General features: G+C 37.1%; 8 protein-coding genes, 3 long non-coding RNA genes, 1 other non-coding gene and 2 pseudogenes across 13 annotated transcripts; 7 read left to right on the plus strand and 7 right to left on the minus strand.

The window, feature by feature from the left end:
• Window positions 1–15,244: 15,244 nt before the first annotated feature.
• Window positions 15,245–15,688, plus strand: LOC146936920 (uncharacterized). The gene has a single exon (XM_085749299.1). It carries the CDS (start codon window positions 15,245–15,247, stop codon window positions 15,686–15,688), a length of 444 nt encoding a protein of 147 aa, XP_085605425.1.
• Window positions 15,685–17,169, plus strand: LOC146936921 (uncharacterized). The gene is made up of 3 exons (XM_085749300.1): window positions 15,685–16,342; window positions 16,475–16,773; window positions 16,909–17,169. The coding sequence occupies exons 1-3, from the start codon at window positions 15,685–15,687 to the stop codon at window positions 17,167–17,169; spliced, it is 1,218 nt and encodes a 405-aa protein (XP_085605426.1).
• Window positions 17,170–23,405: 6,236 nt separating this feature from the next.
• Window positions 23,406–24,408, minus strand: LOC146936922 (uncharacterized). The gene is made up of 2 exons (XM_085749301.1): window positions 24,038–24,408; window positions 23,406–23,505 (listed from the first exon to the last, which is right to left on the minus strand). The coding sequence occupies exons 1-2, from the start codon at window positions 24,406–24,408 to the stop codon at window positions 23,406–23,408; spliced, it is 471 nt and encodes a 156-aa protein (XP_085605427.1).
• Window positions 24,409–39,812: 15,404 nt separating this feature from the next.
• On the minus strand, window positions 39,813–41,073 carry LOC146936923 (F-box/kelch-repeat protein At3g06240-like; annotated as a pseudogene).
• An 8,064-nt stretch (window positions 41,074–49,137) lies between these two features.
• On the plus strand, window positions 49,138–50,308 carry LOC146936924 (F-box/kelch-repeat protein At3g23880-like). The gene has a single exon (XM_085757751.1). The coding sequence runs from the start codon at window positions 49,138–49,140 to the stop codon at window positions 50,290–50,292; it is 1,155 nt and encodes a 384-aa protein (XP_085613877.1). The 3' UTR covers window positions 50,293–50,308.
• A 4,879-nt stretch (window positions 50,309–55,187) lies between these two features.
• LOC146936925 (uncharacterized) lies at window positions 55,188–55,967 on the plus strand. The gene has a single exon (XM_085749302.1). It carries the CDS (start codon window positions 55,188–55,190, stop codon window positions 55,965–55,967), a length of 780 nt encoding a protein of 259 aa, XP_085605428.1.
• Window positions 55,968–63,652: 7,685 nt separating this feature from the next.
• On the plus strand, window positions 63,653–64,848 carry LOC146936926 (uncharacterized). Its single transcript, XM_085749304.1, has 2 exons — window positions 63,653–63,677; window positions 64,391–64,848. Exons 1-2 carry the CDS (start codon window positions 63,653–63,655, stop codon window positions 64,846–64,848), a joined length of 483 nt encoding a protein of 160 aa, XP_085605430.1.
• A 407-nt stretch (window positions 64,849–65,255) lies between these two features.
• On the plus strand, window positions 65,256–65,978 carry LOC146936927 (secreted RxLR effector protein 161 pseudogene; annotated as a pseudogene).
• An 11,738-nt stretch (window positions 65,979–77,716) lies between these two features.
• On the minus strand, window positions 77,717–78,557 carry LOC146936928 (uncharacterized). Its single transcript, XR_015030790.1, has 2 exons — window positions 78,445–78,557; window positions 77,717–78,303 (listed from the first exon to the last, which is right to left on the minus strand). It is a non-coding gene; the product is annotated as an uncharacterized LOC146936928 (long non-coding RNA).
• Window positions 78,558–82,369: 3,812 nt separating this feature from the next.
• On the minus strand, window positions 82,370–90,306 carry LOC146936929 (amino acid transporter AVT1I-like). 2 transcript variants are annotated; one of them, XM_085751472.1, is made up of 3 exons: window positions 90,025–90,306; window positions 84,212–84,819; window positions 82,370–83,122 (listed from the first exon to the last, which is right to left on the minus strand). In XM_085751472.1, exons 1-3 carry the CDS (start codon window positions 90,188–90,190, stop codon window positions 82,604–82,606), a joined length of 1,293 nt encoding a protein of 430 aa, XP_085607598.1. In that variant the 5' UTR covers window positions 90,191–90,306; the 3' UTR covers window positions 82,370–82,603. The 2 variants fall into 2 exon arrangements, with proteins under 2 accessions (XP_085607598.1, XP_085607597.1); XM_085751471.1 differs by lacking the exon at window positions 90,025–90,306 and adding an exon at window positions 86,807–87,036.
• A 12,535-nt stretch (window positions 90,307–102,841) lies between these two features.
• On the minus strand, window positions 102,842–102,948 carry LOC146936930 (small nucleolar RNA R71). The gene has a single exon (XR_015033647.1). It is a non-coding gene; the product is annotated as a small nucleolar RNA R71 (small nucleolar RNA).
• Window positions 102,949–113,755: 10,807 nt separating this feature from the next.
• On the minus strand, window positions 113,756–115,705 carry LOC146936931 (uncharacterized). Its single transcript, XR_015033219.1, has 2 exons — window positions 115,661–115,705; window positions 113,756–114,035 (listed from the first exon to the last, which is right to left on the minus strand). It is a non-coding gene; the product is annotated as an uncharacterized LOC146936931 (long non-coding RNA).
• Window positions 115,706–119,447: 3,742 nt separating this feature from the next.
• Window positions 119,448–121,710, minus strand: LOC146936932 (uncharacterized). The gene is made up of 2 exons (XR_015033220.1): window positions 121,350–121,710; window positions 119,448–119,727 (listed from the first exon to the last, which is right to left on the minus strand). It is a non-coding gene; the product is annotated as an uncharacterized LOC146936932 (long non-coding RNA).
• Window positions 121,711–122,983: 1,273 nt separating this feature from the next.
• LOC146936933 (beta-glucosidase 42-like) lies at window positions 122,984–140,322 on the plus strand. The gene is made up of 13 exons (XM_085751488.1): window positions 122,984–123,225; window positions 124,906–124,972; window positions 125,090–125,148; window positions 125,563–125,638; window positions 135,233–135,307; window positions 135,390–135,477; window positions 136,530–136,755; window positions 137,022–137,137; window positions 137,558–137,769; window positions 137,852–137,886; window positions 137,974–138,073; window positions 139,260–139,368; window positions 139,941–140,322. Exons 1-13 carry the CDS (start codon window positions 123,112–123,114, stop codon window positions 140,134–140,136), a joined length of 1,473 nt encoding a protein of 490 aa, XP_085607614.1. The 5' UTR covers window positions 122,984–123,111; the 3' UTR covers window positions 140,137–140,322.
• Window positions 140,323–144,179: the final 3,857 nt, after the last annotated feature.

Genomic DNA, 144,179 nt, shown 5'->3' on the forward strand with positions numbered 1-144,179 from the left:
GTGATTTGGGAGAGAATGTTTGTTTGATGTCATTGTCCCTTTCTGAAAGATTGGGTATAGGATTGATAAACCACTTTCTAACCGTCAAGCTAATGACTCCAAACGAACACTTCGTGGGAGGCAACCCATGAATTTTATTGCTTTTATTTTGTTTGTTTTGTATTTTAATTTGTTTTGTAGGTATTTGTCCAAATATGATGCAAAAAATTGCAAGAAAGTTGAAGCCGTTGACCAGAAACCAAATCCAAAAAAAAAATCCCAACTTTATCCAGAAGCTTGGCACGGCCCGTGCCGGTGGTGGCACGGCCGTGCCAACCCTTCAGCCACAAAAAAAAAATCTGAAAAAAAAAAAGAAAATATTTTTTATTTTTTTTTCCTTATCCAAACAAAATAACCTCTTTCATCCAATCTCAACCATTCAACTCATAAACCTCACTAAACCAACCCTCCCCTAACCCTAACCTTCACCCAAAATCCACACCAAGTCAACTAAGGTCAATTGGAATCAAAGAGGAAAGGTGAGTAGATTGAAGCCTTCAGAAGTGGTGCAAGAAGCAATCAACAGACCGCAATCATGGGATCCAAATCAAGGATTCCGAGCAAAGAAATAGGTACAATTCTCTAATCTCTAGAACTATCTCTCCTTACAGGTACCCTGATGTTAATGTTATGGATAGACTAGAAATAGATGAACATGTGATTAGGCTGTTGAATAACACAACCCTGTGCTTAGATACCTTCAAAGGGTTATGGTTTGCACCATATAGAGTAGGAAAGAGGTAGGAATGATGAGGATTGATGAGCTGTTTATGTTGTGGGTTATGCTTTATAACCATCATATTAACATTTGCTATTATTTGCTTGATTATCTTGTTTCAATTGTTAAAAAGAAACCGGATGATAAGGGTGCTATAATGGTAGGAGGAATCATCACTTTTATTGCTAGGAAGTTTGGGGTGTGTATGAATCAAGAGATCAAGTGGATAGAGGGAACTATTATCTAGACTTATACTCTCACTACTTTGTCATTCCTTAGAACCCATGGCCTTACTCATAATTACCAATATGAATGGAGAATTTGTTTGATTATTCTATCTAATCCGGACATAACTAATCCGGAGGTGGTGGAAAATTTGCTTTATGTTGGTACTAACCCATAGGTACATAATGATGGTGATGATGATGGTAATGAAGAAGGAGGTAGGTGCAAACTTGCACCATGAACAAGAAGCCGGTGGAAGCTATAATGATGAACGGTGGGCATGGATGCAAACCAAGGATCACAAAATAAGCACCGAGAAAAAAAGACAAGGTGTTGAAAGGAATGATGTCCAAAGGAGCAATTAAATAAATGAAGAAAACAATCACATGCTCTAAAACATGACGCAACACTTTCACCCTCCAAAGTGCACCTTATGAACCTCAATAAAATTGTGAGTTTTCATCTTCCTCTATTCTTCTTCTTCTTCTTCTTCTTCTTCTTCTTCTTCTTCTTCTTCTTCTTCTTCTTCTTCTTCTTCTTCTTCTTCTTCTTCTTCTTCTTCTTCTTCTTCTTCTTCTTCTTCTCTCTTTTTGAATCATTGAGGACAATGCTTCTCCTAAGTGTGGGGGGAGCCTAATAAAGTGTCTTGAGTCGCAGTGTTCCAAACTCCCTTGAATTTTATTCTTTTGTTTTGTTTAAATTGCGAAAGACATGATTAAGTAGCTTGTTTTTATTGAAAATTATGGCATAATTTTTTTTTGTTGTCTTCTCTTAAAAAGGTTGTTTCTTGTACATGAAAGTAATTTCATGTGTTTTTAGTGTTCTTGCTATACTCACATCATGTTTTATTGTGAAAATTCTCCAATGAGAAAAGCACTCAGTTGCAATCTTTGAGTAAGTGTATGAGTAGGTATTTTAAAGAGCACATTCTATCTTTAATGGTAACTTAGACCCTTAAAAGTCTTCATAGTAAAAGTAGTATAAGTTTGTGTGGAAAATAATGTGCTTTATTGTTATAATTTGTTAAACTAAAATGGGGCGGGAGAATGTCACCAACATGTGGAGGAAAGGACACTCCCTCTCTGACTTCCTAAATGTTGTGGTGACTCCCTAATTGAACTTAAGTTCCAAATCCCTCAAATGAGGAAATAAATTCATCAAAGCTAGGAGGAAAGGACACCCTATCCAAAAAGACTTCCTATGCGGAGATGATAAAATTTTGTAGCACTACTTAGGGTGATCATGGAATCTAGGAGGAAATGATACCCCCTCCATAAAGACTTTCTATGAGGAAATGATAACCCCTAAGTAATCTGCAGCCCCAAGTGCTTAAATTGTTAATTTAATTTAATTCTAACAAAATTCCCATCTCTCTTATATGAAATGAAGAAAGGACTTTTCTCGGTTACTTTAGTATTAGGGATGGAACCTGTTCCTCATAATATATGTCTTATACAGGAGCAAGAAAAGGGTTGGACTGCACACACACACACTCACTTGAGACTTGTTGTTGGGTTGAATAGGTTCACAAGGAATACTTGAAGTTGTGATTAGTGTACATTGAAATAAAACCTTAAGAGAGACATGAGTTTTCAATTGTGTTGCCATGTAATCTTTTTGTTGCTACTATGTCTATTGCCTTTTGCTTGAGGACAAGCAAAGATTCAAGTGTGGGGGAGTTTGATGAGTCAATAATTAGTCTATTTTACTATAATATTTAGTATCGTTTTATTTAGATTTAGTTTTATTTTATTTTAATATTATTTCCTTTTAAAATATTTTACTTCAATTTCATATTATTATATTTCAGGAATGAATATTTGATGGAATGAGTCTTGGAGCAAAAGAAAGGAGTCTGGAGCTGATTTGGAATGAAAATACGAAGATTTCGAGACAAAAATAAGTCTCCCTCAAGTCAGAAGCTTGGCACGGTCCGTACTAAGGTTGGCACGGTCGTGCCACATCTCAGGATTTCCTTTTGCTGCTTTTGCTTAGGACTTAAGCAACTCAGTTTTAGTTTTACCAAAAAGCCCATGTACTTGCTTAGATTTTAAGTCGAATGTAAACTATAAATTGAGTAGCTTGCCATCACAAATATTCATCTTTTGTTCTTGGAATAAAAGTTCACTTTTATTTTATTGTTATTTACTTTTATATTCTTCTTCTTCTTCTTCTTCTCTTCTATGTCTACAATGAACGTTAGTTAGTAGACATATCTTTTCTTGGGATTGTTGGATAAGTCTGATGACATAATCCTAATCAAACTAAGCTTTAACCTTAATTTCATGTAACCTTAATTTCTAATCTAGATTCACCGTCTTCACTTTGCTGATGCGAACAGATGGGACCGAGTTGTCTTCGAGTCCGACTCATCTACTCTAGTGCAAGCTCTATCGTCTCCGTGCCAGGGTGATTCGGAATTTTATGCTATTGTTTCTAGTATTATTTATCAGTTATCTTTACATTCCAACTTCGAGGTGAAGTTTGTTAGGAGACAAGCGAACATGGTTGCTCATAGTTTAGCTAGGGCGGCCTGTTCTTGGGCTAGTCACCGTATTTTTGATTTTTATCCTTCTTGTATTGAACATTGGATGATTAATAATAATAGTTAGCTTTGTTTTGGTCAAAAAAAAGATTCACCGTCTTAACATGAATTAACAATTATCAAACTGTGGAAACGAAAGTGGAGGGTTTGATAATTGTTAATCGATCATCTGAAATATCAATTCATAATGCGAAAGAGGAGCTTTGATATTGGAACAAGTGAATCTAGACAAGAATTGCAAAGGCAGCGAAATAGTCTTTGCAATTCTTGAGACATGTGTAGTTTCAATCCTTATAAGCTTCTTCTAGTAATCAAATCAGCGAAATATGTTTGATTACTAGAGGTAAACTCTCACTGGACTTGGTCGGAAAGGTGAGGGGCTAAAGGGAAACCGTTCTTTAGAAATTAGGTATAAAACATGAAGTTATGAATTAAGGCTTTGGTTTGTGAAGGACTTGTCATTAGGATGAACCAATAATCCCAAGACTCTTTTATTTTATTATTGTTATTTTCTTATAAATAAAAATCCAAACTTGATTCTCAAAACTCTCATCTAATTGTTATTTAAAGTTAATTGAATTCATAACTCCCTGTCGGAACGATATCTTTTTATTACTACAACGGTAAACCGTGCACTAGCGGTTTGTCCTATCAGCACGCTGGACCCGTCTTAGAATCTTCTTACTGTTATAAGTCTTGCTATCTCTAAACGTGACATCGCGGTTAAGGGGAAAATCTAAGTCCGCTATGCCAAGATACGCTATATGCATCGAGGCCTACACAAACTTATGTCACGTTACTAAGTCGGACGATTAGGGGAAAACCTAAGATCGTCATCGACAACACTATCTATAGTTGTTCTATTCACAAGCTAGGACGTATCTAACATCATCTCATAACTAAGTATAATTAAGTTAGGAGTTAGTGTTGAACAAATACATTATCTGAATTCATTTTACGGAGAGCCCTGAGGTGGAGTAAACCCGAGCACAATCCCTATCTAACCGATGGAAGCTTATAGAGGTTTGGCAAGTGCACCAAATACTATTGAAGTAGTAAAAATATCGATCCCACGAGGACTATTTTTAATCTCAATAATTCAATTACGTTGGAACTTAGGATGTATAAAAGTTATTTTTGGTTGCCACTAGGCAATAGATTTGGTTTGATTGCATAAAAATAACGACATAAAGTAAAGTTGGTTTTAAAGAATAAGAGAGAGATGAGTTTAGGTCTTTCAAATCATCTATGCTCCCCTAATTGGTATGCTGCACCTATTCTTATGAATGATTTTCTATTCCCACGATAGTTAACAAAATAGTCCCAATCAATCCCTTGAGTTAGGACCCTCTTCTTAAACTAAAGCCCCTAATTCCTTAGGTGGTCTAATAATCCTTGAAGGTTTAAGCACGTTAACCTAATATCACTAACAAACGATTATCCATTCCTAGACTAACCATGTTTATTAGAACAATTCAATTAGGTCTAAGTTGAAAGCTATGGTCAGTAGTCATTCGTTCTCACTAAATCATGTTTATATTTGATCAGGATATAAAAAGCATTAAGAACAATTGAATTAAATAAAGACTAGAATATCGTTCACAATAAATAGAGTTTCACAGCATCATGTATCAATTAGGGTTACAAAGAATCATCTCTGTTATTCTGGCAGGCTAGCTTTCTCATGTTTTACACGATGTTTCAACATCAGATATGAACATAATGTAGAGTAAGATGTTTTAACATCGAGCTAGCAGAAAACAGACATATCAAGACAAATATAACAAATGTTGAATTTTAGCGTGACAGTTAGAAGCTGTCTTTAATTCTAGATGCGCAGAATGCAGATGTTCCGTTTAATGTTCCAACATCGTGTTAGCAGTAAACATAAACGAACAGCAAAATAAAAGACAAGAAGGTAAAAGGCACAAAAGGATTGTTAACCCAGTTCGGCACAACTTACCTACATCTGGGGGCTACCAAGCCAGGAAGGAAATCCACTAGTGTAGTACATATTCAATAGCTCTCAGCAAACCACGTTTGCACTATATGACCTAGGACCTACCCGTCTAGACTTCAACCTAGGAACTCCTAGATCTGAGATCCCATCTCACTCCCTTACAACAGATCACAATCCCCTGTGATTCCCAAATTACAGACTCAAATCAAATGAGGTTACCCTCAAAAATAACAACATGCAACCTTGCTTAAAAGCTTAGATGCAATTCACAATCTACCTAGCTCCTTGCTTAAACGCTTCAGAGTAGTACACAGTATTACAACTCAAAGCACAGTCCTAAACATGCATCAAGATGATACATGAAAGGCTCACAATAAATAAGAACTAAACTTGCATCAACATGATACAAGAGTAGAACTCACAAAGACTTAAAACCCTAAAAGTCTACATTTTTAGTGCGGCGGCTTCGGTGAATGAATTAGGTCTTGTAGTCTTCTATATATACTGAAGCAATACGAGTCAGAACAACTTGCTAGGCTTCAGAACAAACCGGTGATCCATTTCACGAACAACAGAACCAGAAAAGGAAACTCCTAATATGTAGGCACATAATTAGGAACATCCTGATCACCTCCAAAACTTTCCTAATTAAATAGCACAATCTTAGGAAATCACAAATGATCTGATTCTGTACAGATATGCCCGTTGCTTAGCCACTAAGATATGAAAACGAGGTTTCCTTAATAAGAACAGGCGCGCATACAAATAGGCATAAAACCAGGCACACTGAACCGTGCCAGGATGTTGGAACATCGTATCCAACATCTTACAGGAATGCCTAAAACAACACCAACATGGATATTTGTTTTAGCAACAATGAAGCCAATACTCAAATACCCAACAATCTCCCCCTTTGGATTTATTCGTTGATAAAACAAATTGAGGCCATACAGACAAGGTAGAGAGATACCACATATACTTTTCTTCAATCCACGACCATGAAGAAAAATAACACAACCGCAAAATGGACATGTTTAATCATCATCCAGCACATTTATCCAGCATCTTACAGAGATGCTTATCCACATGTTAGAACATTAGTTCCAACTTACAGAACGAGGATATTTGTTTTAGCAATAATGCAGCCAACACAAATACCCAACAATCTCCCCTTTGGGCAAATTTTTGGCTAAAACAAATTCAGCCCACACCTGTTAAAACAGAGAGATAGCACACGCAACCTTTCCTTCAATCTTCACAATTAAACTCTTCCTTGAAGAAAGGTTCACATTCTCAGACTTCTAAAAGATACCAAAATATAGTTCTTCAGTCATCACACATAATCTTCAGGACTAGAAGAATTATATTACAGGTCTCAGATTCTGCTTCCATTATTTTCACACAACAATTAACATATGGAATTATGCAGACAAGAGAAACTAAAAGGTATCAGAGAGAAAATCAGAGTCTTGCAGCATAGGACGTATAAGGAAAAATAAATTCTTGTACATCCTAAACAGACAGTCAACTGTCACAACACGCTACTTAGAGAATTATAGACAAACAATATTTAGTAGCTCAAACCAGCAGGATGTTCCAACATCCACAGGAACATTCAGGGACACAGAAGTTTACTCCCCCTCAAGGAGCACAAACAACATATCTATTACTCCCCCTGAATACATGCATGCTAGACATAAATCCTCAATATGTTCAAACTCCTAGTGCAACACGAGAACATGCATACATAGAATACCTCACGAGTCTTCAATCACGGCTTCAGCTGGTAGAGGTATTACACTTTATCAGAGACATGCAGCAGCGGATCAAATATATAGCATAGTCTCAAGAGCAAAGGAAAAATAAATTCCGAAGCTACAACTAGGGAACATAAGTTCCTGTACAGAGGATGGTTCAACATTCTTCACCACATAGAGCAGAGGAAAAATAAATTCCTATGCTACAGACCAGGTCAGAGAATTTCCACACAGAGATAGGATGTTTCAACCTCCTTCATAACATCAGACAGGAGAACCTGCCACACATAGAGGCAAGGAAAAAAAAATAAATTTCTCATACCTACAGAGTACTGTCACCAACCAACCATAGAAGCACAGGAAAAATAAATTCCTATACTTACAGAATGACAGACATGGATGCCTTCAGAGTACTATCACCAACCATATAAAGAAGCAAGGGAAAAATAAATTCCCATAGAAGTGACAGACACAGATGTCTAAACTTCTGGCTCAACATCCTTCACCCAGCTTGGTCTAGCACAAGCACACATAGAAGTATCACTCCCCCTGAATATATGAACTTATGAGTGACTACTTACAGGAATATTCCATTACTCCCCCAACCAGCAGACCTATCAGCAGATATGTGCTAGCAGACCTATCAAAGGTCACACAAATTATCCTAGACTTTAACAAGTCATGCACAGAGACATGTTCCATCATATTATAGCACATCAGTAGGAAACATGTACATCAGAAATACTGAGAAAATAAATTCTCAGATCAGCATCAAGATGTTGCAGCTTCAGTGCCAACATCTACACAAGTCTTCTTAGACATGCTCCAGTATTTTAGAGAACATCAGCAGGGAACATGTACAGCAGGAATTCTGAGAAAAGCAAATTCTCAGAGAAAAACATCACAACATCTTCACAAAGTCTCACAGACATGTTCCAACTTTCTAGTGAACATGTACAGTATAAAAGTACTGAGAATAGATTCTCAGATTAGTATTAAGAACACCAAGATGTTGCATCATGAGTCTGAACATCTGCACACAACCTGAGATAGTTGCAAAATAAATGCAACACCAGAGAATACAGGCATAACAGGCAAATCTGCAAAATAAATGCAGACAGATATACATGCGGAAAAGCACAACACATATACAGGCATATAGAGAGTATATATATACCATTTTTCTCCCCCTTTTTAGCCACAAAATATGCCAACAATACCAGAGTCTTGAATAAACCCCTAGGAGTACTTTCTCTGTCATCTGCACTGCCTGCCTAGTCAGCATCACAATATCCAATTAATTTGGAATTTTCACTTATAGAATGTCATAGTCACTAGTCCCATTGATGTGCTTCAGATGACTCATCTTTCAGCTCAGCTTGTTATCTGGCACAAACCCCTACAGCAAAGGTTATATCAGGTCTACTTGTAGTAAGATCTAACAGACTTCCAATCATGCTTCAGTACATGATTTGATGCTCGAAGTGAGATATAACAGACTACCAATCATGCTTCAGTACATGATTTGATCAACATCAACCCCTTTTACATCTTTTGACAACTTCAAGCGAGTGGCGGCTGGTGTTCTCTTGTGACTAGTGTTGTCCATGCCAAACTTCTTTACTCTGGGAAATAAATATGGTGTCCTTCATCTGTTTGACTTGCAGGCCCAGATAGTAAGTCAGCTCTCCCACAAGACTCATTCATATTCAGATTGCATTTGATGATCAAAATGTTGGACCATCTGGTTCGACATTCCTCCAAACACAATATCATCTACATATATCGGGGTTATCATAAGTCTCCCCTTTTCTTCTTTGAAAAACAAAGTCTTGTCATCCCTTCTTTTCTGTATCCTTCATTGATCAAGAATTTTGTAAGTCCTTCTTAAGTTCTTCATGTATATATACTTCCGGATGTACCAGAAGTCCACAAATTAGAATAATACCATACCGTCCAAGAAATGCACAGAACCAGAAGGCCAATCAAAGTGCAGAATACCATAAGGAATATAGACAAAGGATGTGTTACAGGAAGAACTTCATGAGCCAAAATGAAATTTAGACAGGTGAGATGTTTCAACTTCATTGGGCAGATTAGTATGGCATCAGGAAAAATATGAATGTTCCAGAGTGTATACAGATAGAATACTATCATGTAACATAAATACAGAATTGACAGAACAGAATACTTTCAACAATCTACTGCCAGAAGATATCAGACCTGCAGCAAGAGCACTTCCAGATGTTCCAACAAAGTCTGGAACATAATCCACACCACACAACTTATAGTGCAACATGAGAGAAGATTCCCTCTTCTCAGCAATAACATTGGCAGTCTTAATACTAGGGTGCTGGTCTAAAATAATACTACTCAACAAGGCAGAAAACCTATGGGGTACTTAACAACATCATGTTCGATATGCTTAACAGTTTGTTCTAAGATATAGGCACAAAAATCCATTTTAGTCTTAGAAACTAAAACATGAACAAACTTACCCAACCATGTGGCAATATCAGTGGAATGAGTGGTAGGGAACAGGTTTGCTGCAGTAATCCTGTTGAGAATAGCATAGTTCACAGACAATTTGCAGAGGAAATCTTTTTCTTCTTAGGCAATACTTGGACCTGATTGGTAGAGATCTCCTTGCAAACCTGATTATCAGTCACCTCTAGCTTAGCTATATTGATCTCTTCAACCCCATGAAACTTGCAGAAGTTCCTACATCAGCTTTCTTTCCTTCATTTATACAAGGTTAGAAAAACTGCCACCAGCTTCTTTCATTTAAACACACGAACTCATCTTGAAAGAAAGTAACAAACTTCAGCATTACCTCAAAAGAACATCTTCAAAAATAATAGTAATGCATAGTTGGACAAGCTGGAACATTTCCAAGAGCATCAGAGGAATATACAGCAGCAGAATAGAGATAAAACCCAGCCTCACAGAGAATCCAAAGGAGAAATAAACTCCCACAAAAATAAAGCAAGGAGAAATGAACTCTCACACAGGCAACCAACTTCAGAGAAAAATAAATTCTCACAATAGGATGTCAAAACATCTGGTAAGACATCAGTACACCAGAAATTTAACAGACCCACATTCATCCATACATTAATCACATAAACTAGCATCATGACATCATCAGACTAGTTAAAGACAATGCTCCTCCTCAGGTAATACTCCCCTTTAATAGGCATATATAAATAATAAACAACTCAATTACCTCCTTCCTTGAATCTGTCCATGAGTCCAGAATTTATCTTCCCTGGAGCTCACCCAGTAGCAGGTCGGGTGCCTGCTCTGATACCAATTGTTATTCTGGCAGGCTAGCTTTTTCATGTTTTACACGATGTTTCAACATCATATATGAACATAATGTAGAGTAAGATGTTTTAACATCGAGCTAGAAGAAAACAGACAGATCAAGACAAATATAACAGATGTTGAATTTTAGCATGACAGTTAGAAGCTGTCTTTAATTCTAGATGCGCAGAATGCAGATGTTCTGTTTAATGTTCCAACATCGTGTTAGCAGTAAACATAAACGAACAGCAAAATAAAAGACAAGAAGGTAAAAGGCACAGAAGGATTGTTAACCCAGTTCGGCACAACTTACCTACATCTGGGGGCTACCAAGCCAGGAATGAAATCCACTAATGTAGTCCATATTCAATAGCTCTCAGCAAACCACGTTTGCACTATATGACCTAGGACCTACCCGTCTAGACTTCAACCTAGGAACTCCTAGATCTGAGATCCCATCTCACTCCCTTACAATAGATCACAATCCCCTGTGATTCCTAAATTACAGACTCAAATCAAATGAGGTTACCCTCAAAAATAACAACATGCAACCTTGCTTAAAAGCAAATATGCAGTTCACAATCTACCTAGCTCCTTGCTTAAAAGCTTCGGAGTAGTACACAGTATTATAACTCAAAGCACAGTCTTAAACATGCATCAAGATGATACACGAAAGGCTCACAATAGATCAGAACTAAACTTGCATCAACATGATACAAGAGTAGAACTCACAAAGACTCAAAACCCTAAAAGTCTACATTTTTAGTGCGGCGGCTTCGGTGAATGAATTAGGTCTTGTAGTCTTCTATATATACTGAAGCAATATGGGTCAGAACAACTTGCTGGGCTTCAGAACAAACCGGTGATCCATTTCACGAACAACAGAACCAGAAAAGGAAACTCCTAATATGTAGGCACATAATTAGGAACATCCTGATCACCTCCAAAACTTTCCTAATTAAATAGCACAATCTTAGGAAATCACAAATGATCTGATTCTGTACAGATATGCGCGTTGCTTAGCCACTAAGATATGAAAACGAGGTTTCCTTAATAAGAACAGGCGCGCGTACAAATAGGCATAAAACCAGGCACACTGAACCGTGCCAGGATGTTGGAACATCGTATCCAACATCTTACTGGAATGCCTAAAACAACACCAACATGGATATTTGTTTTAGCAACAATGAAGCCAATACTCAAATACCCAACAATCTCAGACCTAACCTCTAATTGATTTAGCTACTCATAATGGTGTTTACAAATAACATAATCATTAGAGGGATTAAAACATACATAAACTGATGGAAGGATGAAGAAATCGTCCTTCTTGGCCGTCTTGTAGTCTCAAAATCGCACTTTGCTCTCTTCAATTCGTAACCCTTGTTTTTGGAATAGACTTCAGCTTAAATAGACTCATAATTTCGCCCAAATTGTGTCACGTTTTAAGTAAATCGTGACACGTTTTCACCTTGTGGAGCAAGAAACTGAATTAGGGTTTCACCAAATCGTGTCACGTTTTACCAATCGTGACACATTTTCCTTACGTCGAATCAATGCTTCTGGTGCTTCCTAAATCGTGTCACGTTCCCAAGAAATCGTGACACGTTTTACACTTTGTATTTCCTTCAGTTTTCTGCTCTTTTTGCTGCATAAACCTCCTTGTGAACTTCATTTTGTGATAAAAATACATTGAAAATTACGTAATGACGAGATGTCTAGTTTGACTTAAAATAACAATTACATGCAACGCTGACAATCGACAGTAAAATAACAATTACCTGATGAAGCGATAGTACCCAAAAGTTCAACACCTTACTAGCTAAAGATGAGCTAGTTTGACTTATACGCATCCACCAATTAACAACTCCACGCAACAATATGAAAAGGGTTCACGCACAGTCGACATGCAATCTACATATTACCATACGCTTGAAAAGTTTCTAAACGTCAATCAAAATCAATGTCAATGCACACTTTGAGGTCTTTAAGGGTTATAATGGGGTTTACGTGAAGGTGGGATAATATTTGGATAAGTAGGCTACACAAAATTTAAGTTAGGCATTCCTACGGAAGTTAAGCACAAAATTCAATCCATCATTCATTCACCTTATAGAACAACAATTCTTGCAAAGGTACTAGAGAAACTTGAAACTATTGGGACAATCGAGTTTAAAATTACTCGGATTTTCAATGATTTGTCCCTTTTTCATTCTATTTGCTTCTTCTTTTTTTTTTGATACACCATTTTTGTGTGTATTTTACATGATAAATTCTTTCTTTGTTTTCTAGTACCCCCACCCCAAACTTAATTGGTTGCAAATTCCAATAGCAACCGCAAACTTATTCATTAGCAACATTCTACAATGCCTAACTCAGAAAAACAATATGGGACAAGTCTTAAAAGTCTCTAAGCTTGTAATGTAATTTGTCACCGAACAAAAAGTTCTAATCCTGCCGGCTCAATTTGGCTTAAAAATGGATAAAATATAACATTTAAAATCAGGGTAGGCTTCAAAAGGCTCACTGGACCAAACACTTTTGCCTCATTCTGCCAATGACAAAGATCAATCAACAGCAGAGAAAAATCGCAAGTTCTATAAATATAAATGCATGGAACACTCTTTATAAGTAAATTGGAAAAATAAAATTTGACCATGAACCTTACAGTTTAGATTTCTGGGAGTTGTGACTACTTATCTTTAATGTCGTACACTTCACCTTTGAAACACAAGTCACTCCTCCTTATGAACTTTTGGAATACCACTTAAAAAAACATTTGTTACTAAACTGTAAAAAATCAGGTAAACAAGCTAATTCATCAATAATAAACAAGTTCAGGAACAATTACATAAACAGGGGGATACAACCGAGTTAAACTTATAAAAGCAAGTAAAAATTGTTCGAACATAAAATTAAAAGTACATAACCAAAGTGCTGAAAGAAAAACAGAAAAATAAAATGAGTTGGACCATCATTAGTCCACTCAATCCTGCATCTGGTCCTCCGAAATCCATGTGTTGGGGTTTTCCTCTGCATACGAATCCTCCCCAAAGTGATGTCTTGACTGGGTGCCACCAGCAGCAAAGTCAACTCTGATTTCCTTCTCTCTAGCCTGAGCTCAACCTCTGGTGACATCAAAGTAGTGGTCCATAGCCTCCTCAGACCCATCAAAACACTCAAAAGAGCCCGTAATCGCTCTCCTGTTGAGGCAGATCACCCCACTGAACTCCTGACCGAACCTAGGCCAGTTCCAATACTCTTAATCAGACACCTCATTCATCCAGTTAGCATGGCCGAACATGTAGTCCAGCATCATCGGATGAATAGGTGCATAGGCACCCTGCTGACTGCTCCCCTCTCCATGAACTGACTGAGGTGGAGGTGGTTGTGGCTGAAGCCGTGGCTGTGGCTGTCCTGCTGCTGCTGCCTCGGCCACCTGAATAGAATGTAGATGCTCATGGGAGTCTTTGACAAAGCCATCCATATAGGTATCATTTAACGGCTTCATCATGGGTGCACTCAAATCATTTGCGAATATATCACACTCTTCCTCCTTACAAATCCAATTGATAAGGCTCAAGTGAGGGAGGGCCTTCTTCGTACCTTAAGCAAACATATAAATATTGTCGGCGTTGGATATTTGTATGTTAGCTAAAACAAATATTCACTTCAGATGTGGAACACAATGTTCCAAATCCAGACTTGGTATGTACGTTCTGTGCTTTGCCTATGTTTACACACTCGTTCGCTTGATTGAAGGAATCCACGCCAGCTTGTGTTGGTCTAAACCGTGTGCAGTTATGAGAAGATCAGAACGATGTGATTTCCTAAGGGAATGGTAATGACTTAGGAAAGTTTTTTAAGGTGATGATAATGTGACTTTTAATGTGCCTACTTTTTAGGAGTTTCCTTATCCGGCCATGTTGATTGAGTAATGAGTCACCGGTTTGATCTGAAGCCTGATTGAGTTGATGACACTCTTTGCTTCAGTATATAAAGGAGGCTGCAAGACCTGAAGAATTATTTAAGACATCATTTTTACAAAATAGAGTTTATTTAGGTTTTGAGTCTTTTGTTTGTGAGCCTTTTGTGTATTATCTTGATGCATGTTTAGGACTGTACTTTGAGTTGTAAATTGTGCACTACTCCAAAGCTTTTAAGCAAGGAGCTAGGTAGACTGTGAACTGCATCTAAGCTTTTAAGCAAGGTTGCCTGTTGTTATTTTTGAGGGTAACCTCATTTTATTTGAGTCTGTAATTTGGGAATCACAGGGGTTTGTGATCAGTGGTAAGGGAGTGAGATGAGATCTCAGATCTAGGAGTTCCTAGGTTAAAGTCTTGTTGGGGTAGGTCCTTGGTCATAAGTGCAAACGTGGTTTGCTGAGAGGTTTTGAATACGAACTGCACTAGTAGATTTCCTTCCTGGCTTGGTAGCCCCCAGAGTAGGTGACATTGCACCGAACTGGATTAACAATTTCTCTGTGTCTCTTTTCTTTCTTGTTTGTTATTTTGTTAAATTATGATTGTTAGCTTAATGTTATAAACATCGTATACAACATTTGTTTTCTGTGTTTCGTGTTGAAACATCTCTTAGAACATCTTTAGACTAACGTGCCAGAATTTCAATTGGCATCAGAGCAGGCACCCTGCCTAGTATGTGGGTGAGATCCAGAGGAGGATATTTCTGGCACTATGGACAAAGAAGGAGGATTAGTGAACATACCACCATTGCTTTATGGAACCAACTATGATTACTGGAAATCACGAATGAGTGCTTTCCTTAAATCTATTGACAACAAATCATGGAAAGCGGTGGTAAAAGGTTGGGAACATCCTGTGGCACTTGACAAAGATGGAAACAAGACCAGTGTTCTGGAATCAAAGGAAGAATGGACTACAACTGAGGATGAATCTTCTCTTGCTAATTCAAGGGCTCTGAATGCTATCTTCAATGGGGTTGATCAAAGTGTGCTCAGAGTGATTAGACAGTGCAAGACTGCTAAAGAAGCCTGGGAGATTCTAGAAATTACGTATGAAGGCACTTCAAAAGTAAAAAAATCTAGACTACAGCGTCTAATCACTCAGTTTGAAAAACTGACTATGAAGGAAGATGAGAGTATCAAGAATTTTACATGAATATTCTTGACACGGCTAATGCTTTTGATACTCTTGGGGAAAAGATGTCTCAAGAAAAACTGGTTAGAACAATTCTCAGGTCTCTTCCCGAAAGATTTGACATGAAAGTCACTGCAATAGAAGAAGCTCAGGATATTTCTAAATTGGAGATAAAAGAGCTCATTGGATCTCTTCAGAATTTTGAAATAAATATCAACAATAGGGTTGAAAAGAAAGATAATAATGATCTTTCTACTGGTATTAAAGAAACTAAAGGAAATTCTGAAAACAATGAAAACTTGGCTGAATCTGTAGTGCTACTTGGAAAACTTTTCAAGAAAATTGTAAGTTTGGCAAACTGGAAGCCCATAACAGATGGTCAGAACATTAGATCCAACATCAGAGAGAATCAAAAGGACAAAGGATGTAAACTTAAGGAGGATAAATGTCTTGAATGTGGAGGTTTTGGTCACATAACAACAGAATGTGCTAACTTGTACAATCAACAGAAGAAAAATATGGATGTTGCTTATAGATCAGAAAGAATAAGTGAAGGCATGTTCCCTAGAAAAGTAACTGCTCTAACAGGAAGAGTCTTTTCTGATGATGAGTCTTGTGATGAAGAATTAGATTATGATGTTCTAGCTACTGCTTATAAGGACTTGCATGCCAGAAGTACGGAAATCTGTAAGATGTTGGGAGATCAAAAGAAAATAAATAATCAACTTCTTTCAGAATAAAATACACTTCTGACAAAGGTATCTGAACTCAGTGCTGAAATAACATGCCTAAATTCACAAATTGAAGAGTTCAAGAAACAGGTTGAACTAATGGAAAATGGGTCTACTAATCTGAAGAATGTTACAAAAGGTGAGGGCAAGGCACAAGCAAAAGGTATAGAATTTAATAATCAGCCTCTAAATCGAAAACAACTCAACAAAAGAATTGCATATGCTGTGGAAGATTATGGAATAATGAGAAAAGAAAAACCTAATGAATGCAATAAGGTTCCTGATACTTCAGGTAAGGGTGGCATGTCTAATAACAAGGCAATGTTGGAACCTTCACAACAACATTTGCTTGAGAAAAGGACAAATCGTCTTTGGGTATGTCATCATTGTAAGAAAAAAGGGCACATTAGACCTTTCTGTTACAAATTATATGGTTATCCAAGAAAATCCAATTACAAATGGATACCTAAGAATGTCAATGTTGGTCTGGTGGGTCACATTTCTGAATAGTCAACATCTAATGATGTTTGGTACTTTGACAGTGGTTGTTCCAAGCATATGACTGGGAATGACAGCTATTTTGAATATATAAGACCTTGTGAGAAAGGATATGTTACCTTTGGTGATGATGGTAAGGGAGAAATACGAGGTAAAGGAAAGTTGATCAGTAATAAGCTACCCAGACTTGATGATGTATTATTTGTTGAAGGATTCTTCTCAAATTTAATCAGTGTGAGTCGGCTGTGTGACCAAGGTCTGGATGCAGGGTAACTAATGACGAAAGACTGGTACTTATGAGAGGAAGTGGAACTAAGAACAACTGCTACAAATAGATTCCAGAAGATCAAACAGACATGTTAAATAGGATGTTGAAACATCAGAAAGGTCAAAATTCATCACATGTGCAAGGCATGTTAAGAAACTCTCAGGGAGATTTATCTTCATAAATTAATCAGGTTAAAATTTAGAAAAATTTCAGTGGAATCCCTGGAATAGAAATCAGCCACATCCCTATAGAAGAAATGATTGATAAATATACAGAATTGTTGGATCTCAGAAAGTTTGAAAAGATAAAAGACATATTGGACTTTTCACTTAAGAAGAAGTTATAGTAGTTAACTAGGAGCAGGCGTTCAAAAGAAGGTTGTGTTTTAAGTTACTCATTGGTGCACACTTATTTAGGCAGTTTTTCCCTAATTAACTTCCATCATTCAACCAACCGCAATCATATCACTCAAATCACTCCTAACCCTTGTCATTCTTTCCTATCTCTCAAACCTCTCGAAACCTTTCTCTCCTTTTTCTCTTCAACCGATCTCCATAATTTTCTTTTCCTTCTCTCCATTCGATTTCAAAATCTTCACTTCGCGATGAAGTTCAAAAACGACGCCTCTGTTTCTTCTGAAAAGAAAGCTGTTGCTCAACGTGAAAATAGTTCTTCTGCTCGTAAGATGGTCAAACCACTCACCACTGTTCCTCCTTCAAAACCTATGAAGAAAATTGCTGAGAAGTCTTCAACAAAGAAGAAGAAGACTACAAAGAAGGGTGAATCAAAAGTTGCCCTAACCATGACGGATCTCTATGACAAGAAGATTCCTTCTAAAGCCACCAAGGAAGATACTTCTACAAAGATTGCTGATGTTGGTGAAGAAGGCACCAGGTTGTCCTCAGATGTTGCAACACCTACTGAAGAAAAAGGTAACCATGTTTCTACTCTCAACTCTATTAAAACCGGTCTAGTAAAAAATTAGGGTTAGATGTCTTGAATGATGCTATAGAAAGTACTGAAAACATGGGTGTTAGTAATCCTGATAATGAAACTGGTGGTGATGATTCTGTTGAAAATGTTCCGAAAGAAACCCTAGGCCAGGAGAATGTTGAACCGGATGTTAGCACATCCCTGGGTCAACCTGCTAAACCATCTGGTGAAGAAGAGGATGTGAGTGTTGAAAGAGTACCTAGTGTTGAGTCAGACTTTGAAAAGGAGATGGACCCCGAAAAGATTTTGGAGAAATCTTATTTAGAAGAGGGTAGTGACTCTGGTGATGATTCTAAAAGAAATGATGAAGAATCAGTTGAAAGTGATAAAGATGTGGTGGACGTTGATAAACTCAATCGGGAGGATGTTCCTCAGGCACAGACTCTTGGTGATAGCATGGCTAAGCGATTAAGAAGTAACAAAGGAAAGGCTGTTCCTTCTGCTAACAAAACCTCTAAGAAGACTGAAACCACTGTAACTGAAACCCCCAAAAGTAGGATAAAGTCTGCTGGTGTTGGTCCGAAGAAAGGTTGGAGTAAAGTGATGGTGAAAACTGCTACTGGCAGTTCAAGAAAAAGGAAGGTTGTCTCTTCAAGTGAGTCTGAATATGATGCTGAGATGGTTGTGTCAAACATCATCCCCTCTGAATCCAAGAAAGTTGATGGAAAGAAGGATGTGTTGGTTGTGTAAGATGTCCCTATTGATAAAGTATCTTTTCTTCTTCCAAGCTTTGCTCAGAGGTGGAAATTCATTTACCATAGGAAACTTGCATTGGAAAGAGAATTGAGTGATGAAGCTTTGAAGATTGAAGAGGTAATGAGTTTAATCAAAGAAGTTGGTCTGGAGAAAACAGTGTGCAAGCTAGGAGAATACTACGAAAAGCTGGTTAGAGAATTTTTGGTAAATATTCCCAAGGATTGTGATAATCCTCTCAAGAGAGATTATCAAAAGGTATATGTTAGAGGAGAATGTGTCAACTTCTCCCCCAACATCATCAATAGCTTTCTAGGAGTTGAAGGAGGTGCTGCTGAGGTGGAAGCTACTGACAATCAGATTTGCAAGGAAATCACAACCGATAAGGTGAAAGTTTGGCCAAAGAAAGGGAAGATCTCCTCAGGAAAATTGAGCATGAAGTATGCTGTTCTAAACAAAATTGGAGCTGCAAATTGGGTTCCTACTACTCACTCCTCAGACATTGCAACAGGTTTGGGTAAATTTATTTATGCCATAGGAACTAGAACAAAGATGGATATTGGTCGTTATGTGTTTGAACAAACTGTAAAGCATGCGAAGACTGATGCTGTCAGGTTCTCTATTGCTTTTCCTACCCTGCTTTGTAATATCATGCTTAGTCAACATCTTGGTCTAATCTCTGCTGATGATATGCCAATGAAGAGGGAATCTCCTCTTACTTTTCATCAAAAACTTTTTGGAGATAATCATTCTCAAGATCTTGTTGGAACATCTAGTCCTGTTCCTAATACAGTTTTTATGACAAAGGAAGAAATCATTGCAGCTCTGAAGGACACCTGTGTGATGCTGGATGAGAGAAATGCAAAGTTTGAACTCATGATCCATGCTCTGGAAGGAAAGGACGCTGATGCAGAAAATAAGGAAGTTGAAAGTGAGAAGGAAGTTGAACATGAGGATGAGTCAGAGAAAGAGGTTGAAGAAGCAGGAAATGAAGATGAGGAGATGAGCAAAGAAGAGGAAGAGGAGCAATCTGGAAGTAGCTCTGAGGCAGAAGAATGTTTTTTTTTTCTGTTCTTTTTCTCAGTTTCGTTTTTTTTATTTTGTGGGCTATGCCTTGGATAATTTGAACACTCTTTGTGTTATGGTCTGTAACCGTACATTTTCTGCTTTATCTTGGTACTCTTATGGTCGGAACATCTTTGCAATTTGAAGACTGCTTTATCTAAGTGTTTGGTACTCTTATTATGGCATATTTTATGGCTAAAAAGGGGGAGTAATGTAGAAGTCTTTCTGGTTGTGTCAGGTGATGTTGGAATACATCACTTCTCTACATTCTGTATGTATTTGGTGTTTAAGTATTTATGCATGCATGCTGTTAATGTGCTTATTGATGTTGAGACATCAGATTTCTGGTATTCTGGTATCTGCTCTAGATGTGTGCATGTATGAGGAATTTTTTTTGTATGCATGATCTTCACTAAGAGTCTGAAGCTTGACAACAATATATTACCTAGTATGCATGTATTAAGGGGGAGTCTTAGAAATGCTGATTGCGCTCCTTGAGGGGGAGTAAACTTTTGTCCCTGAATGTTCCTGTCGTTGTTGGAACATCCCGCTTGTTTGAGCTACTATATGTTGTCTGAGAGTTTATTCTTCTTATATTTCTCTGAGTAGCGTGTTGTGACAGATGACTTTCTAGGATGTTATAGGAATTTATTTTTCCATATATGTCCGCTGCTGCAAGGCTCTGATTTTTCAAGGATGGTACCTATTTGTCCTATCTACTATTGCATATGTTGATTTGTGAAAAATTGCGAAAGTAGGTTCAGAGATCTGTAATATACTTCTTCTATGTCCTGAGGATTATGTGTGATGACTGAAGAACTGTATTTTGGTATCTATTTGGAAATCTGAGTATGTGAACCTTTCTTCAAGGAAGTATTTGTTTTTGAAGATTGAAGGAAAGGTTGCGTGTGTTATCTCTCTGTTTTAATTGGATTGGTCTTAATTTGTTTTAGCCAAAAATTTGCCAAAGGGGGAGATTGTTGGATATTTGTATGTTGGCTTCACTTTTGCCTAAAACAAATATTCACTTCAGATGTGGAACATAATGTTCCAACACCCAGGCTTGGTACGTATGTTCTGTGCTTTGCCTATGTTTACGCATGCGTTCGCTTGATTGAAGAAATCCACGCCAGGTTGTGTTGGTCTAAACCGTGTGCAGTTATGAGAAGATCAGAACGATGTGATTTCCTAAGGGAATGGTAATGACTTAGGAAAGTTTTTTAAGGTGATGATAATGTGACTTTTAATGTGCCTACTTTTTAGGAGTTTCCTTATCCGGCCATGTTGATTGAGTAATGAGTCACCGGTTGGATCTGAAGCTTGATTGAGTTGATGACGCGCTTTGCTTCAGTATATAAAGGAGGCTGCAAGACCTGAAGAATTATTCAAGACATCATTTTTACAAAATAGAGTTTATTTAGGTTTTGAGTCTTTTGATTGTGAGCCTTTTGTGTATCATCTTGATGCATGTTTAGGACTGTACTTTGAGTTGTAAATTGTGCACTACTCCGAAGCATTTAAGCAAGGAGCTAGGTAGACTGTGAACTGCATCTAAGCTTTTAAGCAAGGTTGCATGTTGTTATTTTTGAGGGTAACCTCATTTTATTTGAGTCTGTAATTTGGGAATCACAGGGGTTTGTGAAGTTGTAAGGGAGTGCGATGGGATCTCAAAACTAGGAGTTTCTAGGTTGAAGTCTTGTTGGGGTAGGTCCTAGGTCATAAGTGAAAACGTGGTTTGCTGAGAGCTTTTGAATACAGACTGCACTAGTAGATTTCCTTCCTGGCTTGGTAGCCCCCAGAGCAGGTGACGTTGCACCGAACTGGGTTAACAATTTCTATGTGCCTCTTTTCTTTCTTGTCTGTTATTTTGTTAAATTATGACTGTTAGCTTAATGTTCTAAACATCGTATACAACATCTGTTTTATGTGTTTCGTGTTGAAACATCTCTTAGAACATCTTAAGACTAACGTGCCAGAATTTCAGTCGGCAATTAACTCACCAACATTGATGGGTGCACCATCAAGAATAGCAAACAAAGTTAGTAAGGGGGGCAGTGGAATCTCTGAAGTACAAGAGGTGCCCTCCATGATTTGCACCACGAAAGATGCCCAAGCTTTAGCATAGGGCTTAAAGTCAGCCCTCCACACAAATCTGCAACAACAACTCTTCCCACCTCTCATCATCCTAGTTCTTGCACTCCTCGTTCCTCCTCTTCACGTCACATGCCTTTGGTGGCACAATCTCAAGCAATTGGTTGATCCTTTCCGGGCTATAGTCAATTTCCTTCCCCCTCACATAGGACACATACTTCCGCCCCACGAACCTCGCATTAGCATAAAACTCTATCCCCACCGTCTTATTGGCTTGCTCAAAAATCATACTCACGAGGGACTCCCACCCTCTCTCAGTGATGACTTGGTGGAATTCGGGGTTGGATATCTGTTTGGTAAAATCAAACCCTCTCTCTGGGATAACCCTATTGCCACGGATGTCCTTGAAGCGGTCTCGGGCAGCATTGTTGTAAAACCTATTGTTAACCGATGGTGGTGGTGCGGTGTTAGGGTTAGGTTTGACGGGTTGTTTGCGTTTGGGGGTGGTTTTGGCCTTTTTTGATGGTTGGGCTGGTGCTTGGGACTTGTCCTTGTTTCGTGCCTCAACCATGTTTAGGGTTATAAGGAAAGATGAAGATTAGGGTTAGGGTTTGTGATGAAGATGATAAATTTGATGGATTTAGGTCGTTTGTGGGTGATGATGATGGTTTATGGTGATGGTTTGGTGATTGAAAGATGAAAAGATGAAGATTTTTGGTAGAAAAGTGTTAGAATTTCGAAGGTTAGGGTTCTGGGAAAATTTTGGCAGAGTTTGGCTACTTTTGGAAGTGAATGGAATGAAAATCTTGTTGGGTTTATTTATAGGCTGGGAAAATCGTGTCACGTTTGGCCAAAAACATGTCACGATTGTGTTTTGTAACGATAAAATTTTGAAACCACCAAAAATTGTATCACGATTGGGCTAAATCGTGTCACGATTCATCAATTTGATAAAATTTATGCCCATAAAACGTGTCACGTTTTGGCCAACGTGACACGATTTGAGAATGTCGAATGCCACCCGTTTTAGACTTTGACAAAATTTTGGCTGCTAAAAGCGTGTCACAATTTCAGTATCGTGTCACGTTTTCTGGCAATGTCGAATGACACGTGTCACGATTTTGCCCAGTATTGGACTTGAAAATTTTTGTTCCTCTGTTCGTTTCAGCTAAAATCTTTTTGTCTTTTTTTTTATTTTTTTGAAAGCAATAAAAATTAAAATACTACCTGAACAATAAAAATGTGGGCTGCCTCCCACCAAGCGCTTCTTTACCGTCACTAGCTTGACTGTCGACGACCCTTAAAGGTCTGTCAGAATAAGTCCTACCCTTGCTTTCGGTAGGTCGCCACCCAGATATGGCTTAACTCTCTGCCCATTCACTTTGAAACTTCGTTCACCTTAAGGTGTCATCAACTCAACAGCTCCATGAGGTGACACACTTTTCACCAAGAACAGTCCAGACCACTTTGACTTGAGCTTTCCAGGAAACAGCTTCAACCTGAAATTATACAACAAAACTAGTTGCCCACGGTTAATATCCCTAGACACTAAGTTTTTGTCATGATACCTTTTAGTCCTGGCTTTATAGATGAGCGCATTTTTCATACGCTCTAATCCTCATCTCCTCAAGTTCATTAAGTTTCAATAGTATTTTCTTACCAGCAACTACTTGATCAAAATTTAAGGCCTTAATGGCCTAATATGCTTTATGTTCTAGCTCAACTGGAAGATGACATGCCTTCCCATAGACTAACTGATAGGGTGAGAGCCCTAGATGAGTCTTAAAGGCTGTCCTATATGCCCACAGTGTGTCATCTAATTTTTTAGACCAATCTTTCCTATTTGACGCAACTGTCTTCTCTAGTATGTATTTCAGCTGTCGGTTTGAAACCTCTGCTTGACCACTTGTTTGTGGGTGATAGGGAGTTGCAACTTTATGTCTAATGTTATACTTTTTGAGCATATTTTCAAGAAAATTGTTGCAAAAGTGCTTCCCCCCATCATTGATCAAGACTCTAGGTGTTCCAAACCTAGTGAAAATGTTCTTCTGCAGGAAGTCAAATACATTTTTGGCATCATTAGCAACACATGGTATCGCTTCAACCCATTTTGTGACATAGTCAACAAAAACAAGAATATGGAGAAAAGAGTAAGAGGAAGGGAAAGGTCCCATAAAGTCGATGCCCCAACAATCAAATGGTTCAACTTTAATGATTCCTGAAAGGGGCATTTCATTCCACTTAAAGATGTTACCTGTCCTTTGGCATTTGTCACACCATGGAACAAAGTCGTGGCAATCCTTGAAAAGGGTGGGCACCAAGAATCCACTATGCAAGATTTTTGCAGCGGTTCTTTCTCCACTGTGGTGGCCCCCATAAGTTGAGCTATGGCAGTGCCACATGATACTATGAGCTTTCTCACCTGCAACACAACGTCTAATCAAACCGTCAGTGCCTAATTTAAACAGATAAGGGTCATCCCACACGTAGTGGTTTGCATCTTTGAAGAACTTTTTCCTTTGATGATGACTCATGTCATCAGGAACTATGTCATCGGCCTTAAAGTTCGCCATGTCAGCAAACCAGGGTCTTTCTCCAATAGCAAACAGTTGTTCATCTGGAAATTCGGCCTTGATGGCCTTCTCCTTCTTTGTCACCTCATCATTTTCCAACCTTGAGAGGTGATCAGCTACCACGTTCTCTACTCCCTTCTTGTCACGAATCTCAAGATCAAATTCTTGCAACAAAAGGATCCACGTCAACAGCCGAGGCTTTGAATCCCCTTTAGTTAAGAGATATTTCAGAGCTGCATGATCTGTAAAAACAATGACTTTGGACCCTATTAGATAAGAACGAAACTTTTCCAATGTAAAAATTACCGCAAGCAACTCCTTTTCAGTTGTGGAATAGTTAACTTGATTTTCATTTAAAACCTTGCTTGCATAGTAAATTACATGGAAAAATTTGTTCTTTCGTTGGCCTAGGACTTCACCAACAACATAATCACTTGCATCACACATAAGTTCAAAAGGTAAATCCCAATCAGGGGCTATGATTATTGGTCCAGTCACCAACTTGGTTTTTATCAAAGAAATAACATTTCAACATTCAGAATCAAAATTAAACTCATTTTCTTTGACCAAGAGGTTACAGAGGGGCTTTGAAATTTTAGAAAAATCTTCTATGAAACGCCGATAGAAACCAGCATGCCCCAAGAAACTCCTAACTCCCTTAACATTAACAGGTGGGGGAAGTTTCTCTATAACCTATATCTTGGCTTGATCCACCTCTATGCCTTTAGTGCTTATTTTATGTCCCAAAACTATTCCTTCATTAACCATAAAATGACATTTTTCCCAGTTTAAAACAAGGTTAGTTTCGGTGCATCGTTTAAGGATAGCATCGAGGTGAAACAAGCATTGATCAAAAGACTTACCAAACACAGAAAAGTCATCCATAAATACCTCGATGTTCTTCTCTATCATGTTAGAGAAGATGAAGAGCATACACCTTTGAAAGGTCGCCGACGCATTACACAACCCAAAGAGCATCCTCCTATAAGCAAATATACCAAATGGACAAGTGAAGGCAGTCTTCTCTTGATCTTTCGGAGCTACAACAATCTGATTATACCCCGAATACCCATCCAAAAAGCAATAAAAGGCTTGGCCAGCCAACCTTTCAATCATTTGATCCATGAATAGTAACGGGAAGTGATCCTTTCTTGTTGCGGTATTCAATCTCCGATAGTCTATACACATTCTCCAACCAGTGACGGTACGGGTGAGTATCAAGTCATTTTTCTCATTAGCCACCACTGTCATTCCTCTTTTCTTTGGCACCACATGAACCGGACTTACCTATGAACTATCAGAGATAGGGTAAATCTTACCTGCATCGAGGCACCTCCTTCTTCACCACTTCCTTCATTGTTGGGTTTAGTTTCTTTGAGGTTGAACCACAAGTTTATATTCAGCCTCCATGTGTATCTTGTGCATGCAATAGGCTGGACTAATACCCTTCAAGTCAGAAATGTTCCACCCCAAAGCTCCTTGATTGTCCCTCAACACCCTCATCAACTTTTCTTCTTCGAAAGGTGTCAAGGTACTGCTGATGATTGCTGGTTTGGAGGCATCCTTGCTAAGAAATACATACTTCAAGTGAGAAGGAAGTTCTTTCAATTATGGATTTTTTTCTCCTTCTCCATTCAAAGTTGGCACACTTGTAGAGTCTTCACCAATTATCTCTTCTACTTTCTCCGGTTCCAACTCTTGCTTGCTCGCCTCAAGTTGCTTGACACATTCACTCACCTCAATATCTTCATCTGGCACACAACTCTCTATAGAATTAATAATTGCTCTTTCCATTGGTTGTGTTGGTTGAGGGTCACGGGAATTGTCTTCAACTATTTCTTCAACAACATCTATTCGGTAACACTTGGGATTTTCAGTTCGGTGTTTCATTGCCTCAAAGATATTGAACACCACTTGTTCATTATGGAATCTTAACATCAGCTCTCCCATCTCAACATCAATCAAAGCACAAAGCACGACCAGTTGCAAGGAAACGTCTTCCTAGAATGAGTGGCATGTCCTCATCTTCAGCCATATCTAAGATCAAAAAATCTGCTGGAAATACTAGCTCATTAACTTTAACTAGCACATCTTCTAGCACACCAAAAGGATAAAAAATTGACCGATCAGCTGGAGTGAGGGTCATTCTTGTTGGCATTGGCTCACCACATCCAAGCTTCTTCATCATTGAGAGGGACATCAAGTTGATACTTGCCCCTAAATCACATAAATCTCTGCCAATGTCAACCGGCCCACTGGAACAAGGGATAATAAAAGCACCATGATCCTTTAGCTTGGGTGGGAGTTTCTTTTGGAGAATAGCACTACAATTTTCAGAAAGAGAAATGTTCTCATCATCTTTTGGCTTCCTTCTTCCCGTTAACAATTCTTTCATGAACTTAGCATACACGGGCATTTGATCAAGAGCTTCACCGAAAGGAATATTCACCTAGAGTTGTGAGAACAGTTGCATGAACTTCTTGAATTGTCCTTCTTCTTCTTCTTTGCTAGATGAGGATAGGGAAGCTTTACATATGATGGAATAACTTGTGGTTTATCTCCGTCCTTCAATATTTGACTCTTCGACTTCCTCAAGATTGAATGTTCATTATCAATTTCTCACTTTTTTCTCCCTTTATTTTTTCTTTCCTTTCATTTTTAACTACTCCTTGATCACTTTCCTTTTAAACTACACCAAGTTCTATTTCTTTTTCAACTACATCCTCAACATTCTTTTCAACTTCACCATCTTTCTCTACCTCCATAACTACTTCATCAACTTTCTTTGGAACATTTGGAATTAAAGGTGTCAAAACCTTTTTGCTTCTTAATTCAATAGCATTGCAAGACTCATTTTTAGGGTTCTCCTTAGTGTTTCCTGAGAATCCCCCTTTGTTTTGTTCAGCCAACTGCTTAGCCAATTGTCCCAGTTGAGTTTCAAGCATCTTCCTGGAGGCTTCGTTGTTCTTCCTTTCAGCTTCTTAACTTTTTTTTCAACTCCTCAAAGTTTCCTTGCGTCATCTTCATGAAGTTAATAATAGTTTCCTCAAGAGCCGAAGGCTTTCTTGGCTGTTGTTGTTGAGGATTAAGCATTTGAGAGTTCAAAGTGTTGTTTGAGTAGCTTAAGTTTGGATGCTTATTAATGCCTGGATTGTAGTATTGATTTTCCCTTTGGTAGTTCCCCATGTAGTTGGCCTCCTCAATGGTTCCTTCAGGTACACATTCACCATTAGCATGTCCCTCTCCACACATATCACATCTGATTGCAGCCATTTGTTGTTGCTTGTGGGCTAAGGTGAAGCCTTGAAACTCCTTAGTTAGAGTCTCCAATTGCTTGTTCATTGCTGCTTGGTTAGCCAGGATTGTAGTTCGCTTACTCACCCCGAATACTCCTCTTACTTTCTTTTTCATATCAGCACGATATTCGTTTGCAGCCATGCTTTCAATTAGAGATTGGACTTCATGATCAGTTTTAGACTTCAGACTACCACCGGCTGAAGCATCAAGAAACATCCTATTGTTGTGTGTTAGACCCTCGGTAAAGATTTGAAGGTATTGCTTTTTCAGTGAATTCATGATTAGGACATCTCTTTAGAAGCAAGTTAAATCGCTCCCAAGCATCATACAGTGACTCGCTCTCCCCTTTCCTGAAGTTTGAGATCTCTTGTTTCTTGTCAAGATATTTGGCCAAAGGAAAGTATTTCTCTAAGAATTTCAGCTCCAATTCATCCCATGTTTGGATTGTTCCAGACGGTAAAGATAGCAACCAATCTTTGGCTCTTCCGGTTAAGGTGAAAGGAAACAACCTAAGTCTCTTCTGACTTTTTGTAACATTAGCTGGAGGTACACAAAACTCGCATGTTTCAGCAAAGTGACTCAAGTGCTCGTGAGGACTCATGAGGTCGGTCCCATCAAATTGTCTCTCCTTCAACCCATTCTGAACAGATGTCTTGATATCAAAAGCCATAGGATTAGCAGGTTGAAAAGTCTGAGTCAGGCGACCACGGTTATTAGCTAGACCATAGTCTCCCAACTTAGGTCTGCCTGGTTGAGGATCTCCCATAGTTGTAGATTTAGGAGAAGAAGATGTCTCAGCTTCAATAGGTATCGATATTCGTGCACTCGGTGGAACTGATTGAGACAACCTCTGCAACCGAACAACTTTCCGGAGTTCTCTAGCAGTCCTTTCTATCCCCGGATCGTACTTTAAGTCATCAGAACTCTGTTTACCTCGCATAAACAACAAAATACCTTAGTAGCACTGCACAATACAAATAAGTAATGAATACTTAAACAAAGAAAATTTTAAAACAGGAAATTAAATTACATAAATCCTAAATTATAACATTATTGCCTTGTTGAAACAAATCAACAGTCCCCGGCAACGGCGCCAAAAACTTGATAGAGGTTTGGCAAGTGCACCTAATACTATTGAAGTAGTAAAAATATTGTAACACTCATACTAGACATATCTAGAAAGTTTAGCATGAGCGTTATCTTTAGTACTGGATACATTAAAATATATACAACATAAAATTTCTGAATGAATAATAATTACATCAAGTCACGTTCGTATAAACAATAATACAATACATCTCGTCCATACATAAAAATACATCCTTGATGACCATAACATTCTGCAGCAATACGAACGAACCCTTGATGGAGTATCCTTCCGGCAACGAACGTGCATAATGATCCTACTTATCTGAAACAAATAAGGATTGGGATGAGACATAATGTCTCAGTGAGTTCCCCTAAATCCTAGGCGATCGGCAACCACGGGGGAAAACCTACGGTCACCACGTCTCTACAATACAACCTGGCGGTTGATTATACGTGTGTGGGGACTTGCTTTCCTAGATGGTATTGCATACTAGACCCGTCATAAGTTCATCTTACTTGTCATAGGTCTTACTATCATCATACGTGCATGGTGGTTAAGGGATCCTAGAACCGCTACCTCAAGATACGATATACGCATCAACACTTAACAGACATATTCATGTCACGGTCCTAAACCAGACGAATAGGGAAACCTAAGATCGTCATCGGTAAAACATTCATAACATACTCTAATGCACGACTTGTTCATAGCTAACATCATATCATAACATATTCATAATCATGCATAGTCATAAACATTCATACAATCAAAAAATCAACGTTGAACAAACATTCATTATCTTGATTCAATTTTACGGAAAGCCCAGGGTGGAGTAGCCCCAAGTATAATCCCATACCTCCCTCAGTGACGTGCGGGTCCCTTACGGCTTAACCGGTTCTACCATTCCTCTTGGGGAACCTCTTGCATCCTTCCTTGGAAGGAATACAAAAGACACGACACCTACACTCAGTGACATGCGGGCCCCTCTTGCGGAGCTTATTCCGTTTCTCATGCCACCTACTTCATTCATACCTAATCATTGCGTGGATACTCTTACATAATCATATGCGAAGGAAAATACACTTCACGTCTTACCTATATAGGCATTCATAATCTTATACTTTCCATACTTAGGGATTCATGCTATCTTTCTAGTTCTCGACTTTCTATGCCAAGGCTCTATGATTTTCCCCCCATACTTAGCGTTATTTCCTACCCATATCAAGGGTCATATCATAACATCTCATGTGCTATTCGTCATTGAAACTCTTGATGTTGTTCATGCATTTCATTACCAATATCTTTAGGTGTAATGTGCAATGATAACTTGACTTTGAGGGGTTTTAAAGTTATAAGAGACTGCAGGGGAAAGCCTCATCAAAACCACTGCATTCCATGAATTTTTTGTGAAAAAGTGATGTGCTGTGGAATCTCGCGTAAGGGAGATTCATCTTGCTTGAGCGAGATTCATCTTGCTTGAGCGAGATTCATCTTGCGTAAGCGAGATTTGCAGTTTTGATTCGACATTCATTTCGCTTGAGTGAGATTTTCTCGCTTAAGCGAGGTTCTTCAGTATCAGACTTGCAGAATTCGCTTAAACCTCAAAATTGAGTTTCCAATGCACACAAAACACCCAGAACACATAGAAAACAGTTTAGAACAATTACATGGCAACAAACAACATAATTTCAATGATTAAGAGCAAAGGGGGTACTAAACTATAAGTTCATAATTTCTAACTTAACATTTTCATCATCTCACCTAACACACATAACCCATAGGTTGGAGGATCTATCTAAAGAACTCACCTAAATGATTCATCAACTTGCACAAACAAAGCTCTAACTTCTAAATTGCTTCCAATCCAAACCCTAATTTGCTTGTTTGTCTTAACTTTCATCCATGCTTGATCTTGCTAGTATACAATCACCATCACTACCCTTAAGCTTGTACCACCATGATTTTCCTTGCAAAGTAGATGATTGGTGCCAAAGAGAGGGAGAGATCGATGGGTAGAGAGAAGGAGGAGAGAGCACCGCAATTATTCAACCTAGAGAGAGAAAGGTTAAGGAAAAATGAGATATTTTAGGTCAAAATCATATAAATATCTCTTTTGAACGCAATTTCCAAATTGCCCTTGTCTTAAGCGTGCTTAATACGACACTGATACTTAACTCGTGCTTGAGTAACATCCAATAATATTATTTCCCGTCGTGATTAACATTCTTCATCCTACTCGTTTTCCATGAACATTAGTCATCTGATACATTGAACAGATAAAATTTCCATTAGCTGACGAGCGGGATATTACATTCTACCCCCTTAAAAAAATTCCGTCCTCGAAATTTAGAAATCACTTAACATTTACCAAGAACAAAGCATAACATCTTGACGTAATCCTCATATTGTCGAAATTTATTCCCTCATAGTCTTGGCTTAACTTAAAACATCATGATCATAACTTATCCTTTTCACGTGTGGACTAGCGATCTCAAATCCATATCTTGTCTGCTTAACATAACACATTCATATAAGTAACCGATAATTAACTGATACACTCAGGATATGCCTTTTTAACTGGAGTCCTACTAGATTCCAGGTTTGCCCTGCAGTGGTCGATAGTATCTAAAACATCTCATCATGCATACACATAGTTCATACATATTTTCTTACTGTACATCGAGACACATGTCTCTTACTTACATTTCCTACCTTACCGATTCTATGAATTTCTTATCTCTTTTCAGAACCTTAAGAAATCTTTCAATTTCATTACCATGGAGAAGCGAAATTACATACACCGATACATCTTTCATCTATCAACCAGTCTGATAGTTCATATGCTCTTAAAACTTCCGACTTAGGCCACTTGCATCTGAATACTCTCAACATAAACTTATACGTCTCATATGACCCTTTAAGAACTTTGTTGCTTACTTCTTCAAACCTTACTTTCCATAGCATTTGCATACTCTCAAGTGTCGCTTCTTGTTAAATAATAACGATACTTATTCTAACACTTTGTTTCAAAATCTTTTTAAACATTGGTATACAGGTTCTTGTTACGAATAAATGCATAACTTTTTACAATAAACTTCCTTTCCAAGTCCCTCAATACCCATCTTAACTTTAGGAATCTCAAAATCATGGTTTAATTTAGCATAATAAGTATTCGCGTTCACTTAACAAGTTTGACATAAGAGGGTATGTACTTCATCGTGCATAACTCAAGGATCATGCCTCCTTTCATGATAAAATTCTTGATCTTCAAAGTAACTCCTTTCTATCCTTTCTTAACTTACATGCATATCCCAGTTACACATTTATACATACATAATTAATATAGGATCCTTATCTTACATGACGACATTTCATTTCCTCGTTCCAAGAACAATAAACTTGAATCTTCGAAACATCATATTCGGGTAACGCTCAATTGTTGTTACCTTCTCTTGTATAGCACTTTTCTTCAGACACCGGTTATAACACTTGATAATCCAATCATTACTTTGAGTCACGAGAAGGAACCTTTCGACTCTTACATGCATTTTTTTCTTACCATAGTACATACTCTTCATTTGCTGTGATTCCAGTTTTTCCTATCTTGCTTAGGTGAAAACACATCCATTACATCTTTACCATATCCATTACTAGCTATACAAGTCCCTTTGCTTACTTAACGTTTCGAGAATTTCTCGCTTGTCTCGTAATGCTTCTTCTGAAGGCCCTTAATATTGAATTCCATGTTCCATGGTTACTGTTAACATCCTTACTAATTAACTTCCGTTGCGCCACTCTGATTCCTACCGGTTGACTTTTACCAATATTCTAATCCATTGAGACGAGTGAATCTTCACATTCTTTTTCCCATGGTAGACTCATCATATACTCGTACATGCCTTCCTTTGAACAATCAACATTACATCTTCATACTCTTGCTTGCTATGCTTTGCTTAACCATACCAATGCTTGTTCGTTGATTTCTTTCTCACGAAAACTTCACAAAATAGCACACGAGTCATTGGCGTAGGCGAGTCCTCACTATATATGTGAAAACATAGTAAATCTAGGTCCTAGTCGTTACTCTAAAATCACGGAATGAGTTGACAACACAATTGTGCCATCAAATCTTAGTTCCAGTGAGTTTTGCCCATTCTACGCGAGTCGTAACAGACCGGTACCTGAAAAAATTTCTTTTAAATTCAAGAACGCCATCTCCAATCTCCCATATGCATGTATTTATTTTCAAAATTTGACAAACTTTAAAATTCATCATTACAATAAGCCTTAGCAAGTCAATTAAGCAAAACATAGATTCAAGGGATACTCATTGCTTCACCAAAATCTGAAAATCCTATGTTCACACATAACTCTTCACCACTTTTACTTTCCGTCTCATGTCTTACATCCTTAACGTCCATTCCATATGCCAAACCTCTAAACTCTTAGTCTAAGCTCTTTCTTAACTTTTGTCACATTAACCTTCAAAGTTACCTTAAACCGATTCGACTCTGTTAATGGTTATCCTTGTCTTTTCCTTTGAAAACTTTAGAATGTGATGTGCATTCGCTACTTGAAGTTATAAAAAGTGCTTATTGCGTAAAAGATTGTGAAGACAATCCCCCAATAGCCACTGCGGACCTTAGGGACGAACTGACAGTTTTCGGAAAAACTGAAAATTTCGCCCCAGGTTCGCTATCAGCGAAATCCTCTGGAGTAATTTCGCTCATAGCGAAAATTTCGCTATTGGCGAGTTTATTCAGTTCAATTTTCCAGAAAACATATTTTACATGAAAATCTTATTTCTTCAAGTAATCCAATGCACATCATTCCTTCCGATCATCTTAAAAACAATTTTATAACTTTTGCATGGCAAGCATTAATACCAATCGAAACAATTCACGGCACATCGGAAATTAATGCCTTAGTCATTTTAACTCTTAACATAATTCCTTAACTTCTTCTTCTGCCACAAATGGCTTGACTTACTTCTCTGTCGACTCACTCATCATCCAACATCCCAAACATTAAAACCTTGTCCACTCTGGACATTCAAATCTTTGGCTTCGTTCTCATATCTCTATCCCTGAGAGCTTACTGATTTCGTCAACACATATCGACTTCTCCTATTCTTGTAGCCTTGCATTCCTGGAGGACTCGTACTTCTACTTGCTTAGTTCACCGGCCACCTACTGCATGATCAAACTCTTACTCTAACTCGCTTCGAGTTCTCACTTCTCAGTTCATCTTCATCACATACTTCTTTCCTCCTGGGTCCTATTCAGCTCTCAGGCATCTGTCCTAACTGTCGAATGTTAAATTGAGTTGATCAGGCTCATTTAACAACAACAATCAGAACATTTACCCGGAACCCAATAGACCCAATACCTTAGTTGTAACTTAATGACCATGGCACGATCTGAATTGACCTGCTCTGATACCAAATGTAACACCCATACTAGACGTATCTAGAAAGTTTAGCATGAGCGTTATCTTTAGTACTGGATACATTAAAAAATATACAACATTAAATTTCTGAATGAATAATATTTACATCAAGTCACGTTCGTATAAACAATAATACAATACATCTCGTCGATACATAAAAATACATCCTTGATGACCATAACATCCTTCAGCAATACGATCGAACCCTTGATGGAACATCCTTTTGGCAACGAACATGCATAATCATCCTGCTTATCTGAAACAAATAAGGATTGGGATGAGACATAATGTCTCAGTGAGTTCCCCTAAATCCTAGGCTATAGGCAACCACGGGGGAAAACCTAAGGTCACCACGTGTCTACAATACAACCTGGCGGTTGATTATACGTGTGTGGGGACTTGCTTTCCTAGACGATAGTGCATACTAGACCCGTCATAGGTTCATCTTACTTATCATAGGTCTTACTATCATCATACGTGTCAGGGCAGTTAAGGGATCCTAGAACCGCTACCTCAAGATATGATATACGCATCAACACTTAACATACATATTCATGACATGGTCCTAAACCGGACGAATAGGGAAACCTAAGATCGTCATCGGTAAAACGTTCATAACATACTCTAATGCACGACTTGTTCATAGCTAACACCGTATCATAACATATTCATAATCATGTATAGTCATAAACATTCATACAATCACAAAATCAACGTTGAACAAACATTCATTATCTTGATTCAATTTTACGGAAAGCCCAGGGTGGAGTAGCACCAAGTACAATCCCATACCTCCCTCAGTGACGTGCGGGTCCCTTACGGCTTAACCGGTTCTACCATTCCCCTTGGGGAACCTCTTGCATCCTTACTTGGAAGGAATACAAAAGACCTGACACCTACACTCAGTGACATGCGGGCCCCCCTTGCGGAGCTTATCCCGTTTCTCATGCTACCTACTTCATTCATACCTAATCATTGCGTGCATACTCTTACATAATCATATGCGAAGGAAAATACACTTCACGTCTTACCTACATAGGCATTCATAATCCTATACTTGCGATACTTAGGGATTCATGCTATTTTTCTAGTTCTCGACTTTCTGTGCCGAGGCTCTATGCTTTTCCCCCATACTTAGTGTTATTTCCTACCCATATCAAGGGTCATATCATAACATCTCATGTGCTATTCGTCATTGAAATTCTTGATGTTGTTCATGCATTTCATTACCAATATCTTTAGGTGTAATGTGCAGTGATAACTTGACTTTGAGGGGTTTTAAAGTTATAAGAGACTGCAGGGGAAAGCCTCGTCAAAACCACTGCATTTCATGAATTTTTGTGTGAAAAAGTGTTGTGTTGTGGAATCTCGCATAAGCGAGATTCATCTTCCTTGAGCGAGATTCATCTCGCGTAAGCGAGATTTGCAGTTTTGATTCGACATTCATTTCGCTTGAGCGAGATTTTCTCGCTTAAGCGAGGTTCTTCAGTATCAGACCTGCAGAATTCGTGATTTTGACTTTTAAAACTCAAAATTGAGTTTCCAATGCACACAAAACACCCAGAACACATAGAAAACAGTTTAGAACAATGACATGGCAACAAACAACATAATTTCAATGATTAAGAGCAAAAGGGGTACTAAACTATAACTTCATAATTTCTAACTTAACATTTTCATCATCTCACCTAACACACATAACCCATAGGTAGGAGGATCTATCTAAAGAACTCACCTAAATGATTCATCAACTTGCACAAACAAAGCTCCAACTTCTAAATTTCTTCCAATCCAAACCCTAATTTGCTTGTTTGTCTTAACTTTCATCCATGCTTGATCTTGCTAGCATACAATCACCATCACTACCCTTAAGCTTGTACCACCATGATTTGCCTTGTAAAGTAGATGATTGGTGCCAAAGAGAGGGAGAGATCGATGGGCAGAGAGAAGGAGGAGAGAGCACCACAATTCTTCAACCTAGAGAGAACGGTTAAGTAAAAATGAGATATTTTAGGCCAAAATCCTATAAATGTCTCTTTTGAAGGCAATTTCCAAATTGCCCTTGTCTTAAGCGTGCTTAATACGACACTGATACTTAACTCGTCTTGAGTAACATCCAGTTATATTATTTCCCGTCGTGATTAACATTCTTCATCCTACTCGCTTTCCATGAACATTAGTCCTCTGATACATTGAATAGATAATATTTCCATTAGCTGACGATCGGGATATTACAAATATCGATCCCACGAGGACTGTTTTTAATCTCAATAATTCAATTACGTTGGAACTTAGGATGTATAAAAGTTATTTTTGGTTGCCACTAGGCAGTAGATTTGGTTTGATTGCATAAAAATAATGACAGAAAGTAAAGTTGGTTTTAAAGAATAAGAGATAGATGAGTTTAGGTCTTTCGAATCATCTATGTTCCCCTAATTGGTATGCTACACTTATTCTTATGAATGATTTTCTATTCCCTCGATAGTTAACAAAATAGTGCTAATCAATCCCTTGAGTTAGGACCCCCTTCTTAAACTACAGCCCCTAATTCCTTAGGTGGTCTAATAATCCTTGAAGGTTTAAGCACGTTAACCTAATATCACTAACAAACGATTATCCATTCCTAGACTAACCATGTTTATTAGAACAATTCAGTTAGGTCTAAGTTGAAAGCTATGGTCAGTAGTCATTCGTTCTCACTAAATCATGTTTATATTTGATAGGATATAAAAAGCATTAAGAACAATTGAATTGAATAAAGACTAGAATATCATTCACAATAAATAGAGATTCACAACATCATTTATCAATCAGGGTTACAAAGAATAATCTCAGACCTAACCTCTAATGGATTTAGCTACTCATAATGGTGTTTACAAATAACATAATCATTAGAGGGATTAAAACATACATAAACTTATGGAAGGATGAAGAAATCGTCCTTCTTGGCCGTCTTGTAGTCTCAAAATCGCACTTTGCTCTCTTTAATTCGTAACCCTTGTTTTTGGAATAGACTTCAGCTTAAATAGGCTCAGAATTTCTCCCAAATTGTGTCACATTTTAAGTAAATCGTGACACATTTTCACCTTGTGGAGCAAGAAACTGAATTAGGATTTCAGCTTATGTCGAATCAATGCTTCTGGTGCTTCCTAAATCATGTCACATTACCAAGAAATCATGACACATTTTACACTTTGTATTTCCTTCAGTTTTTCTGCTCTTTTTGCTGCATAAGCCTCCTTGTGAACTCCATTTTGTGATAAAAATACATCGAAAATTACGTAATGACGAGATGTCATCAGAAGCCTATCTAAGGTATAACCAACGACACTCCCTAAGTGACATGTGGGCCCCTTACGGCTAATCCCGTTTCCTCTAATGGAAACCTCTTGAGACCAACCTAGTGTGGATCGCAAGAGACACGACACTTACTAGTTGTTTAAAACTTTCTATGTGAATATGATATCTAATCGTCCACGTCTAGACAAAAATAAATTCATGCATGACTATCTAGTTCTCGACAAGCTATGCCAAGGCTCTATGTTTCTTTCCATGCCTAATTCATTTCTACCCCATCATGATTCGATTAAAATTCTCAAGTGCCGTTCTTGATAATTATGCTAAGATTGCCATGATTTTTGATTCAAGAATCGTTTGATGTTATGGGCATTGCCTAGATGATGTTTTAGGGTTATGAAGTCGTAAAACGTTGAAAAAGAATCTTCCGAATGCACCACTGTTCCCACAAGAAGCCAACAAGCCATGAAGCATGCTGGCCAAACCAGGGAAGTGCGCTAATAGCGACCCTGGGGCGTGCAGCTTCTGGGCTTGCTCAAGAATTTCGCAATTAGCGAAATAATTTCACTAATAGCGAGTTTCTTCCGGTCTATGGTGCAAAATTTGCAATTTTTGACCCAAAACTCATCCTGATGATTCCTGCAATGCACCAAAACATCCAGTAACATATATATACAATTATAAACATATTCTATGGCAATTTTAACAAGTAATCATCAAGGATTTGCTTTAGGGTAAGAAAAGTACAACTAGCAAAATTTGGCACAAACATAACTTCCACTCTAAGAAAACTCAAACCAAAGGTAGGTTATCTATCTAAGAACTCACCTTACACAAAAACCCTAGATCAAAGAATCAAGTAAAGAAACCTTGCTTCATGATGGGGTACTTGAGAATTTTTAAAGCTATGCCAAGGCTCTATGTTTCTTTCCTTGCCTAATTCATTTCTACCCCATCATGATTCGATTAAAATTCTCAAGTGCTCTAAGTTGTTTTCTTCAAAGATTATCCTTCCTTTCTAGTTTGTTTGCTTGCTTGCTAAGATTACACTAATTGATGATGATTAGGAAGAGATGGGAACCGAAATTTTTAGAGAGAAGGAAGAGCAAAGTCTTTGCCAAAACCTAGAGAGGGAAAGTGACGGAAAAATGAAGATTTTGGGGTCAAAACTCCTTAAATAGTCCTCAAGCTCAAACCTCAAAAACGCCGTCAAACTTAAACACGCACATTCTGTCGTCAATAGGTATTTCGTAACATAAAAGAGCGGGATATTATATTCCCACCCAAAATCACTCCCGTTTTAAAAAATATAAGAAAATTTGAAATATAAATCACTTCCAAGTTCATGACATAATTCAAGGATTTGCGATAAGGAAAGTTCAACACAAGTTCTGTCAAGCTCTTGTTGAAACATGAGTTGCAGCCCAATATAGTGTCTATGGATTTAACTACTATCTCTAGACAGAACAACAAAGAAGACAAAACTGAGAACAAGAGGCTATGGCTTTATTGGAAGCACTATGGACTTGCTTCATTTTACAATTACTGAAATTATACATTCACCTTCAAAATGGATGCATCATCTGGAATAGCCACATGGAATTTCCCTTGGTATGTAACAAATGCATTTAACTTGGCATTTGATTGTTCCTAAATCTCAGCTTCTCTATACTTGTTAGTCTATATAAAATAATGATTCATAAACCATACTACAGACTAACAAATAAATTGGATGTTATAACTAAAACAGTTTCAATTTCACGTACTCGTAATCAAACAAGTGATGTCCCACCACTTTGTGTGGGTTCTATTTCTAAAGTGTAGACCCACAATGATTTAAACTAATAAGAGAATGAGTATTATAGACTGTTCAAAACAGAGTTTTGCTAGCATTCCTCTTATCAATAATAGACTCTAAAACAGAAAAGCACATGCTGTAATTTAAGCACTATTTGTTAATAGTCACTAAAACGTACATAATATTTGACCATTCCAGATGTTCTTTTACATTGATCTTATTCCAAATTTCCAATCCATAGACTTGAGTTCCCTCAACAACTCAAATTAACAGTTCTGTTGAAAATAAAAGCAATTTCCAACCTATAGATTCCCTCAACCGTTGATTATCAATGATCCAACAAATCACCAAGAATCAAATAAGACAAAAAATAAATAATACAATACAAAAACTAACCATGTATATGTTGCAGTTGAATCCTTGCTTAAGGTGATATCAAACTCTCAATGTCGACATCTGAGCCTATTTGTTCATAGTTGTTTTGAAACTCAGGAATATTCAGAGTACCAGTCTTGGAATCATAAACAACCAACTTGATATTTCCACCTTCCATTGCACAAAACTTTAGCAGTAGTTGGTCATCCTCATAAATATATAAAGGTCCAACAGGTTTGAGACCATGATCTTGTATGTCGGGAACAATGTACAATTTAGTCCAAGACTCTTGATCTCCGTACTCCTTCATAATCCAAACATCCATAAACATATCACTACTTCCAGAGAGACACAAACAATCCCTCATCAAACCCAACATTATCGACGAATCATAATTGGAATTAGGTAGCAAAAGATGTTGATATGACTCCTTCTCTAAATCAAGAGAAAGAATGAAATGCATACTTGAATCATCCGTTGCGAACCAATTAACAGTGCCACTCACAAATGTTCTGATATTATGGATGCGGTAATTATTTGGGATATCCTCTATTCTTATCCAATAATCAGTCCCTATTATATAAACACTAACTTTATTTTTTGTAGAAACAGAAATGACCTTATAATTATCAATGAAATGATCATACCCAAAGCTTACAGAAAAAGGATTTCCCAAAGGTGGCAATAACTTAAATTTTGTAATGGAAGGGTTCCACAAAAAATAACAACCAAAATCGAGCTCACCACAAAAGATGCCATCGGAAGAGCACCTTAAGTACACAAATTTATGTTCATCGGAAAATGAAGTTGTGATACTATTGGGAGGGTAAAGTTGTGTCTGTGTAAAAACGGCAGAAGTAGAAAAAATGGTTGGGATTGGCGAATCGCACAGAAGCCACTAACTTGAGATGTCGTTGAATTGACATGTTAACATGAGGCGGTGGCGCTTTTTTGACAATTGAAGATGTTTTTTTGCGAATTTTGGATCAGAAATAAGAGAATTGAAGGACTTGTAGAGGCACCGAAGCTATCCGATTAATTTGACGGGAAGCCTACAAAGAATTTCAGGCAGGACATCGAAAGGAAGAGTAGGAAGCTGGGTTTCACTGGTTGTTTAGGCCGTGAGTGACAGAGAAGTACAGACGATTTTGTTTGGGTCGTCTTCTCCATCACTGCTAACCTGCGCCATTTCTCAACTAAACGAAAGGTTCAGAGAAAAATAGAACAGAAATAGTCATAGATGTTTTGAGATATATCATATATCTATGTTTTGAGATATATATATATATATATATATATATATATATATATATATATATATATATATATATATATATATATCTCAGATGTTCCAAAATTAGGGTTTGGGGGAATATTTTTTTTTTAATTTAATAAACATTTAGAGTGACGAGATAATCCCCCAAGTTTAAGACTATGATATTCTGATTCAAATAGCATTTTCAAAATATTTATATTTAACAGAGTTCAAAAACACCAATGAGGCTCAAAACTGTCATATTTGTCTAAGTTACTTCTTTTAACCACAATTTTAATTAAACTTTTTTGAATTTGTTAAAATTATCAGTCTGGCTAAACTTTTTTTTTAAATATTATTTTTGAATGTGTTACTAATAGTTCTCTAAATAAAAACAATATATACATTTGATTTGGTATAACTCAACCCAAACATTTCATATAAAGAATGGGTTCCTACAAAATAAGTAATGCAAATATTTTTAAAAAATTCATATGTTAATGGTTAGATTATTTTTTTCTCCTTCTTTCGTGTTGAATTAGGATCTCCAATTTCTTGTACTTTAACTAAAACCAATAGAGCTTCCCAACATAACCGCTCCCAATTGCTACTAATTTTATAAATATTATTTATGTATCTATTTGCCTTTAGGAAAAATAAAAAAAAAATAAGTAAATGGACTTGCTAACCCATCAAATTTGTCAAAAAAAAATGCTTACACATCAAGCACTGATAATTTTTTATTTTTTTAAGCAAAGGCACAAATAATTTAGTTCTTATCAAAGTAGAGTTAAAATAATCTTTTTATAAATTAAAGAACATTAGTAAATTTAATATTTTTCCCCCAAATTGAGCATCAAAATTTTAAAAGCTTTATATTTGTCTTGAAGTATCGTAAACCCCGGGATTATTTTTCGTCGGTGGAGGCCACGGCATTTACCCCAATGGCCTGTCATTTTGGAGGAGGGAGTTTATTGTATGGCCTTTTCCTTCATGCTCATTACTTGTTATCTTCAGACTGACCTAACTAAGGCGACGCCAGTTTCTTGTCATTCTACGATGGAGGAAACAACCACCACTACCACAGCCAATGGACAACTGACCACCCTAATTCAAACCCTAACATCACCGCCACTACCCACTCTTCCGGTTGATCTGATGGTTGAAATCCTATATATGTAGACCACCGGTGAAGCTCCTCCTTCAACTCCGTTGCCTCTGCAAGTCTTTCAATACCATCATCTCTGATCCTAAATTCTCAAAGAAACATCTTCACATGTCAACTATGCGCCACCACCTCATAACCATCTCCAAATACAAGTCCCATGTAATTTCTTATCCACTTCACTCTATCTTCAACTCTGGTACGATTAACCCCACCCAACTCCATCTCCCTTTCAAACAACAATGCTATTCTATTGTCGACTCTTGCCACGGAATCCTTTGTTTGGTGGTCGAAGGAAGCTCTGTTATTTTGTGGAACCCTTCCATCAGAAAATTCACAAAATTACCTTCTTTGAAAAGTCCAATAATGGATTCTTATATTGCATAAGCGATTGTTTGTGTATCACTAATAGTAATCGTGCGTTTTATAGTGTTTGGCTGATGAAGGAGTATGGAAATGAAAAGTCGTGGATTAAATTGTTTCGTGTGTCTTACAAGGAAAAAAATTCTTTCTTCTATCGCTTTTCCAAGCCAATATGGATTTTCGAGGATGACCAGATGTTGATGGAATGTAAGTCACAGAGGAAGGGAAAAATGTATTTGGTTTTTTATAGTTTCAAAAATGGTACTTTTAATAGTCCAATGACCGGAAACATTAGTGGTATTACCCGTGAATGGATTACCCCTGAAGTCTATACCGAGAGTTTGGTATCACCTTGTTTCTAATGTAAGGATTAGATGTGGTGCTATGTGACTTAAACTTTAGACTCAATTTCAATTTTATGTTAGTTTCTGTTTATAATTTATTTTTATGATTGTTCTAATTATTGGTGACTTTATTGTTCTTTGTTAATTAATGGTCGATTATAATTTATATCAGGAGGAATTGATATGCTACATGGGCAAATATGGGCTGCTTCCTTGATATATATAGTTGTTGATTCTCTTTTGACTTAATTAATGATTTGGTCCCTTAAGTTATTTGTTGGTTACATTTTGGTCCCATAAGTTATTAACGTTACAATTTGGTCCCTTAACTTACTTTTTGGTTTCGTTTTGGTCCCTTAACTTATTTTTTGGTTTCGTTTTAATCCCTTAACTCTAATAACATAAAGGACCAGAGTGGTTGACGGAGGAAGAGTTAAGGTACCAAAACGAAACCAAAAAATAAGTATTAGATGTGGTGCTATGTGACTTAAACTTTAGACTCAATTTCAATTTTATGTTAGTTTCTGTTTATAATTTATTTTATGATTGTTCTAATTATTGGTGACTTTATTGTTCTTTATTAATCAATGGTCGATTATAATTGATATCACGAGGAATTGATATGCAATTCTCATTTATTAGATATATATAGTTTTTTGACAATTATTATATTTTATAGAGTTGACAAATATGGGCTGCCTGCTTCGAATGGCTCTTGATTTGAATTTCTAAAATTAGAATTATTCTTTGTCTATTAAATCCAAGTCCCAAGTATAATTTTTAAAATCTCTGATAATTGCTGCACAAATTTCACAATGATTACCTCAAATCTTGAACCATACAATTTATCATGCATGTGGTTCTAATTAAAGGTTAGGAAAACTTTTACAGACATCGTTGTGGTCACAATGCGTTCATAGAAAATAACAGACTTGTTGCAGCGTTAAAAGAAGCACATGGATTGTGAGCTAGTTTCTCAATGCAGAAATAAAAAGTGCGTTATATTTGATACTTCGAAGTGAACGATCATTATGTCGTTTGAAAATTATTTGTAGGTCCATCTAATGTGTTCATATGCAATATCCTAGTAGTGTTACTTAAGCTTATTTCTAATGTAATCTTCAATAAAGATATTCATATGTGCTTAACTTTTAGAATGGGATTTTTCTTTATAAAAAAATATGCTATCTATATGGCAACAGTCAACGTGAGCAAGGAGAATTGTGAAAATTGATTTAGGAGAATTTGACTAGTTGAGCCAAGGTAGGAACTAAGACTAAACAAATAGTGCATTAGATGCAATCCTAGTTGATATGCAATGCTGCAGCGTTATTGTTGGTTGCAAGATTTTTGTGCCAATGTATTTAATAAATTTCCCATAGTAGAAAGAATTTTTGTTATTAGATTGCAGTCCTGATAAGACCTCCCTCAATAACATTAAGTCCTATTAGTTTGTCATACAAAATTTCAAGAGTAACACCTAAGAGAATAATTCCTAAGAATTTCCAATGTTGAACAAATAATGTGAACGAAGGATACTATTAAGAATGTTTACAGAACAGAACTGTTGGATATAAAAATGATTCTAGTTGCACAATTTGAGGTCAAGTGGTTTTAATATACCGAGTTATAGTAGGAAATGAAGTGCTAATGCTGTGGGATTTCATTGTATTATCAGCTGCACAATTTCTCTCCTTCGCTGAAGTTTTTGAAGGCCAAAGAAAATCACTTGGAAAACAATATAATTCTCAGTCAAAGAACCATATTGGGTATTGCCTCCTAATTCCTCACACACACCCAACACCGTTTTATTCCTTGCTAACATTATGAAATGGTGAATGATTCATATATGTTCCACTTAACTTGAAAACTAGGTTTTCATTCTTTGGTGTGCTCAAGACCGAATGCACGAGAGTACGATTTCACAGTTGTTCTAGAAAAAAACACTGGTCGTGCATATGTGGAATCTCTCCTCGTGTGTGCAATAAAAAAACGAAAGGTCTGCATGGTGACTCACGTCGCTCACACATAGGAAAACACGGAAAGTGAGTGTGCACAAAGGTACTACATTAGGTAGTTTAGATAGGTTTATTGTTCTGCACTAGTTAGTTTTGCTAGAAAGAAAGCTATAATTGATTAGATTAAATGATAGTAAGTACTCAGAGAATGTGGTTCCTTTAGATTCTGCAGAGTACAGACCATTTGATGCTCAAACATTTTAATGGTCACAATAATTCAAAAAAATTTGAAATGAAAATGGATCAAATTAATGTTCGGCATAATTAAAGCCTATAAAATAATTGAAACAATATTTTTAGAACTGTTAATGTTGCTTCTGTCTATAGATGCAAATTCCATGTGGCTATTCCAGACTGTGCTTCCGTTTTGAAGGTATATGTATAATTTCAGTAATTCTAAAATAAAGCAAGTCTCTAGCTTGTGTATATGGTTGCCTTTGCTTTATTTGAGGCAGTTGTTTATTATATTGGGACAATTGAATGGCAAGGACTCTCGAGAAATATATGGTTGTTGGCTGATCAGTTTGAGAACCTAGCAGACTTCAACATAGAGAACCTGTGATTTAGGAACAAACAAATACCAAGTTACATGCATTTGTTGCAGCCCCATAAAACATCTGGATGCCTAGCCAAACACAACCAACCAAACTATTTAATAAAAGCTCCAAACAATCTTCTCTATGGACCATCTTTACCTCTTATGTTTCCTAACTTGTACATACTGCTCACAAAATTAATCAAGCAAAAGGCTGACAGATCAAGACTTTGCAAAACTCAATGAAGAGCAAGCAAGTCATCAATCCTATTACGATAGGTCGATAGCAATATAGTACAAAAATGTCATATGATCATATGCGCAAATGCCAGCTTTGCTACTACACCAAGACAGCAACCAAAACATCAAACCCAACATCAAACACATCTAACAACAACAAAACTACAGAATTATGTAGTGGTGAACAAATTCAGAATTGTAAGAATGACAAACAATGATGCAATTCTAGTCGAAAGAAGGTAGGATAACTCTTGAAGACTACGTTGTGTAGATACGAGTAGATACAAGTGGTCTAAATATTTTGCAATTCAAGTCGAAAGAAGGTAGTATAACTCTTGAAGACTATGTTGTGTAGGAGAACTTTTGGAGAGATTGTCATAACATTCTACACATTTCTAGAAAATAGAGGAATGATTGGATCCCTTCTATATTTGATACAACTACACTAGCTATGTCCATGATTCTTAAAAATCAGAATTCTAAAAATGCCAAAATTTAATTCAAAAATTTTATCATCATAAAATAGGGGGAGATTATTGGAAAAAAAATAATTTAAAATCGTCTTTTAATGTAATAATGATAAAAAAGATTTAAATTATGTTTTATGAATTATGCTATTATTGGGTATATAACGTATGCTCGTGAGTGAATTTTACAAGATAGATTACAAAGTAAACACAATTTCTTTTTTGAATCAACAAATATTATTAAACGTCATCCCTGCAAGACGCAAGGTATGGACGAAACAATATACAAATGATGTCGCATATAGACGGTACACCATAACCACCTAACAAAGCTCCTGAAGATAACTCACCAAAACACATCACCCCTAAGACGGACACCTTAACAAAAACAAACACTATAAACACAGATGCTGTCAAACAAACTATGCTAAACAAAGCATGGGTTAATAGTCCCACATGCTAAGAGACGTTCAAATCACTTGTACTTCCCCTCATAGCCAAACGTGAGCTTGCTACGACTCTAACAAAATTTGCATGACACTATTCATGATATCATTCAATAGCAACCTGTCTTACATTTTCGTTGAAAACTTTTCACTTCCAAAGCAAATTTCAACAAGAGTATACCATTTTAATGAGTTGACAACTTTTCTCTTCCAATATTATATTACCCTAATATGAGTAGAAAAGGATTCAGTGAAAGTTCAGACTATTGAGTTGCCCAAAGTGGTGAAAAGAAAGTCATTGTATAGATCCTGAAGTAATCTAAGAAAAGGCATAGTTGATATATACTTAAAACTCAACTATTGTTGGAAAATCTAACAATATTGTGGGGAAAGGACTAGCGACATGGGGTGAACCAAGATAACTGTTTGTGTGTGATTTCTTTTCCTCTGTCTCATTTTATTTTCAATTTCACCCACATGACATTTGTCACCTATTATATGTTTATCTACAAACCACCCAATCTAATCCAAGTATCAAAGTGAGAAATTTTTATTTCCAGAGGTTCATTAGAAAAGTGATCCCGATTCAAGAGGCCGATGACAAAATGAAAACATATTATTTTGCTTCCAATGTTGTAACCAACCTGTGACTCCTGCTGAAGGACACAATATAATAGCTGATCCTGAAGGGAAAGTTGAGAAGGTATGAGTCTGAAGATAGCAAGTAATGAGCATGAGGGAAAAGGCCATACAATAAACTCCCTCCTCCAAAATGATAGGCCATTGCGGTAAATGCCGTGACCTCCGCCGACGAAAAAGAATCCCGGGGTTTACGATCCTTCAAGACAAATATAAAGCTTTTTTTTTTTTGAAGGAGACAAATATAAAGCTTTTAAAATTTTGATGCACAATTTGGGGGAAAAATATTAAATTTACTAATGTTCTTTAATTTATAAAAATATTATTTTAACTCTATTTTTATAAGAACTAAATTATCTGTGCCTTTGCTTAAAAAAAAAAAAATATCCGTGCTTGATGTGTAAGCACTTTTTTTGACAAATTTGATGGGTTAGCAAGTCAATTTACTTATTTTTTTCTTTTTCCTAAAGGCAAATAGATACATAAATAATATTTATAAAATTAGTAGCAATTGCGAGCGGTTATGTTGGGAAGCTCTATTGGTTTGAGTTAAAAGACAAGAAATTGGAGATCCTAATTCAAATACGAACGAAGGAGAAAAAACTAATCTAACTATTAACATATGAATTTTTTAAAAATATTTGCATTACTTATTTTGTAAGAACCCATTTTTTATATCAAATGTTTGGGTTGAGTTATACCAAATCAAATGTATATATTGTTTTTATTTGGAGAACTATTAGTAACACATTCAAGAATAATATTTAAAAAAACTGTGAGTCACACATTAATTTAGCGAGACTGATAATTTTACAAATTCAAAAAAGTTTAATTAAAATTGTGGTAAAAAGAAGTGTCTTAGACAAATATGACAGTTTTGAGTCTCATTAGTGTTTTTGAACTGAATTAAATATAAATATTTTGAAAATGCTATTTGAATCGGAATATCATAGTCACTTGGGGGATTATCTCGTCACTCTAAATGTTTATTTAATTTAAAAAAAAAATTCCCCCAAAACAAAGATAAAAAAACTTATTTGAAAAAATTAAAAGTCATAATCCGATTTAAATTTATTTTCTTGGTACAAGACCAATTTAATGTTATTACCCAAAAAAAAGTCTTAGACTATTTAAATACATTTGTAAAAAGATTGTCTAAATATTTATTAGAAAAAAAAGTGTAGACTAATTGTATTTAAAACGTTACCAAAATTACTCGTTGAACAATGGAATAAAAGCAAATCGCCATTTTTTTCTAACTAAAAAAACAAATCGTATTTTATAGTCCGTCAACTAAAACATTTACAGATAAGGAAAAAAAATTAAAAAAAAGGACACATAGAATTCAAACTTTTGACCGTGGTCAAACAAGTGTTTTTTTTTTTTGACAAAAAACCCATTACATAGTAACAATCGGATCTTGTCAAAAAAAATAAAAATAAATGAATAGTAACAATCGGATCTATAAAAATCCATACTATGATTTATGAGACCATTACCTTCCTTCCATTCTCTCCTACTCCTCTCTTCAACAAACATTTTAGGTTTTTTCTCTCTACCTTTTCAACTCCATTTCTCTCTGATTTATGAGCGTCGTTTTGAACTCAAACCCTAATTTTGGAACATCTGGTGTGTGTTTGTGTGTCTATATATATATATATATATATATATATATATATATATATATATATATATCTCAAAACATAGATATATGATATATCTAAAAACATATATGGCTATTTCTATTCTATTTTTCTCAAAACCCTTCGCTTAGTTGAGAAATGGTGCAGGTTAGCAGTGTTGGAGAAGACGACCCAAACAACATCGTCCCTACTTCTCTGTCACTCATGGCCGAAACAACCACTGAAACCCAGCTTCCTACTCTTCCTTTTGATGTCCTGCCAGAAATTCTTTGTAGGCTTCCCGTCAACTTACTCGGACAGCTTCGGTGCCTCTGCAAGTCCTTCAATTCTCTTATTTCTGATCCAAAATTCGCAAAAAAACATCTTCAATCGTCAATAAAGCGCCACCACCTCATGTTAACGTGTATCGACGACATCACGAGTGAGTGGCTTCTGTGTGATTCCCCAATCCCATCGATTTTATCTACTTCTTCAGTTTTTACACAAAAACAACTTTACCCTCCCAATAGTATCACAACTTTATTTTCCAATGGACAGATGTTTGTGGACTTAAGGTGCTCTTTCGATGGCATCTTTTGCGGTATGCTTGATTTTGATTGTGTTTTTTTGTGGAACCCTTCCATTACAAAATTTAAGTTATTGCCTACCCTGGGAAATTCGTGCGAAAGTCATTCTTTTTTCGTAAACTTTGGGTATGATCATTTCATTGATAATTATAAGGTCATTGCTGTTTCTACAATAAAAAAAGTTTGTGTTTATACTTTGGGGACTGATTATTGGACACAAATAGAGGACATCCCAAATAATTACAACATCCATCAACCTGGAACATTTGTGAGTGGCACTGTTAATTGGTTCGCAAGGGATAATTCAAGTATGCAATTCGTTCTTTCTCTTGATTTAAAGAAGGAGTCATATCAACATCTTTTGCTACCTGATTCCAAGAATGATGATAATTCGCCATTCTTAGGTTTGGTGAGGGATTGCTTGTGTTTCTCTAGAAGTAGTGATATGTTTATGGATGTTTGGATTATGAAGGAGTACGGAGATCATGAGTCTTGGACTAAATTGTACATTGTTCCTGACATACCAGATCAGGGTCTCAAACCCTTCAAAGCTTTATATATTTTTGAGGATGACCAACTGTTGGTAAGGTTTTATGCAATGGAAGGTGGATATATCAAGTTGGTTGTTTATGATTCCAAGACAGGTACTTTGAATATTCCCGAGTTTCAAAACAACTATGAACAAATATGTTCAAATGTCTACATCGAGAGTTTGATATCACCTTAAGCAAGGATTCAACTTCAACATATATATGGTTAGTTTTTTTGTTTGTGTTTTTTATTTTATGTCTGATTTGATTCTTAGTGATTTGTTGGATCAAAATCAATGGTTGAGGAAATCTATAGGTTGGATATTACTTTTATTTTCAATAGTATGGTTAATTTGAGTTGTTGATTCTCTCTTATCTTGCATTGTACTTTAAATAATTAATAATTTTGATTTTCTAAAATTTGTGTTGTGATTTATATGCCATAATGTTAAAAATGTTTGAGAAATCAGTTCAGTTGGAAAACTCGTTCAGAATCAGAAAATTTGTAACTAACGCTTTATGCATGCAGGGAAACTCCTTTATTTTTTACTCATTTATGAAACACGAAATTCATAAGTCATTTCTTTCCAAAGCAAATGAAGTAGGATTGGCGGTTAGCATGGATGTGATTGACGAGGTGAGAGAGCAAGCTCACATCAGAGAGTTTGCCGCCAAACAAAGAGCAGCACTCTTTTCCCCTGCAAGGGCAGGGGTTTTTAACGAGGCACCCTCTCCTTTTGTCAAAAACTTTCGTCTTTATCATTGCATCAAATATCTTTATCAAAAATTGTAAATGCAGGAGTCACAATTACATCAACCCTGGAAGGGCTCTGATGCTCGCCCAAAACGCCAACCCTGTAAGGGCTCTGGCGGGGTTCGACTGGAAATTACATCAACCCTGGAAGGGCTCTGATGCTCGCCCAAAACGCCAACCCTGGAAAGGCTTTGGCGAGGTTCGACTGAAATTACGTTAAAGGTTCTAATAAGTCTTGACAGTCTCGAGCCTCGAAAGACCTAGAATAGATCGTCATCAAAAGGGCGTCCACGCAACGCAAAGTCAACGAAATAAAACAAATAACAGGCTCATACGAGTAGCGATCATACGATCAAAATGCATCATAAGAAAAAACTAAAAAGTTCCCATACAAGTTCAAAAAACATTAAGAAGAAAAGCGAAAAACATTAAATTGTTCACAAAGGCGCTTCATTAAGTCGCCATAGTTAAGTTACAGACCATAAAATTATCAAACAAACATAAATCATTCATCGTCAACAAGCTCTCCATCAATGATCACCTTAAAGGGATCAAGCTCCTACACCTTGGCGTCAGGGTTGAACAAAAGCACCTGCTCCTTAGCACGCCTAAATCCGTTCTCAAAGTATAACGCCAAAGCTCGACTTCCCTCATCCACCGCCGCCTCTGACTTCTCCAACGCAGACTTAGTCTCATCCCTCTCCGACTCTGCCGCCTCTTTGGTTTTTTTCATCTCTTCCAGAGCATCTTCTGCAGCCTTTTTGTCCTTCAACGCCTCCTTCGGGCGACCATCTAGCCCGGTAGACTTGTGCTTCCACTTCTCAACATCCTCCGCAGCGTCATTATACTTATTCTCCACTAGATCATGTTTTACCTCCAGACAGTGACTCAGCAACAAGGTCCTCAAAGCAGCAATACCAATGTCAGCCACCAAGTCACTACACTTGGCTTTCACCCCAGCCTCGACATCAACCTTCGCAAATGGCACCTGTTCTTTCATGTACCTACAAGACGCCAGTCCATAATGCCATAATAAGTCAACTCTCGTTCAAAACAAATAAATAAAGTAAATCAACTGGAAGGCAACCTAAAATACTTACCGACGAAAGTCGAACTCCGAGTGCCAGAAAGACTCCATAGCCTCATCATTCAGCGACGTTCCACCAACCTCTTTTCCCGACGGGGGGCGACCTCCAACACCCTTATCCCCCCGGGCTAATCTCGATTTTTTGGATGACGGAGACTCGACGGAAATAAGGGTATGTCCCCCTCCCGCGCCCTCTAGATCCTCCACCTCAATAACTCCAGACTCGCCTTTTCCAGAAGGCTCTTTGCGTTTTAGCTTCCTTAGGGAAACACCCACCGAGCTGCTGGACACATAACCGTCAGGATTTTTGCTCTTCTCAAGCTCGGCGATATACTTCCTCATCTCTGCTCCAGTAAGGGGCAACATCTCCTCTGAAAAAAGCCAAGTGCAACCAGTTAGTAAAAACGTATGATAATTCTCAAACAAAATTCAATACAAACAATTAAGAAAACACTCACGTAAATAAGCATTCAGACGAACGACATCACCTTCCCTATTTAAAAGCTCATGAATATTGGTTAATGGAGCCTCCTCCAAGAAGTTCACAAGTGCACGCTCATAAGGCGACATTGCGTCACGATCATAACCTTTCACCGCCAAAGGGGCGCTCGTCCATCTGAGTGGAAACTTTGGGACGCCGTTCACCAACACAGAGGATGTAGAACATTCCGGTGACCCCTGTACCCTAACAAAGGTGTCTCTCCATTCCTTCTTAAAGTTGCATGCATAAGTGGGAAAAAGCCTTTTCCCAGAATGGGCCGAAATAGAAATCCATGTACCTTTGTTAACATCCTTGGTTCCATAGAAATGGAAGAACACGCCAACAGCAGGCTCGAGACCCAGGGACTTGCATAGGATGTCGAAACCGCGAATAAACTCCCAACTGTTAGGGCGAATTTGAGTGGGCGCCACATTAAGGAGCCTCAAGACGTCCATCTCAAAGGGCGTGAAAGGAATTTTCACACCTAATTCTTCCAACACCGCGTTATAGACAAAGTAGGATTCGTCGCCCTCGCCCGCCATCTCTTGGTCACAAGCACGTTCGTCAGGGTCACAGGACAACAATACTACGTCCTCCTCCCGCCCAGTCGCCGATATATCAAACTTACTCCGAAAAGAGTCCAGCGCAGAAACATCAACGTACAGTGGCTCTTCCAACCGCACTTCCTCGGCGAATAGGGCCATTTCTGCTAACCTAGAAGAGTTTTCGTCTCCAACCAACCCTAAAGGAATCTGAAACGGACGAATCTCCTGGCACTCGTCCTCCTTACGATTCGACCATGAAGTGGCAGACAAGAACACACAGTCACTATCACTACCCGAATTAGCGCTAGATTCACTAGATAAATCGCTAAACAGCTCCTCCCCGAATAAGCTGTCATAATAAATATCCCAATTGATCATCCTATCAGGACCAGTGGCATGTTTTAGGCATTCCTTCCTCAAACGATTTTTCTCAACTGGATCAATAGGTTGAACCAATTTCCCCTTTTCATCGCACTCCCTAATCTACACCATACCTAAATTCGAACTCTCATGAAGCGCAAAAACAAAGTAAATGAGAGAGGATAGGAGATTGGGAATACCTATGAAAGAAGGAAGAAGTGTCTGCTGAATTCGCTGAGGCCGTAAGGAAAACCGAAAAGAAGCAGCTTGGCACAACGAAACGGAAGCAAAGAAATGAAAATAATAGAAAGCCAAACACGCTCCTTAAATAGACGAGATCGCCTGACGAGATCGCCTCGGGAAGCGTGTCCGAGACGATTGAGTGGAACAGCGTCGTCAGATCTTGACACGTGGCGACCATCGAAGACGAAAAGAATACGAAACGTCCAGAAGGCGAGTTAACACCTTCACCAAAACGCCCATAATGCACGTCGCCGGTAAAAGCTTCCGGCGTGATCAGCGAACGCCTGATGACATATATGAACTAACAACACGCGTACAAACCACTACGCCTTGTCCCAAGACTCGTGCTTGGGGAGCTGTGGACCGCCATAATATTCCTAAGGGACTTAATGGCCTCCAGAAGGTCCATTCCCTCGTCATCATCACTTCGCCTTATGCCAAGGCTTGTGCTTGGGGGGCTGTGGACCGTCATAATATTCCTAAAGTCTTAGGGGACCTTCAGAAGGGCTCCAAGATCTCCTTAAGAGGTCTAAGGCCTCCTAAAGGGCCTGGGCGCCCTCCAGAAGGGTTCACCAGCCCCTGGCGCACCCTACTAAAGGCACCGACTCATTGGGCATCTAGAAACCGCCTAGAACTACCATAAATACATAAATGCCCCTGTTGCTTGGAAACCAAGTAACCGAAGCCCAAGCCCACGGTAGGCTATAAATACCACCCTTGGGAGTATTCTCAAGGCATCTAATCATCAGTCTAAACCCTAGAATCCTAGCATTCCTTACCGTACTTTTTTGCAAGTACAGTTGGCGCCGTCTGTGGGAAAAGGTAAAACTAGCCTTGACCACGATCTCTCTGGATCGCAAATCGCGATTCCGAGACCTTGAAACCACAAAGCATCCAAACCGTAAAAGCCTTTTGCGATTTGGAAACCCTACCCTTTTTCACCAACCTAGATCGCACCTCACGTACGATCTAGAGAAAAGCCTCCCATCATGGCAACACAAGAAGAGCTGGAGTCTATGCGAACCCAACTCGCTCAACTGAAGGAGCACAACGACGCCCTGTAGGCTTCGATGGAAACTATGCAACAAAAACAGCAGGAAGAGAAAGAGGGGTCAAACCACGACGAGATGGACGACCCAGAACCACAACCACTCTCCGCCGAAATCTGGGGAGCGCTAGTACCAGAAAACTTCAAACCGCCTCATCTTTCCGTCTTCGATGGAAAGAGCGACCCCATGGAACATGTTACAACTTTCAACACTCGCATGTCCGTAGTCGGAGCCCCAGACTCCCTCAAGTGCAAGCTACTGGCGTGCACTCTTTCGGAAGCTGCCCTGCGTTGGTACATGAATCTTCCACGTTTCTCTATTGTCAGCTACCCAGACATGACAAGGAAACTTATCCAACAGTTTTCCGCCAGTCGTCATCGCAAAGTTCCCGCAACTAGCCTCTTCAATGTTCGTCAGGGACACAACGAGTCCCTACAAGACTATCTGGCAAGGTTTAACGACACAACTATAAAGGTAATCAACCCCAACCATGAGGTATTTCTAGGCGCCTTCTAGAACGGTTTGAAGGCGGGACAATTCAACAAATCATTAGCCCAGAAACCCGCCGACTCCATGGAGGAGATAATCTCCAGGGCGGACTGTTATATAAAAGGAGAAGAGAGTAACGCTGAGAAGAAGGCCAGAGATGCTAAGGAGCGAACGTCCAGTAACACGGATCGGCGACCTTATCAACCATCGGCGAATAGAGACCGAGCTCCCTATAGGAAAACAAATTACAGGCCTTATTCGCGCCCAGAGGAGTACACCCCTCTTAACACGAAACCAGAGCGTATTTTGAAAGAAGTCTACGAAGCCAAGTTAATCCCAGATCCACCTGCGCCGCGATACGAGATCGTGGGAAAGGACAAAAACAAGTGGTGCAAGTATCACAAAATTCGGGGGCATGACACCGACTCATGCATACATTTACGACAAGAAATTGAGAAGCTGATACAGAGTGGGAAACTGAGAGGATACACTCAGGACAGGAGGGGCGAGAATGGACAAAAGGCAGAAATCAGGAAGGATGAGAGGAACGAAGAAAAGAGACACACACTCAACACTATCTCAGGTGGATTCTCAGGAGGAGGCGAGTCCAGTTCATCGCGAAAGAAATACGTCCGCCAGGTAATGCTATGCCAAGAATATGAGACACCAGCTTCTGAGCATGAACTCGATATTTCTTTCACTGCTAAGGATTTCCGGGACGTCATACCACACGACGATGACCCCATGGTTATCACTCTGCAAATATTTAAGTGGGGTGTGAAGAGGGTATTGATCGATCCAGGAAGCTCGGCGGACATCTTATACTACGACACGTTCGATCGGATGGGTTTGGATCCACAATAGTTACAACCTTTCAAAGGAACCCTGGCCGGATTCACAGGCGAGCAGGTGCATGTGAGGGGTTACATCATGCTTAGAACAACTTTTGGGAGCGGCTCTCACGCAAAAACTATTCGGGTGAGGTATCTCGTCGTAAACTCGCCAAGCTCATACAACATTATCATCGGTCGCCCCGCCTTCAACCTCTTAGGGGGTTTCCTGTCCACAAAATTTTTAATCATGAAGTATCCCCTAGACAAGGGAAGGATAGGAACTATCCGAGGCGACCAGAAACTCGCCAGAGAATGCTACCACAACAGCCTAAGATTGCAGAAAACTAAGAAGAAGACCGTTGACGAAAAAACACACGAAGTCAACATGATAGACCTTGATCCTAGGGAGGACTTCCAGCAAGAACGCCTCGAGCCTATTGAAGACTTGAAAGAAGTGTCCATTGGTCCGGAAACCCATCAAACGACTAAGATCGATATGTCCCTATCTCCTGAAGAAGAAGCCGCCCTAGTGAACCTACTACAAAGAAATTTGGATCTCTTCGCCTGGCATCCATCAGAAATGCCAGGAATGGATCCTGACATTGCCTGCCACCACTTATCAATCAAACCTGGAGTAAAACCGGTAGTACAACGAAAGAGGAAGATGGGCGAGGAAAGAAGGAAAGCCGTGGATGAAGAAGTGAAAAGATTGGTCGACGCCCACTTCATTAGTGAAATAAAATACCCTACATGGCTGGCCAACACTATTCTGGTGAAGAAAGCAAACAGAAAATGGAGGATGTGCGTGGATTACACGGACCTAAACTTGGCGTGCCCAAAGGATCCTTATCCACTCCCGAATATTGATCATCTAATTGATAGCGCCTCAGGATACAACACTCTCAGTTTCATGGACGCCTATTCTGGTTACAACCAAATACAAATGGATCATTTAGATGCTCCCAAAACGGCCTTTATGACTAATACCAAAAATTATCACTATGAGGTCATGTCTTTTGGCCTCAAAAACGCCGGGGCCACTTTTCAACGATCTATGGACACAGCCTTCTCCCGTCAGATAGGACGAAACTTAGAGGTATATATTGATGACCTGGTAGCAAAAACAAAGGAGGGGCATCACCATACAGATGATCTAGAAGAAATCTTAGGCCAAGTAAGAAAGTATAGAATTCGTTTGAACCCAACAAAGTGTTCCTTCGGAGTGCAGGCCAGAAAATTTTTAGGTTTTCTCTTAACAATGCGGGGTATCGAAGCAAATCCAGATAAATATCAGACGATTATCAACATGAGAAGCCCTTCCTGCATCAAGGAATTCCAGAAACTGACGGGAAGATTGGCCGCCTTATCTCGTTTCTTATCCTGTGCTGGCGACAAAGCCTTCTCTTTTTTTGCTTCCATCAGGAAAAAAGAAAAATTTGAATGGACGCCGGAGTGTGAAGACGCCTTCCAGCAGGTGAAATTTTTTTTATCTAGCTCGCCCGTTCTCCAGCGACCAAGCCCCCTTTCCATCCTCCTCTTGTACCTGGCGGTTTCTGAGAACGCCATGAGCACTGTACTGGTGGAAGATTCAAAGGAAGGAGAGAAACCGATTTATTTTGTCAGCAGAGTGTTCAAAGGGGCCGAACTTCGATATCAAAAGATAGAACGCTTGGCGCTAGCCGTAGTCATAACAGCAAGGAAGCTTCGTCCGTATTTTCAAAGTCACAAAATTGTGGTGAAAACTGACTATCCCATCAGGCAAGTCCTTGGAAAGCCTGACTTGGTGGGTAGGATGGTCGCCTGGTCCATAGAACTTTCAGAATACGACGTCCAATTTGTACCAAGGGGATGTATCAAATCCCAGGTCCTAGCGGATTTCGTCGTGGAACTCACTTCTCCAGCCCAGGAAGCTACTCCTTTCGTGTGGCTTTTGTCCGTCGACGGCTCCTCCAACCTAAAAGGAAGTGGCGCAGGCATTATCTTGGAAGGGTCAGACGATATCCTCATAGAACAATCCCTCAGATTTGAATTCAAAGCAAGCAACAACCAAGCAGAGTACGAGGCACTCATCGCCGGTATGACATTGGCACAGGAAATGGGAGCTGAAAATTTAAGGGCAAAGAGTGACTCTCAGCTGGTAATGAGCCAGATCTCTGGCGAGTACCAGACAAAGGACACTCAACTCGCCAAATACCTGGGAAAGGTGAACGCCCTCGCCAAGAGGTTTATTTTCTTTGAAGCAATATACGTACCACGAGAACAGAATTCCAGAGCCGATCTACTTGCAAAACTCGCCAGCACCAAACGACCGGGCAACAACAGAACCGTCATCTAAGAGGTAATCTCGACGCCCAGTATCACCGCTGAAACGGTTCACCACATCGTCAAAGAAAGATCTGGATGGATGGAGCCCTTACTTAGATATTTAACTGGTTCCTTTACCCCCAGTAACAAAGACGAAGAACAGTTAGTTAGAAAGAGAGCTTCAAAATTCGTCATCATCTCGGGTAAACCCTACAAACGAGGTCGAACAAGTCCCCTGTTGCGTTGTTTAGCTGAGAACGAAACTCACCTGGTATTGCTTGAAGTTCACGAAGGCGTGTACGGAAGCCACATTGGAGGGCGGGCTCTGGCTGCAAAGCTCCTTCGTGTAGGGTATTACTGGCCCACCATGCTCCAAGATAGTTCAAACTTCGTCAAAAAGTGTGATAAGTGTCAAAGGTTCTCCGATAAGAAGCACGCCCCAGCCCAGGAATTGACCTCTGTGTATTCTCCCTGGCCTTTCCACAAATGGGCAGTCGACATTGTTGGACCTTTCCCTCTCGCCCCAGGACAATTGAAGATAACGGCTGAAAGGGTTAAAAAGTTTTACTGGAAGAAAATCATCTGCCGTTTTGGTCTCCCGAAATGTATAGTCTCAGATAATGGAACTCAATTCGCAAGCTCAGCAGTGGTAGATTTCTGCAAACACCTGGGGATACAAACAACGTTCGTTTCCGTAATACATCCACAAGCCAATGGGCAAGCTGAATCAACCAACAAGGTCATTCTTAATGGAATCAAGAAGAAACTAGATGCCGCCAAAAGCTTATGGGCAGAACAACTCCACGAGGTAAGTTTTGACTGTCGAATTTATTATTCCTTTCCTCCAAATTAAGAATGTTTCAGATTAACCCCATTGTTTCAAAACTAAATAGTCGCCAAATTAATATCAAACTGTTAGACTCTATATGAACGTCGTATTAGTCAATGTAAGTACAGGTGCTATGGTCCTACCACACTACTCCTCACTCTACCACCAAGGAAACACCATTCACTATGGTCTACGGCACAGACGTTATGCTCCCAGTCGAAATAGATACCCCCACTTGGCGATGAGATACATTTTCTGAAGAAGGTATCACCTTTCGTTATTCGTAACTAACGCTTTATGCATGCAGGGAAACTCCTTTATTTTTTACTCATTTATGAAACACGAAATTCATAAGTCATTTCTTTCCAAAGCAAATGAAGTAGGATTGGCGGTTAGCATGGATGTGATTGACGAGGTGAGAGAGCAAGCTCACATCAGAGAGTTTGCCGCCAAACAAAGAGCCGCCCGCCGCTACAACTCTAAGGTGACTCCAAGGGAAATGAAGGAAGGCGACCTAGTATTGAAGTAGGTAGTCGCCCCCACAAGGATAGGAAAGTTGTTCCCTAACTGGGAAGGCCCGTATAGAATTCGAGAAAGGTGTTCGCATGGAGCTTACAAGTTGGAAGAACTAAGCGGAGAAACTGTTCCCCGCACCTGGAACATAGCTAATTTACGCCATTACTACAGTTGATTCCCTGTTGGTTATTTGCTTTCATAGTTTATTATTTTTGAAATAAGGATGGCATAGGACCACCACTATGACTATTGTTACTTCTTTGCATTATTAAATAATATCGAGGAAAGGGCAGCACTCTTTTCCCCTGCAAGGGCAGGGGTTTTTAACGAGGCACCCTCTCCTTTTGTCAAAAACTTTCGTCTTTATCATTGCATCAAATATCTTTATCAAAAATTGTAAATGCAGGCGTCACAAATACATCAACCCTGGAAGGGCTTTGATGCTCGCCCAAAACGCCAACCCTGTAAGGGCTCTGGTGGGGTTCGACTGAAATTACATCAACCCTGGAAGGGCTCTGATGCTCGCCCAAAACGCCAACCCTGTAAGGGCTCTGTCGGGGTTCGACTGAAATTACATCAACCCTGGAAGGGTTCTGATGCTCGCCCAAAACGCCAACCCTGTAAGGGCTCTGGCGGGGTTCGACTGGAAATTACATCAACCCTGGAAGGGCTCTGATGCTCGTCCAAAACGCCAACCCTGGAAGGGCTCTGGCGGGGTTCGACTGAAATTACGTTAAAGGTTCTGATAAGTCTTGACAGTCTCGAGCCTCGAAAGACCTAGAATAGATCGTCATCAAAAGGGCGTCCACGCAACGCAAAGTCAACGAAATAAAACAAATAACAGGCTCATACGAGTAGCGATCATACGATTAAAATGCATCATAAGAAAAAACTAAAAAGTTCCCATACAAGTCCAAAAAACATTAAGAAGAAAAGCGAAAAACATTAAATTGTCCACAAAGGCGCTTCATTAAGTCTCCATAGTTAAGTTATAGACCATAAAATTATCAAACAAACATAAATCATTCATCGTCAACAAGCTCTCCATCAATGATCACCTTAAAGGGATCAAGCTCCTCCACCTTGGCGTCAGGGTTGAACAAAAACACCTGCTCCTTAGCACGCCTAAATCCGTTCTCAAAGTATAACGCCAAAGCTCGCCTTCCCTCATCCACTGTTGCCTCTGACTTCTCCAACGCAAACTTGGTCTCATCCCTCTCCGCCTCTGCCCCTCTATGGTTTTTTTCATCTCTTCCAGAGCATCTTCTGCAGCCTTTTTGTCCTTCAACGCCTCCTTCAGGCGACCAACTAGCCCGGTAGACTTGTGCTTTCACTTCTCAACATCCTCCGCAGCGTCATTATAATTCTTCTCCACTAGATCATGTTTTACCTCCAGACAATGACTCAGTAACAAGGTCCTCAAAGCAGCAGTACCAATGTCAGCCACCAAGTCACAACACTTGGCTTTCACCCCAGCCTCGACATCAACCTTCGCAAATGGCACCTGTTCTTTCATGTACCTACAAGACGCCAGACCATAATGCCATAATAAGTCAACTCTCGTTCAAAACAAATAAGTAAAGTAAATCAACTGGAAGGCAACCAAAAATACTTACCGACGAAAGTCGAACTCCGAGTGCTAGAAAGACTCCATAGCCTCATCATTCAGCGACGTTCCACCAACCTCTTTTCCCAACGGGGGCGACCTCCAACACCCTTAGCCCCCCGGGCTGATCTCGATTTTTTGGATGACGGAGACTCGACGGAAACAAGGGTATGTCCCCCTCCCGCGCCCTCTAGATCCTCCACCTCAATAACTCCAGACTCGCCCTTTCCAGAAGGCTCTTTGCGTTTTAGCTTCCTTAGGGAAACACCCGCCGAGCTGCTGGACACATAACCGTCAGGATTTTTGCTCTTCTTAAGCTCGGCGATATACTTCCTCATCTCTGCTCCAGTAAGGGGCAACATCTCCTCTGAAAAAAGCCAAGTGCAACCAGTTAGTAAAAACATATGATAATTCTCAAACAAAATTCAATACAAACAATTAAGAAAACACTCACGTAAATAAGCATTCAGACGAACGACATCGCCTTCCCTATTTAACAGCTCATGAATATTGGTTAATGGAGCCTCCTCCAAGAAGTTCACAAGTGCACGCTCATAAGGCGACATTGCGTCACGATCCTAACCTTTCACCGCCAAAGGGGCGCTCGTCCATCTGAGTGGAAACTTTGGGACGCCATTCACCAACACTGAGGATGTAGAACATTCCGGTGCCCCCTGTACCCTAACAAAGGTTTCTCGCCATTCCTTCTTAAAGTTGCATGCATAAGTGGGAAAAAGCCTTTTCCCAGAATGGGCCGAAATAGAAATCCATGTACCATTGTTAACATCCTTGGTTCCATAGAAATGGAAGAACACACCAACAGCAGGCTCGAGACCCAGGGACTCGCATATGATCTCGAAACCGCGAATAAACGCCCAACTGTTAGGGCGAATTTGAGTGGGCGCCACATTAAGGAGCCTCAAGACATCCATCTCAAAGGGCGTGAAAGGAATTTTCACACCAAACTCTTCCAACACTGCGGTATAAACGAAGTAGGATTTGTCGCCCTCGCCCGCCATCTCTTGGTCACAAGCACGTTCGTCAGGGTCACAGGACAACAATACTACGTCCTCCTCCCGCCCAGTCGCCGATATATCAAACTTACTCCAAAAAGAGTCCAGGGCAGAAACATCAACGTACAATGACTCTTCCAACCGCACTTTCTCAGCGAATAGGGCCATTTCTGCTAACCTAGAAGAGTTTTCGTCTCCAACCAACCCTAAAGGAATCTGAAACGGACGAATCTTCTGGCACTCGTCCTCTTTACGATTCGCCCCTGAAGTGGCAGACAAGAACACACAGTCACTATCACTACCCGAATTAGCGCTAGATTCACTAGATAAATCGCTAAACAGCTCCTCCCCGAATAAGCTGTCATAATAAATATCCCAATTGATCATCCCATCAGGACCAGTGGCATGTTTTAGGCATTCCTTCCTCAAATGATTTTTCTCAACTGGATCAATAGGTTGAACCAATTTCCCCTTTTCATCGCACTCCCTAATCAACACCATACCTAAATTCGAACTCTCACGAAGCGCAAAAACAAAGTAAATGAGAGAGGATAGGAGATTGGGAATACCTGTGAAAGAAGGAAGAAGTGTCTGCTGAATCCGCTGAGGCCGTAAGGAAAACCGAAAAGAAGCAGCTTGGCATGACGAAACGGAAGCAAAGAAATGAAAATAATAGAAAGCCAAACACGCTCCTTAAATAGACGAGATCGCCTCGGAAAGCGTGTCTGAGACGATTGAGTGGAACAGCGTCGTCAGATCTTGACACGTGGCGACCATCGAAGACGAAAAGAATACGAACCGTCCAGAAGGCGAGTTAACACCTTCACCAAAACGCCCATAATGCACGTCGCCGGTAAAAGCTTTCGGTGTGATCAGCGAACGCCTGATGACATATATGAACTAACAACACGCGTACAAACCACTACGCCTTGTCCCAAGACTCGTGCTTGGGGGGCTGTGGACCGCCATAATATTCCTAAGGGACTTAATGGCCTCTAGAAGGTCCATTCCCTCGTCATCATCACTTCGCCTTATCCCAAGGCTTGTGCTTGGGGGGCTGTGGACCGTCATAATATTCCTAAAGTCTTAGGGGACCTTTAGAAGGGCTCCAAGATCTCCTTAAGAGGTCTAAGGCCTCCTAAAGGGCCTGGGCGCCCTCCAGAAGGGTTCACCAGCCCCTGGCGCGCCCTACTAAAGGCACCGACTCATTGGGCATCTAGAAACCGCCTAGAACTACCATAAATACATAAATGCCCCTGTTGCTTGGAAACCAAGTAACCGAAGCCCAAGCCCATGGTAGGCTATAAATACCACCCTTGGGAGTATTCTCAAGGCATCTAATCATCAGTCTAAACCCTAGAATCCTAGCATTCCTTACCGTACTTTTTTGCAAGTACATATGACTATTTCTATTCTATTTTTCTCAAAACCCTTTGCTTAGTTGAGAAATGGCGCAGGTTAGCAGTGTTGTGGGTACTTGTGAATATATGTATGGATTGTTATTCTTGAATATATTCTTTCATTTCCAATGTTCATGATAAATGTTTTTCGTGGATTATGATGATGTAATGCTAACCCTCGGTGGTTTACCACCTACCTTTCCGTATGGACGGGTAGATGGAGTGCAGGATGCTTAGTTGTTTGCTTGATGATGCCGAGGAGTGGAGTTCCTCTGTTTATGCAAGTGTCTAGATTAGGGTTCTGATCTAGGATAGTTCTTGCATGTTAGTTTTATTTTTGGACTATGTATTTGGAGTTGAGATGTTATTTGTTATTTGAGAATTGGAGAATACAATTGTATTTTGTTGAGATCCAGAGATGTTTTATGAATTATATGTATGTTCCGCTGCTATGTTGAGTAACATGATCTTTATGCATGTATGTTTTGTGGTTTGATTCGAAGACGTAGCATCTATTTCTAGAATATGTACGTATATTCGCGCGTTTTACCGCTTATTAGAAATAGGGTGTTACAGTAAACTCTATGTTACATTTCCAGTCCATCACTGATATTTGGTCTTTATGCAATAGGGGCTGGTCCCCACAATGTAAAGTAGTTGTACATGCTTCCAATGTTAATATTATTAGTACAATTTGGTACTCCAGAAATCAGTCCAGATTCAGAGACGTCAAACCAAACTGGAGACTGGCTATAAACTCCATCATTTCTGGGGTCACGCTTTCAGGTAACAACACCCTAAATCCTTCAAACTCATCAGTCAGTAACCTAGTCATGCTCAAAAAGTTTGATATCATTGTCAGACCGCCTAAGCCTCCTGATATAAGAGAAGTCTTTTGGTCACCACCTTTAGGTGACTGGATTAAATGTAATACAGACGGTTCATCTAGCTCAGCATCTTCATCTTGTGAAGGTATTTTCAGGGATTCCAACTCGCTTTTCTTGCTTTGTTTTGCTGAGAACCTAGGTGGTGGCACTGGCTTTCATGCGGAGCTCTCAGCAGTTATGCAATCTATTGAGCTGGCTCACCAAAGAAGATGGAGGAAGCTTTGGATTGAAACAGACTCATCTTTGGTGGTCTTAGCTGCTTCCAACATGGACCTTGTCCCTTGCGCTTTAAGGAATAGATGGAAGAATTGTCTTGCCATTTTAAATCAAATGATATACATCATCACCCACATTTAGAGGGAAGGAAACAACTGCGCTGAAAAGCTTGCTTCCATAGGGCTTAGTCTTCAAGGTATCACTATTTGGTTAGAAATCCCTCCTTTCATAAACAGCCTCTATGGCCATGATAGGCTAGGATTACCAAATTTTAGGTTTGTAAATTGTTAGGAGGTTTTGGTTTTTGTCCCCCTCCTTTTGTTTGTTTTCCTTCTCCATTTATATATATGTTTTGAGGTAGCAGTCCTTTCCTGCTCCTCCTTTTTGGTTAAAAAAAAATTGAAATGAGCATGATGGGAGAGCTGAAGTTCTTCCTTGGCATTCAAATTAATCAATGCAAAGATGGAGTTTATGTTCATCAAACAAAGTATACAAAGGAGCTTCTGAAGAAGTTCAAGCTTGAAGATTGTAAAGTGATGAACACTTCAATGAATCCTACATGCACCTTTAGCAAAGAAGATGAAGGAGCAAAGGTAGATCAGAAGTTGTACAATGGTATGATTGGTTCCCTGTTATACCTCACTGCATCTAGGCCAGATATTTTATTCAGTGTATGCTTGGGTGCAAGATTCCAGTCAGATCCTAGAGAATCACACTTAACAGTTGTTAAGAGAATCTTCAGGTATCTGAAAGGAACAACTAATCTTGGACTCCTTTATAGGAAATCCTTAGATTATAAGCTAATTGGATTCTGTGATGCTGACTATGCTGGTGATAGGATTGAAAGAAAGTCAACCGGTGGCAATTGTCAATTTCTGGGTGATAATCTTATATCCTGGGCTAGCAAAAGACAAACAACTATTGTTATGTCTACAGCAGAAGCAGAATACATTTCAGCTGCAAGTTATTGTACACAACTACTTTGGATGAAACATCAGTTGGAAGATTATCAGATTATTGCTAACAATATTCCCATTTATTGTTATAATACTGCTGCTATTTGTTTGTCTAAAAATCCAATTTTGCATTCAAGAGCTAAGCATATTGAAATCAAACACCATTTTGTCAGAGACTATGTTCAAAAAGGAATTTTCGATATACAATTCATTGATACTGAGAATCAATGGGCTGATATATTTACTAAGCCTTTAACTGTTGAAAGATTTGATTTTATAAAGAAAAATTTGAACATGCATTTTGTGTCTGATTAAAGCTTGCTTGCTCCTGAATAGGATTTTAGGTTCTGAAGTCAGTTCAGAAGCCATGGTTCATCAGAAGCTCTTTATTGAGGTTTTGAGGAAAATGTACCTCTGATGATGACGTCAGCAACTGAAGTCCATAAGCTGGATTTTGTGCTTCTGAATATCAGAGTTAGTGGAAACGCTGGAAGTTATTTTTTAGTAACTCCTAGCCCACTAACTTGGCAGTTTCTCTGAGAACTTCTGACGTGGCTCATTTGTATTGATGTATAACTTGAGAGGGCGATGATGATTATAAGCTTTGAATGTACTAAACACGCGCCCCCTTTGTCATTAATGTTATGTTTGTTTGTCGTTTTTCTGAATTGCAAACGTTTTTACTAAAAACACTTAGTCAATTCACACACTACTCACTTCACAGCAAACACTTTGTATTCTCAAACCTTTCTTTGCGAAGTAAGCGCAATCGTTCTCTCAAACCTTAGAACCCTAAAATAATTATCTTCATCAATGGCATCTCCTAGTTCTGTTCCTGAAGTAAGTACTCAAAATCAAGACTAGCAACAACATCAACAACATCAAGAGCAACCAGAAAGGGCTGCGTATCTGATAGCTGGGTCTACTATGAAGCTTAAAGAACATCAACTGAGAGTACAGGTTGAAAACCCAGTTGATTTCTCATCTCTTCAGCATCACGGTTGTAATATCAAGAGATTTTATAATACTCAAGGGTGAAGGAGTACTTTAGGATGCTGAATGGTCCTACTTATAAAGCCTCGGTAAGGCATTTCTGGGTAAGAGCATCTATCTTTGACAGAAAAGCAGCAGATGTAGAAGAAAGAGAACTGATTCTATGTTATCCAGAACTTGCTGGGAAAACGAGGGAAGAAATGATGATAGAACCCTTTAATGGGACTGAAATCAGGTCGTCTGTGATGGGAGTCCCCATAAGAATCACTCAGGAGGTGATTACTTCTGTGATTGGCGTAGAAACTTCTGGCAAATATTCTGGGATAGAGATTCCAAATCCTAAGAATAGCTTCTGAAATGATATCGTCAACATGACTCTCTTCAACTCAACAACACCAAAGAAGTATGCTGACTTGGATATGGAGAAGAAGATACTTCTGAAAATACAATATGAGAACTTGCTACCAAAGGGTGGTGGCAGTGACCAACCCTCATTGGCACATAAAGTTTTCAACCACCATCTTATCAAAGGAGAGAAAATCAACCTGCCAAAGTATATCTTGAAATACATGGAGAACCAGCTTTGGAAGAGTCAGAACAAGGAAAGAATCTGGATACCTTATGGGAGACTACTTTCTGAAATCTTCCATCAAGGAGGAATAATTGCAAGGTTCTACACTGATTCAATGCTGGATACAGTGGTTGGCAAGGTGATCAATGGAAACACCTTGAAGCACATGTAGTAACCATGGAATTTGGTAGTAAGAGTCTTCATGAAGAATGTTCGAGATAGTAATATAGTTTAAGTAAGAAGCATTATGTGACGAACAAGAAGTCATTGATATGATAAGTAAGTGTAGATGCTTATACAGTCAGAGAGGATTAAGGTAAAAGTATGAAGGATGTATCTTCACTTCAGAAAGACAAGAAAGACTAGAGTTAGCACAAATGAGGTAATCGGGTTGTCTAATTAGTGATGCCGGATGCGTAGAAGAGCAATTGGTTAGTCAGGAAGAGTATGTGTTATGATAAGAGAATACGGTTCATGAGGTATGAGCGATGAAGAGCATACCCTCATATACCATACTAGTTAAGTGATAACGATACTTGCTAGAATAGTGTCAAGCTATGATTTATAACTTTTAAAGATAAGATTGGTATTAAGGAACTTGGGAACGATGTTGTTTTAAAAATATGAAATTTATACAGTGTTGAAACTGATGAGACACGTCGTAAGCGAGTAATCTCATTTAAGACGTGCAAACTTCAGGACCAACTTGTTATAGACAAGTTTGAGGCGAGTTGTAAAACCTTTTTCAAAATATAGAGACTCGTCATGTGGTTCTGCAGTACCATTACAGACTCGGTTTTTAAAATAATATTTTTAAATCATATATCTATTCGTTCCAAGAACCTATGTACCAAAGTTTAGAAATTTAAGAAGTAAAATGCTAGAATGAGTATCGTTATTAACTAACAAGAAGCAGTATTTGGAAGTATGCAAATACTATGGAGATAAGGTTTTTAGAGGAAACGACAATGTTCATGTGATACCAACAGCATATGGAATGCGCGGATTCTGCTAAGAGTATTCAAGTGTAAGTTTATATGGACTTAGTAGAAAGTCTTAAGAGCAAGTGAACCATAAAGCTGGTTAATAGATTGTCAGGTGAATCGGCGTGAATGATTTCGCTTCTTCAAGCCAAGTTAGACAAGTTACCCATGGATTCGGGTTCAAGGAGATCGTGAGGATATAGAAAGGTTTCTTGAGACTCCGAAAAGAGATGATAGATTTACATAATCATCAAGATGAATAACAAAGTAAGAGGCAAAAGTCGCAAGTTGCGGTAAGAAAGATTATGTATGCATGATAAGATGAGTTAGATACAAGTGAACACTGCAGGGCAAACTTGGATATCAATAGAACCCCAGTTTAAAGGCCAATTCTGAGTGTTATAGTTAATGAAAGGTTACTTAGATGCATGGTTCATGCTAAGCAGTGAAGGAATAGATCCGAGATAAGCAATCCTCCTATAGCAAAAGTTAGTTTTAATCACAATGTTCTCAGATAGTTCTATGATTTTGAGGAAGATATTAAGATAGAAGAGAACATATTAGTTTTTATGCGAATTAAGAAAAGGATGAGTTACGTGTTGATAAGGAAAGTATACTTCAAACTAATTGAAGGGGTTTTACTCAGATATTGTATAACTGAAACCGAAGGAGGCAGATTTTAGTTATGATGTTTGGTAGATGATTTCTAAATTTCGAGGACGAAATTTCTTTAAGGGGGTAGAATGTAATATCCCGCCTGTCAGTATCGGATTATTACCAGTCGATCATGTCAGAGGATTAATATTTCGGAAAGAAGTTTGACGGAAATATTTATCATGAAATGTCAGCTAAATACGAGATAAGTATCAGTGTCGTATTAAACACGCTTGAGGCAAGGGAAATTTGGTAATTGCTTGGAAAAGGAGTAAATAAGTGATTTTGGCTCAAGAATATTCATTCTTCACTTGTCTTTCTCTCTCTAGGGTTGAGAGAAAGAGTTTTCTCCTCCTTCTCTCTATCTTTTGTGCCTCCCTCTCTTCTCCTTACCATCCAAGAAATTGTTCCAACCTTGATCCAAGTTAAGTAATGATCCCTTATGATCTTTAAAGCATGTGGAAGCTTGGTTTAAGTTAGATCTTTCCATTTCTCCTCTCAAGAATAAATTCAAGAAGTTGGGGTTTTATTGATGATTGAGTGAAGGTGATGCTTAGAGCTTGACCTTGTGCATGATGAGGTTTCTTTATGGTTAAGAATCAAGGAGAAAGATGATTTTAAAGATGGATTGATGAACCAAGAGCTAGGGTTTTGGTTGTTTGAGCTTGGGACTTGGAGATGCTATAAGAATCTTGTTTAGGTGAGTTCCATAGTTAGTATTCCTTACCTTTGGGATTATGTATATGTCATGAGAGCATAATATGAAAACTTAGGGTTTTTATATATAAGTTAGTTGGGCTTTTCATGCCATGCTTACAAACCTTGTAAATACTTGATATACAAATGTTTTACATGTTTTCTATGACCCCTAGAGTCATAATATGCATAGAGACACTTGGTTTTGAGGTTTTTGGGTCAAAAATACCATTTTTACAAGTGTTGGACTGTCATAACTCGCCACAGCGAGCAAGTAGCTCGCTAGGCAAGCTAGACCACCAGAACTGGGGGTTTACTCGACTCCAACTTGCCACAGCGAGTTAGGTTACTCGCCTCGCGAGCAAAGTTACTCGCCTCGTGAGTAGACAGTGTGGCAGCACACTGGTTGCTCGCTTCAGGCATCTTTGGCATCTTTTAGAACGGTTTTCTTTGTGCAATCTTTTTATAGAAGTAAACCCCTCAAACCAAGGTCCTATTTTATAAATCTTGAGCAAGGTTTTCTTGAGAAAAAGCAAGTATTTGACAATGCTAACATAACATGGCAAATGAGAGAATACAAGAATCGGGTAGAAAGTTAATCATTCAGGAAGGGAATGAAATAAAGCCTTGACAAAGTTTGTCAAGAACGAGAATAGTTAGTAAAGAATAGAATAGAATGCTAGACATGAGTAGTATGCTTGATTAGATGCAAAGTGATAAAGTGTATTCCCTTCGTATAGAAGCTAGAGTGCCATACGAGTATGGCAAGACGTGAATTGATTAGATATCTCTTCAAATAGAAAGTTAAGCAAGCATATGGTTTACCTCTAGTGGGATCGTTTAAGGATCCGAGGTAAAAGAGATAGTATATATAGATTTAATACTCACGCATTCATAGACTAAAGACTTTAATAAAGCTGTGAAGCGATTAGATATCTATTCATATAGAAAGCTTTAACAAGATGTAGCGTTCGTGTTTCTTGTGATCCACACTAGGCAGGATTCAAGGGGTTCTCCAAGGGGAATGGTTTAGCCGTAAGGGAGCCGCGCGTCACTACAAGAGTGCCGTTGGTTATACCTTAGATAGGTTCCATCGGTTAGATAGGGATTGTGCTCGGGTTTACTCCACCCCGGGGCTCTTCGTAAAATGAACTCAGATAATGTTTGTTTGTTACACGCTAACTTAATGAATTTGATTATGCATATTTATTAGACATATTTATGTTATGTTAAAGAGCCTTGACGTAGACCGTCAAGAATTAGTAGAGCCTTGGCATAGATCGTCAAGAACTAGTATGATAGCAAGATAAGAGATGTTGTTAGACACAACGTATGTATGCATAGAGAAAATAGAGAAAGTTATGCCGATGACGATCTTAGGTTTCCCCTAATCGTCCGGTTTAGAACCGTGTTATGATTATAGTATGCTTAGGACTCGATACGTAGAGCGTATCCTTGGCAATGCGGTTTTAGATTCCCCTTGACCGCCATGACACGTATAGAAGTGAAGCCTTTAACAAGTTAAGATGAGACTATGACGGTTCTAGTATGCACGGTCATCTAAGTATGCAAGTCCCCACACACGTATAATCAACCGACAGGTTGTATTGTAGACACGTGGTGACCGTAGGTTTCCCCTGAGGTTACCTATAGCCTAGGATTAGGTGGAACTCACTGAGACATTATGTCTCATCTCAATCCTTATTTGTTTCAGATATCAGGATGGTTTAGCAAGCTAGTAGCCGAATGGATGTTTCAGCAAGGATTCATTCGTACCCGCTGCAGGAAGATATGGACATTCAAGGATGTATTCATAATACTTTAGAAAAGTTAAGTTGTATTATTATTGTACGAACGCATATTGTTGTATAAGATATACATTCGAAGTTTTCATGTTGTAAAATTTTAATGTATCCTATACTAAACTAATGCACACTCTAAACTTTCTAGATACGTTTAGTGTGGGTATTACAGCGAGTACTAGCTCGCCCCGGCGAGTCGTGATAGTCCAGAACTTGTAAAAATGGCATTTCTAGCTCAAAAACCTCAAAACCAAGTGACCCAAAGTATATTTTAACTCTATGGATCATAGGATACTTGAAAAACATTCTTAAAACAAGTATTTACATGTTTAGCAAACATAGCATGAAAAGGGCAACTAATCACCTTACATAAAACCCTAGAAAATTCATGTTTTCCTTACAATTTAAACACATCATCCCAAGGGGGGTAAACTATCTATAGAACTCACCTAACATGATCTGCACTTGATTCCCAAGCCTCCAAGCATCATCTTCACTTCACATCATCAAACCCTAACTCTTGATTCCAAGATAATCTCAAAGCTTCAATTCAAATCCATAGTAGTTTCTTGCTTGCTAAGTTGCTAGCATCCATGCTTGATTCACCAATTATACAAACTTGGAAGAATTGATGACTCAAAGAGGAAGAGATGGGGCGATTTTCTAGAGAGAAGAAGGAGAGAATCAAACTAGAACCAAGCTTCCATATGCTTATGATATCATGAGGGAACATAGTATATAAACTTGTCATGGAAAGAGGAAGATTTAGGAAGAATTGGTGGAGAGAAGGAGAGAAAGAGAGGCGTGAGGTTAGAGAGAAGGGCGAGCAGTTTCCAACTCCAAAACCTAGAGAGAGAAAGAGCAATTTCAAATGAAATACCCCTTTTGCGTGAAAGTACCATTATGTCCTTCGCCTTAAACGTGTTTAATCCGACACTGATACTTAACTCGTGTTCGACTGACATAACATAATAAACATTCTCCATCATACTTACGTTCCATGAACATTTGTTCTCTGACGCATTCGACTGCTAATATTCCATTACTGACGAGTGTGATATTACATTTATCATAGTTAAATATTTATCTATTGTTTTTTAATATATCAATGCAAATATTTGTCTAGTGGGTTTCTTTTAAAATTATTAGTGACAAATATTTATCCTCTGTTTTACTATTTTATATATATATATATATATATATATATATATATATATATATATATATATATATATATCTCAGTGATAAATATGTGTCGTGTGTTTTTTTATGTATTACTAGCAAAATGACGGGCACTCACGTGCCCGTCTTTCCGCTCTTTTTATTGCGTTAACGTTTAAAAATTATGAACGGTGTTTTTTTATGAAATTTTGATTTTGATTAAAACTAAAAATATAAATGTTGGTTGCTTCCAAGTTATAACAAACTAAACTAACCATGGTCCTCGTGAGTTTAGCTCAGTTGGTATGGACAATGCATAAAATATGCAAGGTCTGGGGTTCGAACCCCGGCCACCACAAAAAAAAAACAACTAAACTAAGCATGATTATCTATTTCAATGACATCAACACTAAAACAAAAAAATATAATCTATTTTTTTAATGACACCAACAACAATCATTATTATAGAAAAAATTGTTTAAGGTATAATCGGAATAATGAAAAATTAAGTATAAATACATTCATCTAATTTGTTACACTTTAAAGTGATAAAGGAAAAAAATCGAACATATATATATATATATATATATATATATTCATATATTTTTTGTTACATTTGTTTTAATATTTAAATTTATTCTTATCTATTTGTTATATGTGTTATTTGTATTGAAAATTGAGGGTATTTTTGGAAAGAAAAATCCAACCCAAAAGTGCTGAAAGGGGTAGTTTTCTTTATATATAGTATAAATTAATATTTGTCTTGAGTTTTTTATGTATCAGTTATCAATATATGTCTTATGTTTTTATACCTTTATTAGTGATAAATATCTTGTGTTTTTTTCCTTCAAAAAAAATATCTTGTGTTTTTATACATATATTAGTGATAAATATTCTTTTTTTAGAGGAGAGTAACAGAGAAGAGGGAGAGGAGAAAGGATTGAAGATAGAGAGAGACTCTGAGTTGCAAGTAGAGAGAGGAAGAGGGGGAAAAAAATAAAAAAAGTGCAAAAATAAGTATAACAATATGGTGTTGATTTTGTGTTAAAAATTTTGTGTCTCTTTATCATTTTTGTATATATATATATATATATATATCAATGACAAATACCTGTATTGTGTTTTTTATACTCTTCACTGAAAAATATTTTTTGTGAATTTTATTTATGTATCCTTGGTTTCCGTGTATTTTTATATATTTATTCAAAAAAACACAGCTCATCAAGAAAAATGTCTAGTGATAAAGTGAGAAACTCTGGCGAAAAACTAAGAGAAAATTTTACTGTTTAACTCCACCAACTTTTATCTTTCTTCAAACTTAGGAAACCCCATACCACCGCCACATCCATCTCTCCACCACCCTAATCACCACTTCCACCATGCCTACACAGTTTGTTCCTTGGTCTTTTCTTGACTATGATGAACCAAAAACCAATGATCAAACTGTACCATCACCAAAACCAAACCCTAAACAGCATAAAACTTTTGCACAGGCTTCAAATAATGTTTGTGACATCCCTTTGAGCCAACTGCCTAAACCTTGTCTAAAGGGTGATCGCCTTGCCATTAACATCCCAGAAGTGGAGTATGAGGCTAGAATGAACACATGCAAGCATAACCTCCATGGTCGTGTCATAAGGGTGAAGGGTGCAACTCCTCTCACTGTGGTTGCCTTGAAATCAAAGCTAGCGACGTTGTGGAAATCAATAGGAAGGTTCGGTATCACTTCTATTGGTAAGGGTCTTTTCGAATTCACCTTTTCCTCCCTAGAAGATGTAAGAAGGGTCTGCTTGGTGAATTCGTGGGATTTAAACCCTGGTTTCTTAAAACATTTCACCTGGTCACATGACTTTAACCTTAGCCTTCAAAAACAAACATCTGCTCAAGTTTGGTGAATGATTCATGGATTGGCTCATCAGGAATACTGGAGACCGGAGATTCTCTTCGCTATTGCCAGTAGCGTGGGTATCCCTTTGTGTATTGATGCAGCAACTGCGAAACCACCTATGGAAATGACCTTTGGCCACTTTGCTAGGGTTATGGTTGATGTAGATCTCATGCATGAGCTTATATTAAAATTAAGTTAGTTTGTTCTTTCAAAAAAAGAATAAGTTAGTTTGTTTCAATTGATGGATTTTATTTTCATTTGTTTTAATGAGAGAAAAAATAGCTTGGATAAAATGGGACTCTATTTTAATTTGTTCCATCGAATCTATTTTTAAAAGATTTTTTTTTGGGGGGAGGGGGGTGAGGATAGTAGGAAAATAGCTTGGATAAAAAGGGACTCTATTTGTGTACCAAAGGAGGATGGTGGGTTGCGGGTCAAGAGGTTGGGAGGATGTTGATTGATATGGAGGGGATGTGGTACCGTGTTTTAAAAGGCCGTTATCGTGAGGTTGAAGGAGGGGGAATACATGGCTCGTTATAGTGGAAGACGTTATGTAATGTCCGTGGGGGTTGGTGAGGGAGTGGGGAGTTGGTTTGAAGATAACACCCGTCGGGTTGTCGCTGACGGTCGCAATACTTTATTCTAGGTCATTAATTGAGTTGGGGAAACGCCTTTGTGAATAAAATTTCCCTGACTCTTTGAATTGTCCGTGAATAAGGAGTGCTCGGGGGAGGATATGGAGAGATTAGGGTGGGTGGATGGGGGAAGGGCGTGGGTGTGGAGACGCTGCTTGTTAGCATGGGAGGAGCATAGTGTGAAGGAGTGCTCAACATTATTACATAACATTGTTTTGCAGGTTAATGTTACTGACAAATGGAGATGGTTGTTAAACCCTATTCATGGTTATTCGATGCGGCAATCCTATCGCTTTATTACTACTTCTGGTGATCAGGTGGATATGAGTCTTGTTGATGATGTCTTGCATAGGCATATTCCTGCGAAGGTGTCTCTGTTTGTGTGTCGCCTTCTTCATAACAGACTTCCTACTAAAGACTATTTGATGCGGCTGAGTATTCTTCATTCTAATGACATTGTGTGCGCTGCCGGGTGCGGTGAATCGGAAACAGCTAAACACCTCTTTGTAGATTGGGGAATTTCAAACATTTTGTGGTTCCATGTGTGAAATTGGGTAGGTTTATCTGCAGTTCCTCCTTGTGAGCTTCGAGATCATTACATTCAGTTTTCTCTTATGGCGGGGATGTCGCGATGTACCACTCATTTTTAAAGGTAATTTGGTTTGCTTGCGTTTGGGTGATATGGAAGGAACAGAATAACCGTATCTTCAAAAATACTGCTTCACATCCTTCTGTCCTCATTGAGAAAGTCAAGTTAAATTTATTTTTGTGGTTGAAAGCAAAACAGGTGTCCTTTAATTATTGTTATCATGATTGGTGGAAACATCCACTCCTTTGTATGAGTGTTCACTTGTAATTTATTTTGACTGTTTTGGTGGTGCCTCTCTTTTTCTTGGCACATTGACTTTGTAAACTTTGATCGGTGATTCACTATAAGCACACCTTGTGCAGGGCGCATCACTGTTGTTATTAATATATCTCATTTTGGTTTGTGCAAAAAAAAAATGAGAGAAAAAGTAGGGAGAGATTGAAACAAAAAACACAAAAGAATATAATTTAAAAATTAAAAAGTGGTAAGATTGTATTTTTGATAGTTATTATGTTTAATCATTAGGAAACAGATCGTAACTAAAAAACTTAGTAGCAATATAACTACCACGAAACAAAGATAGAATTAATATTTAAAAAAGTTTATCTCACTAATAGAAAATAACATTTTAAAATAGAAGAAGATATTGTCCTTCCTTATTAAAATTTTGACCTTTACATATTATTTTATTGGCTTAATTGAATCTTTGGTCCCCTAACTTATTTGTTGTTTTCATTTTGGTCCTATAACTCTAAAAATTTCCTTTTCAGTCCTTCAAATATGCTCCGTCCATGTAAGTTAACTTTAACCCAAAATGTATTAGGTGGACCAATATTGGAGGTGGTCCACAGTATATCTTATTAATTTTTTAATTTTAGCCCTTTGATATATTTTTCAAAAAGGAAACGGCTAGATTTCACCATTTTTAATAATGAATCTAAAAACTCTATGTTTAACAACAACAACAACAACCCAGATTGAAACAACAACAACACCATATTTAAATTGCTCTCTTTCGATTTCAACTAACAACACCAGTGACAAAAATTCATCTTTCAATAATAACAACAGAGTGAAATTTTCACTTCCTCCTTCAATTTCGGCAACATGAACATGCTTGCTTGTTCTTCCTAATCGAAGTTGATGGAAAAGGATGGAATAACACACACTGAAGAAATCGAAAACGAGTGAGGTGAGTGAGAGGAAAGAGAGACGGTGGTGAGGTGAGTGAGAAAACGAGTGAGGTGAGTGAATGAGTGGGGCTGAGTTTGGAGAGTGAAAGTGGGATTGAGTTTGGAGCTGCAGGTGCTAAAGTTACCATTGTTTAGGGTTTCATTTTTCCCCAATTTTAATTTTGTAATTTCATAGCATTGTTGTTTCAATTTTAATTTAATTTTGTTATTATGGTGTTGTTGATTTTGTTATTATGGTATTGTTGAAGTGAAGAAAATTGAGTTGTTAGTTATGGTTATGCGTTTATGTTTTTCAATTTAATTTCAGATTTAATTTAGATTTTTTTTTTTTTTTTTCGATTTTAAATATGGAGATTCAATTATACATGGGTATGCGTTTATTTTTTTTCAACTTTCAACTTTTCAATTCTAGTTTTTTCATTAATAATCAGATTTAATTAATTTGAGATTTCAGTGATATTTATTAAAAATATTATGGGTTTATATGAAAATGATGTTGAAGATGATGAAGATCAAGAAGAATGTTGAAGGAGATGAATAAAAGTAAAAAAATTATGTGTTGATGGTGCACTATTAGATACAATGGACCTGCAATCAAGTGGTTAAAATCACATCATACATATCATACATTAAAAAACTAACGGCGAGGACTAACTGGGATAACGGAGGTGTATATGAGGGACCAAACGGGAAAAATTTAAAGTTATGGGACCAAATTGAAAACAACAAATAAGTTGAGGGACCAAAGATTCAACTAAGCCTATTTTGTTCGTACACCAACATTTGTTTTCTTAGTTTGCAATTTGGATACTAGGAAGGAATAATATCATTTGAAGGTGGTCCATCGTAACACCAACATCTTTCGTATTGACATTTTCCAGGCTTACATTGAGGACAACTCGTATCAATTTTACACTTCATATCATCTTTTACATCAAGTATATTTTGTTCTGATTTCGCAGCTGGTCCATCGTAACACCAACATCATCCATATCGACATTTCATATGTTTTCCAGGCTTACATTAAGGACAACTCGTATCAATTTTACACTTCATATCATCTTTTACATCAAGTATATTTTGTTCTGATTTCGCAGCTGGTCCATCGTAACACCAACATCATCCATATCGACATTTCATATGTTTTCCAGGCTTACATTAAGGACAACTCGTATCATTTTTACACTTCATATCATCTTTTACATCAAGTATGTTTTGTTCTGATTTCGCAGGTGGTCCTTCGTAACACCAACATCGTCCGTATTGACATTTCCTATGTTTTCCAGGCTTACATTAAGGACAACTCGTATCATTTTTACACTTCATATCATCTTTTACATCAAGTATGTTTTGTTCTGATTTCGCAGGAGGTCCAGTTATACATAACTTATGGAATCCCGACTCACCATTATGACAATCTGACGTAAAATCACAATCTGCATCAAGTCCTTTTCCTTCTGATTTCATGCACATATCTACATAAACATACGATACATGTAAACATAGTATTAATTTGGTATGTAAAAACTGAAATTTTAATAAGAGTAAACTTGTTTAGAGTTAATCATCATAATGAAGCAAAGATAATTTTCTCAATTAGTTCATTCGTTTCAAACCTGATGTAATGATGATGAAAGCCAGTAAGTATACCAATATGAGAGCACAAATCCTTGTACTTGTAGTACCCATCTTGTACATATAACATATTATAAGCTATACATGTCTATTATTTATATACACATATAGTGATACACCACCTTGACCATCTTAATTGTTTTCCATTTAGTTATATAGAAATTACTTTAAAACATTAGACTCAACTGAAATAAACATATTTAAATACAATGAGTGGAAAACTTTTTCTTTTTTGAAGAGTTTGAAGCATAAATTACTCATTAATTTAAATTAAATAATTCATTTTTGGGTTAATTATGTTTTTGGTCCCTACAAAATTGCAACCTTGTAAGTTTAGGCCTTACTTAATTTTAATAGCATTTTTAATCCCTACAAAAAAAAATTTACTTATAATTTTAGTCCCTGCTAAAATAAATTTTGTTTAATTATCCTTAAACTCTTAAATTTTTTAACGATTCTTTTTATACAAGTTTAGAACACTATGAACGGTTCATTTACTAAAATCTATAATTTTTTAACATGAAATAAATTAAATATGAATTTTTTAAAACGACAAAAGTTTAAGATATAAGTAACAAAAATATGGACGTAGAAATCAAATTTTTGCGATATTTTTTCGGAGGACCTTTTAATAACGTTCTTAACACGCCTGTAAAAAATTGTTGAAAAACTTAAGAGTTTAAGCATAAATTAAACAAATTTGGATTGAGTAAGGACTAATATTGAGTGCAGAAATTTTTTGTAGGGATTAAAAATGCTATTAAAATTAAGTAAGGACTAAACTTACAAGGTTGCCATTTTGTAGGGACCAAAAACATAATTAACCCATCATTTTTTTTATATAAACTAAGAGTACGAACTTACATCAAAATGGCAGTCAGACATCTCAATTAGGTTGGCATCCCTAAACACCACAAATCCCCTGTAAGCATACTCATAATGTATAAGGAAGAGTGATACCAAGAGTTTGGGGGCTATAATGTACCCAAGCAAAAGAAAGAAAAATCATCATCATCATCATCATCATCATCATCATTATTATGTTTTTTGAAGTAGCTAAAATGGAATATATAAACCTACCATCTTAGTCTTTCTATCACAAAAAGAGACAAAAGAGAACCATGAAAAGAAACATCTGTTACAGCAAGAATCCAAAGGAAATAAAAGTGTAAAGCCGCAAAGCAAGCGACATAAAGAATGCTAAAGAGTAAACGAAGTTAAAGAAGAACTCCCAAACAAAAGAGGGGATTAGGCCACCACATATGATAATTGAAAGCAAAATTAGGATGATTTGCCTTCAGCCACCAATATGATTGAAGCTTAATTTTGTCTATAAGGTGATGAATAGATTCCCCTTGTTTAAAAATTCTTGTATTCATGTCACACCAAACAATCCAAACACAAGAGAGCCAAATCAAGTAAAAGGCATTGGATATGTTTTTAGAAAAACCACTGATGGTCGGATTAGACAAGTGTACCAAATCGTTTTCCAAGTAATAAAGTGATAAGTAGAGTATCGTATCTACAGGGATTGTCGTTTCATCCAAACAATTCACGTTACTTATTTGGAAACAAAATAAATAAATAAGTGATAAGGGTTTAGAGTTTGCAATTTAATCTGTTTGCAACAGTGCAAGTTTGCATGTTGATGGCAGGTCATCTTACGTTATTCTTAGCAAGTTTTTCAGTCATTTTAGTAGGATTTACCAACAAAACAAAGGAGTATTAGAGAAAGTTCCTATGATTTCGATACATTTGTAATGTTTTCTATATTTGAGTCTGTAATTCTGTTCTTCCCGAAACATAGCAATTTTGGGCTGTTTTTGATGTAATTCACGAATAAATCATGCAATTCGGCAAAGCAAAGACATCCAAAAATTTATGTGGTCCTTGGGAAGATGAAGAATGAAGATTCAAGAGGACTCAACATATTTTACAAAGGAAGGAATTTTATTCACAAGTTCCAAGACAATTTACATAGAAGCAGACACCTAAAACGACGAAGAAACATGCATTTAGGCACTCAGAACTCACACACATGCGCCCCGTGGATGGATGTACGTTCCTGGGGCATGAAGCTACAAGGACATGCGTCAGGCACATGAAATGGTGCTCCAGGTGCATGAAGGCGTTTTAGCTGCAAGTCACATGCTCCATGAGGATGGTGTAGGCGCCCCTGGCATGGCGACTTGCTGAAAAAGTCGTAATTCTATGATGTTTTTACCCTTTTAGCCCACATTTTTAGCCCACATCCCGAGACATCCCAATGAGAGTGCACCTACGCATATTACCTTGGGGGAGATCACACTCTGCTTTCAACGTGTTCTTGAATATGCGCTGACACCAAAGTAGTTGGGCCAGTATGCAGTTCATGGTGTGGAGGCAGTAGAGGGATACATCCAGTGGTTTTATAATCGATCTCATCCACACATGATTCTTCCTGACATGTCGGTGCCGGTGCCGAGGCCACCAGAGCGTGAGGTCATGAATGAGGTTGCTGCTTAGGAGGAAGGGGAGCATGTGGTTCTAGATCTTAGCGGAAGGTTGGGCCGTATTAGAGACCATGGCGACGTTTGGAGGAGATATTGGGAGAGGTGCATGGTGGGAAGGTTTACTGCCGTCGGCAAAATGTTCAGGGTGGCAAGGGTGATGGCAGAGGTGGTGGCAGGGGTGGTGGTGCTACGGGTGTAGTCATAGGATGATTATGTTATGTTGTTATTTAACCTTTGAATATTTTTCGTTTCATTTTATTTTGTAACCGTTGAACATTTGGTGGCTTGTTTATAACATTGACATTTTTATTTCATTTTAATTTGAAGTTCAGTTCTATTTAATTTGTGTTCTGTTCTATTGAATCTGTGTATGTATATGTCGTTTAAAGCCAAAAAAAATGGCATATTTCAGCCAAAACAGACAAGTCTGTCTGTGTGCTGATACAATACGGATTATATAATCTGGAAAGCCACTTTTTAACCCCAGTACTTGACTTTTAACCTGGTTTTTTACTCTTTTCGGATATAATCTGTAATTGTGTAAAAACGTTCCGGATTATATAATCTGAAGTGATCCTTTACTAATTTGCATCCAGATCTTTTGGGGTGCTTGAAGCTTAAAATGGCACGAATTTTTTCGGATTTCATTTTCCGAATGCTATTCGGATTATATAATCCGGACTAGGGGTATTTTTGGAAGAAAAAAAAATAGGGCACGCGAGAATTCATAGGGTGGGAAAAGTAATAGACTTAATGGAATAGGGACATGAACCTGCTGCCATTGTCAAAGCCATATTGTTTCTCACAACCTGAACCCCCGTGCCCGATCATCATCATTCCATTGAACCCAAGTAGCAGACGGATGCAAAGTAGAAGCCTGTCGTGAATCCTTTCCACGAAAACCAGTCGAAACCCGAACCCTAGACTGCCAGCGAGCGACTGTGATGCATCCGAAAGCCTCCAATCAGCGAATTTCCCTATGCATGTCCTCTCTTTGATCCCCCGGTCCAGATGCTTTCCGACGCCACATACTCACCTCAGACCAACCTTCTCTATCCCCCGAAATCATTTCACCCTAACATGCTTCCCTTCCCTCCCATGGTACCTCTCCTCCAGCAAAAAGGACAGCCGGAACGGTTGTCCTAGGTGTGGTTTCTAGGGTCGCGTACTCTCTCTATCTCACAAAGCTGCCTGGGTGAGTTCGTAAGTCTCCCTTTAATTTTATACTTAATATAGTCTTTTTTTTTCAGTATTTAGTCGTTTTTTTCCTGAAAGAAGTATATAGTCGTTAATCTCATACAATTATTGGCTTATTAGTTATTTATCATAGATATTACTTTTGTTTCTGGCAGTAATATGCATTTCTGAAATCACTCTGCAAAATTCTCATAAGATAAAACTTAAAAATCCAACATTGATCCCAAATATGAATAAATATAATTTTTCAGCCAAAATCAAAATTGGCAGAATCAAGTATATTTGATACATCATGAGATCAGGCACCCTCTACATTCCTAACATATGGTAGCCTTTGAAGTTATCTAACCGTGGCTGGATTAATCTCCTAGCTCCTAGAATAATTCGACGGCCGAGATTTCGCTAAAGAGTTATTCATAAGAATGGACCTTACATAATACATTAGTACCTATTACAAATTTTGTAATATTTCAACAACTGAAATATATGTCCCATATATTCCCATTACTATACCTACTAATATTATTACCACTATTGCCACTGTCTCAAACCCAAATGTCCTATAACTTCCAGAAATCTTCAAGTAACAAAAACATGGAAGCAAAATAGAAGCAGTGACACTTAGAAATGCTCCAACAAGTGCCATGAGAGACCCAAAAAATGGAACACTCAATGCAACAATAACATTGCTAATTACAAGGACAGTACTCACAAAGATATTGGTCACCCTATGATTCTTGTATGTCCTTGGAAGAAAATCTTTCAAAGCATTTGTAATTGGTGTTGCCATCAAAGCGAATTTTGATATTGGGTTCACCAAGGTTGTGTATATTGCTATTCTTGAACTTATTTTGTTTAGTGGTAAGTTTAATGTTACTTGTGATTCAACTTTTGAACCAAACATTAAGTAACCTATTATAGCCATTGATGCATACATAACTGTGGTTAACATAAAGCATACAATTAAGACCTGCAATGTAAAAAGAAAACACATTAATACATTAAAATAATATTTATAAAAAGATAAACCAACTAATTTAAAGTTATTATATTACAAATTAAAGTGAATTATTTATAAATACTTTTCTATCTATCATAACTAGGGATGGAAATGGGCTAGGTCGGGTCAGGCTTTGTAAGGCCTAAGTCTGACATACTTCAAAAATTATAAGCTTGAGTCTGACCTATTACCTGTCTTAGACTCATTTTCAAGGTCTAACCTGACCTTTTTAAAGGCTTGGTGAAGCCTGAAACCCTATTTTACACTAAGGCCTAGCAACACCTATAAACCTACAACTAAATATGACGCAGTCGGCCTCCTATGCAAAATAGGCCAAATTTATGATGGCCTAAAACACACGAATAAGCATGCTATTAAATAACGAAATCGTACGAAGGTCTAATCACACCAATATATCTTCTACTAAATAACCAAATTTTTTAGTTTATGAAAAAACTTCAACAATATCAATAATGGAAGAAATATTATATATAAAAATTTAATAGGTCGGCCTGATGGGCTTAATAGGCTTTTTTATAAGCCTTAGCCTGACATATTTAAGTAAATAGGCTTTATAAAAAGCTTAAGCCTGACCTTTTTATTAAACAAGTTGGGCCGAACTAGACTATAAATAAGTTAGGCCGTAGGCACGATGACTCAAAGGTTTTGTTAGCACGATGTTATTAATTTGAACATAATAGTTTATAAGGTAAATATATGTTTACCCCTTGTAATATTAATGGTTTTTGGTTTACATCCTTTAAAATAAATTGTTTAGATTCCAACCCTACAATTTGAAGATTCTTTGGTTTTGGTCCTTCATGAATTTTGATTATACAAAATCGATGATATGACAGGAGGTAAACCAAAAGTTGCTCAAATTATAGGTGACGAAAATACCTTAAATTTTGAAATTTGATGCCACGAAGGTCTAAAACCAAATAATCTTCAAATTACATTGGTTGAAATTTAAACAATTTTTTTTAAGGGGGTAAACATATATGATAAAGATCACAAATCAAAACACACCCAAATTGCAAAAAGCAAAAGCACACTTACATTAGAGAATTGATGTTTGTTCTTCATGGAGGTGTAGAGAGTAGGGAAAACTGGATGAGCACAATAACAAAAAGCATACAAGCTAACAGCAGTAGGGATTCCATTCCACTTCACTATATCACCCTTTCCATGAACACCAACTCCATCAAATGCAGCTGTCCAAGATATTGACAAGATAATAATAGCAGAAGCAAACACACCACTTGCAGATACATAAGAAAGCAAACTCAAATCATCCAACCAAACTGTTGGCAAAATAATAAGAGCCACTAATATCACAAAAAATTGCTTTGCACTAATTGATAAACCAAGGACTTGAAAATCTTGAATTGGGAATAAGTTACTCAAATTGTCTCCTTCAAGAATCAAGAATCCAGTTGAAACTAAGTAGAGTTCTGTGTACATTGATATTGATACTATTAATCTTCCTATTTTTCCAAATGCAAGTTCACCTATTTCAGGATAGGTTTTAAGGTTGGAATTTTTTTCCATGCATCTTTTCATTAATATGCCTGAATAAAATGCTCCTCCTGCAATAGAAAATAAAAGTAATAAACTTAACCATCCTCCTGAGGCTAATGCAAATGGAACCGATAGAATTCCAACACCTGTAAAAATCAAATTCATATGGAAAGTCATTAGCAATTTCTTTAGTTGATTGAATTGTAAAAATTGAAGATGAATTCTGTTTTATTTTAATTAATTTCTGTTGTTAATTCATGTTTTTTATTTTGAGAAAATGTTTTGAAGAAATTAAAATAAAGCACATCCTAAATCATAATCATCATAAAATATTTATAAGGTTGATTTTTCAAGAGAAATATATTCCTAAATTGTACTAAATGCCAAAGGTCTAAAATCAAGTATAATCAATTATTTTGGTCTTTAAATGTTAGAGGGGTAGTCTCAAAATATATTATATTATATTAATATATTACAAACAGATCTCAAGCGTCTGTTTTGATAATAAGTTTACCAATCAAATTGATCAATAGAAGACAAATTCATTTATAACCAGCAAATTGACTAAACTAATCACACATTTTTTACTTACATATTAAAAAATATAATGAAAATATCCTTTTTTTTAAAGGAATGGAGTATACTTATAACATTTCATTAAGTATAAGAGAGTTTATACAATGAGGTACTCATGATAATAAATATTGGGAATCCTTTTATACTCTAAAATTGGAATTCTTAACTATTTAATTAAATTTCATTTTTTAGACCAACTATTTAATTAATTATATATCTTTACCATAATAATATGAAGGACATTCTAATATTAAATATTAATTTTGGTCGGACATTTGTTTTAAAAAAATGTCTTTAAAACAAAATATGTTTTATGTCAAATTTAAAACCAACAAAGTGAATATTTAGCTACAATTTAGATAAATTCAAATAACACACACATATACTCCCTCCGTTTCAAAATGAGTGTCGTTTTAGATGTTTACACACATATTAAGAAATGCAATGATTAAAGAGAAAGAGAATGATTATTTTACCAAATTATCCTTATTAACTATTGGTTAGTTTTAAAAGTAAGGAAAATGTTAACCAGTGCCCCCGGGGCACTGGTTAAGAGTCAAATATAGTAGTATTTTGCATTGAAAGTTGTGCGGTCATTGCATTAAAAGCATAAAAAGTGTTTTTTTGACTTAAAATTTCCACTTTTGGCTTCCTTAATCAGTGCCCCGGAGGCACTGGTTAACATGAAGTAGTGTGCAGAGTATTAATTGGAGGGTACAATTGAAAAGAAAAAGTTATTATTGCATTGGAAACTGAAAGCGACACTCATTTTGAAACAAATTTTTTTGGCTAAAGCGACACTCATTTTGAAACGGATGGAGTATAACTTAGGATCGTTTCCAAGGCAGGGCGAAGAGGGAGACCGTCCAGACCAGACATTAAGGCTAAAATTCAAGCCCCAAAATAAATTAAAAAGATTCGGGGTTCATTAAGATATAATTAGGGGTCTAGACATTTTATGTATTGAAAAAAATATGATATAACATTGATATTGACATAATTATTAGTGATTTTGCATCTATAAATGTTAGTATGACTTGTTTTGTACCAATATTTGGATATTAAATAAAAAATTCAATGTTTTTTGTATGAAATCATATATTTTTATTAGATTATTTCTTAACGTAGTAAAAAAATTCATAATCAAGCAAATTTTCACACTTTCTTCAATTTTTTTATACTAATTAATAGTTAGAGTAGAAACTGCAGGTTTGCCCTGGACCACCAAAATCTCAAAAACAGACTCGATATAGCCGAAATTAAAATCAACATTATACGATAAAACACATAAAAATCATGTAATTATAGTTCAATTGGATAAAAGTCGTGGAAACATTTTAGATGCTGCAACGCCGATTTGAATCCACTATTCACTACTTAACATTTTTTTTTCTTTTTGAGGGACACTACTTAAAATTTAGTATTTATGAATTTTTATGCTATTCTTTTTAAAAGGAAAAAAATCACGTATACAAAAACAAAATGTCATTGAAAAACAGACAATAATATATTTTGACTGGTATATATTAATTATAACTATATGTTATGGAGTAAAACCTGAAATTGCATTGGCTCCATTAAGACATGTGTGAAAGAAAGATACAGTACTTTTGTTTGGAGAATGAGAGGCAATGACTTTCTCCTCATCATTCATGGAATATCCTAGATTCCACTTAGATAGTAAAGGCACATTTAAGGCTGGGTTTTTGAGAAGTTTTTCAGACATATTGGAACAGAAACAAAAACAGAATTGTTGATGGAAAAAACTTGGATGTTCTCTTACTAAAAAAAAAAAAATACTTGGATGTTCTCAAATATAAAATACTGAAGTTTCAAAATCTCAAAGGTTAGATATATACTAGGTGGTAGATGGATAAATAGTGATATATACCAGACAACAAAGTGACGTTTTCTTCCTTATAGACGTCTAAGGTATTGCTAAATTCAGCAATTCATTCTCAATTGTCAACCACAATTTGTATATCTATCAATGTAAAATTATGTGTTTAAGAAGATTTTTTTTTTTTGAAAGAATGTGTTTAAGAAGATAAAAACATATACTATTATCCCTAAAAAAATATATAATAATATGTCAAGAGGTATAAAAATACATACTTGTACTTTTTACTGACTACTATTAATTATTGTACCATATATATAGAGAGAGAGACACTATTAAGTCATGAAATTAATCTAAAAGAATCGTAATGTGATTCGATTGCATGTATATTTAGAATAATATTACATAATCGGTGTATACAAATTAAAAACTAATAAAAAAGAAACTACTTTTTTCAACCCCGTAAACTATACTATTTTCGGTCACATTTGTAAGCAAAAAACAATTTTTTAAATTCATTGAATAACTAATGTATCCGGTCATAATTATATATCAGATACATTAATTATTTAATGTACCTAAAAAATTATTTTTTCTTTATAAATATGACCGGAGGGAGTATATTTTTTTAACAATAACGTAAAATATATCACTAACCCTTTTTTTTTTTGTTAAACAACATAGTAAGTAGTTAGAAATTCAAATTTTTAAGATGAATACGTGGAGTGTGGAGTGTCCAGTATTCGAACTTTTACTAAACCAATTTAATAAATTATGATATAAACAAAATTGGGGTAATTTTATTGAAAAGAGTGAAACTTGGGAAAGAGTTACTATATACTCTATTTATCTTTTACTTTCAGATATCTAATTAAAAATTTAAATTGCTATCTAATTTACAAAAATAACATTTACTCCAAAATTTAAAAACTAAATGTTTGGAGTCGGTTATTTCTTCATTCCTTCTCTTTTATCTTTTTTCCTCTCTCATCCATATATTAGTGAAGATTGTATGTACTTTCATGTAAAACTCATAAAAGCAATGAACTTTTCCTACAAGAAAAAAACAATGAACATATTTTACTAAACCAATAATACATTCATTTAAGTCATTAGAGATTTGAACCCCGTAAAAAAGTTATCAAGAGTTCAAACTATCGGTTAGAAGAGTCAGAATCTACCTTATGTATTCTACAGGTTGCTCGACAAAGATCACGCACAGTTAAACAATTAATGTGAAATCTCGTACCAATAACATCATGAAAAAAAACCTTCTAAGCAAATAGGAAACAAACAACATAAACATGGGTATGTACTTTGTACGTTTGAGAATGAGTGGTGATGAGAAAATGAGTGGCCCATTCTGGTATTTAAAAAAGGTGACACCACCAATATGCAAATATGCAAAGATATTTGAAAAAACCTAATCTCACTAACCTGTGTAGTGTGTACGTTTGAGAATGAATGCTGAAGAGATAAATAATAAATAAATAATGTCACGGGCAACGATGTTGAAATGTAAAATGAGAAAAATTTGAATAAATAAATAAATCATCAATTTTTTTCTCCCTCTAAAAAAAATCATCAATTTTATTCTTAAACTATCGCTATTCTACAATTTAATTCTAAAATATATAAATAAAAATATAAATAGTTTATGAAATTGTCACGTAATTTTAAATTACTCTCTCCGTTTTAAATTATATGTCCTTTTATCAATTTCACATAAATTAAGAGACATATTTAATGTTGTATAGAAAAGAGTATATGTGAGTCATTTTATAAAAATGTCCTTCATTAATGATATGGAAAATATAAACTAAAAGAATTTAAAAAAAATAATAATAAAGTAATTAATAGTAAATGACATAATAGAAAAATAATTTTTATAGACTATTTTTTTACCCTCACAAATAAAAATTCTTGATCCGCCACTCTAGTTGGTTAACCTATTCATTTCTTTCCATGCAAATATACCTTTTTCTTGTTTTTGAAATTTTCAAATGAATACAGAAAATGTGAGGTCTAAAAATAGAGTTAACAACCCTAATTCCAATCCAAACAAAGAAGAGCCACGAGATGAAACTGAAAATGCTTGAACCAAAGAAAAATTTAGTGGTTTATATTTATTTAGTGACTATTAGATTAGATAAAACTCATCTTCAAAGCACTCATCTTCAGTAACCAAAACTCTTTATGGTCTGCAATCTTTCATCATAATAATAAAATCCTTAAACAAAAACGATTTCATCCTAGGAAAGGTTCCAAAAGAATAAAAACAATTGCTTCAACATCTATGTGGACATAAAATTTCAGAGAACAACAACAGTATAACACCACACATTATATATATCTTTTTAGGGAACTTCTAAGGTACACCCGCAAATTCAGGTGTACCGGTACTCTCGCTTACAATTTTTATTAGTTAACTATCATTTTATATGAAGAAAATAGGTGTTTGTTGACATATATATTTTAGAAAATATCATATTATAAGAAAAAACATCATTCCATTTTTTATAAAAATCATACTAATTTTTTTTTACATTTTATTGTAAAAAATAATCAAAATTCTCTATTATGAGAAATAAGAATTCAGAAAAATCAAATTTTATTGCGTTGACGTTTTTGGTAAATAAGATTTAGTTATTATAATTATAGTGATAGAAAACAATTTTTTCCTACAAAAAATAACTCATTTAACTATTAATTTGAGAATTTGGTGTACCAATACACTCAAATTGTTGGGTGTACCATAGATTTATTAATTTGGGGACCAACATAATTATCATCACAAATCTCTGGTTTTAGGCTAATCAAATCTATTAACTGTCAATTAATTCCATCAACATCAACAACAGAAAATCTAATTGTGCTTTTATCCAAAAACAGCTTGTATTTTACAAAACAAAACAATTAGGGTTAAAAAGGTTACCTGTTAAAGCATTGAGACCATTGAAACAAGTTTTAAGGAAAGAAGTGGAAACATTGACGTTGGGACCGCTACCAGAAATTTGGTTTCCTTCATGTTCTGTTAAAAGAGGAACATTCAGAGAGACATCTTCATCACACCTCTGCCACTTATCACCTTCTCCTTCCATTGATATTTTCAAGGAAGAAATGAGACAGATTGTTTTTTTGTTTGTTACTTCTCAAGTTTGTCAAAAAAAACTAAGAAGAATGTTTTATTTTATACCAAAAAAATATACTTCCATGCCATGCACGTGGGAAGAGTATATATGGAACTTCAACATTTATAATAAGGATAATATACTTCCATGCCATGCACGTGGGAAGAGTATATATGGAACTTCAACATTTATAATAAATATCGAGTTTTTTTTATCGAGTTTTTTTTATATATAAACATTTTTTATCGAGTTTTTTTTATATATAAACCATTTTTTTTTGGTGGTGTCTGGGATTCGAACCCCAGAACTTGTATATATTATGCATTGTCCTTACCAACTGAGCTAAGCTCACGGAGACATATATAAACCATTATTTACACTTGAATAGAAGGCAAGCGGGCAATAAGCTGCGTCGCTAGACCTTTTTGGATGGCAAAATCAATCCTCGTGAACACAGCATTCATGGACCTATGAGACATGACATTGTTATGCATGACATTTTAAACTATGTAGAAGGCCTCTGGTACTAGAAAACCGAAAGTGTCAAAAGCAAATGGTATAAAAACATGTTGATTGTCAGAACATGCTTTCTCATGTTTGGCCACTTTGCTTGACGCAGCTTTTAGGGCTGCATGTCCTACGGTAAAAGGTCCGACACCTAATCCCACAAGTGGTGAAAATTTAAAATAGTAACTTTGCATTAGAACTTATACATTTTATATTAAATATATTACTTTTTAATATAATTGTTGTTTTTCAATAAAAATTTGTTATTTTTTATTGTTTTAACCTGTACAATAATTGTTGTTTTTCAATAAAAATTTGTTATTTTTTATTGTTTTAACCTGTACAATGTTACATATGTTAAACACAAACCGATGTCTTGATGAACTTAATTCAGTTTATAAGTATAATATATGTAAAGTCCGGCCTCAAACCCCGCCAATAAAAAAAAAAAAAAAACACAAACCGCAGCAAACCAATAATACGGCCATGACCAACTAACTCACCTACTGAATGCCCACTTATCTTACGTTACTTTTGATGAAGTTACTTCTCCATACCCTACCACTACCTTACAATATTAAAGGACCTTACTTTTTTTAATTGTTCTTTTCAATTTTAACCGTTTTGGATTAACGGTCCAGAGAAGATTTGTTCGAATGTCTGATTCAGATCTGTAAAATGTTAATTTGAAAATTTTCAGATTTGTTCAGATTTGAAATGTTAATTCAGATTTGTTCCTATTCTATATGTAGAATACCTATTTCAAAATTTTCAGATTTTTTCTTACACATATAAATGGACCAATTCGTGTAAAAGACTTACTTCAATATTTTTACAACAATCAATTTGAAGGAAAAAATGTATTTACAACAATCAATTTGAAGAAACAATATATTTACAACAATCAATTTGCTATTAATTTTGAAAGGAAACAATGTTGTTAACCTCCAAAATAATTGGTTTTGTGATGAACTTCTTATTTATTTTGTGTAGTAATTTGATATGTTTCTAATTATTAACCACCAAACTTACTCACTTTCTTTGTCCGAAATTATATGCAAAACTCTATAACATAATTTATTTTTAAGTATCCCCCAACCACGAATCGATGAACCATACAGAACTCTCTCTCTCTCTCTCTCTCTCTCTCTCTCTCTCTCTCTCTCTCTCTCTCTCTCTCTCTCTCTCTCTCTCTCTCTCTCTCTCTCTCTCTCTCACACACACACACACACAAAACAAATGTTAGTATGTTGGTACGTTAGCTTTATTTCTCCTTAGTAGGGTTTGAACCCTGATCATTTAACTCCTCAACTTTTTTAATGTGTTAGCTTAAACTAATTCATCTCTCTCTCTCCCTCCCTCCTTATTATGGCTCACTCTTTCAAGTTCAACTCCCTTACTCTACCCCTCTCTCTCTCAATATATATATATATATATATATATATATATATATATATATATATATATATATATATATATATATCCCCGATCCCTTTCCCTTCTCTCTACCTTCTTCTCTCCCCTTCCATTTTTTATGCCCACTCTTATATTACGTTGTATGTTTTTAAACTATTTGGGAATTTTTAAATAGAGTTTTAATCATAAAGTAGTAATTAGGTCCCTGAACTAATATCTTTTTTTTTAATTAGTTCTTTCATTTTCACTTTAGTCCCTTAACCTAATTACAAAAGATTTGTAAACAAAAATAAAACCAAGTACAAAAATGATATAAGTTTGAAGGTAAACACAAGGAAAATTAGTTCAGTGATCCAGGAGCGAGCTGGAAGAAAGAATGTAACATCCCGATATTTTATATACTTTATATATGTCCTTCGTAATCATTTTCTTGATTTATGATTTATTCAACAATTTATTTTATGTGTAAAGAATTTAAAAAAAAAAAATTTGTGATAATCTCCTACTTGTTTGGCCTTATGTCTTTGACTTACTATATCATATTTTTGTTAGTGATTATTGAGTCTATCTAATTAAAGTAATAACATGCTAGTTAGATTGCTCCAAAGTTTTTTTTTTTTTTAAGAAAGATTGCTCCAAAGTTGATGGACTGCTATAGTTAAAAGAAATTATTAAGGAAATAATAGTGGATTAATTGATAACTAATGAAAATAGGAAGCTAGTTGTTACCTATGAGCTTCATATGCTCACGTTCTTCTCCTTTCCTTTTTGTTTTTAAACCTCCACTGCTTTCAATACTCATGCTAGTACATCATGCATCTTATGTAAATCACTTAACCAATTTTTCTAAACTCACGAAAATAAAACCATCCTTCTATCAACAACTTAAACTGGCCATTTCCTCATTATAATTTTCCCTCTTATTCATATATTTCTCCTAGTATAAGTCACCCATTATTTTCATCCTAGTGAGAAAATAGGAACTCGAAAAACAATCAGAGGGTAAGCCACATTTCGGGGTTGTGGTGGTTGTCCGAATTAAACATAAAAAAAAAATGGTGAGACAGATTGTGTACGCAAGATAGCAGCAAAGGAGGGGTATAGACTAAGCGGATCAAGCTGTACATGTGTCGATTGAGAGCTTTTACTAGGAAGGAAAGGTGAGAGCTTTTACATCATCGTCCATATTAAGTACTAGGACTGTGTTATTAAATAATGATAGCAACTCTTATCTTTTGAAAAGAAAAACAATTAAAATATGTATTTACCGGGTAAAATTTAATCTTTTATAAAAGTGATTATTTTCAATTATGTTTTATATGATAATTGTGTACGACGATGTGATGTTGAATGATGTATTTATTTTATTTTATTATGTTTTATTATGTTTTTGTGATGCTGAGAAAGACATATTATATTTTTATTAATTAAGGAAGGAAAAAGACATGAAAATGTGAGTTTTATTGAAAAGATTGTTTTGATCATGTTCATGGTGATGTGAGATATATATTTATTTCTGTGTGGTGCCTTTAGTGGCATGTAAATATCATATTGCATTGTGTTTGCCTAAGTGGCGGGATTTAGTTGCATTTTCATGATCATGCAAGGCATATGCATCTGTGTGGTGCCTTAGTGGCAGGTTATAATTATATTTCTGTGTGGTGTCTTGGTGGCGGGCTGATTATATCCGGATCATTTAGTACTTAAGAGCATGCATTTCACACATAATTCCATTGCATTTGGTCTGTTATACATTTGTGTGTTGATAATTGACTAAACTATTATAATGTAAAGGAAATATGTGTGAACTTTACCTTAAAGATATGACTTAAATGTATTTTTATTATTTCTTTTTTATTGAGAAGTTCTGATTCCATCTATTTTATGACATTGTTTCTTGTGCTTTGAGTATGAACCAATTTGGATAAGGAAATTGACCCCTTACACCAACATTTTAGGTACCAAAGAAGACATGGTGTTTGCTTTGAAGTTTTTGCTTGAAGTGTGTACGAGGACAAATTGGGTTTTTGATCGAATTGTAATTTAAAAGTAATTTGAAGGAAATTTATGTTAAGAATTTTTGTATAGGTTTTTATTAAGAATTTATTATTGATGATTGAAAAAAAAAATGGTAGTGATTTTAAAAAAATGAAAATGAATTAGGCGTAATTTCTTGAATCAAAATTCAGGGCGTTACAGGGAAAGTCAAAAACTTTAGCAATTTCTGATTGAGCAATTTGATTAGAAAGTTGTAATACGCTAAGCAAATATTAAGCTGGTCTAATGACTGAATGTTGAGATGGAAGAAACCCACCTATGAAGAAAATTCAATTTCTTAGCAAGTTGCAATCCATTAAACGAATATCCACTATTGGAAATTTATAAATGAGTGGTGATACATGGACACCCATAAGTGGCATACACACTTAAACCTCAACACAAATATGTGACATGTGACCTAGACCCCACAAACACTCAGCAACTTTGTCTCTCTTCCCTCTCTTCCATCTCTCTTCCGTCTCTCTCCTCTCATCTTTTCCCCCTCTTCCTTCCCCATCACTAGCCTCTACCACCAACCTCACCCTCAAATCTCCCCACCCCACCGTCGCCCTCTTCTCGGCCACCATGTCTCCTCTTCGATCACACCACCATCGGATCTAACACCACTCTCACCCATCCTTCTCTTCACCACCACCGTTCACCCCCACCATCGAATCTACTCAAATTCGTCCATCCTCACCACCCCACCTCATATTCTCTAACCACAACCCTCCCTTCCAACTTTTTCGTCACTGTTCCGCTGAAGATCTGGCGTAGTGGTGGTGGTGGTTTAGATCATGTGTGTTCCGCCCGAGATCTTACCGGCCATGGCATTGTCGGGGAAGAGAAAAATATTACGGCGGTGACGGAGAGAGAACAGGAAGGAAAGGGTGGAGAAGATGATGAAGGGCGGAAAGAAGGTGGTGTTGGATATTTGTATGTTGGCTTCATTTTTTCCTAAAACAAATATTCACTTCAGATGTGGAACACAATGTTCCAACATCTAGGCTCGCAGTATGTATGTTATGTGCCCTGCCTATATTTACGCACGCGTTCGCTTGTTTTAAGGAATCCAAGCCAGCATGTGTTGGTCAAACCGTGTGTAGTTATGAGAAGATCAGAACGTATTTGATTTCCGAAGGAAGTGGTAACGACTTAGGAAAGTCTTTAAAGGTGATCATAATGTTCCTATTAATGTGCCTACTTTTTATAAGTTTCCTTATCCGGCCATATTGACTGAGTAATGGATCACCGGTTTGATCTGAAGCCCGTTTATGTTTATGACCCGCATTGCTTCAATATTTAAAAAGAAGGCTGCAAGACCTGAAGATTGATTCAAGCCATTGTTTTAGAAGAATAGATTATCTTAGGGTTTTGAGTCTTTTGTTGTGAGCCTATCGTGTATCATCTTGATACATGTTTAGGATTGTTCCTTGAGTTGTAATTTTTGCACTACTCCGAAGCTTTTAAGCAAGGAGTTACGTAGTTTGTGAACTGCACCAAAGCTTTTAAGCATGGTTGCAAGTTATTGTGTTTTGAAGGTAACTTCATTCTATAAGCGTCTATAATTTAAAAATCACAGGGTTGTGATCAGTTGTAAGAGAGTGAGATGGGATCTCAGATCTAGGAGTTCCTAGGTTGAAATCTGGTTGAGGTAGGTCCTAGGTCATCAGTGCAAATGTGGTTTGCTGAGAGCTTTTGAATACGGACTGCACTGGTGGATTTCCTTCCTGGCTTGGTAGCCCCCAGAGTAGGTGACGTTACACCGAACTGGGTTAACAAACTCACTCTGCCATTTACTTTCTTATCTTTTATTTGGTTGTTTTGTTTATGTTTACTGCTAGCACGATGTTCTAAACATCTTATTCAACATCTGTTATCTGTACCTGGTGTTGGAACATCACATAGAATATTCTGTTGCTCGCTAGCCAGAATTTCAATTGGCATCAGAGCAGGCATCCTTCCTGTTGTTAGGGTGATATTCAGAGGTGGATATTTCTGGCATTATGGACAAGGAAGGAGGACTTGTTAACTGACCACCTCTGCTCGATGCAACCAATTATGAATACTGGAAATCACGGATGAGTACATTTCTTAAATCCATTGATAGCAAGACGTGGAAAGCTATTTCGAAAGGTTGGGATCATCCAGTTGTTCTTGATAAAGATGGAAATAAAACTACTGTTCTGAAATCTAAAGAGGATTGGATTGTAGCTGAGGACGAATCCTCTCTAGCTTATTCTAGAGCCTTGAATGCCATTTTCAATGGAGTTGACAAGAATATCTTCAGATTGATCAAAAAATGTAATGTTGTTAAGGAGACCTGGGAGATTCTTAAAACCGCACATGAAGGCACTACAAAAGTTAAAATGTCAAAACTTCAACTTCTAACCACTCAATTTGAAAATCTAAAAATGGAGGAAGATGAAAACATTCAAGAGTTCCACATGATTATCCTTGACATAGTCAATACCTTTGATTCTCTTGGGGAGAAGATGTTTGAAGAAAAACTAATTAGAAAAATTCTCAGATCTTTACCCAGAAGATTTGACATGAAAGTCACTACTATAGAAGAAGCTCAGGACATTTCCAGTATAAAGTTAGAAGATCTCATTGATCGCTACAAAATTTTGAAATCAATAGCACATTAGAAAAGAAAGAAACAAATGGTGCTTTTGTTTATGACCGGGATAATGATAAGAACTTGGCTGAAGCAGTTGTACTTCTTGGAAGACTGCTCAACCAGATTCTGAAACAGACTGATTGGAAATTCAGAGCAGATGCTAAGAACATTGGATCCAACATCAGGGAGAAACAACATAATGGAAGGAGCGTCAGTACAGATGACAAGAAAAGTCAATCCAAGGTAGTTTAGTGTCATGAATGTGAAGGATATGGTCACTTAAAAACTGAGTGTGCTACTTTTCTCAAAAAACAAAAGAAAGGTTTGACTGCTACTTGGTCTGATAAAGATACCTCAGAAAGGATTAATAAAGGTGAGTTAACTAAAAGGTGACTGCCTTTACTGGTAGAATTTTTTCTGACACTGAGTCATCTGATGAAGAATTGGCTTATGATGACCTAGCCACTAATTATAAGGATCTGTATGTCAGAAGTGCAGAAATATGCAATATGTTAATAGAACAAAAGAAGATCAACAGTGAACTTCTTACAAAAAGGAGTAATCATCTAACAAAGATCTCAGAACGCAATGATGAGGTAACTTCTCTGAACTTACAACTTGAACAGGTGAAGAAACAAGTTGAAATCATGAAAAATGGTTGCACATTTCTGAATAATGTGATAGAAGGACATGATAAAAAAAGGGACAAATGGTGTAGAATTTGACTATAAACGCCTCAATCAAAAACAGTGTAATAGAAAGTTTGTTTATGCCTTAGAAGATCATTGGATGATGAGAAAAGAAAAACAGGTCAAAAGATGTCAAGGTTCTTGATCAGTCAGGGACAGATGTTGTTTCTACTAACAATACAATGTTCAAACATTCTCAAAGACATCAGAATGGCAAAAAGACAGCTCGCCCTTGGATTTTTCACCACTGCAAAAAAAAAAGACACATAAGGTCGTTCTGTTATAAATTGCATGGCTATCCCAAGCAATCTGAACATAGATTTTCTGAACCATAAATGAGAAGTGTCAAGAAAGAGTGGATGCCTAAAAATAAAAATGTTGGACTAATGGGACTCACTTCTCAAAACCCATTATCTAATGAAGTCTGGTATTTTGACAGTGGCTGTTTTAGGCACATGACTGGGAAAATTAGTTATCTTGAAAATATAAGACCTTGTGATAGAGGATTTGTTATACTTTGTAATGGGGGTAAGGCAAAAATACTGGGCATTGGAAACTTGATCAGCAATGGATTACCCAAACTTGAGAAAGTTTTCTTAGTTGAAGGACTTTTTACAAACTTGATTAGTATAACTCAGCTGTGTGACCAAAGGAATGGAAGCTAATTTCAACAAATTTGGATGCAAGATAAATGATGAAGAATGCAAGGTGTTAATGAGAGGAGTTAGAAATAAAAATAATTGTTACAAATGGATTCCAGAACCAAAAGCACAGACGGAAATGTTGAATACTATGTTGGAACATCAGAAGAATCTTGCTTTGTCTCACCTTGGAAGTAAAATTGAAGAGAGGAGGGTCGCTGAAAATAGTTCTACTTTGAAAAATAATCAGATTATAGGTCAGCTGCACACTATCAAAAATTATGTTGGTAATAGTGTTCCTACAAAAGATAGTTTAATTGACAAAGGGACATAAAATTTAGATTTGAAGAAATGTGAGGACAGGTTGGACATTTCACTGAAAAAGGAGTTATAGCAGTTAATTTGGGATAGGCGTGCAAAGACCTTATGCGTATCTTACTTCTTATTGGTGCACGCTAATTTAGGCAGTTTTCTTCAAAACTTCTCTCTTCACCCAACTAAGCGCAATCATATCCTTCTAAACCCTTACCTTACTCATTCTCTCTCCAAACTCCTCAAAACCGTTCACCTTCTACTCTCTGCAACCGATCATCAAAAACCTCATCGTTCCACTGAACATTGTCAACAACATCATTTTACCATGAATTTCAAAACCAACAACTATGTTTCTGATGACAAGAACGCCACTGAACAACAAAAAATTGATTCCTCTGCTCCAAAGATGATTGAACCCCTCACTATTGTTCCTCCCACAAAACCTAAAAAGAAAACCACTTCTAAATCTACATCTAGGAAGAAGAACACTGGAAAGAAAGGTGAATCGAAAGTGGCGATGCCTATGTTTGATCTATGTTAAAAGGAAAACCCCTTTAAAGCTGATAAGGAAGGAACCACCGCTCAAGCTTCCAAAAATGGTGATAAAGATACTTCCGAGATAGCGTTAGATGTTGCAACACCGGTTTGCGAAAAAGGTAATCCTAAATCAACCATAATCTCTGATGAACTTGTGTCTTGTAGAAAACTAGGGTTAGAAGACTTGAATGATGCAATAGAGAGTACTGAAAACATGGATGTGGGTAACTCTGATAAAGAGACCAGAGGTGATGACTCTATTGATAGTGTTCCGAAAGAAACTGATGTGCGAGACAATGTTGGACCGGATGTTGGCACTTCCATAGGTCAACCTGATAAGCTTGCTGGTGATGCTGATGTTGTGGCTGAAGAAAAGGACTCTAGTTTTGAGACTGCACCAGAGAAGGATGTAAATTCTGGAAATTCCATCGAGAACTCTCAGGCTGAGGAGAGTAGGGGATCAAAAGGTGATTCTGAAAGGGATGAAGAAGAAAAAGGCACTGGTGACAAAGAAAATGAGAAAAATGTGGTTGATGTTGATGAACTTGACTTAGATGATGTCCCTCTGGCACATACTCTTGGTGATAGTGTGGCCAAGAGGTTGAGAAGTAACAAAGGAAAAGTTGCTCATTCTGCAAGCAAAACCCCTAAGAAGATAACTGATGTTGTGACTAAACCCCCAAAAGCATGACAAAGTCTTCTGGTGTTGGCCTTGAGAAAAGTTGGAGCAAAGTGATGGTGAAAACTGCTGCTGGTAGTTCAAGGAAGAGGAAGGTTGTCTCTTCAAGTGACTATGAATACGATGTTGAGGAGAATGTTGTAAACATCATTCCCTCTAAAGTTAAGAAATCTGCTGGGAAAAAGAGCATTCAGATAGTTGAAGATGTGCCCATTGACAAAGTCTCTTTTCATCTTCCTGAGTTTGCTCAAAGATGGAAATACATTTACCATAGGAGGCTGGCCGTGGAGAGAGAGCTGGGTGAGGAGGCCTTGAAAATCAAAGCCGTGATGGAGCTTATCAAAGAATCTGGGCTCATGAAGACTGTGTGCAATCTTGGTGATTGCTATGAGAAACTGATGAAAGAGTTCTTAGTTAATATCCCGGTTGACTGTGATAATCCTCTCAGTAGAGAATTTCAGAAAGTGTATGTTAGGGGTGAATGTATTAACTTCTCGTCCAACATTATCAACAAGTTTTTAGGAGTAGATGAAGGCGCTGGTGAGCTGGAAGTCACTGACAACCAAGTATGCAAGGAGATTACTGCCAATCAGGTGAAAGCTTGGCCCAAGAAAGGGAAGATATCTTCTGGTAAGCTTAGTGTAAAGTATGCCATCCTCAATAGGATGGTTGCTGTTCCTGATGCGCTAGCGGCGTTCGATGCCGCTGTATTTGGAATGGGAGGTGGACGTACCATTTCAGGAAGTTGTTTTTTACTCCTTAAGAGCATGCACAACGCAAACCAATTATATTAACCGAACAAATTTCACTAAGAAATTTACCACAAAGGCACAAAAAGGTCCCACTGGGCGTGCCAATTTGTTTACACTGATTTTTGGTAAACAACCGCTAGTTTAAAAATAATTACTTGCAAGATCAACCAGTAAATCTTAGGAGCATATTTGTGCTTTTGTGTATTTTCAAGAAACATAATGTTCTAAAAAGTTAAATAAACAAAGAAAATGAAAGCAATCGAATTCAACCCAGTTGAATTCAATCGAATTTTGTTAAGTAAAGAACAATGAAATCGTTCAAAATGAACAAGTAAAATGAAAAGACATTTAAGAAAATGAACTTAAATTGCATTGATTGAATGTAAATTGGTACGCAGATTCATACATTGCAACTTGTGACTCGTTTCTCGCTTCCATACGGATAATTTGAGTGTAAGTTTTGTACGATTGAATTGCGACCACTTTCCCTTAGGAAAAACTACTATTTATACAAATAGGGATAACTAACTAAATTCGAATTTCAAACCTACAACGAAATAAAACTAACAAGCCTTATCCATCTAATTTGAATTTCGAACGCTGATGAGTCATAGAATAGTCTAATTTAATGCATTATTTAGTTTAGTTTTATTTAAGATTTAGTTTTATTTTATTGCATTTTATTTCCTTTAGAATATTTTACTTTAAATTGCTTTTTATTATATTTTAGGAACGAATATATGATGGCAGGTGTCTTGGAGCAAAAGAAAGAGGACTGGAGCAAATACAGTGCAAGAATACGAAGATACGGGACAAAAATATAATCCCACCAAGTCAGAAGCTTGGCACGGCCCGTGCCAACATGTGGCACGGCCGTGCCCGTCCCAGAATCCTCTTTTGCTGCTTTTTCTTCGGGCCCAAGTTACCCTGTTGCAGCTTTACTGTTTTAGCCTTTTAGTTGCTTAGTTTCTAAGTCGATTGTAAAGCTATAAATAGAGTAGCTCTCCACCATAAACATTCGCCTTTACTTTTGCTTAGAATATTCCTATTTTCAATAAAAGTCTTTTATTTACTTTCTTTCTCGCAATTTACTTTACTGTTATTTTCTCTCTTCTTCCCCCATGTCTACGATGAACATGAGTGAGTAGACTTCTTTGTCTTGGGATTGTTGGGAAGTCTAATGACATAATCCTAAACAAACCAAGCTTAAACCCTAATTTTATGTAACCCTAATTTCTAATCTAGATTCACCGTCTTAACGTGGATTAACAATTATCAAACTGTGGAAGCGAAAGCGGAGGGTTTGATAATTGTTAATCCATTATCCCTAACATCAATTCATAAAGCGAGAGCGGAGCTTTGATGTTGGAACAAGTGAATCTAGACAATAATTGCAAAACAATGAAATAGTCTTTGCAATTATTGAGACACAAGTAGTTTCAATCCTCTATGCATCTTCTAGTAATCAAGTCAGCGAAATAGGCTTGGTTACTAGAAGTAAACTCTCACCGGACTTTCATCGGAAAGGTGAGGGGCTAAGGGAAACCGGTCTTTAGAAATTACGGTGTAAACCATGAAATTAGATGTTTAAATCTTGTCTAGTTAAGGGTTTGTCATTATGACAAACCAATAATCCCAAGGCTCTTTATTATTATCGTTAATTACTTTCAGCAATCAAAACCACCTTTTACTAAACTTTCTTCTCCTCTAATCATTCTTTAAAAAGTTAATTAAGTTGAACAACTCCCTAGCGGAACGATACTCTACTTACTACTATTACTTCGATAGGTCGTGCACTTGCGGTTTGGCCCTATCAAGTTTTTGGCACCGTTGCTGGGGAGTTAACTAATTTGATTAACTTTTTCTTAGTGATTAGAATTCTCTCTTCTTCTTTCTCTTTTCTCTTTTCTTTTTATTTTTAACTTTTTATTTTTCTGTTATCGTTAACTTCTTGGGTTCTCAATTTTTTATGCGAAAAACCAGAAATCGAGTTGTAATAATCAACGAGATCGAAAGGTATTTGCATAAATGAAAGAGAGACGCATGAATTAATAGCATCATGGCCAATCGCACTCTCAAAGAGTATGCAACGCCGTCTACGGCTGAGCCCCAAGCTGTTATTGTGTACCCAACGGTTGAGGATGACAACTTTGAAATTAAGCCTGCCCTACTTAACTTGGTGCAGCAAAACCAATTCTCGGGATCCCCCACTGAGGATCCCAATCTTCACATCTCTGTTTTCCTACGAATTAGTGGAACCATGAAGGAGAACCAAGAGGCCGTAAGACTTCATCTCTTTCCCTTTTCCTTAAGGGATAGAGCTAGCGCTTGGTTCCATTCCCTCGAAGTCGGTTCCATTACTTCATGGGATCAGATGAGGCAAGCATTCCTTGGCCGATTCTTTCCACCATCTAAAACCGCTAAACTTAGAGACCAAATCACACGGTTCAACCAAAAATATGGGGAATCTCTCTATGATGCGTGGGAGCGTTTCAAGGAAATGCTAAGACTTTGTCCCCACCATGGCCTAGAGAATTGGCTTATAGTCCACACTTTTTATAATGGCTTGTCTTATACCACTAAGATGTCTGTTGATGCAGCTGCAGGTGAGCACTTATGAACAAGAACTACACGGAGGCGTATGCCTTGATTGAAGACATGGCTCAAAATCATTACAAATGGACCGACAAGAGAGCCATCACTAGTTCTTCATCCTCCAAAAAGGAGGCAGGTATGTACGAAGTCTCTAACTATGACCACCTTGCTTCTAAAATTGATACACTAACTGAAAAACTTGAAAAACTCAATGTTAGTGCTATCAATTCTGCTTCTACTCCTTCTTGTAAAATTTGTGGTATAACTGGTCATGCTGGTGTTGATTGCCAACTAGGTAGTGCTATTAACGGTGTTGAGCAAATGAATTATGCTCAATACAACCAAGGGATGAGACAAAATCAAAATTTTTACAAAAACCAAAATCCCTATGGACAAGTAGCACCACCCGGTTATGCAAACAACCAAAGATTCGCTCAGAAATCCAATTTGGAAATTTTGTTGGAAAACTCTATTGCCAACCAAAACAAACAACTTCAAGAACTTAAAAACCAAACCGGATTTCTGAATGATTCTCTTTCCAAGCTCAATACCAAGGTTGATTCTATTGCTACTCACTCTAAAATGCTTGAAACTCAAATCGCTCAAATAGCCCAACAAGTGGCTACCTCTTCCCAAACACCGGGAGTCTTTCCTTGTCAAACCGAAGCCAATCCCAAAGCCCAAGTTAATGTCATATCTTTTGGGGGTAATAAGTTAGGCGAAACTTTTGCTAATGTTAAAAACATTGGGAAAGAAAGTGTCAAGCCCTTAGGTGATAAAATTGTGATAGAAGAAACAAAACCACTTGAAGAAAACAAAACTCCATCCCCCTTAAATCTTGATAAGCTTAAACTAGAGGGTAAATTTGAAAAATTTGTCAACATACTTAGGAAGATTTGCATTAAACTTCCCTTTGCTGAAGCTTTGTCTAGGATGCCTCTATATGCCAAGTTTTTAAAGGAAATTTTTTCAAAGAAAAGGCCTATAGAGCATAGTGAGACAATAGCTTTGGCTAAGGACACTAGTGCAATCATTCAAGAAGCACCCCCTAAGCTTAGAGATCCAGGTAGCTTTGCCATACCATGTGAAATTGGGAATGAAACCATAAACAAAGCCTTATGTGACTTAGGAGCTAGTGTTAGTTTGCTGCCTTTGTCTCTTCTTAAAAGGATAGGGATAGGAGAGTTGAAACCTACCGAAATAGAGTTGAAGCTAGCTGATCGTTCTACCATGAAACTTGTAGGATTTGTCGAGGACATACTTGTTAAGATAGAAGGGATATACATCCCAACTGATTTTGTAGTCGTTGACATTGCGGAGGACGAAGACGTCCCTATAATCCTAGGTAGACCTTTCCTCGCTACTGCGGGAGCTCTTATAGATGTCAAGAACGGTAGGATAGTTTTTCAAGTGAGTAATAAGATGGTAGGATTTGAGTTGGAAAACGTTATGAAAGGTCCCGCTCTTTACTCTTGTTGCATGCTTAACGATCATGTTGTGAAAGAACGTTTTATAGCGTCATCTACACAATATGATATCTTTGATCCATTCTAAGGACTCTTTCTAACCGTCAAGCTAATGACACTAAAAGAGCGCTTCGTGGGAGGCAACCCACGCATTTAATTGCTTTTGTCTTGTTTTTCTTTGTTTTAAGTTGTTTTGTAGGTAATTGTCCAAGTATGATTCGAAAAAATCAAGAATTTGAAAAATTTTGAAGTCCCTCTGACCAGAAGGTTGGCACGGCCCGTGCTAAGGTTGGCACGGCCGTGCCAGGTTTTACAACACAAAAACAAGCCTGAGCCACAGAATGTTGGCACGGCCCGTGCCAAGGGTGGCACGGCCGTGCGCGACCTCTAGCCTTCTATAAACCCAATTTTTCTCTTCTTCTCCATTCATTCTCCATCACAAACCTCTCTCTAAACCTCCATAACCTTCAAACATTCAAACCTTCACATCTTCATCAAAACATAACCAAATCACTCCATTCTTTCACCAATCAATCACAAACTTCATCCAAAACACAAACCACCAATCAAAAACATCTTTCATCCATCAAAACCCATAATTCACCAAAACCCTAATCTTTCAAAACCTAACCCAAACACCACAAAACCTTAACCAATCTCCACATCTAAACCCACAAACCTTCCTTAAACATCAACCCCAACCCTAAACCAATCCTTTCCACCAAAAATCTTCCCAAACCCTAAACCTTCATACCAATTCAAATAAGGGTCAAATGGCTTCAAGAAGAAGTGGTAAGGAACCAGCAAGTTCTCAAGGAGGACCTCCCCCAAAGAAGCAAGCACAAGTCAAAAACCATGGAATCCAGTTCAAGGACAACAAGCAAAGAGAAAGGTACAAAGCCCTAATTTCTAAAACCTTGTATCCTTCTAGATATCCTGCTTCTCATGATTTGAATGAACTAGGGCTTAGGGATGATGTTTATAGGCTGATAGGATGGTTAGGTTGGACTGATATACTAACACCTATACGGGGTTATGAAAATTTCACTTATGAATTTTTAAGCTCAATTGTTTTCACTAAAGATAAGCTGAATTTTGATAACCCTAACCATAAAGTTGTTTTCCGGTTGATCAATATTGATTATAACATGTCACTTCAGCACTTTTGTGAGGCCTTAGGTTTTGCAAATGAAGGGTATATTCATGATCATTGGGATCCTAATCTAAAACCGGTTAACTATGACCCAGCTGCCTTTTGGAAATGTATCACCGGCCTTAATGAGTACGTCCCTAGGTCCAACAAAGCAAGCAACATTCATAATCCTGTCCTTAGATACCTTCAACGGGTAATGGCTTGCACTATTTGGGGTAGAACCGAGTTAGGAAACACTAGAACCGATGAGTTGTTCATGTTATGGGCAATGCTCTACAACCACCCCGTCAACACTTATTTCTATTTGATTGATTACCTAGACTTCTTAGGTAATAAACCACCCGGTAGGGGAGACATAGTGGTGGGTGGCATCATTACATACATAGCTAGGTGTTTTGGGGTGAGTGAGGACGAGTGAATCAAACCAATTGAGGGAAACAATAGGCTCAATAGGGAAACCCTCGTTGCTATGAATTTCATTAAACATCGTCCACCCCTACATTACCAACTCAAGCTAAACGTGCCAATCATGTTTTTATTGCCTAACCCATCTTGGACTACCACCGAGGTGGAAGAAAATTGGTTGTATGTTGATGATGTGCAAGTTCTTGAACAACAAGATGATGAAGGAGACGGTGCTAACTTGCACCATGACATGAGAGAGGGTGCTAACTTGCACCAAGAGGGGCACCATGGCCATGAAGCCGGTGAGCTTAATGAAAATCAAAGATGGGCATGGATTCACAATGAAGTTGAAAGAGTGAGCACCGAGCAACAAAGGCAAGGTGTTGAAATCACCGGACTAAGGAACGATGTTCAAAGGGGCAACCGTTTAACTCAAGAAAATAATGAGATGCTCCGCTGGATGATGCAACACCTACAACTCCAAGGTCCTCCTTATGGACCTCAATAAATTGTGAGCTTTCCTCTTCCTCTCTTCCCTTATCTCTTCTCTCTCTACTACTCTTCTTCTACTCCTTCTTTCTTCTTCCTCTACTTCTTCTTCTTTTAATTTCTTTTTCTTTTGAATCATTGAGGACAGTGCTTCCCCTAAGTGTGTGTGTGTGTGTGTGGGGGGGGGGGGGGGGGGGGGGGGCTAATAAAGTGTCTAGAGTCGTAGTGTTCCCAAACTCCCTTGAACTTTATTCTTTTTGTTTTGTGTTGTTAGCAAGAGGCATGACTAGTAGCTTGTTTTTAATGTAAAATATGGCATAATTTTTTTTTGTTTTGTCTCTTCCTTAAAGGTTACTTCTTGTACATGAAAGTAGTTTCTTGTGTTTCTTGTGTTCTTGCTATACCCATATCTTGTTTTATTGTGAAAATTCTCCAATGAGAAAAGCACCCGGTTGCAATCATTGAGCAAATGTATGAATAGGTATTTTAAGAAGCACGTTTTATCATTAGTGTTAACTTAGACCCTTTAAAGTCTTTAGAGTAAAAGTAATATAAGTTTGTGTGGGAAATAATCAATTGTGCCTTATTGTTATATTCTTAATTGATAAAGTTAAAATGGGGCGGGAGAATGGCACCAACATGTGGGGGAAAGGACAATCCCTAACTTCCTAATTGTGGTGGTGACTCCCTAATTTGAACTTAAAGTAAAACAAATTCATCAATGCTAGAGGGAAAGGACAATTACATCCAAAAAGACTTCCTATGTAGAGATGAAATAAAATAAAATTTTGCAGCACTGCTTAGGGTGATTTTGAATCTAGGAAGAATGGACAATTACATCCGAGAAGACTTCCTACGAGGATAGATAGCCCCTAAGCATCTGCAGCCCATTGTGCTTAATTGTTAATCTAATCTAATTTTAACTTAAAATTCTCATCACTCTTATATGAAATGAAGAAAGGACTTTTCTCGGTTACTTTAGCATTAAGGATAGAACCTGTTCCTCATAATATCTGTCTTATACAGGAGCAAGAAAAGGGTTGGACTGCACACACACACTCACTTGAGACTTGATGTTGGGTAGAATAGGTTCATGAGAAATGTTTGAAATTGTAATTAGTGTACTTGAAGCAAAACCTTTCTTTTTGAGACATGTGTTCTTAATATTGCCATGATTAAATCTTTTGCTGCTGCTATGTCTATTGTCTTTTGCTTAAGGACAAGCAAAGATTCAAGTGTGGGGGAGTTTGATGAGTCATAGAATAGTCTAATTTAATGCATTATTTAGTTTAGTTTTATTTAAGATTTAGTTTTATTTTATTGCATTTTATTTCCTTTTAGAATATTTTACTTTAAATTGCTTTTTATTATATTTTAGGAACGAATATATGGTGGAAGGTGTCTTGGTGCAAAAGAAAGAGGACTGGAGCAAATACAGTGCAAGAATACGAAGATACGGGACAAAAATATAATCCCACCAAGTCAGAAGCTTGGCACGGCCGGTGCCAACATGTGGCATGGCCGTGCCCGTCCCAGAATCCTCTTTTGCTGCTTTTTCTTCGGGCCCAAGTTACCCTGTTGCAGCTTTACTGTTTTAGCCTTTTAGTTGCTTAGTTTCTAAGTCGATTGTAAAGCTATAAATAGAGTATCTCTCCACCATAAACATTCACCTTTACTTTTGCTTAGAATATTCCTATTTTCAATAAAAGTCTTTTATTTACTTTCTTTCTTTCTCGCAATTTACTTTACTGTTATTTTCTCTCTTCTTCCCCCATGTCTACGATGAACATGAGTGAGTAGACTTCTTTGTCTTGGGATTGTTGGGAAGTCTAATGACATAATCCTAAACAAACCAAGCTTAAACCCTAATTTTATGTAACCCTAATTTCTAATCTAGATTCACCGTCTTAACGTGGATTAACAATTATCAAACTGTGGAAGCGAAAGCGGAGGGTTTGATAATCGTTAATCCATTATCCCAAACATCAATTCATAAAGCGAGAGCGGAGCTTTGATGTTGGAACAAGTGAATCTAGACAATAATTGCAAAAGAGTGAAATAGTCTTTGCAATTATTGAGACACAAGTAGTTTCAATCCTCTATGCATCTTCTAGTAATCAAGTCAGCGAAATAGGCTTGGTTACTAGAAGTAAACTCTCACCGGACATCGGAAAGGTGAGGGGCTAAGGGAAACCGGTCTTTAGAAATTACGGTGTAAACCATGAAATTGGATGTTTAAGTCTTGTCTAGTTAAGGGTTTGTCATTATGACAAACCAATAATCCCAAGGCTCTTTATTATTATCGTTAATTACTTTCAGCAATCAAAACCTCCTTTTACTAAACTTTCTTCTCCTCTAATCATTCTTTAAAAGGTTAATTAAGTTGAACAACTCCCTAGCGGAACGATACTCTACTTACTACTATTACTTCGATAGGCCGTGCACTTGCGGTTTGGCCCTATCAAACGCGCCTTTAAAAAATGGTTGTTGCTTGTCCTTATCTGAAAACGATAACTGCTCCTTGATAGGTTTTCGTTTGTCGAACTGGAACACGTGCTCCTAGCAAGTCTAACTTCGATAAACTTGAGAACAATTCTTCATTTCTTTGATGATAAGGTCAACTATCCTTTGACTGCATCTAATACCGCATTAAATGATAGTCTTAAAAAATATAGGCTAATAGCACGATGTTCTAAACATCTTATTCAACATCTGTTATCTGTACCTGGTGTTGGAACATCACATAGAACATTCTGTTGCTAGCCAGCCAGAATTTCAGGGGGAGAGAAAAGGAAGAATATGAAAGAGACAAGAAGGGTCGTGGAGAGAGAAAAGAGTACTGAGTTTTTTTTCTGTTTTTTTGGATGAAATAAAATATAAAATTAAAAACAAATGCCAGCTAGGGGGTGTATGGGTGATATGAAAATATGAACGGTCAACGTATCATTTTCCTTTATAAATAGGGCTCGCTTCTTCATTTTTGGGGTATCTTGTCATATTATAAGCGGGGAAAAACGCATAGGAGAGAAAGCTGAGGAACAAACTGATGTACCATATCTTAAGGAATCAAGCTTTGATGCTTCATTTCTTATCTTCTCATATTTGATTCTAAGTTATTTAATTAGAATTAGCAGAACTTTCCCTTTGTGTTAGGGTTATGTGTAGTTAGCTTTGATTCTAATGTAAATACTTAGCCTGACTGGTTATATATAACTTTTGTTTCACTATGTCGATGAATTTATTCATGGAATTAATGATTTTCTATCATTAAAGCCCAAAATTGATCTTTTGATTTGAAAAGTGCTAGACTTCATGGAATTAATGATTTTCTATCATTAAAGCCCAAAATTGATCTTTTGATTTGAAAAGTGCTAGACATATGTCGATGAATTTATTCATGGAATTAATGATTTTCTATCATTAAAGCCCAAAATTGATCTTTTGATTTGAAAAGTGCTAGACTTCATGGATGATTTGAAAAGTGCTAGACTTCATGGAATTAATGATTTTCTATCATTAAAGCCCAAAATTGATCTTTTGATTTGAAAAGTGCTAGACATATATTTTTACTTAAGGGCATATTTTTTACTTAAGGGCATATATTTTTACTTTTTACTTTTACTTAAGGGGCATGGCTTTTTACTTTTACTTAAGGGGCATGGAATAGATTCATTTTTAGATTCACATTTCTAGTCATCGGGCTAGGTTTATTAGAAATCGTGGTTGGGCCTAACACAATCCCACAAAACCGGCTTGTGAGGTGAGGATTGCCCCCACTTATAAACAAATTGTCAGGTCAACTCCTAACCGATGTGGGACTCTTAACAAGGTTTACAGTAAAAAACCATTATCGGAGTGTAATGTTATTTTATCAGTTAACTAAGTGAGACATCAGAAGTTAACAAATAAATTAGATCTCACTTTATCTATTAGACATCGAGATGTATGATGAGAGATCAGTGAAGACATAATTGAAGCATTAGAAGTATATATTTAGTCGAGGAAAGACATTAAAAGATTAACTAATGAAACTTAATCTCATCACATATTTTAATATTATATTTTCGTCGTTACTTCTATTGCACTTTTTACCAACTAAGCAACATGATTAAAAACTTAAATTTAAAACAATCTAAATTTACCAAACAATATGATTATTATCATGTCTTTGTGAATCAATAATTAAATATTTTGATATTGCAATAAGACTCTATCATCTTTGGCCTGCATGGTGCTGACCATCAGATAGCTGACAATGACGATGGTAAATTATCCTAGTATGTATATGCGTCATGTCTAGCTATTTGACTTGATATCAAACATTGTGAGATACACGAGATTGGTGGTTTACAACACTAGGAGGGGATAATATGTTATGCACGAGACTATACTTATATGATTCTACACCTGATCCCTACAGAGGTGGTGATGGATGATGTTAGTATTGAGTCTATGAGAGCTCATGATTATGAAATTGTTGGTGTTTTGATGCCCAAGGTTGGTGGCTATATATGCATCATAACCAATTCATCGTGAATATGGAAACTCATTTTTTGCCTATTGTAGGAGTTATTGGTCGAGGTGAGCCAGTGGTTGCTTGTCAAGATGGAGGATTTGTTGATGGACCTGAGCTATCAGGGCTTATGTCTCCTCTTGATGCATGTGTTGTTCCTACAAAGTGAAGATGCCATGGACGGAGTAATTTCCTGCGGAGAATGTTAAGTCTTGTGACTTAAGTAGTTTTGAGGTAGCTACACCTAAAAGGCATCCATCATCCCGAGTGAATTTGGTTTCCAATGGGTCGAGAGGCATGGATGGAGTGAAATATGTCGTTGAGCGACTAGATGTGAGTTATGAGCGTACGAGGGATATCCATGTAATTTCTCTAGTTGACCATGATTATCAGACAAGGATTGAAGGCTTACTTGTGTATGTTGGCTACGGTGTAGTTATTCTTTTTGCGCCCTTATATTTTGGCTTTCTTTTTTATACATTGACTTGGTTTACTGTGTGTAGTTATATGAATATTTGACTGGGTGTGATAGTCGTTCTTTTGATAGACTACATGTGATCTCTCTGACTTTGCTTCAATATGGTGTATCATGTATGTTCGCTTTACATTGCTTCATTGTGTTGATGCACATTGCATTATATTATTATTAAGATACTTATTTGTGTGGATGTTTAATTTTAATTAATTTCGATTTGTCATGAAAATTATTTAATTTTTAAAAATATTTACTTTGATTTTATTTGAAATGACAATATTGAATATTTTTGCTCGAAGTGTTTTGTTTGAAAAAACACTTGTGATGTTAAAAATTAAGCTGTTACGACTCTTGAACATTATTGACCAATTTAATGAAATAGCTAGTGGCAGCTTGTGATGGTTGGGTATATTTTTGCGTCAGAGATGAGGGTGATCGAAAGGAGATTAGGAGATGAAAAGTTGTGTGTTATGTTTGGAAAAAAAAAAAATCACAGTGCTCCCTGGGTTTCAATTACTAAAGAAATAGGTTAAAATAATGTTTTCTGAAATGATCTTCATTTTAGTCCCTAAAAGGCCACATCATCAGACCACCTATTAAATAAAATGACACATAAGTTCTTTTTTTTGGAAAGTTAACCCCATAACTTAATCTCGGGACTATTGAGACCAACAAATTTTAGAATAATAAGTTATTTTGTGTTTTCTTCTGAGTGAAAAACCACTACAATGACGAGGTACACATCCGGGGATTAAAATTGATGTTTGCATAAAATTGTCATTGTCCATTTTAATTAAAAGAAACTTCAACAAAGTACCAAATGTCAGAGAGAGACATTGTTGTGTAGCAAATTAGAGAACCATGACCTCAAGTGAAATATCCATACGGTTAAGGAATCAATAAATAATAGTGAAATCACCTATTGTTCTGGACCGGCCAAAAGGATACTTGGCCCATTATCTTAGGCCCAATATCTTTCAAAGCCCAAACTCCACGTTTGACATTATTGCTCGCAACACACCCTCTCTCCACGAGGGGGGTGCACGAAGCAAACGAGACCGGTTGAAACGAACCGCAACGTCTCTTTGCACATTCTGCACGTTCCCGCAATAAACTCTCTGGGGGTTACACTTCCCACAATTTTGTAACCGCCAGAGCCAGGTGTGCCTCCTCAACGGCTCTGCAGCCCTCCACCTCTATAAATAGGGGACTCAATGCAGTCCCCAAGGTAGAACTCTTTCTTCCTCTCAAACCCTCACTCTCTGATCTCTACTGACTTGAGCGTCGAAGTTCCTGCAGGTACACACCCCCCATCCGCTCCAAGAAGCATTCTGACGTATTCCACCACCGTCACAACCACCACATTCAAAGCACCGGCAGTCACCTTCTGGTCAGGTACGATCACTTATCATGTATATTTTTTTTCTACAATGTTGAATGAAAAAAAAAACGAAAGGAAAAAGAGAAAGACACAAAAGGAGAGCTACTATCTCAAGTAAAAAGTTCCAGCTGCATCACTCTGAAAGAGATTTGGAAGATCTTCTAGGGGAGAATCGTGACGAAGGAGCACAATATTAGAAGAGGCACAAAGTTTTGCCATAAAATCCACGCATCGGTTCCCCTCTCGGAGAGTATGACTAACTGTGACATTTCCCTTCTCAATTAACTCTTTTATGGCTTGAATCAAAAGAGGATAAACATGAAAACTCATGGAGGACCATTGATGATGTTAATACATTATAAAGAGTCAAATTAGCAAACACGATTAGCAATACTCAGGTTTTTGACCAACAAGAGACCCTAGTAGATTGCATATAGCTCAGCTTATACGATATCAACAGAATTAGGGTTGAATCCAGAAAATCGTGACATGTGGAAACCAACCTCATTTCTTAAGACTCCACCATAGCCAATTCTTGTAGGAGAGTCAAGACAACATCCATCAACATTGAGAATGACAGAAGAATGATTATTGTTGTTCCATTTGACGAATGTCTTCTGATGCATCATTATTGTTCAAATGATAACAAGCTTTAAGAGTACCAACTATACCTTGAATTTGAAAGATAAGGTGTTAATGGACCAATTATCATTGCTTAAGCACATCATATTTCTATTCCTCCATGCCCACCTGTAACACCCCGTTCTCCCAACAACGTAATATTAATTATTATAATCAGAGTAAACTATACAACGGAGTGTCACACTGCTAATCAAAATTTCATAAATAGAAATATCTATTTATTTAAATCCAACATTTAGAATATCTTAATAAACTGCAGCGGAATAATTCTTTAAAAATATAATTTCAACCAAAATTCAACATCAATGAAAATCTTGGCACAAAGGCCCCAACATAATTCAACTTTATTTTCAACAACGATAAACTCTAATAGCAAGTCTTTTCCCAAAATATGTGATACATAAAAGAAATGAGAAGACATTCGCAACGATTTCCCCATCCTAGTATGTATCAGAGCCCTAGACACTGAGCCGACCAAACCTACAAGTCATCAGTACCTGCACATTACCCACGGTCGAGGCAACATATACGCAGAAGGGGTGAGAAACTTATCCAATAATAATAATATATAATTCATCAAATTAATGAAAACAACAAGCATATCACAATAGACATCATTAATAATGTATATAAATAAACACATAAGCAACGACATAATTATTTTCAGCAACAAGGTACAGCAACAACAACAACAACAACAACGTTATCACAACGACACCGACAACTCTACAATGCGACAACGACAACAACTCGACAATGCTACGACGACAACAACAACTCGACAATGCTACGACAACAACAACTAATGCATCATGCAGGTGGTACCAATCTACGCGCGTTGAATGCTAAGCATTCCAGGGCATAAGCCCCCAACAAATTGGATGGTTAAAGCATCCCAGGGCATAAGCCCCCAACAGGTGAATGATAAACATTCCAGGGCATAAGCCCCCAACGGGTGAATGATAAACATTCCAGGGCATGAGCCCCCAACAGATGCGAGTATGCAAATGGACTCAACTTGTGTATATCAACATACAACTCCAACAACGACTACAACAACAACATATGTGCCTACAACAATTATGACACACTCCCCAACTTCGACATTAGATGATACAACAACGTCAACAACGGAGAACAACAACATATGTGCCTACAACAATTATGACACACTCCCCAACTTAGACATTAGATGATACAACAACGTCAACAACGGAGGACAACAACATAGCATATATATAAAATCAATTACATTCATCTCAAGGTTCAAAACATCCTTCAAAAGCAATTAAGTTTTGATCAATATCACATAATCCAAATACTCATAAAACATCTCAACTAAGTCCCTAACACTTAAGTTTGAAGTTGGGAAACCAACCATAAGTTTTGGACTAACTTGGGAATAGTTATTCTAAGTTTTCTTAAAATTTCCTGAAGACCCACCTGTACTATTTTTATCATAACTCAAAATCTACAAATCTTTTCCACTCCAAACCAAGGCCATTATAAAGCTAACTTAATTGTCTACAACTTTCATGTTTACATCAAAAGCCAATTCAAAACAGAAATGGGTGAAAAAGCACAAAAAACGCAGAAACCGAAGTTCTGTCGGCACGAAGGAAACAGAACGTTGGCACGGCCCGTGCCATGCACGGCACGGCCGTGCTCGATTGACAGCACAGCTTTTTCTTCGTTTTTTCCGTTTTCACCATTTTGCGCATAAAATTCAAACCGTTAAGCGGATTTCAATGCCGTTTTCGCCTAGACGCTCCTGACATTTCCCTCTATCATAATCTACAGAAACATTCAATTTTCCACCACTCAAAAAAATATCGATTTTTCCAAACCTCACATAATCACTTGTGTGTAGAACATTCAGACACCGACGTTTCAATCGAAAGTCCCAATTTTCAATCCTTGATTACCCAAAATACGTTTCAACAGAAGTTTTCAGGTTCAATTAGGCAATATAGCAATCAAATAACATAGAAACATGCATCAACAACACAATTCATCATATTATAGCAATTAACCTAAAACTTTCTAACCCTAATACCAAAACACCACAATCATCAAAAATCAGAATTATACATATTATTAGTGAAAGGAATCCCACCCTTACCTTATCTCAGCAAATTCTACAGCAAAAACGGTTGGATTCTCTCTTCCTAGCTCGTCTCCTAGCTTTCTCTTGGTTCTTCTCCTCTTTCTCTCCAAAAACCAGTTTTTCTAATGTTTGTACGTGAAAATGTTTCTATCTCTTTTTCTTTCTTTTACTCCCAAAAATATAACTCTTTTCTTTTCTCACTTAACTCCCTTAATTTCTATTTAATTTCTACTTAATTCCCATTAACCAAAAATAAATACTAATTCTACCTATTTCTATTTCTCCTATTATTTCCACAAATAATAAAGTCATATTCATTTAAATAATATACAACTACATAAATCATATATTTCACATAAAATCACATATAGATATAACAAATAAAATTATATAAAAATACTCACACATCTACTAAAATATTAGAACAAAAATGGGGCGTTACAACTCTCCCCAACTTAGAGAATTTCGTCCTCGAAATATTACCTCAAGCAGACAACTCAGGATATGATTCTTGCATCTTACTCTCCAACTCCCAAGTAAGGCTTTCACCAGTTGCTCCTCCCCAAACAACTCTCACTAGAGGTATCTCTTTACCTCTCAACGTTTTCAACTTGCGATCATCAATCCTCAAGGGTAAAGTTTCTACCGTAAGGTTGTCTCTAACTTGCACATCATCTCTAGGAATGACATGTGAAGGATCCGCTACATACTTCCGAAGTTGCGACACATGAAACACATCATGCAAGTTCGAAAGATGTGGTGGCAAACCAACTCTATAAGCCACCGTGCCAATTCTCTCAGATATTTGATAAGGACCAATAAACTTTGGAGCCAACTTCTTGGACTTCAAAGCACGACCCACACCAGTCATAGGAGTGACTCTCAAAAACACATGGTCACCCTCTTGAAACTCAAGGTCCTTCCTACGCTTGTCATGATAGCTCTTCTGTCGACTCTGCGACGCTTTCATATGCTCTCTTATCATCTTGACCTTCTCCGTAGTCTGCTGAACTATTTCAGGCCCCAACACAACACTTTCACCCGACTCAAACCAACATAAAGGGGTCCTACACCTTCGACCATATAAAGCTTCGAAGGGTGCCATACCAATACTTGAATGGTAACTATTGTTGTACGTGAACTCTATCAACGGTAGGTGACTATCCCAAGCTCCACCTTGCTCAAGTACACACACCCTCAACAAATCTTCTAATGATTGAATCGTTCTTTCCGACTGACCATCTGTTTGCGGATGATAAGCCGAACTCAACTTCAACTGAGAGCCCAAAGCTTCTTGCAAGCTCTTCCAAAATCTCGAAGTGAACCTCGGATCTCTATCCGACATAATACTCGACGGGACACCATGCAACTTCACAATATTATGAATATAAATCTCCGCCAACTGAGCTACTGAATAAGTGATATTAATCTGAATAAAGTGTGTCGACTTCGTCAATCTATCGACAACAACCCAAATGGCATCATACCCTCTTTGAGTGTTTGGTAAACTCGTCACAAAGTCCATGGAGATGCTATCCCATTTCCATTCAGGCACATCTAATGGTGTCAACAAACCAGCAGGCTTCTGATGTTCAACTTTCGATTTCTGACAAGTTAAACAAGCATAAACAAATTGCGCGACATCACGCTTCAATCCAGACCACCAAAACAGTTTCTTCAAGTCATGATACATCTTTGTAGCTCCCGGATGGATACTCAAGCTACTTCTGTGACTTTCTTCTAAAATCAACTTTTTCAATTCATTATTATCAGGGATACAAATCCTGCCTCGGAATCTCAACACTCCTTGATCATCAACCTGAAAATCACCATCTGCAGTCTGATTACTGGCAACCATTAAGTCTACAAATTTCACATCAACCTCATGGGCTTCTCTTATACTCTTCAAGAACTCATTATTAATTTTTAACATACCCAACTGCACACTCTGAGGTGCCAATTCACGAACAAGACTTAAGTCTCTAAACTGTTCCAGCAATTCAAATTCTTTCACCATCATAGCCGACATGTGCAACGTTTTCCTACTCAAGGCATCTGCAACCACATTAGCTTTACCCGGATGGTAATTCAAGCCAAAATCATAATCTTTCAACAACTCTAGCCACCTTCTCTGCCTCATATTTAACTCCTTTTGATCAAATAAATATTTCAGACTTTTATGATCACTAAACACTTCAAATCTGGAACCGTACAAATAGTGTCTCCAAATTTTCAACACAAAAACCACAGCAGCCAACTCTAAATCATGCGTAGGGTAATTCTTCTCATGAATTCTCAACTGTCTAGAAGCATAAGCCACTACCTTACCATCTTGCATAAGCACACCACCTAAGCCCAACTTGGATGCATCACAATATACAACAAAAGGTTTATCTGGCTCTGGCAAAATTAAAATTGGAGCCGTCGTCAATCTTCGCTTCAACTCATTGAAGTTATTCTCACACTGAGCATCCCACACAAAAGCTTTACCTTTACAGGTCAACTGAGTCAATGGAAGTGCCAACTTCGAAAATCCTTCGATAAATCTTCTGTAATAACCAGCCAAACCAAGAAAACTTCTAATCTCCGTAACTGACTGAGGAGTCTCCCACTGTGATACCGCTTCAACCTTCGACGGGTCTACAGCAATACCACTACCAGAAATAATATGGCCAAGGAAACTTACTTCACTTAACCAGAACTCGCACTTTGACAGTTTTGCATACAACTTCTTTTCTTTCAGCACCTGTAAGACAATCTTCAAATGTTCTGCATGCTCTTCTTCATTCTTAGAATAAATCAAAATATCATCAATAAATACAAAACAAACTTATCCAGAAAAGCATGAAAAATTCTGTTCATATACTCCATGAACACACCCGGCGCATTAGTAACACCGAAAGGCATCACTTTATATTCATAGTGTCCATACCGTGTCCTAAAGGCCGTCTTCTGCATATCTTCATCCTTCACCTTAATCTGATGGTAACCTGACCTCAAATCAATTTTACTAAACACGCGAGCACCCACTAATTGATCCATCAAGTCGTCAATTCTCGGAAGTGGATACCTATTCTTTATCGTCACTTTATTCAGCTGACGGTAATCTATGCACAATCTCATGCTACCATCCTTCTTCTTAACTAGCAACACAGGTGCTCCCCAAGGTGACACACTTGGTCTTATAACTTCTTATCAAGCAAGTCTTCTAACTGTTTCTTCAACTCTACCAACTCTGAAGCTGACATACGGTAAGGAGCCATCGACACAGGCTTCGTACCCGGCACTAGATCAATTGAAAATTCAACCTCCCTCTCTGGTGGCACATCTGGAATCTCATCAGGAAAAACTTCAGGAAATTCATTCACAACGGGCAATCTATCAATTATCGACTGATTCTCTACAGACAAATACGCCATCAAGGAAAACATCAAGTTTCCATCATGCTCTAACTGCTTCAGCTGCTTGGTAGATAAAAATTCTGCTCCACTCTCTTCTTCAGCAGAAGAAAAGTACACCGTCTTCCTAAAACAATTAATATGAACATGGTTGTACTCCAACCAGTTCGTACTAAGGGTTACACAACAAACAACAAACAGGACAACAAGGACAATACAAAATTGTCACACAACACTACTAGGCTCGACACGACTCTACTAATTGGCCGGACGGACCGACCTGCTCTGATACCAATTGTAACACCCCGTTCTCCCAACAACGTAATATTAATTATTATAATCAGAGTAAACTATACAACGGAGTGTCACACTGCTAATCAAAATTTCATAAATAGAAATATCTATTTATTTAAATCCAACATTTAGAATATCTTAATAAACTGCAGCGGAATAATTCTTTAAAAATATAATTTCAACCAAAATTCAACATCAATGAAAATCTTGGCACAAAGGCCCCAACATAATTCAACTTTATTTTCAACAACGATAAACTCTAATAGCAAGTCTTTTCCCAAAATATGTGATACATAAAAGAAATGAGAAGACATTCGCAACGATTTCCTCATCCTAGTATGTATCAGAGCCCTAGACACTGAGCCGACCAAACCTACAAGTCATCAGTACCTGCACATTACCCACGGTCGAGGCAACATATACGCAGAAGGGGTGAGAAACTTATCCAATAATAATAATATATAATTCATCAAATTAATGAAAACAACAAGCATATCACAATAGACATCATTAATAATGTATATAAATAAACACATAAGCAACGACATAATTATTTTCAGCAACAAGGTACAGCAACAACAACAACAACAACGTTATCACAACGACACCGACAACTCGACAATGCGACAACGACAACAACTCGACAATGCTACGACGACAACAACAACTCGACAATGCTACGACAACAACAACTAATGCATCATGCAGGTGGTACCAATCTACGCGCGTTGAATGCTAAGCATTCCAGGGCATAAGCCCCCAACAAATTGGATGGTTAAAGCATCCCAGGGCATAAGCCCCCAACAGGTGAATGATAAACATTCCAGGGCATAAGCCCCCAACGGGTGAATGATAAACATTCCAGGGCATGAGCCCCCAACAGATGCGAGTATGCAAATGGACTCAACTTGTGTATATCAACATACAACTCCAACAACGACTACAACAACAACATATGTGCCTACAACAATTATGACACACTCCCCAACTTCGACATTAGATGATACAACAACGTCAACAACGGAGAACAACAACATATGTGCCTACAACAATTATGACACACTCCCCAACTTAGACATTAGATGATACAACAACGTCAACAACGGAGGACAACAACATAGCATATATATAAAATCAATTACATTCATCTCAAGGTTCAAAACATCCTTCAAAAGCAATTAAGTTTTGATCAATATCACATAATCCAAATACTCATAAAACATCTCAACTAAGTCCCTAACACTTAAGTTTGAAGTTGGGAAACCAACCATAAGTTTTGGACTAACTTGGGAATAGTTATTCTAAGTTTTCTTAAAATTTCCTGAAGACCCACCTGTACTATTTTTATCATAACTCAAAATCTACAAATCTTTTCCACTCCAAACCAAGGCCACTATAAAGCTAACTTAATTGTCTACAACTTTCATGTTTACATCAAAAGCCAATTCAAAACAGAAATGGGTGAAAAAGCACAAAAAACGCAGAAACCGAAGTTCTGTCAGCACGAAGGAAACAGAACGTTGGCACGGCCCGTGCCATGCACGGCACGGCCGTGCTCGATTGACAGCACAACTTTTTCTTCGTTTTTTCCGTTTTCACCATTTTGCGCATAAAATTCAAACCGTTAAGCGGATTTCAGTGCCGTTTTCGCCTAGACGCTCCTGACATTTCCCTCTATCATAATCTACAGAAACATTCAATTTTCCACCACTCAAAAAAATATCGATTTTTCCAAACCTCACATAATCACTTGTCTGTAGAACATTCAGACACCGACGTTTCAATCGAAAGTCCCAATTTTCAATCCTTGATTACCCAAAATACGTTTCAACAGAAGTTTTCAGGTTCAATTAGGCAATATAGCAATCAAATAACATAGAAACATGCATCAACAACACAATTCATCATATTATAGCAATTAACCTAAAACTTTCTAACCCTAATACCAAAACACCACAATCATCAAAAATCAGAATTATACATATTATTAGTGAAAGGAATCCCACCCTTACCTTATCTCAGCAAATTCTACAGCAAAAACGGTTGGATTCTCTCTTCCTAGCTCTTCTCCTAGCTTTCTCTTGGTTCTTCTCCTCTTTCTCTCCAAAAACCAGTTTTTCTAATGTTTGTACGTGAAAATGTTTCTATCTCTTTTTCTTTCTTTTACTCCCAAAAATATAACTCTTTTCTTTTCTCACTTAACTCCCTTAATTTCTATTTAATTTCTACTTAATTCCCATTAACCAAAAATAAATACTAATTCTACCTATTTCTATTTCTCCTATTATTTCCACAAATAATAAAGTCATATTCATTTAAATAATATACAACTACATAAATCATATATTTCACATAAAATCACATATAGATATAACAAATAAAATTATATAAAAATACTCACACATCTACTAAAATATTAGAACAAAAATGGGGCGTTACACCACCAAACCGTAGCTGCTAAGAGAAGAGATAGAGGACGCATTGTGCCATGAGCCACACATGAGTGATATCATTTTTGAAAAATCTGGTTGATTGAAACCGACCAGCTGCTACAAGCATTTAGAGTACTTTCAATCTCTCACACAATAGATAAAAGTCTCATTATGAAGGCCACATCAAGTACAAATTGTTGACTGGGTAATGTTTCTATGGTTGAGCAAGGTGAGAGTATGTACAAAATTATGACAAGTTAACCAAATGAGAAATCTAAATTTCTCTGACAGTTGTAACTTCCAAATCCATTACCAAGTAGAAGGAGTGTTACGAGTAATTACCCGTTCCATGTAAGCGAGCATACATGAATACCCACTTTTGATGGTGTAATTACCGGTTCAAAGTATATGTACACATGTTAAAGAATCCATAAATAATAATTTTATCTTGAAAACTAGAATGCATCATTTTTAACTTTTGTAAAGTATAGAATCCACAATTTGCAATACAATTTTTTTATTTTATTTTAATGATCAAAATGTATTTTTTTTATGTTAATCCCCTGGTTCTCACGAGAAAAGACCATTAATAAATCCAAAGTTTGACATGAAAATAAACGGGGAAATAATCACTTTGGTCCTTGAATGAGTGACGAGTAGTCATAATAGTCCCTCAATGTATCGAAATAGCAAAATAGTCCCTGATTGTGCACTTTGTTAGTCAAAATAGTCTTTGATATTAAAATACTTCGTTAATATTGTCATATTAGTCCTTCGATAGACTTACTTATTGTCATATTAGTCCTTATATGTACTTACTTATTGTCATTTTAGTCCTTATATCAAAAGAGTTATTGTGAGTATTAAAGGGTTATTTAAGCTTTAGGGACCATTTTGACTAATAAAGTGGACAATCAGGAACTATTTTGGAATTTTGATACATTAAAGGACTATTGTGACTACTTGCACTTGCTACACATTCACACATTCAGGGATCAAAATGACTATTATCCCAAATAAAATTTGACAAAAAATTATTAACTCAAACATCAAATTCAGATTTTCTTGAAAAATTCGTCAAACAACTTGATTGAAATTATTTGGTTATCAAAATTTTTTATAACTTGGGAAAACTTTTAAAACTAATAATGAGTCATAAAAACCCACTTTAATTAAAAATGCTATATATATGGGTACCCGACAATTTCCATATGATAGATCCTCTCTCACATCATTTATGTTAATTCATAACAAAAATAGTGAACCAAAGTAGAATCACTGCGATCAGTGAAAAAAAGGGAGAAACCGTAAAGTAACTGAGTGATCCATTTCGGTTTTCAGAATGGTAAAGAAAGAAGAATTTCTGAGAGAGAACGGTTTTTCGAAAGAACAAAAAGTCTCACGCACTGACTTCCCTTCCGACTTCGTCTTTGGAGTCGCCACTTCTGCTTATCAGGTACGTCATCAATGCAGATTCTCACACTCACTGTATCGATCTTTTTTTTTTTTTTTTGTTACTCTCTTTGTTGCAGCTAACTTTCTTAAATTCATTATTCGCTAAACTTTCAATTTGATCTCTAAATTATCTATGCATTTTCGATGATCTGGTGTTTGATACTAACTTGATGAATCACCCAATTAGTCTTCGACTTTGTAACACATTTTTAATATTTTATAGGTCAAATACATCCAGAGTCCTTTTAGTTATTTTTTTCTTTTAACAAAACTGTGGACCTAGACTTTTAAGTCATAAAATATTTGCACTATTACCCTCTTTCCATTAAGCTTAGTTAAAAAGTGCTTATGTGAATGTTTATTTATAAGTTCGTAAGTCTAAATTCATCGCTCTCAAACTAAAGTTCGTAGATGTATTATTTGTTTTGGTTTGACACAAAATCGATCGATTATTTGTCTCCGTGAGTTTAGCTCAGTTGGCAGGAACATTGCGTTATATATTTAAAATGTTGGGGTTCGAACCCTAGACACCTCACTTATTCACTTTAAAAAAAGTGAATTTCTAGCCGCTAGGCTACCTGACAAAAAAAAAATCCATTGATTACTTGTTTTATAATGTTGTTGATGATGTTTTTTGTTTGTAAAATTACGATTGAATTGAGAAATAATAACTATGTTGTCACTAGAGACTTTTTTGAAATATTCATAATCAAAGGAATCTATTTGAGAGCACATTACAAAGTGAGGGACTAATTTGTTGGCTTACTCATTATTTATTATATTTCTATAGTTTGCGACCAAATTGGAGAATGATTGTGTTAGTTTAGGGACGAAATTGAGAAAATGGATTCCCTGTGTTTCAGATATTCCTACATTCACGCAGTCAGTGCATTAGTGACCATTATATTCATATTCGACCAGACCCACAGTATATGAAAGTTTTAATAATGTATTAATAATTCTGAACTAGTGAGACCGATTTTGATTCAACATTCACTAAGCTCAATATTTCTGGAATTATTTAATAATTTATGAATTGAAGGATCTGGATTGAGGAATCTTGATCCCGAAATTGAAGTTTTTATTTTTTGTTTCACCCGAGAAATTGAAGTTTTGCTGTTGGTTATTTATTACTTTGTCGAATGTTGATTCGAACTAGCCTTAATTTCTTTGCTTCTTGCTCTCTTTCTTTGTTAAGGCAGCTCTAGTGGAACAAGATGATACTGCTTTTATTTTTATTTTTTGTTCTAGTTTTGACCTGCATCAAAGATACAGATAACAGAACTTAGACAATCTATTCTGTGTTATTCAAACCTATCAACAGTTTGCTATGTTTCCTATTCTTTTGTTAGAATTAGTATACAATAAAAATTTTAAATTTATACATGAGTTCACTTGGTTTCAAAATTGTTTAACTGATGCCCATATAAGGAGTTAATGTTGCTGTTTATTTGATGTGATGTTACTTAAATTTCTATTTTTATGTTGTGTAAGTAGTTCTAAAGTTTTTTACTTGAACACAACTTTTGGTAGAGTATACTTCAATGTTTAGGTTGTCAGAATTATCAGAGGGTTTAATTTTGAAGCCATTGGAAAAAGAATTACATTATTGATCCATGATATGCTGCCGAGTCTCTTACTTTAACATAACCTCAGCTAACTGATTGTTGCTTATTTCTAGATAGAAGGTGCTAGCAATGAGGGTGGTAGAGGTCCTTGTATATGGGATGCCTTTACACACACCGAAGGTATGAGAACTGTCTCTTCAATAATAAATTGTCAGACCCTTCACTATCATTTACTCAAATGGTGCTACTCGATGCAATGATGCTTCATTACTTATTTTGTGCTATTTGTTTTTGTAGGAAAAATACTTGACAAAAGCAATGGCGATGTAGCAGTTGATCACTATCATCGGTATTTGGTCAGTAATATCTTTCAGTTTTTTTAATGTTTTCGATGTCCATCTTTCTTTTGCATAACTATTATCTTTGTATATGATTCCGTTTAATCTACGTATCTGATCGTACCAAGTGAGGAAACGTCTTTGTAGTCGTATGTATTGTATTTTTGGATTCATTTTGGGTTAGAAATTAGTACATTGCATATGCAATGATTCATTTCAAGGGACTGGTTTTCTTTCATTATAAAGTGTTTTGAGTTTCTTTTTTCTTCAATTTAATGCCTTTTCTCAAGTTCCCTTTTTCAAGCCAAATACTTCATAGAGAATATCATATTGAGTCAATTTTATTCTTGTATATTATTTCTGTTTACTGTCAAGATCATACCGAGCGTGTAAATTTCATATTTTAACTTTTTTATGTAACTCTGTTAACAGGAAGATATTGATCTTATAGCCATGTTGGGTTTTAACGCCTACAGATTTTCAATTTCTTGGTCTCGTATTTTCCCTGGTATGTTATTAGTGGCGAATTTTAAATATATATGCTCTCCATATGGTTTATTGTTATTTAAATTATTTCTGTGTCCACGAGATCATGAAGCCTGAAGCTTTATCAATTCCTCTGTCTCGTCATTAATTGGTCAATAGTTAATATTTGCCTCTGTTGGCTCGTAAATTTGTCTACAAGAATTTATCAAATGCTTGATTAAGTCTTTCCAGGGAGGGAACGATCTTGTCTGAAGAAAAAATTAATTTTAGGTTGCTGAGTTGCTGACGTTCTTCGTCCTGTTTGATATTGTTTCTGTCTACAACTTGATGCTATAAAGTTTCTGCATATCAGAGTCCAAGGAAGAGTCGGACTATTAAAATACAATATATTATTTTCTAGTCAATAGTTAAGTGCATTCTAGAAAGAATTCTGAAGTTAATTTTTATTTCTCAAACGTACATTAAATTTTATTTACTATGAATAATCCCTGGTCTGTCAAACTACATTTGAGTTTTTTAAAAAAATCATTAGTTTTCTTTTTTATTTATCACTATTAGTATCATAGTCAAATTAGATATGAACCCCTACTATTAATCTTAAGATGAAATGAAGAGTTCAGGTGAAACTTTAAAGCCAAAAATAAAGGTGTTTCAAATTTTATTTCATCTTCTTAAGCTGTAAAACTGGTAATAGGCTGTTGAGATCTTCTTAAATGAGTTGTTAAGAAGAAAAGTGTTATTTATCAAAATTAAGGAGCAGCGCATTCACATATTTTACCCTCATTTTGTAATATCCCACTTTTATGATACGATGATTTATCTGTTAACGATAGAGTGAGCGCGTTTAAGACTAAGGGTAAAATAGTAATTGCGCACAAAAGGACTATTTAAGGACTTTTGGTCCAAAATTATCACACAATCTTCTTCACTTTCTCTCACTAGGGTTTGATAGAAATTTTGCTCTCCCTTCTCTCTAGAAATCGGTCGTCATCATCATCCTTCACCCACAATTTTGCTTCCTTTTCTTCTCTTTGGAATCAATTATAAGATGGTTAGGGTTTATGGTTTTGGTTAGTGAAGTGTTGAAGCAATCTTCTCTTTTCTTCTCTACACCTCTTTCCACTCATGATCCTCCCTTAATCCTTTAAGAAGTTAGAATTGAAGCAAGGATAGGGTTTGGTGCTAGTTGGAGACAAGTTGGAAGCAAGCTTCACCAAACTTTCATCTTTCAACTAGGGTTTTGAGCTTAGGGTTTGTTGTCAAGAACTTGGAGTTGTGTGCATATTCTCAGGTTATTTCAAGGTGAGTTCTTAGATAGATCCTTCCCAAGGGTTGGTGTGTTGTTGTGGATGAGAAGTTATTTTGTTTAGGGTTTATACATATCACTATTTACCCCTTTTCATGTGATGCTTGCTTTGCACGCAAATACTTGCTTTACAGGCTGTTTTTACAGGTTCTTATGCCCTTTAGGGTCATATTATGCCTTGGGATATTTGTATATGGGGATTTTTGATCAAAAGCACCATTTCTGGTGATTCTGGACTGCCAAAGCTCGCCTCGCGAGTAGGTTGCTCGCAACGGCGAGCTAGAAGGCCGGAAGGGGGTGTTGCTCGCCTTCTACTCGCAGCTGCGAGTAAGGCAGCTCGCCTCGCGAGCTCATGTACTCGCCACGGCGAGTGAGTCAGTGCATCAGTGCATTGATTGCTCGCCTCTTGCCCCACTGCCGTTCTTCGAGCTGTTTTTCCTTGAGCAGTCCTTTTATTAAATGAACCCCTCATAACAATGTCTTGAGGCATAGGCTTTCCAAGGATTTCTTAGAAGAAAAGTAGGAAGCAAGTATTTGTTTTGAAGGTAAAGCATAACATGAGAAAAAGCTAAGTTAAGAATGGGTAGCAAGCTATGCAATAGGATAAAAAAGAATGAACTAGAGCCTTGACGGAGTCGTCAAGAACTAGAACGTTAATCAAGATTATAATAGGTTAAAAGTGCGAAGAATGACTTTCTACGCTCATAAACTTGTACGATTTTTACCCCAAGGGATCGATCAAGGATCCGAGTTAAAGGAATTTAACTCATATGGTTATGGATTAATCATTCATGTATGCATAAGATTATGATTAATACAAGATGTAGGTGTTCGTGTCTCTCGCTATCCACGTCAGGGGGATATGAGAGGTTCTCGACTCAAGGGGAACGATTCAAGCCGTAAGGGACCCGCACGACACCTAGGGAGTCCGATGTACGTACATCGGTCATGATGGGAGTGTACTCGGGGTTACTCCACCCGAGACTCTCCGTAAAACGAATCAAGATAATGTTTGATTGTTCAACGCTAACATAATGATTTAAATGAATGTATTCATGCATGATTATGATATGATGTTAGATAGAATAATTATAAAGGACTGCCAAGGACGAACTTAAGTTACCCTATTCGTCCGGTATAGGTTGTGCCATGATTTGATTCATGCTTAGGCTTAGATGCGTTTAGCGCATCTTAGCGAAGCGGTACTAGGAACCCTCGACCGCCATGGCACGCATGATACTAGCACGGGTCTAGTATGCACGACCGTCAATGGTATATGACCACACACGTATAATCAACCGATAGGTTGTAATGTAGACACGTGATAACCATAGTTTTTCCCCGAGGTTATCACTAGCCTAGGGCTAGAAAGAACTCACTGAGGCATTATGTCTCACCCAACTCACTATTTGTTCAGGTTCACAGGTTTCGCAAGGAAAAGGTAAAGAAAAAGTCTTGGATTGATCGTGACTTCATGGATTCGCCTTGATGTATATTAAAGATGCCTATGTTATATTATGAGACGAGTTGTAATAATTTAGTGTATATAATCCATATGACAAACTTTTGGTGTGATAATGTAACATAGAAACTTTGGAATGTTGATGTTTCTAGACTTACGACTTGATGCCGTTTTCTGTTTGTAATATTAATGTATCCAATATCAGTTTTAACGCTTATTTGAATATTCTAGACACTTTCAAATTTAGGCGTTACAATTTGGTATCAGAGCAGGTCGTTCCAGATCGTGCCTTGGGTTATTAATAATACAATCTAAGTAGTCGTTCATTTGTGTTTAGGATATTTGTCCTCATTGTTATATTGGGTTGAAATTGATCACTTTGACTTAAATATGACAGTTAGAGCGAAAATGTCTGGAGCACGAAGGGGACGAGGCCGGCCAAGAGTTAATCCGAATGTGGAGGAGAATGTTAATCCTGATGCTCAGATGTGGGCACAGTTGATGCAACAGAACCAACAGATGATGCATATGATGCAGCAGCAGATTCAGCAGAATGCTCAGACACAGCAGCAGTGGGCTGCAAATATGCAACAAGGTTCGGGTGTGAATCATCAGCCCCTTCCACCACCTCCAGTTGTGGGGAATCCAACTTTTCGAGAATTTAACCGAAATCATCCCCCGGAGTTCGATGGTAGCGGTGAGCCACCTGAAGCTAAGAGGTGGATCAAACAGATGGAAAAGATTTTTCTGATGGTTCACTGTACTGAGGAAGATAAGGTAGTTTTTGCAACGAATCAATTCCGAGGAGCAGCGCTTGATTGGTGGGAAACTGCTCGGCGTAGGATGGAGAATAATGGGTTAGAGTTGAACTGGGAGAATTTCAAACAAGTGATGAAAGAGAAGTATCTTCCTTTGTCATACAAGGTCAGGAAGGAGCAGGAATTTCTCCATCTGAAGCAAGGTCATATGTCAGTGACAGATTTCACGAAGAAGTTTGAGGAGTTATCTTATTACTCTACTCACAATGAGTATGCGGGTAATGAGATGTGGAAAGTTAATCAATATAAGTATGCTTTGAGGGGAGAACTCTATGTTGTAGTAAGTCAGCAAAGGGTAACAGATTATGATGAGTTGGTGCATAACAGTTTGGAGGCTGAAAGAGGTTTTGATAAGGCAGCTAGAGAAGGTTCTGGGGCAAGTGGAAGGAACAGAGGTAACTTTGTCGACAAGTATCATGATAAGTTGAAGCCTAAAAGGGTTCTCCACAAAGGGGAAAATATTCAGGTTCACCCAGGAATAATCCAACTTGTAGGAAGTGTGGCAAAGCTCATCAGGGACAATGCAGAATGGGCACTGACAACTGTTTTGCATGCGGACAAGCAGGGCACTTTGTGGCAAATTGTCCAAATAGAGGAAACAAGGACAAGGGTGTGAGTACTACAATGAGTAAAGGTAGAGTATATTCTCTTGATGGTAAGAAGGCACAGGCAAATGAAGACTTGATTGGTGGTACGTGTTTTCTTGGTCAGAATCCTGTTAACGTTTTATTTGATTGTGGTGCATCATGTTCTTTCATTTCATTTCAATGTGTCGAAGCTCTTCAGTTGTCTGTTTCATTATTAAATCCCTCTATGAAAGTAACCACGGCTACTGATGGAAGTATTGTAGCAAATTATGTTTGTGAGAATTGTCCCATCACCGTATCTAGTAAGACGTATTATATAGATTTAGTGTGTCTTCCGATGAAGCAACTTGATGTTATATTAGGCATGGATTGGTTGTCAGCCAATCATGTATACATAGGGTGTGCAGAAAAGAGTATTTACATGCCAACTAGTGATACGGTGGAAGGAGTAGCCTTGTCAGAATTGATTAAGCACACATATCAGATGGCTCAATTTATTTGTGCTCAGGATAAGGGTTTTTATGTTATGCTCACCATGACTTCAGAGTCAGATTTGAGTCCAAGTGATATTCCTAATGTAAGTGAGTATCTGGATGTTTTTCCTGCTGATATCACTAGCTTGCCACCGGAAAGAGAAATTGAGTTTTCGATTGATTTGATTCCGGGAGTCGAACCAGTGTCAGTAGCACCTTACAGAATGTCTCCCCTAGAACTCAAGGAATTGAAAACTCAATTGGAGGAGCTTATTCAGAAGCATTTCATTAGACCTAGTGTGTCTCCATGGGGTGCACCAGTTTTGTTAGTCAAGAAGAAAGATGGCAGCATGAGGCTGTGTATTGATTATCGTCAGTTGAACAAGGTAACCATTAAGAACAAGTATCCCATGCCAAGGATTGATGACCTACTTGACCAGCTTAAGGGAGCATCAGTATTCTCAAAGATTGACCTTAGATCGGGTTATCATCAAATACACATTAAATCTTCAGATGTGTCCAAGACGGCTTTCAGAACGCGTTACGAACACTATGAATTCCTGGTTATGCCTTTTGGAGTATCCAACGCACCAACAGTCTTCATGGACTATATGAACCGGATTTTTCAACCTTATCTAGATCAGTTTGTTATTATTTTCATTGATGACATTCTGGTTTATTCTAAGAATCCGCAGGAGCATGCTCAGCATCTAAGGATAGTGTTGGATATTCTACGGGAGAAGCAATTGTTTGCAAAGTTCAGTAAGTGCGAGTTTTGGTTATCAGAAGTCAAATTTTTGGGCCATGTTATTTCTCAGGGTGGTGTAGCAGTTGATCAATCAAAGGTTGAGGTTGTTCAAAATTGGGCAAGGCCGAAGAATGTTTCAGAAGTTAGAAGCTTTTTGGGACTAGCAGGTTATTATCAACGTTTCATCATGAAGTTTTCTCAAATCGCTTTGCCTTTAACTCGTCTCACGGGGAAAGAGGTACCTTTCGTGTGGGATGAGGAAGGTTATTCTCTTGATGGTAAGAAGGTACAGACAACTGAAGAGCTTCGACACATTGAAATGAAATGAAAGAACATGATGCACCACAATCAAATAAAACGTTAACAGGATTATGACCAAGAAAACACGTATCACCAATCAAGTCTTCATTTGCCTGTGCCTTCTTACCATCAAGAGAATATACTCTACCTTTACTCATTGTAGTACTCACACCCTTGTCCTTGTTTCCTCTATTTGGACAATTTGCCACAAAGTGCCCTGCTTGTCCGCATGCAAAACAGTTGTCAGTGCCCATTCTGCATTGTCCCTGATGAGCTTTGCCACACTTCCTACAAGTTGGATTATTCCTGGGTGAACCTGAATATTTTCCCCTTTGTGGAGAACCCTTTTAGGCTTCAACTTATCATGATACTTGTCGACAAAGTTACCTCTGTTCCTTCCACTTGCCCCAGAACCTTCTCTAGCTGCCTTATCAAAACCTCTTTCAGCCTCCAAACTGTTATGCACCAACTCATCATAATCTGTTACCCTTTGCTGACTTACTACAACATAGAGTTCTCCCCTCAAAGCATACTTATATTGATTAACTTTCCACATCTCATTACCCGCATACTCATTGTGAGTAGAGTAATAAGATAACTCCTCAAACTTCTTCGTGAAATCTGTCACTGACATATGACCTTGCTTCAGATGGAGAAATTCCTGCTCCTTCCTGACCTTGTATGACAAAGGAAGATACTTCTCTTTCATCACTTGTTTGAAATTCTCCCAGTTCAACTCTAACCCATTATTCTCCATCCTACGCCGAGCAGTTTCCCACCAATCAAGCGCTGCTCCTCGGAATTGATTCGTTGCAAAAACTACCTTATCTTCCTCAGTACAGTGAACCATCAGAAAAATCTTTTCCATCTGTTTGATCCACCTCTTAGCTTCAGGTGGCTCACCGCTACCATCGAACTCCGGGGGATGATTTCGGTTAAATTCTCGAAAAGTTGGATTCCCCACAACTGGAGGTGGTGGAAGGGGCTGATGATTCACACCCGAACCTTGTTGCATATTTGCAGCCCACTGCTGCTGTGTCTGAGCATTCTGCTGAATCTGCTGCTGCATCATATGCATCATCTGTTGGTTCTGTTGCATCAACTGTGCCCACATCTGAGCATCAGGATTAACATTCTCCTCCACATTCGGATTAACTCTTGGCCGGCCTCGTCCCCTTCGTGCTCCAGACATTTTCGCTCTAACTGTCATATTTAAGTCAAAGTGATCAATTTCAACCCAATATAACAATGAGGACAAATATCCTAAACACAAATGAACGACTACTTAGATTGTATTATTAATAACCCAAGGCACGATCTGGAACGACCTGCTCTGATACCAAATTGTAACGCCTAAATTTGAAAGTGTCTAGAATATTCAAATAAGCGTTAAAACTGATATTGGATACATTAATATTACAAACAGAAAACGGCATCAAGTCGTAAGTCTAGAAACATCAACATTCCAAAGTTTCTATGTTACATTATCACACCAAAAGTTTGTCATATGGATTATATACACTAAATTATTACAACTCGTCTCATAATATAACATAGGCATCTTTAATATACATCAAGGCGAATCCATGAAGTCACGATCAATCCAAGACTTTTTCTTTACCTTTTCCTTGCGAAACCTGTGAACCTGAACAAATAGTGAGTTGGGTGAGACATAATGCCTCAGTGAGTTCTTTCTAGCCCTAGGCTAGTGATAACCTCGGGGAAAAACTATGGTTATCACGTGTCTACATTACAACCTATCGGTTGATTATACGTGTGTGGTCATATACCATTGACGGTCGTGCATACTAGACCCGTGCTAGTATCATGCGTGCCATGGCGGTCGAGGGTTCCTAGTACCGCTTCGCTAAGATGCGCTAAACGCATCTAAGCCTAAGCATGAATCAAATCATGGCACAACCTATACCGGACGAATAGGGTAACTTAAGTTCGTCCTTGGCAGTCCTTTATAATTATTCTATCTAACATCATATCATAATCATGCATGAATACATTCATTTAAATCATTATGTTAGCGTTGAACAATCAAACATTATCTTGATTCGTTTTACGGAGAGTCTCGGGTGGAGTAACCCCGAGTACACTCCCATCATGACCGATGTACGTACATCGGACTCCCTAGGTGTCGTGCGGGTCCCTTACGGCTTGAATCGTTCCCCTTGAGTCGAGAACCTCTCATATCCCCCTGACGTGGATAGCGAGAGACACGAACACCTACATCTTGTATTAATCATAATCTTATGCATACATGAATGATTAATCCATAACCATATGAGTTAAATTCCTTTAACTCGGATCCTTGATCGATCCCTTGGGGTAAAAATCGTACAAGTTTATGAGCGTAGAAAGTCATTCTTCGCACTTTTAACCTATTATAATCTTGATTAACGTTCTAGTTCTTGACGACTACGTCAAGGCTCTAGTTCATTCTTTTTTATCCTATTGCATAGCTTGCTACCCATTCTTAACTTAGCTTTTTCTCATGTTATGCTTTACCTTCAAAACAAATACTTGCTTCCTACTTTTCTTCTAAGAAATCCTTGGAAAGCCTATGCCTCAAGACATTGTTATGAGGGGTTCATTTAATAAAAGGACTGCTCAAGGAAAAACAGCTCGAAGAACGGCAGTGGGGCAAGAGGCGAGCAATCAATGCACTGATGCACTGACTCACTCGCCGTGGCGAGTACATGAGCTCGCGAGGCGAGCTGCCTTACTCGCAGCTGCGAGTAGAAGGCGAGCAACACCCCCTTCCGGCCTTCTAGCTCGCCGTTGCGAGCAACCTACTCGCGAGGCGAGCTTTGGCAGTCCAGAATCACCAGAAATGGTGCTTTTGATCAAAAATCCCCATATACAAATATCCCAAGGCATAATATGACCCTAAAGGGCATAAGAACCTGTAAAAACAGCCTGTAAAGCAAGTATTTGCGTGCAAAGCAAGCATCACATGAAAAGGGGTAAATAGTGATATGTATAAACCCTAAACAAAATAACTTCTCATCCACAACAACACACCAACCCTTGGGAAGGATCTATCTAAGAACTCACCTTGAAATAACCTGAGAATATGCACACAACTCCAAGTTCTTGACAACAAACCCTAAGCTCAAAACCCTAGTTGAAAGATGAAAGTTTGGTGAAGCTTGCTTCCAACTTGTCTCCAACTAGCACCAAACCCTATCCTTGCTTCAATTCTAACTTCTTAAAGGATTAAGGGAGGATCATGAGTGGAAAGAGGTGTAGAGAAGAAAAGAGAAGATTGCTTCAACACTTCACTAACCAAAACCATAAACCCTAACCATCTTATAATTGATTCCAAAGAGAAGAAAAGGAAGCAAAATTGTGGGTGAAGGATGATGATGACGACCGATTTCTAGAGAGAAGGGAGAGCAAAATTTCTATCAAACCCTAGTGAGAGAAAGTGAAGAAGATTGTGTGATAATTTTGGACCAAAAGTCCTTAAATAGTCCTTTTGTGCGCAATTACTATTTTACCCTTAGTCTTAAACGCGCTCACTCTATCGTTAACAGATAAATCATCGTATCATAAAAGTGGGATATTACACATTTATTGTGCTTCATTTGGAATCCAATGAGAAATGTGACACGCACTGACAGATGGAAATGATGATACCTTAAACAAGCAGTCGACTAATATAGGAGATGGCACTGGAACTGTTGAGAACATGACAATACGACTTTTAGCTAGTTTATCTTTTGGAGTTTACTTTTAGTGTTATTTTTACTAATTTTATGCCATACCATCCTTTCTGAGCTATGATGTTGAGGCTAACAACATACTTTCCCTTGTCCCCAAAAACATTATAGTTATTATTGAAATTATTGAAATTAAAGATGTGGTACTTACAGTAATTTGTATGTTTTGTTATGGTTTATGGGTGTAGATGGCTTAGGAACCAAAGTCAATGATGAAGGGATAGCGTTTTACAACAACGTTATTAATGCTCTTCTAGAAAGAGGTATTGTCTGTATAAAACTACTTTACCTTAGTTTTTTATCTCTTCTATCAACTGTATATATTAAGTTACTCCTTTCCAGCAGGTATTCAACCTTATGTAACTTTGTACCATTGGGATCTTCCACTGCATCTTGATGAGTCAATGGGAGGATGGTTGAATAAAAAAATAATGTAGGTATCATCTAATTAACTATTATTTTTTTATTTTATTTTACTATATATTTCTTTCCAGATAATGAAAAATTTGATTTGTATGATGTGCTTGAAAGTATTAAAGGTTATGGTGTACTGGTTTATTTATGTTGAGCTAAAATGGGTGATCATATCTGTTTTTTTTAATATTTCAGTTGTATGAAAATGAAAGTGGATGTGTATGATGAGTATGGAAACATGTTAGGATTATAGAATAAAGAGAAATTAGAGCTGTTAATAGTTATTATTAGTTGGTTAGTTAGTTAGTTAGTTAGTTGAGTTTTTTATAGAGAGTATGTATATAAATAAGAGAACATCTTTTGAACATTGTAAAGTTTGTAAATAGAGTAGTGACTCTGTTGTAGAAAGGAAAACCCTTGGAGGAGAGTTTTTTTTTATTTTTTTTATTTTATTTTTTTATACTTTCCCAATTTTTGAATAACATTGTTCCTAACTGATTCATTGCCATTTAGTTCTGTATTTGTGATGTGTTGTCACTTCATAATTGTGGACTCACCTGACTTTATTAACAATATTGTTTCAGAATTAGGAAAAAGGACTAATTCAAAACCTGCAGAGCACAATTTTTCTTTTTATATCTCTATATTTCTCTCTAATTTTATCTTAGCTATAAAATATTGTGGCCATGTACTTCATTGCAAAAATAATACTCCCAATGGAAAAGTTAAACTTGCATAGTCTTCATACTTTTTATTTCTTAGGTAGTGAAATTTCATGAGTCGTGATTGTTACCAAAGTATACGCTTCTTTTAAGTCCAACAGTTGTGTATACTCACTCGAATGGCCTTGTAGTATAGTGTCATAGAGCTTCCTTAGGAAGCGTCTGATGCCAAGTTTGATTATGCTCATACTAAGCCCACCATTTTGTTTATCTATTTAATTTGTTATAGGACTTCACTTCTAAATATTTTGCTGAGTATTTTAATTGATTAAAATGTTTAAAATCATGATGTGAATTGATTTCCAATATTCTATTATTGAGTGGTGTGTTCATATGTTGCGTGTGGCAGAGAATACTTTGCAGTCTATGCAGAAACTTGCTTTGCAAGTTTTGGTGATAGAGTGAAGAACTGGATTACTATCAATGAGCCCCTTCAAACCGCAGTCAATGGGTATGATCTTGGAATTTTTGCTCCTGGAAGAAGTGAAAATAGATCAGTAGAGCCATACTTAGCAGCACATCATCAAATCTTGGCTCATGCAGCAGCTGTTTCCATTTACCGAAGCAAGTACAAGGTCAAACACTACTATCAAGTTTATTATACCATATTACACCGTATATATATTTCATTTTATTCTTCTTTTTATCTAAAACTCATAACTTCAACGCTATTAAAACCTATCATAGATTTGTTATTGGGCCAACCATATTTGTCCATGGACGAAACATTCAATCCTAGGCATGAGAGTGGTGTTTATCCCACATCCCTGGTCCTTATAAGGCCTGCACAATACGTGAAGTAAGATTTTATTCTCTTTAAGATGTTGTCTCAGTTTTCCAGGATAAGCAAGGGGGACAAGTGGGGCTGGTTGTAGACTGTGAATGGTCAGAGCCTAACTCTGATAAGATTGAAGATAAATCCGCTGCTGCTAGACGCCTAGATTTTCAGATTGGCTGGTACTTTCCTATACATTTGTTTTAGATATTAGTTTTCATAACAGTTTCATAGATTTTTTTACTTGGTATAAATGAATCAACACTTGTGGACACACAAACTTACAACGTATACAGACCACTTTGGCTGATATATTCTCAAAATAGTCAATAGCAATCATTTTATGAAAATCTTGTTTTGATGGAGCACCATCATGAGAAATCTGTATGATGTTACTCAAATCAGCAAAATGCGTGGGTTTGGGTACTATCCTTTTTTTTTTTAATTATTATTTTTTTTTTTGTATTTAACGCCACAAAATAATGACGACATACTGAACTAGTTTTTTTTTAATGCTCATGAACACTAGAAATTACAGATTGAGGTGATATCTAACCTTGGCGTAAGATGCATGCTTATGCGATAATATATTTTTAACCCAGGTTCTTGCATCCACTGTATTATGGAGAGTATCCTGAAACTATGCGTGAACGACTTGGAGACCAGCTTCCCAAATTCTCAGAGGAGGATAAAAAAATTCTTTTGAATTCTTTAGACTTTATTGGTCTAAATCACTATACAACAAGGTTAATTTCACATGTGACAGAACCTGGAGAAAGTTATTACTACAACGCACAGGCGATGGAGAGAATTGGTAAAAAATTGAATATTGAAGCATTTTTGAAACTATATATTCAAAGTGAACTTTCCGTGTTGATTTAGCTATGTTTCCACAGTTGAATGGGAAGATGGTCAGCTCATTGGTGAGAAGGTATACCCCACCCCACCCCCTCCCAGTGTTTCTTGATATATATATACAAGGCGTAACATGCAAGTTTTATGTTATGTGTGCATACAGGCAGCATCAGAGTGGCTATATGTTGTTCCTTGGGGTCTTCGGAAGGTTATTAATTATGTATCACAAAAATATCCTGCCCCTATTTACGTCACAGAGAACGGTACGTGCGTTTGCTTTTCCTTAGAGAAAACAAATAGGGATTGAACCAGCATATATCTTTATTGAAACTTCTGGTGTGTGGCATGCAAATAGAATGGAACAGTACTGCATGTTCTGTTTGGTTCCAGTCTTTTTTGTAAAGCCAAAATGTAAAACTTTTTTTCCTACATATTCTGTTCTATTCTAGTCTCTTTGGTTCCACCCATTTATGTAGAACCAAAATCTATCACCTTTCTTACCTGTTGACCCCTTCTATTGTGTATTATATGTTCCAAACATGGAAAAGAACCATTATATGTCTTGTTCTCATATATCTCTCAAATGTTACCTTTGATTGTGTAATAGCACCTAAGAATTGTTTGACTCACAAGTCAATAATTACTCAAACCAAAAATGTAGCTCCAAGAGGAATATATGATCAAGATTATGGATTACTAAATAACGAATCTTGAGCCCTGCATCAAAATCCCATACATCTAACATGGGGCTCAAGTGTTATGCCTTGTAATGGGATCCTTGTGAATAAGAAGTTGATTTTCTCTCTCTATTATATTTATTAGTTTGTTCCCAGAAATAAGGACACAAATCATAAATTGATTTGTTCTCATTAAATGTAATTATTTACTACCTGTATAGTCTTGTAACCTCTATATATACAAGCAATACCAATGAGAAAGACATTGTCTAGGTGACTCCATACTTGGCATCCAGTTTGGCTGGCTGTGAACTAGTCCCTTAACTACTCTCGAGGAAACCCTGCAATGTTGGTGTTGCTATCTTCGCCATTTTATTGCAACTGACCAATCATGGAAGATTAAAATACCAATTGATATCAAAACCTTCATTGCAGGCTCAAACACCATCATTGTGTTGGGTATGAGGGGTGGGTATAGTCCCACATTGCGTAGAGATATGGCCTAAGTAGCGCTTTTAAAGCTTGGGTAGGGAATTCTAAGTCGGAAAAACCTGAAAAATATCAGGACGGGCAAGGAATTCAACTAAGTGAACGATAGAGTGAAACAATGCCACATTGAATTACATAAGAATTTGATGGAAGGGTGGATAATTTTATTAACTAAAACCAATAAATAATTAAGTAGATGAAGGAAGATTTATAACTTTTATATGACTGGACCAAAACTTTATAAAGTTGTTCTCATCTCTCGGGCTGTATTTCCATTTGACAGGTATGGATGATGAAGAAAATGATAGCTTGCCATTACATGAGATGCTAGATGACAAACTAAGGGTTCAATACTTCAAGGGATACGTGGCATCAGTTGCGCAGGCTATGAAGTAAGATTTCCCCTTTGACTTTCTTCACACACGAACCACCTGAGTTAATCCTGTTTATATCATCAACTAATGAGTAATCTGGTAGCTAGATGCATATCCCTCCTTTTTATATATACTATGGTTATACCTAATAATCTCACTTTATTCAATATGGGTTTTGAATGCCTCTTTTCTTGCATGCTGAAGTGCTTTCTTTGACCCTTGTTTGTTATCTATATGTCTGTCACTATAACAATATAACTTCGAGAACTCAGAATTAAAAATTTTCGATGAACAGTTAATAAATTCTGAAAGAAATGACATTGAAAGTTTAGAAACTTGTTTGGTGGTGTACCTAAAGTATTTGTGTACTAACTGGACATGATGACCTTTAAAAATAATAACAATATCTTTCTCCATACAGGATTTTCAATAAAGACAAAAAAATCAAGGGACACAATACAAATTTCACATAATTACCAAAATAACGTTTTCACTAGAACAGCTATGGATTAAAAGTATTTGCACTTGAAAGCAGAATAAGAATCTTAATCAAATATGTCTAAAGTATTGTATATCGTTTGAATGCACAGGGATGGAGCAGATGTGAGAGGATACTTTGCATGGTCATTACTGGACAACTTCGAATGGGCTCAAGGTTATACCAAACGCTTTGGTTTGGTCTATATAGATTACAAAAATGGACTCACTAGGCACCCAAAGTCTTCTGCATATTGGTTTTCGCGGTTTCTGAAAGATGGAACAGACAAGAAGGGTAAAGAAGAGTAGTTCACTTTCATCATTATGTGTCTTACAAGGAAGAAAATAATACCAGAACAAGAACTTCTGTCATTGTTTGAATGTTTTGTGAAAACTATAGTGGACTTCTCGAGTTATTTATGACTGCATCAAATCTTATGCCTTAACATATCCTCTTATTTATATTATTAATGCTATCTTTGTCATTTTGTAATATTTTTATATGTCTTTAGTTTATCACTTTATCATTTGGTCAAATATAATTTGTGGTCCTTTAAGTTATATGATTATAACAAGTTAGTTAAGTTTTTTTCTTTCTTTTTGTTACATATTGGTCTTTAATTCATAGAATATCTGCATCATTGTCATATTTTCATCAAACTCGGTTAATAAGTATTTATACGCAGTGGCGGAAATGGGGGGTGGCAAGGGGGAACCACCGCCACCTCATCCAAAAAAATAATAATTATATACTGGAAATTACGATTTTACCCTTCATTAATAGTAATATTTTCCTTTTCAATTACATTTGGTTTTACGTTTCTCTTTCATCTGGTGCTGAAGCAAGAACGCACTCTCTTCTTCTCCCAACCAACAAAGCCAATCGATCCACAAGACAACCACCACACGACCGTCGGCCAGCCACCGCGACCACTCACCTCCTTCTCCATCCATCACCGCCGCAATTACTCTCCTCCTTATTCAGTTTGAAAGCTATCTCCATCTCTCTCCACAAACCCTTATTAGAATTGAAAATATGTTTATTATATCATATTATGTGATGAGAATGTACATTTATATAGGTAGTAGGAGTCTCCTTGTTAACCCCTAATTAATAAGGAAGATTAATCAACACAATCAATACAATGACTAGTGGAGTTAAAACTAAATAGTCACAATCTTTTCAATATCTCCACTAAGTACTTGATTAATTATTCTAACAGTCCCCCTTCAAACTGAGGGTGTCACAAACCCTCAGTTTGTCTCTAAGATAAAGGAATCTGGAAGTGGACAGAGGCTTAGTCAAGACATCTGCCCACTGGTCTTGAGCAGGCACATGCAAGACATTCAGTTCCTTCCTTATAACCTTTTCTCTCACAAAGAAAATATCCAATTCCATGTGCTTGGTTCTCGAGTGCAGGACTGGGTTGTGAGCAAGAGAAACTGCACTGAGATTGTCACAATAGATATGAGGAATTTTACTCTTAATTTGCAATTCCTTGAGAAGAGACTGGATCCAAATAATCTCTGCAGAAGCTTGTGCAAGGCTTCTATATTCAGCCTCTGCACTAGATCTAGCTACAAGGGTCTGTTTCCTTGCCCACCAGGAAACTAGATTGGGGCCCAAAAATATGCAGGCTCCAGATGTGCTTCTTCTGTCATCAGGATCTGAAGCCCAATCAGCATCACAAAAACCATTGATTGCTATAGGTTCAATAGAGCTGGCAGGTGTAAGCATTAACCCATGGTGTAAAGTACCCTGCAGATATCTAAGTATCCTCTTAACTGCCTTCCAGTGATCTTCAAGGGGATTTGACAAGAACTGGCAAACTTTGTTTACAGAGTAGGATATTTCAGGTCTTGTTATGGTTGCATACTGCAATGCACCAACAACTGACCTGAAAAATGTAGGATCTGAGACTGTACTTGAACCAAATTTAGATAGTTTTGTGCTAGATGCCATCGGTGAGGGCATGCTATTAGCATTAATCATGTTAGCTTTTTGAAGAAGGTCCTTGATATATTTGGTTTGAGAGAGAAGCAAAGAGCCAGATGGTGAGTGATGCACCTCTATGCCAAGAAAATAATCTAGTATGCCCAAATCTTTAAGGGAGAACTCAGAATTGAGCTGATGAACTAGATTCTTAATAGCCAGTTTTGAGTTTCCAGTGATGATAATATCATCAACATAAACCAATATAAAAATGCAGTGAGTTTGAGTGTGCAGAGTAAACAAAGAAGGATCACACCTGCTTGACTTGAACCCAAAGCTAAGTAAAGATGATTTCAATCTCTCAAACCATGCTCTTGGAGCCTGCTTTAACCCACAGAGAGCCTTGTGTAGTTTGCATACGAGGCTCTTGTCAGAAGATTCAAACTGTGAGATAAACAGGTGGAATCTCAGGTGAAATCACAAATTTCACCATCTTCGTTCCACGAAGAACACCTTCGACTTGTTGCTTCCATTGAAGGTAGTTTGTATCATCAAGCTTAACAGAAACTACTTGTTTGAAGGTTTTGGATGCTGCAGCAGTTACGCGTTGCGCATCAGAGGGAGTAGGAGAAGGCGTAGCAGAAGACATGGCTCTGGATCAAGAAGCTCTAGATACCATATTAGAACTGAAAATATGTTTATTATATCATATTATGTGATGAGAATGTACATTTATATAGGTAGTAGGAGTCTCCTAGTTAACCCCTAATTAATAAGGAAGATTAATCAACACAATCAATACAATGACTAGTGGAGTTAAAACTAAATAGTCACAATCTTTTCAATATCTCCACTAAGTACTTGATTAATTATTCTAACAACCCTAATTGTTGTAAGTAATGTGAAATTGAAATATTGAATGTAATTTTCTTCAATTATGTGGTTTATTTTCTTCAATTTAATTTTCTTCAATTATTTTGGTTTATTTTGAATGATTTATATATTATATTTTAGTTTATTTTGATGGCGGGTGGCGGCCACCCCAAACTTTTTTGTCTGGCTCCGCTACTGTTTATATGGACGTTTAAGTTCAGTTGGTATGTTCAAATTCACCGCTCTTTAAACCATAGTTCATATGTGTACTATTCAATATTGATTTGGAGAAAAAAAAATTGATCGTTTATTGGATTTATAATACTATTGATGAAATATTTATGCGTTAAATTCAAGGTAATGAAAACTGGATGGAACCGGCCGGTTGAACCGGGAACTGGATCTGGATTCGGTCTGTATTATCTTGAAAATCGCCTTGCATCAGAACTGGAGTATAACCCGGAAAAACCGATCGAAAACTGGCAAAATCGGACAAAACCAACGGTTTAGCAGTTTCACCGTTTAGACCGTGTTTTACTTTTTCCATGACATAAAAAAAAACACAAGATTCATTTACATCATCCTTTTCATTATTGAGATATTTATTATTTGTAATACTAGTTTTTTTACCCGGCGTTGCTCGGGTTAGACATATAATTAAGGATGAGTAAAATTCGCTATGTATGGTATCTGAATTTTTTGTTACAAAATTACTTTCATCTTTGGATACTTATTTTCTCCCCCCTCCCATAAAAAACATAATCTTAATACCTTTTAATTTGAAAATGTTTTTAGATTTTTTTTAGATCCTCTGCTTTTAAAAAAAAACAATAACAAAGAGAAATAATGCTCTTAAAAGTGATCTTTTTTAAAAGTTATAACGAACAACCCCATAGACCCTGTTTGTAACAAATTTAAATAAAAATGATTTTGACATTCAATAATTTAGAGATTTTTTTTACTATTAATTAACATTAAAAAATAATCAGAGCATGTTTGACATTCAAAAATCATACTGGTCATTAACTTTCAAAAATAGTGTTTGGTAGCATGAATTTTTTAGTGGATATGATAAAAATTCGAAGGAAAAAAAAATCAGTTTTAAAAAAAAATAGCAAATTTTCCTTCAATTCTTTCTTAACAAATTTGTAAATTCAAAATCAAATAAAAAACTACATTTATTGAACCAAATAATGCTGAAATTGAAGTAGCCGTTAATTCATTAAACAAAAAATTATTTAACAAATGAAAATTTACCACGGTTTAGGGTTTTTATTTACCACGGTTTAGGTTTTTTTTCTTAGAGAAACACGGTTTAGGGATTGCTATATATAGCCGAGTTTGCATGGAAATTAGGGTAGCCGAGTTTGCATAGAAATTAGGGTATTCTGTTTGTAAACGTATTAAATAAGTGTACAACAACATGTAAAAAAACAAGTCTACAGAAACAATAGATATATACAAACGATGACACAATATGATAGGAATGAAAAACTCATCAGTGAGGATAAATATTAGGGATTGCTGGAGGGAAATTATTAGGTTA

Source organism: Medicago sativa, chromosome 3 (assembly GCF_051527215.1).
Source record: "Medicago sativa cultivar Bolivia chromosome 3, Bolivia_mono, whole genome shotgun sequence".
Taxonomy (NCBI): domain Eukaryota; kingdom Viridiplantae; phylum Streptophyta; class Magnoliopsida; order Fabales; family Fabaceae; genus Medicago; species Medicago sativa.

Coding starts and splice junctions, on each gene's coding strand:
- LOC146936921 (XM_085749300.1), top strand. CDS start 15,685: ATGAATATTCTTGACACGGCTAATGCTTTTGATACTCTTGGGGAAAAG. Junction 16,343..16,474: donor TAAGGACTTGCATGCCAGAA/GTACGGAAATCT, acceptor CACAAATTGAAG/AGTTCAAGAAACAGGTTGAA. Junction 16,774..16,908: donor AAAGGACAAATCGTCTTTGG/GTATGTCATCAT, acceptor ATTTCTGAATAG/TCAACATCTAATGATGTTTG.
- LOC146936926 (XM_085749304.1), top strand. CDS start 63,653: ATGGCGCAGGTTAGCAGTGTTGTGG. Junction 63,678..64,390: donor GCAGGTTAGCAGTGTTGTGG/GTACTTGTGAAT, acceptor TCACGCTTTCAG/GTAACAACACCCTAAATCCT.
- LOC146936924 (XM_085757751.1), top strand. CDS start 49,138: ATGGTGCAGGTTAGCAGTGTTGGAGAAGACGACCCAAACAACATCGTC.
- LOC146936920 (XM_085749299.1), top strand. CDS start 15,245: ATGGACAAAGAAGGAGGATTAGTGAACATACCACCATTGCTTTATGGA.
- LOC146936929 (XM_085751471.1), bottom strand. CDS start 86,975: ATGTCTGAAAAACTTCTCAAAAACCCAGCCTTAAATGTGCCTTTACTA. Junction 84,820..86,806: donor TGGAGCCAATGCAATTTCAG/GTTTTACTCCAT, acceptor TGATTTTTACAG/GTGTTGGAATTCTATCGGTT. Junction 83,123..84,211: donor ACAAACATCAATTCTCTAAT/GTAAGTGTGCTT, acceptor TTTACATTGCAG/GTCTTAATTGTATGCTTTAT.
- LOC146936933 (XM_085751488.1), top strand. CDS start 123,112: ATGGTAAAGAAAGAAGAATTTCTGAGAGAGAACGGTTTTTCGAAAGAA. Junction 123,226..124,905: donor TCGCCACTTCTGCTTATCAG/GTACGTCATCAA, acceptor GCTTATTTCTAG/ATAGAAGGTGCTAGCAATGA. Junction 124,973..125,089: donor TGCCTTTACACACACCGAAG/GTATGAGAACTG, acceptor TTGTTTTTGTAG/GAAAAATACTTGACAAAAGC.
- LOC146936925 (XM_085749302.1), top strand. CDS start 55,188: ATGGAGGAGATAATCTCCAGGGCGGACTGTTATATAAAAGGAGAAGAG.
- LOC146936922 (XM_085749301.1), bottom strand. CDS start 24,408: ATGTGGCACTGCCATAGCTCAACTTATGGGGGCCACCACAGTGGAGAA. Junction 23,506..24,037: donor CAGAAGAACATTTTCACTAG/GTTTGGAACACC, acceptor GTATAATTTCAG/GTTGAAGCTGTTTCCTGGAA.